The sequence below is a fragment of the Schistocerca piceifrons genome, chromosome 5 (genome assembly GCF_021461385.2).
Source record: "Schistocerca piceifrons isolate TAMUIC-IGC-003096 chromosome 5, iqSchPice1.1, whole genome shotgun sequence".
Classification (NCBI taxonomy): Eukaryota; Metazoa; Arthropoda; class Insecta; order Orthoptera; family Acrididae; genus Schistocerca; species Schistocerca piceifrons.
This window is the reverse complement of record NC_060142.1, coordinates 220454706-220598884: the sequence shown is the minus strand read 5'-3', so window position 1 is coordinate 220598884 and position 144179 is coordinate 220454706.

The following is a 144179-nucleotide window of genomic DNA, read 5'->3' as shown; positions in this document are numbered from 1 at the left end:
GTCAGGACTGGCTCTGCCAAGGCTGTCAGTAGCTCTAATGGAATTTTGTCTACTCCCAGGGCCTTGTTAAGACTCAGTTCGTTCAGTGCTGTGTCAAACTCTTCACGCAGTATCATATCTCCCATCTTCATCTACATCCTCTTCCATTTCCATAATATTGTCCTCAAGTACATCGCCCTTGTATAGACCTTCTATATACTCCTTCCTCCTTTCTGCTTTCCGTTCTTTACTTAGAACTGGGTTCCATCTAAGCTTTTGATATTGATACATTTGGTTCTATTTTCTCCAAAGATCTCTTTAATTTTCCTGTAGGCAGTATCTATCTTACCCCTAGTGAGATAAGCCTCTACATCCTTACATTTGTCCTCTAGCCATCCCTGCTTAGCCATTTTGCACTTCCTGTCGATCTCATTTTTGAGACGTTTGTATTCCTTTTTGCCTGCTTCATTTACTGCATTTTTATATTTTCTCCTTTCTTCAATTTAATTCAATATTTCTTCTGTTACCCAAGGATTTCTACTAGCCATTGTCTTTTTACCTACTAGCTCCTCTGCTGCCTTCACTACTTCATCCCTCAGAGATACCCATTCTTTATCTACTGTATGTCTTTCCCCTATTCCTGCCAATTGTTCCCTTATTCTCTCCCTGAAACTCTATACAACCTCTGGTTTAGTCAGTTTATCCAGGTCCCATCTCCTTAAATTCTCACCTTTTGCAGTTTCTTCAGTAACTATTAATTAATAAGCTAAACTATTAAAATATTTATGTGCTTCACATTTCACGTATTGCAGTGAAGACTAGCTGATATATTCTGGTAAAGTCTTCCATATAACTTTTCTCGTATCTCAGAAAACATACTGAAGAGCTGCGCAGAATACTTCACATTTCCATTACTTTACCTAGTCTGCCCATCTTCAACCAGTATATCGCAGCTCACCTATCAGATACATTCCGAGCACCACTCATAGTGCTTCCACTGATGTAGTATGAAAGCTTTCGATAGTCTCAGCAGAACATTTCTTTGACCTCTCCTAAAAAACGGTTCTGATCGTTGTGAGACATAGCTTGTGCACCCATTTGCTCGCTGCGAAAGGTTCCATTGATTCAAACAAGAGACAGTGATACGTTCTTACAGTTTGTAGTGAAAGTCTGTAAGTGACTGCGTTGAGGTGTGCATGTCTATGTACAAGTTTTTCTGCCTTATCAGTTGTTTGTTTTATGTGTTGTTAAACATCAGTCGACTGTTAGTATCTACGACTGGTCTCTGATTATGTTCTTGGCCACACATCTGCGTAAGATGTCCTTCCTGCCGTTCAAATGTTCAAATGTGTGTGAAATCTTATGGGACTTAACTGCTAAGGTCATCAGTCCCTAAGCTTACGCACTACTTAACCTAAATTATCCTAAGGACAAACACACACACCCATTCCCGAGGGAGGACTCGAACCGCCGCCGGGACCTACCGCACAGTCCATGACTGCAGCGCCCAGACCGCTCGGTTTCCTGCCGTCCCTATAATGTGTTCTGTATTACACGATTCGTTCGATCATAAACAAAGAGCATTTAAAAGAACGTATACAATTAAGTGATTGTAATTCAGACTTAACAGCATTGTACTTGGAAGCAAGAACGTGATTGACAATATGTCAAGTGCCAGAACATTACAATCCATATCCACACATATTATAAAAATAGATGTATGTATGTAAAGTGTGTCCGTATGTTCCTCATCTGCTCGTAAATCACTGGTCAGATTTCAACCAATACTGGTATGCAGGCAACAATCTCTGTTGGAGTTAGAACCACCTATCTATAATAGTTCAAGAAATATGACATCATAAACAATGAGGCATGAGAAATAAAACTACAGCATCATTCATTACGTTTAAATGAATTACTTCTGTGCTACTAACTCTATTCGCAATCAATTTCGCTGGCAGTATCCACTGCAGAGTGTATAATAATTATGTGCAATTATTATGTGTTCTTTATGGTTATGTGTAATATGTTATTTATGGTTGTTCAGAGCAGTGATCCGGCAGAAAAATACGCAAAGACTTATTACAGTTTAAGTTAACATTTTAGAGACTTTGACACGTTAAGCAACAATATCCGGAAGTGGAAGCAGTCGAACAAAGAGGCCGATGACCAACGGAATTTTCGCCGCGCGGGATTAGCCGAACGGTCTTAGGCGCTGCAGTCATGCACTGTGCGGTTGGTCCCGGCGGAGGCTTGAGTTCTTCCTCAGGCATGGGTGTGTGTGTTTGTCCCTAGGATAATTTAGGTTAAGTAGTGTGTAAGCTTAGGAACTGATGACCTTAGCAGTTAAGTCCCATAAGATTTCACACACATTTGAACATTCTGAACCAGCGGAATTTGCGCGGCAGCAGTCAGCACTTCGACAGATCAACGACCGGGCAGATGGGCAATGCTTCCAAGAAGAATAACGACCAGCGCTGTTCGCACATCAGCGGTCAATGCTCCAGGAACTGTCAGTATACTGAACTCAGGTGCATGACGTATCTGGCGATGTGAAGGAGGACGGCATGGCAATGCCTGACCATGCCAGCATATAGGTAAAACAGTGGAAAATCGGCACCTGTGTCGGCATTTCTGCCCAACGGGACAAGCATAGATCAACGACCGAAGAGTCAGTCGCCGCCCTAGAAACTTCACGACATCGGCGAAAAAATAAATACCTCCAACAAAAGGGGAAGAAAGGGGAGTCCTTTGAGGGGAGAAAAAAGAGATGAAGAAATGTCTCCTGGACGGATGGACCGATGATTAGTCAGGAGACTTAGCCGCTACGGTACTATACAGAAGAAGACGTCGTTACCATGCCAACAGGTCAACGCAGAAGATGCTATCCCAGATCCAGATGTTACCATAAAGAAGTTCTCGAGGTACCTACAGAGGTGGCTGGTGAGGATGAAGGGGCCGCAGCCTCACCAAATAGGTCACCTGTGAACCAAGAGGTTGATGAACTCCGCCAGAAGACGCTGAACTTAAGGGTCTCTGGTTCCACTCCGGCACAGAGAACTCGGCGCCACGCCTTAGCCGCCTATTAATAACGCAACGTGCGAATTCACAAGGAGAAGATCGCGCTGCCGCCGCCACAGTGGGTCACTGGTACGGGTACTCCGCTGCAACACTAGACGTCGCCGCATCAGCTGTCACAGGAAACAGCACACTTAATCCACTGAGCGAAGGAAAGAACCCGTTCCACTGCCCACAAAGTGTCGTTTTCACCCCGCCATCCCTGACAAAATAATGACCTTTGCTCCCCTTTGGCACTGACACTCAACATCTAGTGTCACAAAACCCCGACCCGCTGCATCAGATATGCCGATAAATGCACCTAAAAATTACATCATGGCAACACACATAATTTAGGAACACTGAAGAACAGGATACAGCCCGTTGGCTCTGAGCAATGGTCTCACAAGTTACCACAGATGATGCATTGGAAAGATTTAAAGGCATAGGTCAACTGAATGACAGGATACTAGTGCTAACAAAACCAAAAAAAGTTACATACGTGGCATTGGCATGGAGCACCTCTGTTGACATACACACAAGTTTTATTACGTCGGTTCTTTCGCCTTCGCTAGCGCTGGTGACAACTGAAGAATAGGATACTAGTACTAGCGAAGGAGAAAAAGGCGACAAATGCAAAATCTGTATCCTGTGCTTCAGTTGACCTGTAGAGTTCAATTGAAGAAAAGGATTCTAGAACTAGCGTAGGCGAAAAAACCGAGAATCGTAGAATTTGTATCCTATATTTGAGTTTCCATATGCAGGTCAACTGAAGAATAGGATACTAGTATTAGCGAAGGCGAGGAAAGCGGCAAACGTAAAATTTTTATCCTGAATTTAAGCTGGCCTATATAGGTCAACTGAAAAACAGAATACAACCTTTGTGGTTCATCTGAGGTACAGGGTGCCAGTGATACGTACATCGCTTTTTTTGCTTTCGGTATTTCTAGAATCCTATTCTTCAGTTGTCCTACATAGTACAAGATACGAATCAGATGTAGAGGAAACAGCAACTGGAACGACTCAGTATCAGACAAAGGTATAATCCAAAACATGTACACAAATGATTTAGATTTACCGCAAGCCACGGAAAGCGTACACAATATCTGTCTCTTAATAGCACTTTATTTATTTGTATTTACGATTATGACGCTTCGCCAGAGAAGATAACCGATTTATTACGTATGGCCCTAAAATAAACAAATTGACATCTGTGACTAAAATAGGACGTCATTGGTCAGAGCCGACGAGTTGTATCCCATTCTTCAGTTGACTCTATAATACAGTAGCTGTGACGTAATAAACACTGAGATGAGTGAAAAACTGCCGCATTGGGCATGACGTTTAAATTTGTTACTTCTTTGCTACTGTCTCTAGTCGCAACACATTTTGCAGATAGTATCCACAAGCCGCTGAATGTACCTATACTAATACTTCATTGCACTAGACGTAGTTCAAGATATTTGAAGTCAGAAACACTGGGGTGAGTAAAAAAATACATATACTCTGTATTGCTAAGACACTGCTATAGTCGAGTCAACTTAAAGAAGTCCCTGGCACCTGACAGCGCTTTTGACAGCTTTTAGCTGCAAAGCGCATTCGGATGTGAACCGTGACGAAATGTCGCGGTTGGTTCTCTGCGTTTCCTCCCTGTCTGTAGCGCGTTCCATTTGAAATTCCCGCTTCGCGCTCTGACAGTCTATGACAGGAAGCACTTTATTATATTTGTTTCTTTAGCTACACAGTCCACAACAAAAAAGAAAACCCCTCCGATCAGGCCCTGAAGACCATGCAGTAGTCGACCGGGAGCCGTGTCATCCTCAGTCAATCATCGTCGGATGTGTTAGGGAGGAGCATGGGGTTAGCACAAAGCACTCCCAGCCGTCGTCGACTACCTCTCAGTCAGATGGCTCTTTAAATGGCTTCATGACGCTGACCGCACCGCAGTCCAATCGCCCCACCAACCAACGCCATTTGCGGCTTCAGTGGTGTGAAGCGAAAGGTCATCGGAGGGAGGGTGAAGATCTTTTCTGATAAAAGCTGATTCTGCCTCTGTGCCAATGATGACTGTGTGTAGGTTAGGAGGGCATTTGAGGGCCTGCAACCAACCTGTCTCCTTGCTGGACACATTAAACCTACATCTGGAGCTATGGTCTGAGGTGCGACTTCGTATGACAGCAGAATCACTTTCATGCTTATTCCACGCACACTGACTGCAAATCTGTACGTCAGTATGGTAACTCGACCTGTTGTGCTGCCATTCATGAACAGAATTGGAGGGGGTGTTGTCCAACAGGATACCGTTCGCCCACATACCGCTGTTGTAACACAACGTGCTCTACAGTGTAGACATGTGCCTTGCCTTGCTCATCACCATATCGGTCTGCAGTCGAGCACATCCGGGACATCTACAGACAACTGTAACCGTTCCTGTATCGACCGAGCCGGCCAGTGTGGCCGAGCGGTTCTAGGCGCTTCAGTCTGGAACCGCGTGACCGCTACGGTCGCAGGTTCGAATCCTGCCTCGGGCATGGACGTGTGTGATGTCCTTAGGTTACTTAGGTTTAAGTAGTTCTAAGTTCTAGGGGACTGATGACCTCAGAAGTTAAGTCCCATAGTGCTCAGAGCCATTTGAAGCCATATTGACCGACCCAGTGCGACAGGCATGGAACTCCAGCCCAAAACTGACATCCGGCACCTGTGAAACACAATGCATCCATGTTTGCATACTTTTGTTCAACATTCAGGCAGTTATACCGGTTATTAATGTTACAGCATTTCACATTTGTAATGGCTTATCTCACACTTTCATTACCTGTGATCTTGCAATGTTTATCGTTTAAATACGTTACCTAGTCAAATGTATTCCCGAAATTTCATTATTCTTCATTAATTATTTTTTGGTGTTGCGATTTTTTTTCGTCAGTATATTTGTAAAAAGTTTAAGCATGTCACCCAAAAAAGAGCACCATTCAAAGGTACAAGTTTAAATCACTAGCACAGTCAGCGTGAGGTATCATTCGTAGCAGTCTGCACAGCCTAGTGACAAAAAAAGGAAATAAACTGCCGTAGTATAAATTTCAAAGCATTAAAGTTTCTCTGTATTGATGGCTTGATAAAGATACATTCAGCTGGAATGGGTTAGTCCGTCGGGATTTCCTTTCACTTTACAGAGGAAAAGTACACCAAAAATATTACAGAAACTTATATTTTCCAAGATCTTCATTTAAACTACACTGACGTTTCCTCAGAAGGCGCAACGAAACAAACAGCTTCAAGGAGAAAACGATTTCCGCAGCTGGCACTTCTGACGTCTAAACAACGTCCATAGTCACGTTATTACTGGAAAAGTGTACTTCTTGTGAATGTATGGAAACGAGAGAAATTAATAAATGACGTTCACAACCAGAACTACTCTGTTCCAAGCTCTTCTCATACAAACATAAAAGTACAGAAGCGATACACGGCATTGTGAAGGAGACTGTACCAACACGAAAACCACAAGAAGGCAGAAAATGGTTTATCCTCAATCAAGAAGAAGATTGAGTTACTTGGGTTAGCTACTAAACGAAACTAGAAGGAACACTGTACTTTCTGCTACACTTGAGTACGTACATGAAGCAGAATTCGCTGTAGTATACTTCCTGAAGAAATGTATAAATATGAGAATACATGTAGTGCGTTCTCCGTTCACTATATGTCAGTCAACACATACGTATTCCAGCGATTACCAGTGAGCAGCAAAAACGATCAGATAAATCCGTATTCTGTGCTTGTGTGTAACAGAAATTTTAAATAAAAGTTTATAATTTTCTCTTGGATTCCCGAAACATTATGTGCAGTATTTTTATTGCTATTTATTTATTTTTTGAAGAATGACAACGTTCGTAGGTGAATTGTCAACAACAGCTAGGTGCAAAGTGCATTTCAGTTATTTTTACTTTACGCGAATTAGTCCATTTTGGATTCGCAGAGTAATTAGAAACGTTACTGAGCCTCCTTCTGGGCTCATATTTCTGTTCTAGTTTTGGTATGAATTTATTTTCTCAATTCAGACAAACCTGCTCCGGTCTTATAGTTCAGTTTCTCTTCGTGGTCAGTTTTCATTTGATGAACTTCGTATGTAAAAAGATTCAGTGTTCTGGATACCTTTTTGTATGATCTTTTCCAGTATCAGGTCATTTTTTATTCGCTAATCTGTTGTATGTTCCCCGTTTTTGCTTACACTGTTTTCATAAATTCAGCTACTTATCTTGTAAATCTGTTTTGTGTCTACGGTACCGACGGCATCTTCGTCGACCGCACACTGCACGCCTCGCATCTCTCACAGCTACGGGGCTTTGAAACCTCCTGCCAGCGCGTCCCTGGGTGTGATGGCTTTTCCTTCGCTCGCCGCTCTTCGAGGATTGGCGCCACGCATACACGATAACAGAGGACGCGGAATTGGTACGACCTAGCTGTACGCAAACTCTGATTGATCGGCGCATCCTTTTAACTCTAGGACGGTCGGGCGAAAAATAGTTTCAAGAACGGTCGGGCTGGGTCTGAGCACCCAATTAATAAAACAGTTATAACAAATGGCAAGCAGTGTTGTCACAACAAATGACGATTTTTTTATTTTGTTTAGATATTACTAAAAACAAATATTAATATTATTTTAGCTTTCCGAATTACACAATAATTGTAAAAAAACTGGAAAACATACTTCTTTGTAGTATTAAACGTAAGTAAACGGGAATGGAAGTAAATTTGATTGAAATACGACTGTAAATGAAAATAAGTTGTAGAACTAAAAAGAAAAGTGTTGAATTTTCAATACATAAATGAAATTGTGAATATAATGAATAGTTCGTGAGATATCGTTCTCTAAAAACATCATTTTTCAAAACAGTCCCAGCAAACCATTTCAGCATGTTCCATGCGGAACAACACCTTGCAGACTTTGTAACAGTATTTAGTTTTGCTGTCTGTCCATTTGTAGAATCTCCCATTTTCCCTTGTTGTGGAGCTTCAACTATTCTTTGTTCTTTGGTGCGGGAGAGATTAGAGCCAAGCCTGCGAATTTCGCGCGGGAGGTTTGGCTGAGATGCACGCATTGTCAAACATGGTGTTATGAGAGACTTTCCTAGGGTTCTGAGATATTCTGTCCTAACTGAAGCGTTTTGTTTTGAATGCAATGTAACCATTGAGAGCTGCTATCTTCAACAACTGAAAAAAGAGACAGATAGGCCAATTTCTTGTCCCTTTAGCAATAGTATATTCACCACGCATAGAATCGTGACATCTACACCGCCCTTTGGTTTATTTTGTTACGTTATTATACCAGGTTTTTTTTCTTTTCATCGCTGTCACTGTCAATGCAATCATCATGATACATTAACGAAATACGGAGTACTGATTTGTTTCGTTTTGGTGACGTATTCCTGAAATGCAAACGTACTTGAGTATTCTTTTTTAGAATTTTTTGGTAAAAGCTCAACTGCAACTTCAGGTTTATTTTTTAACGTACCAACAGCAGTAATATTTTTTTCTTGTAGTACTTTTCTGACTGTTGGGTAAGAAGTACAAAGTCAGACTTCTTCCAAGCCATTTTACTGGTTCTATAAGAGGCAAAACAACATCGTCTGTCTTATTACTGACTTTGTACGTCCCTTGTGGTTGTGCACCAGCACAGATTTCCAAATGTTTTACATAGTACGTTTTAGAACAACGCGGTATGAAAGCCTTGATCCCATACTTGGCAGTTCTATTTGGGACATACATCCTGAACCTGCACCTGCCTCGACATGGAACGAGCATTTCGTTGGAAGTAAGGTTTTCTGACGGAGCAAAATATGCATTGTTGTTGGAGGCAAGAATGGAACTTATGGCAGCAAGATTATCCTGTGCTTTTCTTTCTTCCCTCGTATGGGTGTTGCCAAATCTCGTAAAACGAATGAAATATCCGAATCTTTTCATTGACACACTTGCTAAAAGATTTCTGTTCCTTTCTCATCTGTATTCCAAAAGTCATCGATATTCATTTCACCACCATGCAATGTTCCAGCTAAGTAAAGTAGGCCAAAATGTGCCTTCAGTTCATCAAAACTTGTGGGTCTAGCCATATTTGGGTCACTTGTATATTTGTTTCGAACTGCGGCAGTACAGATGTTTGTTGATTCAAAAATTAAATCTATCAGTGGGTTGTTAAAAAATAGCTGGCATGATTCAAACAGCGAATGTACAGCCATCTCAGCTCGAATGCTTCCAGCCAAATGGATGGAAACTGTATTGTGACGTCTTGTTCTAACACTTAGTGGGAAACAAGTTTTCCTCCATTTAGTTGTCCGTTCCTTCTTTTATAAAATCGCATAGGTAACGTACTTAGTCAGTTGTGGGAGATGTACTTGAATCAACAACAACATATGCATAGGTGCTGACAGAAGTCTGAACATCTTCCTCTTCACCACCAATGATTTCGCTGTTACTGTCAACATCACTGCTTATTTCGAAGTCTGGGTCTGCGTCAGAATGGTCTACCTCGCTCTCATCATCACACAAAATTCTGTAAATTTCACTGTATAGAAGATTTACTCTTGCCATTCTAAATTATAAATCAATGACAAAGATAACTCAGTTTTTGTAAATCACAAATAGTTCAAAAAATAACTCAGTGAGAGACCTACACCAAAATAAAAATGGAAATTGGAAATTTGTGGTAAGTTCCTATGGGACCAAACTGCAGAGGTCATCAGTACCTAGGCGTACACACTACATAATCTAACTAAAACTAACTTACGCTAAGAACAGCACACACACACACACACACACACACACACACACATGCATAATCGGGGGAAGACTCGAAACTCCGAAGAGGGCAGCCGCGCGAACTGTGCCTTGGCGCCTCAGAACGTGCGGCTACGCCTCGCGGCAAAATAAAAATGGGATCGCACTGGCAGAAATTAGTAACGTAAACGGTCGGGCTGGGTCCGACAGACCCGCCCGCATTTTGGAAGACTGTCCTACAATGACTAAACAAACCAAAACCTCATTTACGACGTGAACGCTTTCTCTCGGATGTTACAGGAAGCTAGCAGAGCGCTCGAGTGAAATCAGCGACTATATGAATATAAATTCAGTGACACAAAAACTGATGGATGTCAAAGACCCAGTCCGTCATTCTTAGGGTTAAGCACCTGCAGATCACAGCTCTTCCCCAGATACCATGCATTTATAGACTTTTCAACAATTAGTTAATTATATGTTCCATAGTTCATCTGAATGATTCTTTTATCAAAATGGCATGAAACGCAACAGTTTACATGATATGTATACATGATTAGTGTTAACGTTAGTAAACACATCATGCAACTAAATTGAAAAACTAGTGTTTTTTTCCTGCTGGTTACCAATTTTAAGTTCAAAGTCGTCAATGGAATGGAAGGAGTCATTATCTTGATATCATCGTAAACTTTTAAATTTTTGAAAACAGCCACAAGTGGCAGTTTTCGTTATATTTACCGCTTATGGTCTTCAAATGAACAAGAGCATCATCCGAATATACAGTTGGCTGACAGCATTAAAGATTATGTTTAAAGTTGGCTGACAGCTCTAAAGATTAAGCTGGCTGTACCATAATATTTAAACTTATGTTTAAAGTACTTTTAAAGCACAGCGGTAAATGAAAACATTCACAGGGCCAATTTCATCTTTGGTGCTGTCACTGTCATCATTTACTGCTGCACTTTAAATGTACTTTAAACGGAAATTGAGGTACTACACTACAGCCAGCTTAATGTTTAGAGCTGTCAGCCAAACTTAAACGCAATCTTTAATGCTGATAATTGAATTTAATTACAGCACGGATTACTTTACTTATGACGAATTGCATTCCTGACCAAAATGTTTTATCTTAACTCCGCTCGAAAGCAGCATGCGTTACCCATCATACCGTCAGAATGGTACTGTCTTCTCACCAAAAATTTTCTTAAACATCCCAGGCGTGGTGCTCTGGCGCAGACACCCTGTGCGGAGGTGGAAGGCGGCCAGTCGTCACAATAGACGACCACACAGTACCAAACGCTTCGCCCAATCCGGTGGAGACTAGAACCGCCAGACCTCTAACTCAAGCTTGCCACTTGTTTACTGAACAAAATTCGAACAAGAATTTGGTGGAAGATTCCACAATTCGCCCGATACCAAAAATGGTTCAAATGGCTCTGAGCACTATGGGACTTAACTGCTCAGGTCATCAGTCCCCTAGAACTTAGGACTACTTAAACCTAACTAACCTAAGGACAGCATACACATCCATGCCCGAGGCAGGATTCGAATCTGCGACCGTAGCGGTCGTGCGGTTCCAGACTGTAGCGCCTAGAACCGCTCGGCCACTCCGGCCGGCCTCGCCCGATACCCTCAGTGATTAAACGGAAGAGGTACTTTAAAAAAGAGCAGAACAAAGAATTTTCTTCTGCCTGGTCATTCCACAAGTCAAGTTTGGAAGTTAAAATTCAATGGGCATTCAAACGCTTCTACAACAAGAACCAAGAAAACTCTACTTATTCGACAATCGCGCATCCATTCTCGACTAATAAAACATTCGAACATACTAAACTTACTTAAGTTACAGATAAAGGGAAACGTTGGATTACTGATACCAAATTATCTGGATATTGATACCAAATAATCAATCAAATTGGTTCCTTACACAATCCCTCTCCCGGTCTTGGCAGTATGATAAGCAAATAGCAGAAAAGCAATCTGCTGACCTAAGTAAATCAAAGTTAATCGTTCCGAATACTCATTTCACAAATGGTGGCTGAGACAGCCGCCTTTCAACACCAAGAGCAGATAAGCATGAGAAACATTGCACACCCAGGTTAGGCGGTAATGGATCCAAGTTCCTAAGAAGAACAATATACGGAAGAACAGAGAAGAATATTGAGGATGCATTAGGTGACTATCAGTTTGGCTTTAGGGAACGTAGACGCACCAGAGAGACAGATATGACATCATACTTGATAATGGAAGTAAGACTTAAGAAAAATAAAGAAACACTAGTAGTATTTGTCGACCTGGAAAAAGTATTCGACAGTGCAGAATGGTGTACGATGTTCTATTCTGAGAAATATAAGACTAAGCTATAGAGAAAGACGTCTAATATACAATACCTATTGCGAACAATAGGACTGGAAGAACAAGAGCAAAGCACTAGGCTTTAAAAGGGAGTAAGGCAGTCATGCATTCTTTCGGCTCTACTGTTCAATCAATACTTCGAAGAATCAATGACGGAAATAAAAGAAAGATTCAATATCTGGATTAAAATTCTGAGTAAAATGATATTAATGACAAGACAAAGACAAAAGTCAACACAAGTAGCAGAAATGAGATTAATGGTAAACATAACATCGAAATTGGGGACCAGATAGCAGACGAAGTTAAGGCATTCTTTTACATAGTCAGTAAATAACCAATGATGGACGTCGCAAGGTCATACAACATAAGGAGCAGATTAACATAGGCAAAGAGAGCATTCGTGACCGAGAAAAGTCTGCAACTATGAAAAATTGATCTTAAGCTGAGGAACAAAATTCTTTGCAGCACAGCGCTGTATGATAGTGAAATATAACTGTGGGAAAGCCGAAATAGAGGAGAATCGAAGAATTTGAGATGTCGTACTCCTGAAGAATGTTGAAAATTAGGTGGACTCCTAAGACAAAGAATGAGGGGGTTTTCACACACTCGGCGAGCAAAGGAGTGTATGGAAAGCACTGACAATAGAACACTAAGCAGGAATTGAAAAACAACTGAAAGCTGTGCTAAAACAAGAAAAAAAGTTGTGAGCAACAAGAATGCCGTCAAACTGTATGATATATTGAACTATCTGCTCTTCTCGTAAATCCGAGATAGGTATTGACCACAATGTCTATTCCAAATTGATTTCTTCAGATGAGAACTGCTTGTCAAACAAAAACCTAAAACACTTCATAACAGAAGTTGGTACTCATGTAACGTAACAGAGACATTCAGGTGGTACATTAAAGTCCTTGATATCATATGTCCCTTTCTATATCGATGTTTTGTCGGACTTGTATCTAAAATATCAGCTTTCTGCGTTTAAATCAATTTGTCATATTTGGTTTCTCTGCTCAGCTTTAGTACTATACATTGGAGATAAGAACTGTGAGACTTTTGTAAAAGGTGTAGGTGTTCTCTGGTACAAGGCGGTGGCTTGAGGTGAGTCAAAAACCGTTCAGTGACAGTAGAATCCCATTAACGCTTTCCAACAGTTCGTATTAGTAACTAATGCCCATATCTGGTGGGCATTGGGGACAGCGCGGAACCCACGGACCTAATCTGGAAGTGTTGTCATAAAGACCCAGTAGCTGCTACACCCAGATGGGAATGACAGTATACTGATCTTATGATGTCAGCGTTCCTAGCCAGGGAGCTGAGCTGGGTCGAGACGTGATGTGGCAGAACGGTAAGACTGACCTAGTGCGTGAGTTTCTGGTTGCCTGCTGCAGCTGTGGCAGGTGACAGGACTGAAGATGTCTGAGGTGCAAGCCCCAGTCCAGCACCGGCACTGACAGACACATTGTGGCACGGTAGCTAGGAGTGCCCCCATTCGACCTTTAGCCCATCAGTTCCGTATCTGGACTCCTGATAGGCGGTCCTGCTGAGCCAACGTCACAGCAGACGCTGACTCGGTGACTCTTTGATTGGATCCTATCACCAGCCTGGCCAGATGGCCAGTAATCCTTTGGTTTCTTTTGGTGTGGCTGCCGTAAATGTGACATGCTTCATGCGTTGAAGTGTCCCTCGTTCAGGTATCTGGGGCCCAGACCGAGAGGCAGGCAGTGGTACCTAGGTAAGTGCCATGACGTGATGCCATGCCAGTGTGCTGCCGCAAGTGGCTACTTTTAGCAAGGAAGCCCGTTTACATTGGGCTCATGCCGAAACACTCCTCTCCCCTTGGAAGAACTCGGTCCTCTGATTTCTCTGCTGTAACTGGAAGTGGTTATCTTACAAAGTTCGTCACGGACACATTCCCATAGGCTTTTGCTCACATTATATTTCGAAGTCCTTCTGAATACTTCAGCAGTTAAACTTCTTCCTAATGGGTGCTGATACTACAAGTATAAGCCTGCAGGTGGACGACTGATAGGGGTGGGACATTTATGAGGCAACTATGCCAGAGATAGTAATAGACAGTGCCTAGCCCGCCTGGTTGACGGTGCGGTCTAACACTCGGCTTTCCAGGCGGGAAGGAGCGGCTGGTCCCCAGGATGAATCCGCCTGGCGGATTTGTGTCGAGGTCCAGTGAACCGGCTAGTCTGTGGATGGTTTTTAGGTGGTTTTCCATCTGCCTCTGCGAATGTGGGCTGGTTCCCATTATTCCGCCTCAGCTATACTATGTCGGCGATTGCTGCGCAAACAAGTTCTCCACATATGCGTATACCACCATTACTCTACCATGCAAACATAGGCGTTGCACTCGTGTAGTGTGAGACGTTCCCTGTGGGTATCCACCAGGGGCCGAACCACACAATAACCCGGGGTTCAGTATGGGACGGTGGAGTGTTGAAGTGGACTGCGGTAATCGTTGTGGGATTGTGGACCACTGCTGCTGCAGTGGGGACGGAGCCTCTCCATCGTTTCTAGGTCCCTGGTTAACATACATACAATACAATGCAGTAGACAGTGCCTACCAATAGTAATGCTATGAGTGTGACTGAAGTGAAGGTTCTCCACCTGACAGTCCTACGCTGCTGTACATGCCCAAGCAGTTGCTCCATCGAAATTTGGCCGTTACAGGCAGCTAGAACGCGGTTTGTAACGGTGAGGAGGGTTGAGTGCATGGTAACATTTAGGCAGGTCTTGCAGACCTTTTCTAGTATGAAAGTAGCAAGTAGGACAAAGTATAGGTGGTTTGGAAGCATGTGCCAGTGATGGTGGTGAGTAGCCAGAGGAAGAACCTGAGATGTCCCAATACATGCCACTGATTACTAGACCCTGTCCTTGCACTTCTAAGCGTTGCTTGTTGTTTAACTGAACTTCGTTGTAACATGTGCAAATGAGAGTTACTGGTTGTGTCACTGCATAGAGCCAATGTGAGCCTGACATGTCTCAAGACATTTATTAGCTTTGTAGAGCACATTGTGCCTCACTACAGCACTTCCAAAGTAGAGAGCAAGGTATGGGGCTTCTTGTCAGTTACGCCAAAGAACAGCATGCACGTTCAGCCTCATGAACTTCGAAGCTAATATTACTCACTAGACAAGACTTAAAAACTAAAGTTATCACTACTATTCCTGGGTTCAACACACTTGTGTACACTTTGCAAAACTTGAAATAGTTGGTACTAAGTCTCTTTTCACCATTAACAAAATTATACAACCACCATAAATAGTTCACCAAGAAGTTCCTTTTATGTATCACCTTTACACATACTTTAACTACATAAACTGTATTCTTCATTCTCATTCATATTTCTCGTGTATTAATGCAGCACCTTCCATGACTTGAATCTAAGTGCATCTTAACGGATACAAACATAAGCATAACATATACATCTGCATTTACCCAATAACTAGCAAAAGAATACAAATAAAATTTAAATAAAATTTACATTCATACTGTGCCCTAGAGGAAAACGAAATCTCCAGTTACTCGCTAGACCATCCCATCACACAATCACCTGAGCCCTATGCGACCATCTGCAGAAATACGAACACATACCAGCACCTTTTGACTTAACCTGTCAGCATTGCGTGTGTTTACTTGGAGCAGTGTACTACTCACTATTCAAACTCTATAAGCCGTAGAACACATTGTGTAATGCTGCCAGTCAGATCATTAAGGTCCATCAGGAACTTTAATGCAGTATGACTTGGTATGATTTCAGATGCCTACCATAAATGTAGTAATGGAATTATGTGATACCATGAATGAGACTCAGCACCTCCTCCTCTCTAGCTGAGTAGTTGTTTCGTGCCTTATTTAGCTGTCTTCAAGTATAGACGATAAGTTGTTCTGCTCCATCTATAGCTTTATCACGTGTCCGAAGGTTTCATTGCTGGCACCACAGGACAATAAGAACTGCTTCTGACAATCTTGGAAAGTGAGGACAAGTCCAGAAGTCAGTAGGTCCTTTAAACGAACAAACGCAAGATCCATTTAAACTAATTCCTTTTCTCAACAGGTGTGTAAGAGGCCTCGCTATTTCTCTAGATTTTGGAACAAAGTTTCTGTAATAGTTAGCCAAACATAAAAATGTATGAAGCTCTTTTTCCGTAGCAGAAGCAGGAAATTCTTGTTCTCATTATGTGAGCTGTGGGTCTGTTCGCACTCCACTTTGACTGATAACATGGTCAAAGTAGCAAATTTCTTTCCATAAAAAACGACCCTTTTCTAAACTGTTACTTGTGTCACTTGCAACTGAGTAAAGATATCCTAAAACATAACTCTTGTTTATTGGATGCCTTTCGAAAGTACTTTGTATAAGAGCACTATAAACTGCTTCAGTTTCAGGCCTCATAATACTCTGTCCAATAGGGATTGGAATTTTTCCAGCACATTCTTCAATCTGAATGGTATGCGATGATACTGATAATGAACGGATGGGACGGTAAATCCAGTCTTAAGTCTGCCCCCAGCGTCACTTCCAAGATGGTACTCACTTTGCAAACCCATAGTCATAAAATAACGACGTTACCCCATGTTATCTGAAGTGTCTGTGTCACTTGGCATTAAGTACACCTCTGGGACCATACACTGATTCAAATATGGATAGTCAAAACACAGTCTATCAGCCCCAGTGTCATCTGAACTCTTTATCAGTACATTAACTACCGGCACCTCAAAAGGGCTAGTACTAACTTCTATTTTCTGTCACAGCGTTGTCGGTTTTTAAGTACCTCCACCACCAGTGAGAGGTGACGGGGAACACGACATGATTTCTTGTTCACCGGCAGTTCATTCCCAATAGGAATCGTATTTTCGTAACTAATGTAGCTGTCAGTGGTCTGGGAGGGTTGAATAATTCTATAATTTTGTGTTTTCAATTACCAACTTTTACATTACCTGCTAACCACTTCCTACCAAATGTCAGACTTTCCCTCGCAGTGTGACGAAATTGGCTGACATCCTTAGAATGCTTCATAGTGGAATCTCTATCCATCTATTCTTCCCCAGATACACACATCAAAAAATGTCTTTCATCACTACAGTTTCCAGAACTCCTGAAGATAGACGTTGACTGTGGATATTGTATCACAGAGACAGTCCATTTGACTGTTCAGAGATGTCACTAAACCCGCCCAAAGATGTAAACAGCCATGCATGAGCAGCGCCTATTAGATGTAGGGGGTCCGGCAGCTGATCAGTTCCAGTCATTCCACCAGGCAGGAGGTACATGGGTCGTGTTGTCTGTAGTTCATCCTTGCCAGTACCGTCAACACCGCGGTTCGATCGCGTCCGCATTGTTGCTTTGTGCCGGGGAGGTCTCTCAACAAGGGAAGTATCCAGGCGTCTCAGAGTGAACCAAAGTGATGTTCTCTGGACATGGAGGAGCTACGGAGAGACAGGAACTGTCGATGACGTGCCTCGCTCAGGCCGCTCAAGGGAGACTATGGCAGTGGATGACCGCTATCTACGAATTATGGCTCGGAGGAACCATAACAGCAAGGCCACCATCTTGAATAAAACTTTCCGTACAGCCACAGGACATCTTGTTAAGTCTGAAACTGCGCGCAATGGGCTGCATATGCGCAACTTCCCTCGCGACGTCCATGGCAAGGTCTATCTTTGCAACCACGACACCATGCGGCGCGGTACAGATGGGCCAAGCAACATGCCAAATGGAGCTCTGGTTTGGCATCAAGTTCTCTTCACCAATGAATGTCGCATATGCCTTCAACCAGACAATCGCCAGAGACGTGTTTGGAGGCACACCGGTTAGGCTGAACGCCTTAGACACACTGGCCAGCGAGTGCAGCGAGGTGGAGGTTCCCTGCCGTTTTGGGGTGGCATTATGTGGGGCCGACGTACGCCGCTGGTGGTCATTGAAGGCGCCGTAACGGCTGTACGATACGTGAATGCCATCCTCCGACCGATAGTGCAACCATATCGGCAGCATGTTGGTGAGGCATTCGTCTTCATGGACGACAATTTGCACCCCCAACGTGCACATCTAGTGAATGACTTCCTTCAGGATAACGCCATCGCTCGACTAGAGTGGCCAACATGTTCTCCAAACATGAACCCTATCGAACATGCCTGGGATTGGTTGAAAAGGACTGTTTGTGGACGGTGTGACCCACCAACCACTCTCAGGGATCTACATCGAATCGCCATTGATGAGTGGGACAATTTTGACCAACAATGCCTTGATGAACTTGTGGTTAGTATGCCACGACGAATACAGGCATGCAACATTTCAAGAGGTCGTGTTACTGGGTATTAGAGGTACCAGTGTGTACAGCAATCTGGACCAGCACCTCTGAAGGTCTCCCTCTATGGTGGTACAACATGCAATGTGTGGTTTTCATGAGCAATAAAAAGGGCGGAAATGATGTTTATTCTGATCTCTATTCTAATTTTCTGAACTCGTGCGGGAACTCTCGGAACCGAGGTGATGGGAAACCTTTTCTGCTGAGTGTACTTTCAGGCTGATTATGAGTGCACTTGGTGATAGCTCTAGTTCCACTGATGCAAAATTATCCGTGCTGACAGTACTACCCAATTTGAATCAAATACAAAAAACTGCAACGTAAAAAAAAGCCTGCTTCGATTTCTGCGAAGAGTTCAACTACATATAATGTTTTAACTGGCAAATATGCTCTTACATCAGTCCAGACTAGCTTCCCCGTGCGTTGGTATTTTATCCCAAGTATTGAATCTGATGGACCATGCACGCAGACTGGTTGGCTTTCCATAACCTTTAAGTGTGCGTTACGGCATCATGTGAAACCTAAACGGAATGATATCCCATCCAGCACTATTATGCAACATTACAGATCTACTTTAGCGCGATGTTTACTCAGAAAACTCTATCCAAGTAAGAGATTGTAGCTTTTGGCAATACAAAGAAGTACTTATACACAAGCCCAAAAGTTTTTGATTCCTACTCATAGTTTCATACACGCCCAATCAGGCGAATGAATGCTACCTGCACCTAAGTCATTTAATCTACAGTGATTAAACCAAGAACACATTAAACCAACAATATACACTCCTGGAAATGGAAAAAAGAACACATTGACACCGGTGTGTCAGACCCACCATACTTGCTCCGGACACTGCGAGAGGGCTGTACAAGCAATGATCACACGCACGGCACAGCGGACACACCAGGAACCGCGGTGTTGGCCGTCGAATGGCGCTAGCTGCGCAGCATTTGTGCACCGCCGCCGTCAGTGTCAGCCAGTTTGCCGTGGCATACGGAGCTCCATCGCAGTCTTTAACACTGGTAGCATGCCGCGACAGCGTGGACGTGAACCATATGTGCAGTTGATGGACTTTGAGCGAGGGCGTATAGTGGGCATGCGGGAGGCCGGGTGGACGTACCGCCGAATTGCTCAACACGTGGGGCGTGAGGTCTCCACAGTACATCGATGTTGTCGCCAGTGGTCGGCGGAAGGTGCACGTGCCCGTCGACCTGGGACCGGACCGCAGCGACGCACGGATGCACGCCAAGACCGTAGGATCCTACGCAGTGCCGTAGGGGACCGCACCGCCACTTCCCAGCAAATTAGGGACACTGTTGCTCCTGGGGTATCGGCGAGGACCATTCGCAACCGTCTCCATGAAGCTGGGCTACGGTCCCGCACACCGTTAGGCCGTCTTCCGCTCACGCCCCAACATCGTGCAGCCCGCCTCCAGTGGTGAATGGAGGGACGAATGGAGACGTGTCGTCTTCAGCGATGAGAGTCGCTTCTGCCTTGGTGCCAATGATGGTCGTATGCGTGTTTGGCGCCGTGCAGGTGAGCGCCACAATCAGGACCGCATACGACCGAGGCACACAGGGCCAACACCCGGCATCATGGTGTGGGGAGCGATCTCCTACACTGGCCGTACACCACTGGTGATCGTCGAGGGGACTCTGAATAGTGCATGGTACATCTAAACCGTCATCGAACCCATCGTTCTACCATTCCTAGACCGGCAAGGGAACTTGCTGTTCCAACAGGACAATGCACGTCCGCATGTATCCCGTGCCACCCAACGTGCTCTAGAAGATGTAGGTCAACTACCCTGGCCAGCAAGATCTCCGGATCTGTCCCCCATTGAGCATGTTTGGGAATGGATGAAGCGTCGTCTCACGCGGTCTGCACGTCCAGCACGAACGCTGGTCCAACTGAGGCGCCAGGTGGAAATGGCACGGCAAGCCGTTCCACAGGACTACATCCAGCATCTCTACGATCGTCTCCATGGGAGAATAGCAGCCTGCATTGCTGCGAAAGGTGGATATACACTGTACTAGTGCCGACATTGTGCATGCTCTGTTGCCTGTGTCTATGTGCCTGTGGTTCTGTCAGTGTGATCATGTGATGTATCTGACCCCAGGAATGTGTCAATAAAGTTTCCCCTTCCTGGGACAATGAATTCACGGTGTTCTTATTTCAATTTCCAGGAGTGTATTAAAACTAAGAATATATTTAAAACAAGAATATATTAGCTTGATACAGATCTTGTGTCCAGAGAAAGGATACATGCTAGTCAAACAATACTCTGCCACTGGTGCAGGACACTGGTATCCTGAGCCCACATTCATTTGGAATGCTGCACAGTGGCTTCATCGTTTCATTTTCCATTTAACGCCGGGGAGAGAGATCTAAGCTTCGACTTCTCACTTCCTTACCTGAGCTTGTGGAAAATTGCATAGACGTTCCAGTCTTGAGTGTTCATCTTTCCTAGAGCTCCTACAGTGAGGTTTCCTGCTATTTCGCCGAATGTAACCAATCTGACCACGTCGACAGCACAAGATTTCCACGTTAAAATCCATATTTTTTCGTTCTGACCACTGCATCTATTTCAGTAACACTATTTTAGGGATATTAATCGTACTTTGCTTGGAATTTTTTGTGGCAAACACTACAAGAATGTGTCTAGTGCCGTTTGCTCCACCTCCTACACAATGACCTTGTTGGTGTTGTTGTCATATGTGTCCAGTTTTCTAATCCAATCAAGTAAACTTTCTAAAGTCTTTCCCTGTCTTTACGTTGTGTCATCAATCTGCTGTCTACATACCCTAGAGGTATTTTTAGTCCTGTACTATCATACAAACCCCTCCTGTAGGTCCTGAAAAGAGTGAGCACTTCAATCTTATGGTGGAACATCAGACACGCCCTTGCATTCTCGGATCAGTGTAAACTGCCATACTTAGTAAGGTTTCCTGAGGTAAAATCTTTTTACCTGATGACATCTTGAGTTCTGTCTATTACCACACAAAGCAAAAAGTAACAATATCAACAGGTCCAAAGGAGGGAGGTGGAAATACCTTACAAACTCACACATAAGGCATTGTTGCCATGTTGCTTCCGATGCTGAACAACCATTGACGATTGCTGCCTCCATCAAAATTTCTAACACAACATGTAAACGATGTGGATGTTCTCTGTTGGAGGATGGTGGATTGGGGTAAGTTAAAAGCCGTTTTTCGTCAGCATTATCCTTTTATTGCTTTCCAAAAGTTTGTATTAGTAGATTCAAGTACACATTTGCAGGGCACGTCGAATCCACAGATCTTGGAGGCGAGTATTGACTTGAAGACCCAGTAGCTGCTATGCCTGGCTCGGCATGACGATGGACCGACCTTACAATGCAAGTAGTGCTGATCACATAGCAGAGCTGCGTGTGGAGCTGATGGTGGCATAGTGGCATGGCCAATGAAGAACAGGACACGCTGGCCACCTGCCCCACCTATGGCAAGTGCCAGCAGCCCAGATGTCCAGGGTGTGTGCCCCGGTCGGGCCTGAGGTGATGATGGATGACCAGCGGCTCACAGGGGACGCTGTCCCCATTACTCACCATTTAGGCCTGACCACCACGCTGGCTGGACAGCCAGTATTTATATGTGCCAAAGAGGTATGTTTGGGTGTGACTGTTACAAGTGTCATGTACAATTTGTGCCGAAGAGTTCTTAGTTAATGTAACATATTGGTCACAGGCAGCAGTGCTTACATGGGTGCCACAGCACAGAGATATGCCAGCATACTGCAGCAAGTGGCTGCCTGTCGCAGTGAGGCGGCTTGCACTGGGCTCACACTAAAATACCGTTTTAGAAAAGCATTACACAACATTTGATGTGTTTCAGACACAGGACGGAGTCAAGATAACTCGATTCTGATAACTAAAGGGGTCGGTGATATAATTCAAATTATGGAAGATTAGACCGATCACATTATCTTTTGTTTTTACTTCTGCACCAATGCCGATAGCAAAAGCTGCGTGTGTACTGCTAGTTAATCCTTGCAATACTATCCTAAGGCCAAATGCAATTTCTGTTTCACAATCCTCTGACTAAACAGAATCGTTTGACATACATATCAACAACATTCTGTTGCATTATCATTTTTGCATTTCTAGAGTTTCTTTTTTTTTTTTTTTTGTATGTCTTCAGCCCTTCCAACCTCCCTACCTCTATCTACCCCGATCCTGTCCCTGTGCTCCCTGGTTCAATATATATGTCATAAATACTATTTGCAGCCGAAGAGAACCGGGAGGTTGTGAGGTATTTCCAGTCTCATTTGGATGCATTGAGTTAACGCTATAATTGGTCACCATTATAACTAAAAATTATGCAAAGTAATTTGATTTATAAGACGTGTGGTAATTATGGCTTGTTTGATGCCACGTGGATGACGTCAGGCGCCACTAGAATATAAGAAACAGTGACAACTGTGGAAACAGTCTTGACACGAATTAGTCGAGTATAGCTAACAAACGCTTTGACAGCTAGCGATGGGCTTATGTTTACAAGATGGCACCGTACTGTTTTTGCATGGCGCTGATGGAGCGAGATAGGGTGACAACGTCTTATTAGTACTGTTGTTTTCATTTTGGAGACCAAACAAAACAAACATTACGCATGGTTTCTGTTTGTTATTCATACACTGATGAGCCAAGACGTTATGACCACCTGCTTAAAAGCTTGTTTGACTATCTTTTGAATTAAATACTACACCGATTCTGCGTATCAGGTTTGTGGAGATATGTGGCATTAGATGTCTACGCACATCCCATGTAATTCGCGTAAATAACAGATCGCTGATTAGCGTACTTGGTGATGGCGCCCTATAACAATACAGAGGGTTGCATAGGATTGACATCAAGTGAATTTGATCACCGAGATATCAACATGAGTTCGCTGTGATGCTACTCAGATCACTGTAGCACGGTTCTGACTCCGAGAGACGGACAGTTACACTGCTGAAAGACGACGTCACCGTCGGGGAAAACATGAAGCAGGTGACAGAACGAAATTTTCACTGTTCAGCGGAGTGCGCGCTGAAATGAAACTTCCTGGCAAATTAAAACTGTGTGCCTGACCGAGACTCGAACTCAGGTCCTTTATCTTTCGCGGGCAAGTGCTCTACCATCTGAGCTACCCAAGCACGACGCTTTAACACCACCAGTACCTCGCCTCCCACTTTCCAAACTTCACAGAAGCTCTCCTTTGCAGGAGAGCTCTTCTTCGCAGGAGAACCAGGTGGTTCGCAGTTGTCAGCGTGTTTACGGTTACTACACAGTCCCACAGTGCTGCTGTTGATCTTCTGGGACCCCTTGCCAGAACATTTAATGGATTTTCGTACGTTCTAGTCGCTGTTGAACTTACTTCAAAATTTGTTTCTTTCACACCGTTACGCAAAGCGACTGGACGGTTTGTATCCAAAGCCTTTGTTAAAAATTTCTTACCTGAAGTTGGACACATTGAAAGTGTCATTTCAGATTACGGATCACATTTCAGATCTGCTGGTTGGTACACATGCTTCGGAATCGTAAAATTAAGTCTGTTTTTATTTCATTGTACTCTCCACATTGTAACTCATCTGAGCGGATTATAAAAGAAATCAATAAGCTTTGCAGGCAGACTTTATTGTCACAGAAAGCATCAGTATTGGGACAGATACATTTATTTCAAAACGTGCTGAATGAAATGCCTCGTGACTCCACTGCTTTACCACCTATTCTTGTTCTGAAGAATGAGGAACCACCGAAGAGAAACAGAGAGCTTGTTCCTTTTCCGGATACGCGTAAACTTCGACATAAAGACATAATTAATTTGGCTATTAAAAATATAAATTCTGTTGCAGGAAGTTCTCACGAAAGCCCATTCATTGTCACACAAGAAGAAACAATTGAGTCACAAATTTTTTTCTGATTTACAATGGACCTTATAGGATCCAACGTATACCGCATGATAATTGCGTTGAAGTTGAAACTCCGTGTACTAACAGAAGTGAAGAACTACACCATATTTCTCATGTAAAACCCTTTATTGAGAGATAATTTGCTTTCTGACTTAGTCATTGCCATAAATTTTCACCTTATTTAAAGTACTTTCTGATAGATTACAGATGACACAGTATTTGGTTTGTTTGACAGCTACATGATTATACTACGACGATTCTTAGGAATGACACAACCTTCATTATTGCTTTTGCGCTGTATCTGTTTTATGTCTGGACAGTTTTTCTGCGTTCTTCTGAAAAGTGAATCATGTTTTGGTAATGACTTTTGTGGCATGGCTACAGTGAAAGAGGTATTCTTCGTAACACAACAATACGTTTCAGCATAGTACTTTCAAGGTCACGGAAATGCACATAATAACTACGACATTTATACGCATAGCACTTCACTTTTGTATCTGACAAAGGTAAGTACACAGATTTTTGGAGAACTTTGCTTATGAACGACGATAATTACGACACTTGGCACAATTTTACAGTTAAGAAATGACAGAAATTATCTTTCAGCAAGAACTGTAGTTTAGCGCGACATGACACGCATTTGAATGATCACCTTTTGTACTTGGAACATTTTTTAGGAAATATTTTTGATCTACTAAGACACAGAGAAGGTCGTCGGCATTACATTTCGTCCCGCAGATTTAATCTGTAACATCTGAGGGTTTAATTACATTAGCCCTCATGGGGGTACGCCTACTTTGTGTAGCATGTGTGTGGCAAGTGCAAGGAGCCCTAGCTAATATGGTATTTGCTTACACAATTCTACACATCGGTAACATATTTCTCTAACACAAAGTTACACAGCTCTCCGATCATTTAACTAAGAGAGACAAATATTTTTTGTTACTATGTCACTGACATATGTCTAGGTAATTACACAGTTAGATTACTTCACACTTATGAAATTGTACATTGTCTGCATTTTGGTAACTTTTCATATATTTTCAGAACAATTACTGTGAGAGCTTTGAGAGACGTATTTTGTATGGGATCATGATTTTTGAAGTACGTTTGATGTAAATAATACTACTGATACGAACAGAGAGAATTTTTTTAAGGTTTTGAGATTATTGAAGGAAGCTACGACGTTTTTGAGATTTGATTGATGTGCTGTGGTGATGTTATTACGACAACGATGTGTATATTGATGTTGAGATATGGTTATGATCGATAAGGTGATGCTATGTTTATGCTACGCGTTTATTATGATGACGTATTGAAGCAGTATCGACGAATATGTATATGTGTAACAAGGCGATGAGTAGTGGTTAGGGACTCTGGTGTGTGAAAAAAAAAACAACGTTGGAAACCAAGCATCTTATTTTAAAAGTTATGAAAAGTAAGTATATATGTGAATGTGAGTACCACAATACTGGCGGAAATTTTTGGACCCTGTTATTGATGAGATTTCGTTTCTGCACACTTCTAATGTAATTTTTCGACCTGTGAAATTTTTTATTGGTATGAAACTGTTCTTGTAGCTCAAACTGCTCTCGTAAATATTTCGGTAAAGAGTACATTTGACCTTGACGAAACGTTGTGCTGAGGTGCTAGCTAGCTGCTTTGAAATATACCTTTTATTGTGTGGACTTCAAACTTTCCTCGTACCAATTCAGCAACTTTGAAGCTTGCCGCACTTCCGCAAGCACTCGCATAGCTATAGAAAAGAGAGGCTGTTGACCTTGCTATTGACATTTCTTTGCAGAACGCACCACAAACACGACATACTATTACTTGGAAACATATGATTATACTTTGGAGCTCGTACTTTGTGCTACATACTGTAATGCTTATGAATAGATGAGAAATATTCTTATGTCTAAACACCTGATTATGACAAGTGTCGTTCTACAAGAGCTGAAAGAGTTTTTAGTGACTTATGAAGTGCCATATAGCTATTGAATGATGATTTCGTGCTTTGCTTTGTACATCTTTCTTTATTTTATTTGATATCTTGTTTCTAGCTGTGTTGTAGCATTGGTTTTATAAAATAAAAAGAAATTAATACGTATGCTAACGTGAATACTTTCTGTTGCACATTCTTAAAGAAAGAGGAGCATTATGAAAGGAAAAAAGTATAATAAGGAGAAGTGAATAGTAACAGGAACTGCATCCATAATTTTCTTTTCAAGGACTTGGTAATTTTTTTTTGGTAGAATAAGTTGTTGTAGTGCACCGCTTTAGTGATATGATGTGACACACGCCTTAAGATGTGAACAGACGTTCAATTTTCTGCATTGCTATCTTTACTGTAATATTTATTCTGCTTGTTCTTTATCATGTTTAGGTATAAGTTATTGCATTTGCTGCAGCTATTTTTCAAGCATTGTCCTACTGAATTTTACTTTGTATTACTCTGATAAGCCAGTTTTACCACTGATTCACATTTCCTGTTTGCTGCATATTGCCTTATATTAGTTGTAATGTTGCATTTTCTTTACTAGTTTACATATACTGCTGCGTGCTTTGCCAGTTTGCTTTTTTTGTCATTGCTGTATGTGTTAATTGTTTTGTGCTGCCGCATTGCCTGGTTCTCTAGTTTATGTATCTGAACTCAGTAGATTTAAGTTGGTTTAAGATGAGATATGCTTTACAGGAAAATGAGTTATGATGAGTTGGGAAGAAATGCATTGAGAAGCTATAAGAAAAAGGTTTGGCCAAAAAGTATTGTATAACTAGGAATAATTATTTTGAAAGAGGAAATGAAGCAGTTATGGCTAAATATGGATAAATAGGATTTTTTATCTTTTTATTTTATTTTTTATTTATTTATTTTTGATACAAATGTTGAAGTAAGAGAGGCTGACGAGAATTAAATGAAGTTTTAGTTGGAAATGAAGTGATTTTGGTTTAAATAAAACAGGTATGAGCATAAATTAGGTATAAAATGCTCACCACAAGTACTGCAGGACCAAATACTACCCTGAAAACAGACTCTATCCTTTCCTCTTGTGTTATTCCGCTGTGTGTTTGTATACCCTTGTGTGTGTGTGTGTGTGTGTGTGTGTGTGTGTGTGTGTGTGTGTGTGTGTGTGTGTGCTCTTCCTGTCTCTGTGTGTTTACCTGATAAGATAAATTCGGTATAATTTTTTGTTAATACTAAGCTGCGGTCACTATGATGAGGAATACTGTTATCCTCAAATCTAACAATTTTTTTTACTTTTTAAAGAGTTTTAGACATTATTTATTTTATTCTGTTTTCTTTTAAAGCTCATGCGTCAAGTTAATGTTTCTAAGGATATTCTCATTTTTCATTATTTACTTTTGTCGTAATTCCTGCAATACTCATGTATATGTTTATTTGTATTCTTTTTGTAAAGCCTGTATTACTACAAATGTTATCTGTATTATTATGTTCTTGATTGTAATGATGTTTTCTGTACCTTTGTTATTATATTCTTAGGCTGTAAAATTGTAAATTGTATAGACACCTGTTCTTCAAGTTAAGTAAATAGTAGGGATTCATTTTACTGCACATATTTCTGTTGGTCATAGTATATGCATAATATGCCAGAGATTATATGACTGTGTTAGTGCTAGCATGTGAGTTGATGATCCAGCAGGGGACTGGTTAACAGCACTGCTGGTTCTAAGGATATTGCAGAAAGTTATTGAGTGCACAAGTGGTGGTTTATGGACTTGCTATATTATCCACAAGACTCTTCAATTGTAATTGTGCATCCGCACAGTCACAGTGGATGGTTGCTGGCCATCTACTACAGTGGGTCTGCTGCACCTTTGGTGGCCCACTACTACCATAATCTCTACAAGGACTTCAGGGGGTCTGCACCTCTGATGGCCCATTGCTGCCATATTTTCTGCAAGAAATACTGTCGGTCTGCTCTATGGTGACCTACCAATTCTACCAATATTCTTCAAGATTTCGATTGACTCTAGGATTGCTCTGTTGTGGCCCATCAGCACTGTGTTTTCGTTGGGAGGACAACACTACTTCTTCAAGACTTCTTCTGCGTGCATTTTGTTTTACTGCTGAGACTTTGTGCATAAAACTGTCGTAGACTATTCTTCTGATGAATGATCAGAGCTGTCTTTAGGGACTGTGAGGACAATTTTTGCTTTTGACCAACGGTATGTTACTAATTGTGTGCATTTTATTCATTTGATATTGTTAAAATGAAGAAATTTTTAACAAATTGGCCCCTGTCCAAACTATTTTGTACAACTTCTTTGAGAGGAGCAGGGGGGCTATGTAAGTAGGCTGTTAATGTGTCTGTATGTTGACAGCGCGATAGACTGCATTAACAACTGACTGTGGGCACTCTGTAGGAGACTCTGTGGCTGGTTGGACTAGCAGTTGGAGGTGAACAGCCAGCAGTGATGGAGGTTGGAAGTCAGTAGTTAGCATTGATGGAGGTTAGAAGTTTGAAGAGTTAGCGCAAGTTGACGGTCTGGACGTGTGTCCTTCATGGAAATGTAATTTGTCGATGATTATATAATTTTTGGAACTGGATGTCACGGACCATTATATATTTTTTTGAACTGGACGTCACATTATTACGGTAAAAATACATTGTTTGGTTTGCAACAAAATCTTTCCTTTGCTAACCACATGCATATCAGTAGTTAGAGCCTTCAATAGTTAGAATATTTTATTTAACTGGCAGTATTGGTGCTTGCTGCATTGCTGTAGTTCGGATAACGAAGATTTTTGTGAGGTGAGTGACGTATGAAATGTATAGGTTATTTTTAGGATTTCTTATTATTCGGGGCCATTCTTTTGAGTTAATTTTAAAGCAGTCAGATCTCTTTGTCCTTGAATATTGTAAGTAATTAATGAACGGGAAAAGTTTGAGTACTGTTAGTCAGGGCAGATTCTGTAGGTCAGTGTTGAAATGATAAAGAATAGCGAGGAGAAAGTAGGCTCAGTTAGGTTCAGCGTCACACAACAATATAAGCAGAAGAGTTAAACAAAGAAGTTTCACTATATCTGCGCTTCGTTTTACATTTTTGAAACTACTCCATCGGTAATGTTGGAATTAAATATGGTGTTGGCCCACACTTAGCCTTGATGACAGCTTCCACGCTCGCAGGCATACTTTCAACCGGCAGCTGGAAGGTTTCTTGGTGAATGGTAGCCCATTCTTCGAGGAGTTCTACACTGAGGAGACGTATCGATGCCGGTCGGTGAGGACTGGCACAAAATCGGCGTTCCAAAACGTACCAAAGGTGTTCTACAGGATACAGGTCAGGACTCTGTGCAGGCCAGTCCATTACAGGGATGTTATTGTCCTGTTATTACTTCGCCATAAGCCGTGCATTAAGAACAGGTGCTCGATCGTGTTGAAAGATGCAGACGCCATCCCCGAATTGCTCTTCATCAGTGGGGAGCAAGATGGTGTTTAAAACATCAATGTAGGCCTGTGCTGTGATAGTACATGCAAAACAACAAGGGGTGCAAGCCCCCTCCGTGAAAAACATGACCACACCATAACACCACCGCCTCCGAATTTTACTGTTGACACTACACGCTGGCAGATGACGTTCACTGGGCATTCACAATACCCACACCCTGCGTCGGATCGCCACATTGTGGACCGTGATTAATCACTCCAAACAATGTTTTTCCACTGTTCAACGTTTACGCTCCTTACACCAAGCGAAGTGTCTTTGGCATTTACCGGTTTGATATGTGTGTGTTATGAGCAGCCGCTTGACCATGAAATCCAAGTTTTCTTACCTCCCGCCTAACCGTCTTAGTACTTGCAGTGGATCCTGATGTACTTTGTAATTCCTGTGTGATGGTATGGATAGATGTCTTCCTATTCCACATTACGACCCTCTTCAACTGTCGGCGGTCTCTGTCAGTCAGTAGGCGATGTCCGCCTGTACGCTTTTGTGCAGCACGTGTCCCTTCACGTTTCCACTTCCCTAACACATCGGAAACTGTGGACCAAAGGATGTTTAGTAGTGTGGAAATCTCGCGTGCAGACGAATGACATGACACCCAATCACCTGACCACGTTCGAAGTCCGTGAGTTCTGGGGAGCGCCCCTTTCTAATCTCTGACGATGTCTAATGACTACTGAGGTCGCTGATATGGAGTACCTGGCAGCAGCACACCGCACTTAATGTCAAAAACGTATTTTTTGGGGGGTGTCCGGATACTTTTGATCACATAGTGTGTGTTCACTTTTCTGTCATAAGATACACATGCAAGCTACATATCTGACTTGTAAATGTTATTTAGTATACTATATAATTTCTCGAAAACTTGATTGAGTTGTTAGTAACTTGAAATTACAAAATTATATATATATATATATATATATATATATATATATATATATATATAACTTTTACAGTACTTTAATGCAGTAGTCGTCAGGAGATGATTCAACAGTGACTGACACGTGCTTCGCCTTAACTGTAATGCTACATCAGAAAACATTTCTCACACAACAACTCCCATAACAAGTAATCAGAGTAGTTCTGAAATAAAAAAAAACACACTTAAAATAGAAATAACGCAACCATGAATACTGTATATTGTGACCACCAGTTGCCACACTGATGAAATCGTCCTCATGAGATCGTTCGAAACCTCTATTTTCGGTAGACCCCATAAGAGACTAAGAGACACGAGAAAAAAAGGAGAGAGAGAACTGAGCGGAGGTTGAAATAGTACTTTGTGGAGACTAACACGTTGCAGCTGGTATCCCCAGTGCGTCACACGTATACCTTCTAACATTCTGATATAAGGCCTACCTTAGCCTATTCGTATGGAAGATATCGTCACCTGCTGGAAGTTAGTTCAGCAAAGCGACTATACGCAACGTGCGGCAGTCGACCATGAAAAGAAAGTCTTATCTAATTGTATCACTGTAAAGGTGCGAATGTGGTCACTCTAGTTCATCTCCTTGGCTCCAAGAGTTAATGGAATTCATTTGACCACCATCAAAGATGGTCCGATTCTGTAGCTGAGCATCCAGCGTGTCTGACTGACATGCGGAGGGCCACGTTTCATTTTCGAGTTCTACCCGAGATATTTCTTTGCTTTGAGGACTGGACTGCAACGTCTTAAAGGCATTTCAGAAGCAACTTGAATTATGAGTAGGGCTCCAAATTCGGGGACTGACAACGACCGGGAGAGCGATGAGCCGATCACAAACATCTTCATAAAGCATCCATATCTCTCCATTTGGCAGAGTGTGAGTGGTCCACTTGTACATGGAGTTCGATTTTGTAATATATTTCATGAAAAATGACATGAAATGGTTATCAAAATTGGTTCAAATGGCTCTGAGCACTAAGTCCCTTAGAACTTAGAACTACATAAACCTAACTAACCTAAGGACATCACACACATCCATGCCGAGGCAGGATTAGAACCTGCGGCCGTAGCGGTAGCGCGGTTCCAGACTGTAGCGCCTAGAACCGCTCAGCCACCCCGGCCGGCTGAAATGGTTATCACATGTAGGAGAGATCGTATCTTTGACACCACTGAACCAAAGATGTTGACTGAGTGGCAGAACTGGTTGTAAGTAGGGGAGCGCAGAGCGCAGTAGTAGTTGCCGTTGTGCTCAAAGGTAAGTGTAAGACTTTAAGCTAGTGGCTATCTGTGAGAATTTATGTGTTGCCCTATGGACGCAGTATAATACAGTTTTGTAAGGTAATGATATTTTGTATATTTAGTTTTAAGTATGCAGCAACGCAATGGGGATTTTGCTAATTCTAACAGTATCGTTCCTTGAATGTAGGAACCAAGCATCTTCCATCAGACTTCATGTATAGGTTGATTAGGTATGCCCGATTTGTAATTCTGTGTATTTTGTAATCCTGATACAGACAAGTTAAATTTTGGAATCTATTTTGTTAACCGATTTCAGACCTTCTGTCCTGTAACAATCCAAGTATTGTCAAATACGTCAGTAAGTGAGAACTGTGGAGAAGTTGAGAAGTTCACTGATTTTGAAGTTAATGTAAAACGTTTCATGTTAGATTTTGTGAAGTAAAAACTTTATTTTGAATACTATTTTCGAACTGAAGAATTCGGTCTTAGCATATCTTGCGACTCAAGGGCTATGGAAAACGTATTTCATCGTTTATTCGCATAGGGAATTTTATCAGTTTATTGCACAGGACCATAGAACTCTGTGCTCTCGAAACTGAGTAAATTTCAGGGGAATTGATTTCACTATAGGCATTATATACTAGTTTTCCAGATTAAGTTGTTCAATTTTTCTTTGGATTACAGTAAAACTGATTAAACACACCATTTCCTCAACAACACATCGCACAGTAAATCTGGATAACACGACGTTATTTTTAAAGAACGTTACACTTGTAACAAACACAAATATTTGTTTTTTTTTCAGTTCGAAAATTGTATTCAAAATAAAGTTTCTCCTTCACAGAATCTAATACGAAAAATATTACATTAACTTCAAAATCAGTGTACCGCTCAACTGTTCTACAACTTTCACTTACTGACGAAGTTAACAATACTTGGCTTGTTACATGACAAAAGGTCTGACATCGGTTTACAAAATAGATTCCAAAATTTAGCTTGCCTGTATCAGGATTACAAAATACACAAAATTACAAATCGGTTATACCTAATCAACCTATAAATTAAATCTGATGGAAGATACTTGGTTCCTACATTCAAGGAACGATACTACTTGAATTAGAAAAATCGACATTGCGTTGCTGCATACTTAAAACTAAATATACAAAATTTCATTACCTTACAAAACTGTATTATGCTGCGTCTATAGACCAACAGCTACATTCTCACAGCTAGCCACTAGCTTAAAGTAGCTTAAAGTCTTACAGTTACCTTTAACAGAGTACAACGGCAACTGCTACTGCGCTCTGCGTCTTCCCCTCCCCCCCCCCCCCCCTACTCAAAATCAATTCTTTCACTCAGGGAACATCTTTGGTTCAGTGGTGTCACAGATACAATCTCTTCTACATGTAATAACCATTTCATGTCATTTTTCATGAAATATATTACAAAATCGGGCTCCTAGTGGAACCCTCACAAGAGAAGGAATGCATCAACACCAAACAGATTTCCGATGAATAGATTCTTGCAATTGTGCAAGTTAATCTTTCACCAAAGATAACTTTACGGCAAGAATCACGCTGTAAGCTGAAGCAAGCTTCTTGAAGACCACTTTCTGTTAATCATTTATGATCCAATCTCCATATTGATGAGCTCACAGTAAATGGGTCTGTCACGCTCCATCGCAATTAGGGCTTGGGCATTTGAACATCTGATATACAGAATTATTGTTGTGAGCTTCCATTGGGTAGGTTATTCGTGGGCAGCCTACTACTGACTGTTCTATCACGGATAATTCTTGTTACCCAGATGCTTCGTAAAAACGCAAAGTTCAAACTTCGTGTCATATTCAACGATGCTAAGAATGTGGTCTGAACTGGTTTCAGCGTTGCCGAGAAATTCATCCGGCAAAACACGGTTCAAAAACATCACCTCAGTAACGCTTCTCTAACATCAAACTTACACACTGCAAATGTGAACTGGAGGTCATATTAAGTTACAGCTGTCTCTTAGAGTCCGGCAACTGGTACTAACTTTGCTGCATCATCACTAAAAGAAGAAATTGATCTAAAATTCGTTGACATCTTTTTTTACGGCCTGTTCACAAGAGCTGGACTTAATTACATTTTATTCTTGTACATAGAGATCTCGCTCATCCCAGTTTCTGTGCTTTTTCGTTATAGAATAGCTGACATAACCCAAACATAGACAATAAATCGGTGATTTCTCTCTCTCTCTCTCTCTCTCTCTCTCTCTCTCTCTCTCTCTGGAAGCACAAATCTTCTTGTCATACCTATCAAATTTATATGACTTTCAGTTGATGGTTACAGTGGAACAGACTGATATTACTGAAATTTATTGTGTAACATTGAAAACGCATTGTAGTGTGCGTATTAATTAATCGAACAGACTATACAATACACATGCTGTTCACCTATATGGCGTATATTCTCGTTAATAAATCTGATTTTACTAGTAAATTAAATTAATGTCCCGTGATAATTACAGCGTTCATACCTTACCAAGTCAGACAAATTATCATACAAAATGCGCAAAATGCGGTAATGCGCAAAATGGTCGAATGATCGAATCAAAGTGCATTTCTTCCATATGTGTTAACTCATGTTACAAATTTACGAAGTCAGCCGTTGGATGTATCAACAAAGAGCCCTAAAGAAGGGCCCTAAACATCACTTATTACAGTAACTTTAGATCTTTAGTTTTCTAGGTAGAGGTAGGGCATTTTTGCAAATTTCGCACTCATTAATGTTATAATACGTTCAATCAAACGTGTAAAGGGAAATTTATCAGTTATTACCTTTACTGTGATACATCCCTTAATCGCTAATTGTTGCAGCTCATTGGTTACATAAAAGCTGTTAATAAAAGATCTGTGTCGCCAGATCTGTGTAATAACTCTATATTCTACTTACATCTGGCGAGGATATTAGTGTTTAACATCCTGTCGACAATGAATTTATTAGAGACAGTGTCCAAGCTAAGATTAGAGAAGGCTGGAGAAGGAAATCGGTCGCGTCCTTTCGAAAGAATCATCCCCGCATTTTCCTTAAGCGATTTAGTGAAATCACGGAAAACATAAATCAGTATGGCCGGACGCGGGTTTGAGTCGTCGTCCTCCGGAATGCAAGTTTAGTGTGCTAACATCTGCACTACCCCGCTCCGTAGTTACATATGATACCATAACTTGTTTCGACAGCGTGTTTCTGGACAGTATTAGTTTTTATACTCATTCTAATAGTTTACTTGTAATGTTTATTATTGATTAGTACCTTAACTCGTTAAAACGTAATCAATGTTCTCATCATAAAATAATGCAAAAGAATATACTAAAGAAAGGCACAGAGAATTACGGACACAATTTGCAAATAACTCAAGTTAAAACTTTGAGAATATGGCCACTTTTATCTTGTAATTCTTCTTGCTTCAATACTTGATATTAATAACTTCTTGATTATTCTTTACTGCAGCCCGCTATCGAACGACTGCAGATTCATTTATCATTATGTGTGTTTCACAATGTAGCTCTGTATCTATAGTGGAGGAAACAACTACGGTGCTAGTTAGCTACATCCAGTGTTTATTGTTGAGTGGATCTCCATCGTTATTTTAGCATCTGCGTGTTGTTGTCAATGACGAACTAGCACTACGTCCAGTCTTGCTTCCATACGCTTCTCCAGAATATCATCTCAATTTAATTAGAATTATGGCCGTAATTAATATATGCATTTGACTAACACCTCAGCCATTGAGACAATCATTCTGGACACTTTATACTTAAGGTCACTCGTAATAATATGCGTCGAAATAAACACTGAAAATATGTGGTGCAGAAAAAATTGAAGTTTCAAAGTTGTCTGTCCGATAGAAGTATAGCGCTCACCATTAATGCTTTATGCAACCTTCTTTCACAGCACTTGTCTTATGATCAGTATAAGATATACCACATGGGCAAGGCATTTTCCAATCTTCCACAACCCTGCTATCGTGAACGGAAAGCCACTTTGACTTCAGATTTTCTGAGGACATTGCCTATCTTGAGTGAGACGTTGCCACAAACGCAAGAAAAGTTGTGAATTTGATAGGCTTTCTACACTCCTTAACCAAAACTGGCTTTCCTATTTTAACTCATAGAACTCTGGTGATCTCCTCTTGAAGACTACTCTGAAATGGTTGAGCTTCTTAGGCACAAGCTCAGAATCGCAAAGTGTGTGTGCCCTATGTGCCAAGTGTCTCACGGTTTTCGAAAGGAGATGATGTCTCTAAGTCTGTAAATATAAATCCTGGCTATTGGGCTCACGGTAGGCTGAATGACACGATAATCTGTCATTTTCTGTGCCTACCGAAACATGCAATAATGGCGAAAATCGTCGTTTCCTTTGTATGTCATATCTGGCCTGGAATCTAGTGCTTCATGTAGCTATAACCTGAATTAATAAACGCGGCACCTCATGTTTCATTGGGGATGTCTGGTGATTAAAAATATTAATCGCATGGCATTACCAATGTGTAACAACAGGACATACAGCTTTACTGCACATGGTCGAAGTACATCGATTTTTTTATTGTGCCTGGATACGTTGCTGGAAAATTTCCATCCGTGGGTTCTGTATATGAGGTCCCGAAGAATCGATGGTTGCTGGATGACCAAGGATATCTCACTAATTTTCACTGGGTGATACAACAGGCGAATGTGCTGGCCAGGGAAGCAATGTTAACCAACATTCTTCAAAGAAGTCTGGCACGCTACCATTACATGTGATCGAGCATTTTTGTTCTAAAACATGGCATCCACACTACCCTCTCTGAGAAAGAATATTTTCGGCTCTGTATCTTTCTTTTATGAAATAATTTATCTTGCCATAGTCACTTGATATTAACATTTTATTAGCACGACGAGTTTCGGCAGAACGCTGTCATCTTCAAGTGCATTTACAGTTACATTTACATTGTAATTAATGTGAAGTGAGGTTATTTCCCTTGCTGTGTGTGCCAGCTAAGTTGTGCGTTGAAAAAACGCCTATTCAGGAAGGTAAGTATGTTATAGCCTGTACGCTACGTGATAAGGAAGATCAGTCATTTCCCTAGAGCACTTACTTACATTTTTGTTCGTAATTTCGTTGACTGGCACACAGAGAACAGTAACAAGTACATCACAACTTAACGCTTTCACAGCCATTTGCTTAAATCAGTCGAATGAGTCTTCAGAGCTAACAGATCATGGGAAATATTAGATGAGTAGCTGGTAAAGCCAATTTTTATTTTTCAGTGAAACTGGCATTCAACATTGGAGGAGTTTTCGAATGATTCAAATGGCTCTGAACACTATGCGACTAAACTTCTGAGGTCATCAGTCGCCTGGAACTTAGAACTAATTAAACCTAACTAACTTAAGGACATCACACACATCCATGCCCGAGGCAGGATTCGAACCTGCGACCGTAGCTGCCGCTCGGTTCCAGACTGTAGCGCCCAGAACCGCACGGCCGGCAAAGGAGTTTTTAAAGAAGTTAATATTCTAACTTCCAAGTTTATCATGTAGTAATATGTCTCATAGTCATGAATGACTGTTTTCAAGATTTCATGTAAGTTCATTTGGTGTCCTTTGCCCATTTTATTTAATATATGAATGTCATGCACAATATCGTGGAATGGGTGGCCTGTGTTTTTTTATGTAGATGACTACGCTGATTTATTGTAGTTGTTAATATAGCATGCATTTATAAGTTCTTTGTATCTTTTATGAAAGTCTCGCCTGGTTTGGCCTACACACAAGGCTTTTCAAGTACGTCATACTATTTTATAAATGCCTAATTGTGAGTGTTTATCTGTGTTTGTCTTAATATTGTGTCTCCATAGGTGTTGCAGTCTTCTCTATGTTATGAAGGTAATGTTAATGTTGTGTGGTCTGAAAATGTTTGCTGTTTTGTATGAGAGTTTGCCTGTGGAAGGAATGCAAGCAGTAAGGTCCTTTTTCATTTTCTGTGTAGAAGTTGGTTAAATGTAGTTTTTTTTCCTTTCTGTGTGAAGCTGTCAATTAGTATCATCGTAACCATTTGCTGTAGCAGTTTCTTTGATTGTACTGAGCACATAATGTTTTGCATATTTCTCTATTAGTATATTGCTAGCTGTGTCAACTAACGCTGTGTATGCATCATATTTGCGTCTCGTGGGTTGGCAAAATGAGCTGTGTATGGTACTATCTGTTACTGTTGTGTTTCTATAAGCTTTGAAGGTGTGTAAATTGTTTTCTGTACTGATTTATGATCTAGGAAATTGATCCTACCATTGTTTTCATATTCCGCGGTGAAGTTTATTTTCTATCCTGTTAATTGATTTATCTTGTGTGTGTTTTTATAGCATTCGTGTCACTATCTGCCAGGAGCTATGTATCACCAACATAACGTTTTTAGTAAATAATTGTATCCACTAAGCTTGATTTTATAGCAAGAGCTTTTTGCTCAAGGTGGTGATACATGTGTTGGCAATTGTACCTGCTATAGCTGAACCCTATTGCGAGACCTCTGTATTTCTCCTACATTTACTAGTACTTGTAATATAATTTTAGCTTAGTAATAGTTCAATTATGTCCATGAAATCAATAACTTCTGGCATTGATAGTGTTTCGTGTTTCATGATGTTCGACCTGCTGACTTTGAGTGTTTCTGGGATGGGTATGTTTGAGTATAGGTTTGTTATGTAAAATTAAATTAAATAGACTAGTGTTGGGATGGTAATGTTTTTGATTTCTTCTGTTAGCTGCTGACTGTTTTTCAGTGAGTAGTTGTTACTGTATGTATGGATGTTGGTGAGAATCTGGTTAAGTTTGTTTCTATTTTTATAATCTGGGCTGTTTCTTGAGTTCACATATGGGTGAATAGGGCAAACTTCTTTCTGTATCTTCGGCTACAATCTTAGCTTTGATGCCTGAGTATTTGTAATTGCGCTACATTTCTTCTTGCAGTCAGTTAGCATGAAATGTGTGTTTGTCAGTAGTGAGTTGAGTTCTTCTGAAAAACTATATGAGACCTTTTTATATTTTAGTAATGCCATTTTCAATTAAGAAATCCACTGAAACTTCCTGGCAGATTAAAACTGTGTGCCGGACCGAGACTCGAACTCAGGGCCTTTGCCTTTCGCGGGCAAGTGTTCTACCGACTGAGCTACCCAAGCACGACTCACGCCCCGTCCACACAGCTTTAATTCTGCCAGCTGTGAGGACGGGGCCTGAGTCGTGCTTGGGTAGCTCAGACGGTAGAGCACTTGCCCGCGAAAGGTAAAGGTCCCGAGTTCGAGTCTCGGTCCAGCACACAGTTTTAATCTGCCGGGAAGTTTCATATAAGCGCACACTCCGCTGCAGAGTGAAAATCTCATTATGGAAAGAAATTCAGTGTTTTTCTTCTTCTTTCGATATACATAATTTTTTTCTCCGTCTGCGTAGCTGATAATTGCTTTATGGTTACTTAGCTTTCTGTTTATATCTCTGAGTGTTTTTCTGTCCACTTGGTGAGCATTATAACTTTCTTCTTGTTGGTTTAGTTTATTTTTTATGTCTTTCATAGCTTTGTGAGCTATAACTGTCTTTTCGTTAGCGCCTAATATTGCTGTCCCTGTAGCATCTTTTGTTGCAACAATAATACCTTAAAAATTTTGGACTTACTTCAGGTTGTACATTATATTTCAGTCCATAGTAGGTTGTTTTCTCTGCCTATGTATATATCAGTATTATTAATGAATTGTAAAATTTGTGTGTGTGTGGTACTATCAACATTCTGTTGACTGTATAGCTGCTCATTTTTCAATTCATTGATTTTCTGGGACTGATTACGAGCGCACTTCGTATATTCCTTAACTACAAGAGTTATGATCCCATCTAGAATTGAAAGAAAGATATAATTGTAAAAATAATTAGCTACTTTTAAGTGTACGTTCGTAAGTTTCCTGTTAAGCAAGTCTTTCTTTTTGTGGAGAAGCTTGATTTGAGATTCCAGCCAGTACCTGTCAGCTTTTCGTTTTTCAAGCCCAGAGCGGACAGCGCTATGGGGCACAGCGTATACAGCAAACGAACTAACACTGATTTGTATCTCCGCGCCGCCAGCTACCATCAACTTTCACTGGCCCACAGGAGTCGTGCAATATCGGACGGAAAGACTCTACCAAGAGAGATCAATAAAAATAAGGACTTATTCAAGATAAACGGATAGAGTGGAAGACAAATCCGAGGTGGTTTCGGACAGAAGGTACAGATCTAGCAGACAGAACACGACTAGGAGGATAAGGCAATGGTGCATTTGCCATACACCGGCAAAATATCGAACAGAATTGGCAGAATCCTGTCTAGACGTAACATTAAATGCGTTTTCCGGCCACCTCCGAAAATGCGTGCTTTGTCAGAGACAGTGAAAGATGACTTGGGGCTCTGTAAACTGGATGTCTATCGTATTCGAGGCAAATTCCGTAAAGTATACATCAGGCAGACTGCGCAGACGTTGGAAGACAGGTGTAAGGTTCACATGAGACACACCTAACTTAAGCAACCAACAAAAATCTGCAGCTGTAGAACATTGCCTGCCTACAGGGGACTCAATGAAATGTGAAGCTACGGAAGTATTGAGACAGACCTCGTCATTATGGGGCTATGTTTAAGGGAGCCACTGACGTACGGATGGCCGATGGCTTGATCAACAGGGACAGTGGTATCACTCTCCATAAAGCATCAGACGCAGCACTCAGCCAGCTGAAACCACAAAGTCGGCCGAGAGCGATTGCCGCGCCAAAAGGGGCTGCAGGAGCACTGCTGGACCGGAGTTCACGCCCAGCATTCGGCGGTCGCGTCCTCCCAGCACTCCATCCGACTTGGCGTGAGGGCGGGTAAAGGGTGTAGGGGTACGGTGCTATAAGAGTATAAAGGAGGCGCGATGTAGCTAAGACTCTCAGTCTACAGTTATCACCTGAAGATGACGGACAGGTATTTTGTCGAAATATCATGTTACGTATTAGACTGAAATCGACCGGACACCAGAGAGCAATACAGACAGACAGACGCTTTTCAGACGCCTCGCTGCCAACGATTTTACCCTTCTTGGATAAGAGAACCAAACCATAACTCCGAGTGTTCCGTGTACACGATTTTGATGACAGAAGTAAAGTGTGTCGTTGTGTCTATGATGATCACGTTAAAGAAGACACCAGTTGTAATTTTTAGTTTGATCTACTTCTGTTTGACTGGAATACTCTCTTTCAAATTCTCAAGCTGGCAGGTGTAAAATACAGGGAGCAAAATACTATTCACAATTTTACAGGAACTAGATGGCAGTTATAAGAGTCGAGGGGCACGAAAGGAACGCAGTGGTTGTATCCTATCCTCGATGTTATTCAATCTGAATGCTGAGCAAGCAGGAAAGGAAACAAAAGAAAAATTTGGAGTAGGAATTAAAATAAATAGAGGAGAAATAAAAATTTTAAGGTTTCACAACGACAATGTAATTCTGTCAGAGACAGAAAAGGACCTGGAAGAGCAACTGAACACAACGTACAGTGTCTTGAAAGGACGATATAAGATGAACATCAATAAATGCAAAAGGAGGATAATGGAACGTAGTCTTATTAAATCAGGTGATGCTGGGGGAATTAGATTAAGAAATTAGAGGCTTAAAACAGTAAATGAGTTGTACTGTTTGAGGAGCAAAATAACTGATGATGGTTGAAGTAGAGAGGGTATAAAATGCAGACTGGCTATGGCAAGGAAAGCGTTTCTCTAGAAGAAAAATTTGTTAACATCGAGTATAGATTTAAGTGTCAGGAAGTCGTTACTGAAAGTACTTGTATGGAGTGTAGCCATGTATGGAAGTGAAACATGGACGATAAACAGTTTCGACAAGAAAAGAATAGAAGCTTTCGAAATGTGGTTCAGCAGAAGAATGCTGAACATTAGATGGGTAGATAACGTAACTACTGAAGAGGTACTGAATAGAATTGGGGAGAAGAGGAATTTGTGGCACAACTTTAGCAGAAGAAGGGCACGTTCTGAGACATCAAGGGATCACCAATTTAGTATTGGAGGGAAGCGTGGAGAGTAAAAATCGTAGAGGGAGACCAAGAGATGAATACATTAAGCAGATTTGGGAGGATGTAGGTTGTAGTAATTGTTGGGAGATGAAGAGGCTTGTAAAAGATAGAGTAGCATGGAAGAGCTGCGTCAAACAAGTCTCTGGACTGAAGGCCACAGCAAAAACATGTACTTCTGTACCCCAACATTAATACGGCAATTAGTTTTACCTTAACATTAATATAGCGAACATTCCTACAACATTACTAGTGAATTTTTCTTCTGGTATAAATTTCTTATTGAGAATGCAATGTTATTTCCTAAAATAAAAAAAGAAATTTCATTTTGACACATACCATGGTTTATTGTTTTTCTGCGTTACATTTGTTCGTGTCCCGTCATCGAGATGAACACAGGCAAACCTTTTGGTGAAATAGACGTAGACGGTGTGAGGCGCAGGTATGCAGTAGTTCGATCGTAGACTAATGTAGTGGATTTACCTATTATATTTCTGCCTTAGAACTCTGTAACGTCCAGCACAATTTCTGTTCGTGCGTTACATGCTAGACAAGAAAATTTTATTGTGGTATCGAATTTAAACAACCAATAACCAGTCTGAATGTGTCATTTAAACCAAAACGTTTGTGTGGCTCATTCCATACAAAAAAGTAGCATATCGTAAAACTAGAAATTTTGAGTTCTTCGCAGAAGGTTCCCTAACTAGTACTAGCTACCTTGCATAGAATTCAGTTAGACAGTTCGTGTGCTATCTAATTAAAAGTTCCAGCCACCCCCATGCAATGCGAAATTGATCAGTGGAGAGGAGGAACCGCCAGTATAAAAGTAACTGGGGAGCGTTATGTTGTCGACAGAGAATCGGTAACAGCAGAGTTGGTCAGTCAGGAGAGTTCAGTAACTCAGAAGTGCATTTGGTATTGGATGTCACCTGAGCAACAAATCTATCAGAGACATTTCAACCGTCCTAAATTTGCCCTTATCGACTGTTCGTGTTAGGGCTGCGAAGTGAAAACGCGAAGGAACAACCACACGTAAATGAAGACTAGACAGACCTCATGTACTGACGAAACAGCCACCGTGAAGCATTGCAGAGGGTGGTTGTGATCAATCGCATGAAATCAGTGGCAGGAATCACTACTGAGATCCAAAGTGCTGCCAGCAGTCCAGCTGGAACAATGACTGTTCGAAGAGAGTTAAAAAAAGAAGGGGTACACTGGTGGTGGAGCAGCCCCTCATAAGCACACATTGCTGTAGTCAGTGCTACTCAAGCCTGCTTTGAGCTGATGTAAATAGCGACGCCACTGGGTGGTGGATGACTGGAAACGAGTGATTTGAAGTGACGAATCAAGCTACAACCGTTAGTTATCTGACTGAAGGGTTTGGAATTGGTAAATGCCTGGGGAATATTACCTGGCGTCATATGTAGTGCCAACAGTGAAATGCATAGGAGTGAAGCCTAAAATAATCAGGGGAGAGAGACGGTTGCCTTACTGTGGTTTATTAAATAAAAAATTTTTAAAAGTAAAAATTTATAATGCATAGACCGCAATTTGCAGTTAGTTTTGACGTGTCTTGTCAGGCTGGTGGCGTGCGGCGTTCTCATACTATCCATCAATTTGTACATATTTTATATATATGACTATGTTATAAGCAACGCAGAATTATTCTTGTGTAAGCCAGGATACGCAACAGTTGACAGTTTTTGGAACCGTTGCATATACTGCTCTCACGATAATACGGGTTGTACTATTGCAAGTAACGAGCTTTTGATCCAGCTTACACTCATGCAACTGGACGATTTCCAATAATAATTTACCTCTATAACGTGGCTTGCTCACGCTGGCGTTTTCTACTACGCACTGTTGTTGTTTTGGTACTTACGAATGCATGATGTTGCATGAGTATAGCTAACGATGCTTTCCAATGCTTATTCACCACCTTTTCATATTTTGAACGACCCGAAGACGGATGCAGATAGCAACCGGTACTAGTCATCAAACTGTAATTGTGACAGGAAAATTGCGATCTAGGCAATAAGAGTTTTCACTTTTAAAATCATTTTGTTTCAAAATGGTTTAAATGGCTCTAAGCACTATGGGACTTAACATCTGAGGTCGTCAGTCCCATAGACTACTTAAACCTTACTAATCGAAGGACATCACACACATCCATTCCCGAGACGGGATTTGAACCTGGGACCGTAGGAGCAGCGCAGTTCCGGACTGAAGCGCCTAGAAACGCTCGGTCACAGCGGCCTGCCTCATTTTGTTTAATAAAACACTTAGGAGGTGATGTTAAGGTATGATGACTGATTGTATCAGCATGAAAATGCACCCTGTCGCAAAACAGCATCTGTAAGGCCTTGGTTTGTAGACGTTAACATAGAATAGCCTGCTCAAAGTCCTGGTCTGAACCCAGTGGAAGAGCACTTCTGGAATGAGTTACAACCTCTCCTTCCCTTCAGACCCCAGCTACCAGTCTCTACCTTCCATGGTTTCGGCCCTTGAGTAAGAATGTCATTCCCGCTTTCAGATACCTCACTGAAAGTGTGCCCTGCAGATTTCAAGCTGTCCTAAAAGCGACCGTGGACACACCTCATATCCATGTCCCATAATAAGTGTCAGTGGACTTTTGACGTGATAGTGTACATTTATACATTTAAGAATTGTGTTCGAGTTACTCTAGATATTTTGATTTAGTACAGCTATCCATAAAAAGTATTAAATGATGTATAGCTCAGGATCAGAAGTTCCCTCATGAGCTCTTAAAAAAATGGACAAACACCTTACAATTCATTATTGAAAGCTTACACTGTCCTCAACAACGATGGCTTGAGCCTGTGTTAGAATTTTTCTTTCCAGGATATTTTATTTTAGCTGTATGCTGGATGAAATCTTTAGATGGGTTTTATCACATCAGGGTGGATCAGTAGCAGTGTAGTGTACCCTCTATGGCTGCTGGGTAGCACGGAAAGCACACTGCCTAAGCTCTGAGTGGTGGGAGGCTGCGTAATTCATTCGCTTTACCCGCCCACAGCGCAGGTAACATGCCGAGAGCACGGCAGGTCGTCGGCATCACAGGGCTGGTTAATTTCGTCATTAACCTTTGGTAATATTCGCCCCGCTGCGAACTCAGCCGTGGGCTGACATTCTTGCGGCCAAAGAGGCGCCAGTGCACCCTGGTGGCATTCTCACTAATTAGCCCTCTCCCTTCCCTTCCCTTACCCGTCTCTCCACCAAAACATCGGTATTAGAAGGCAGCGAAGCCTTTCTGTTGGCAAGGACTGCACCATAGCCTAACCCTTTTTTGTGGAATATTTTCACGTTAATTACACAAAACATTAAGGTATGCACTGCAATCCGCGAAGAGCATTAACACCGCAAGTCTGCTCCGTAATATAACGAAAACACAACGTATGTTTTATAAACTCGATTTAAAAAAGTAATAGAATGAAAGGTGAGTATACCTAGGACTACAGCCTGTTATACATCAGTAAAATATATTTTTAGTATTTGTTTTTCTTGCACCAAAGTATATTTTCGTTAGTACACGCATGGAAACCAATGCGTTAACAGTAATTCTACTGACACAAAATGGTACTTTCACATATACACTGAGATCGTACTCTTATTTTCCTGGAGTTCTCCCGCTATTCCCAGTAAGAATACTTTAGCTGCAGGCAGTAGTACTGTGATAATATTATTTATTAAAATTAATATTAGAGTAGATAGCATTGTACATGTGCGAGTCTTATGGTTAAAGCACCTAAAAAGAATTGATTTGAAAGTGTGATAAGACCTGTTCTTATAAAGTAGCTTCAGATTTCTTACGTAATCCAGGTGACGTAGCACGGGATTTCACAATGTTATTTCATTATGTGAGGCATGTAGACAAGGTGTCATAGAGATTATAACGTCAGTGGTGATGAGAAACAGGTGACATCGATCAAATGAACAAAGAAGCTCCTGGGCCCCATGGAATCTCTACCCAGATTCTACATCAGGTTGCAGCTGAGTTGCCCTTCTTTTAATCCCGAGAAATCATAGATTCTTTGAATAAAAAATCAAGCACAGGTCAAGCCAGTATACAAGAAGAGTGACTCGTAATACGACCACCCTGTTTCCTTGATATCTGTTTTTTGCAGAGCTGAACTGAATCTCTTCCTCCATGCCACCACAATGGATTTAGAAAACATCTCTCATGTGAAACACAGTTGGTACGTTTCTTAAACGACATTCTGAAAGCCATGGATCAAGGCAATCAGGTAAATGCAGCATTTCTTGTTGTCAGAAAGTCATTTGACTCAGTAGCACATCCACACTTATTATAGCAAGTACAATAGTACAGGGATCAAGTGAAATTTGTAAACACGGGGACATTTCGTAGACGATGCATTTATCTATAACTAGCTTAGAACCCGCTGCTTCGCTCGCGTAGACTGTATGGGCGGCAGAAATTTCTTTGTTTGTTTTTATTTTATCGAATTTTTGTTTTCTTCACAAATTGCAACACCTTCTAAGCTTTCCAGATTCATTAAGGCCACGTAAGCATGGTCTTTTTCGTATGTACGTCTAATCAAAAAGCGATTCTGGTAGGTGGAGTCCAAAATCTCTTGGGGAGATATTCCACAGCAACTTTCATCCGATAACAACTATTTCTTTATATCTAACCGAAAAGTGATATACCAATTTTCATAAATTTATCTTTGAATTATTTTTTAATGTAACGAAATATTTTCTTAAAAATTTTCATTTCCTTCTGGATACACTTAAGGGTTCAACCTCCAAAAACACTGAAACACGTTACTTTTTTTATTTCTAACCGAGAAGTCAAATACCAGTTGTCATAGATGTAGCCTTAAAAGCCCTTTAGTAGTTCTTTTGCAATTATTTATTTTCAAAAAGTCTTGGTTGAATTTACAAAAATGCAGAAACACATATTTTTTTATTTTCTGGCTGAGAAACCAGGTACCAATTTTCGCAGTTCTAGCTTAAAAATTGGCTGAATAGCGACATCTTCCAAAAAAAAAAAAAACTTTATCTCCTATTTCACCCCCTTACGGCTATAATTTCGAAAAGTTATTTCTTTAACGACGCCTACAGTATAAGACCCACACATTCTCCATATTTAAAGTTTGTATCCTTAGCGATTTGGGCATGGCAATGATGATTCAGTCAGTGAGGACTTTGCGTTTTATATACAGACGCGAAGTACTAACTGGAAACAGCCGTACAAACATTCAGTCTGATCTTGATAATGTTTCAAAGAGTTGCAAATATCGACAACTTGCTTTAAATTATCATAAATCTAAATCGTACATCTCACATTACGAAAAAATGCTGTTTCTTATGACTGTAATATCTGCGAGTCATGACTGGATTCGGTGAATCCGTATAAATCCCTGAATGTAACAGTTTGTAGGTATATGAGGTGAAATGGTGACATATGCTCAGTCATACGTGAAGCAGGTAGCAGACTTCAGTTCATTGGTAGAGTATTAGGAACCGGTCACAAAGCACATTGCATACTAAACGCTCGTCCAACCCATCTTAGAATATTGCACAAGTGTTTGGGACACGTATTGAATTGGACTAACAGGGGACATTGAACATATACAAAGAAGGAGAACCACGAATGTTTCCAAGTATTTTTGATTCACGGGATAGTGCCACGGCGATGCGGAAGAAACTGAATTGGCAGACGCTTCAAGAGAGATGGAAACTATAGAGAGAAAGCCTACTTACAATGTTTTAAGCACCAGATTTAAGTGAAGAATATAGGAATACACTGCAGTCTCCTACGTACTGCCCCCGTAGGGATAGCGAGGATAAGATTGGACCAATCACAGTGTTAATCATTTTTCCCATGCTCCAGATCGTAATGGAACAGGAAAATGCCCTAATAATTGGTACGATGGAAAATATCCTCAGGCATGCATCTCACAATAGTACGCTGAGTATGGATACAGATGTGAAAATATGGTATCAACTTATAAGACATGCCCAGCACCATCCCACTGTTTGCCCAGTACTAAGAATTGTGCAATCAAATAAATCTTATATTTACATTTACGGCCTTCCATAATTCAGCATAACGCTATTAAGTTTTTTTTTCCTTTAAAAATGTTTTGAAGTGTTACGCCATGTAATATGGCCTTTCACAGCGTCATAGAGATTCAGTTGAATAAAAATTAAATTAGTAATATAAGGTGGGTTCTTCAACGGCAATGAAGGCGGTGATGAAGACCACCAATGCGACATAGTTGGCGGAAGAGACGTCCTGCGAAATCCACTTGGCGTCTGACTTGGAGCAAGCGGTAAAGCGGTCAGCCTCTGATCACCAGAGGTGCCTTGGAATTCTTGTTCTAGAACTAACAGTCCAGTACTAAAAATTGGATCTCGATCCAACACTTGAGATAAGCAAGTATCTTGACTCGTGGCAGGAAACAAACTATTACCCCAGGTGGTAAGCACTCTACTGCTGTCAAAAACAGTATAATCAGACTATCAGATTCTGGACCGTCTGGACTGTCGTTCAGACAGAGGGAGTTGGAGTCCTCTAGCCAAATTCTCCCAGACAACACAACCTGTTTCGGCTCACGAGCAGGAAAGTTACACGAAGTACAACAAACCCTAAACGAACAAAAAAAAAACAGAAATACTACCACTTCCAAAAAAAAATGAGTGAAGGAAATACAATGGATTTTGGGAATTATATAGACTTGTCGAAAACCGATTGAGGTGGCGCAGTGGTTAGACACTGGACTCGCATTCGGGAGGACGACGGTTCAATCCCGCGTCCGGCCATCCTGATTTAGGTTTTCTGTGATTTCCCTAAATCACTCCAGGCAAATGCCGAGATGGTTCCTTTCAAAGGGCACGGCCGACTTCCTTCCCCGTCCTTCCCTAATCCGATGAGACCGATGACCTCGCTGTCTGGTCTGCTTCCCCGAAACAACCAACCAACTTGTCGAAAGTAAATCGGACAAACCAAAACTCAAAAACGCATCACTTTTAGGGTTCGTCATTTCACTCAAGACAGACATACTCCATACTCACCTCCAAAACAAATCTGAAGCCTGTAAACAACAGGTTAATGACAATCACCCAGAAGTGTGCAAAGAAAATACAGACCTTAGTAAATGCACAAATCCCAATCAATATGGAGAACAAAATGAACCCCGAGAAGGAGCCGGCCGATGTGGCCGAACGGTTCTAGGCGCTTCAGTCTGGAACCACGCGACCGCTACGGTCGCAGCTTCGAATCCTGCCTCGGGCATGAAAGTGTGTGATGTCCTTAGGTTAGTTAGGTTTAATTAGTTCTAAGTTCTAGGTGACTGATGGCCACAGATGTTAAGTCCCATAGTGCTCAGAGCCATTTGAACCATTTGAACCCCGAGAAGGTATCGATAGAGGGAATCGATAGAGGAAATAATACCTAAAATTCCACGTACCTATGTCAAATTCCTATTGAATGCACAGTTGGGAACAGAAGAAAAGTTCAATAAAAAAAATTGGAAAATCCCCAACACATAAGTGTACCAACCAAGTCGAGCGAAGATTAATTGAACTCTGCAGGGTAGTCTACCTTAAAACCACTTTGACACATTCAGAACGAGACCATAAAACTACGTTTAAAACCTCAGAAGTGCACAAAAAGAAGAAGAAACCCCCAAATTTGACACTATCGAGATCAACCATCTCCCATCGAAGTACTAGAGAAGAAGCAGTCAAACAATTGGCAACAATTCTAAAGTAAGTTGATCGAAAGAGTACAAACACTAATTCCTCTGTAGAGAACGCCAGTACTCCCCTGGTAAAATGAGTAATGTGTGCATGCAATTCAGGATGGAGAGAATGCATACAATACTCGATCAGCAATTAGACAGAATACAACTACAAAACCTTCTTGACAGTAAGGAAATAGACAGCCAAATTAATCTGAAAGACTAAAAAGGAATACCAAAAGGATCAAAAAGTTGAAATCGAGAAAGACTTCGAAAGAAACAACACAAAAATGTCTATGAGAACTTCAAAACTAAGATCGTAAGATATGTGTTTCAAGAGAGAAAAATGGACAAATGACTCTAAACAATAAAGATAACCGCTAGAAACTTCCCAGATATTTCACAGAACTACTTATCAACCCAGAACCAACGCAAACATTCCCATCACAAGCGCCTGAGGACACTAATCGCAAATTCATTACCACCAGAAGAAGAAGAAATTGTCAAATACATCAAAAAAACTCAAAAGCAATAAAGCATCGCGGGAACATGGAATCATAGCGAAAATCCTCAAATCAGCAGAAAAATATCTGAAGAGAAAAAGCCAGATATTATAAGAAAGTTAAATGTTTTAAGCAGAGAAGGGAAATTTTTGGCAGGAAGCAAGGAAAGCAGGCAGAGCGAATGCATGATGCGATGATGTTACAGGCTGTCTGCAGGAAGTGACTCCAGGATAGTACATCGTAGTGGTGATATTAATGGCCCCAGATGTACTGTTCCCATGTAACAGCAGTAACAGTGAGATGGAAATCCCCTGGTTAAGAAAGAGAGCTTGGGACGGAAAGGATAGAGACAGAGGGCCTCTGGTAGGATTACTTAAAAGTCATGATAAACCAATTACAGTTGTGGCGTGCAGAGTATGACCCAACCAGCCTCTGGAAAATCACTGAGGACAGTGCATAATTTGAGCCAATCAGGTGATGGCACGTCTTCGAGATCACGTCATGTCAGGGGTAGATGAAAGTGGAGGAGCGATCTGAACAAATTCTGGGGAGTAGGGCACTCCGTAGAATTAATAGATTGAGCGGAAGGAGAAGTGTAATAATGCGCAGATTTGAGAAGAACTCTGTGGAATTTAGAAACAAGCCAGGGCTATTAGCTGTAGCCACAGTGGCACCGTTGATGAACGTATAAGGGAATAGCTGGGGCGACCCTGTATGTCATAGCGTGGGTGAGATAGTAGTTAATATGGATAGCTGCTTTTCAAAGCAGACGAAACAATGCTATTCACCGTCTTTGTACTAAGACTCAGTTTCTTGATGGCTGCGATTACGTACGGGAAATCATCGCAATATCTGTAACGATTTCTGAATACTTAGAAGTTGTAAAGCATTTACAGTTGCAATTATTTCAGTTACTTTGAGTTTCTACCTTTTGTAATAAGGGATATCCAGATCAAGACTGCCTTACACATAAGCCAACTGGCTACTTCCCTTCCCACTAACTGTGTCTCCCAGTTCCGGAAAATGCCCACGTTTGCGGCGCGACGTAAATAACAATTTTCTAGTGTCATATGCGTAGGGTTGTGCGTTAACATAACGTTTTTACAAACGCGTATGAAAAGTGACCTGAGTAATTTGCTACAGTGACTGTGGCAATTATCAGGATGTGTGGTGATTCACAACCTTCACCATGAGTGAAATTCCTCTCCACGCCAGTAGAATACCGTATGAAGACCTAGAGGGTGCACGGGAATGAGAACACGGTGCAGAACCACGAAGCGGAAGCGTGCCTGACCAGCCAGACGTCCATGACATCGACGCCATAGACGTGGTCGTGGCAGCATCCAGGGCAAGCGACAACGTCGGCGCAGGCAAGCGGGGCCTCATAAGAGGCATTTTCGATAGCAGGCACAAGATGGTGTCTGAGCATCCAGGGGTCCACGAGTTCAACGCGAGGAGTCCAGTCTGTGTAGTACTGATGGCAGTCAGCGTGGGCAATGTGATCGACACAGCATAGCGGCGTTATCTCTAAGCACCACCATAAATCGGTACATATCTGCAATACTTGTAGCTGTAATTCTAAATTGTTAATTGTAAGGTGTTTAAGATATCTCCACAACGAAACTAGTACAGCGAAATATTTCAGGGAAATCGTTTTAAGATAAAAAGAGGATCCTAAAAGGTTGTATTGAAAATGACTTTCTGCATTTGAATGAATGAAACCACATGGAACAGGAAATTTTGTTTCAAAGTGTTACAATAAGGTCGAGGCTGCAAGTGCGTGAGAGAACAATTATATGAGAGGAAGCAAAGCGTTTTTCGGAAGAGAACTAAATGAGTAAGAGTGCACTAGACTAATATGGTTGTAAAATACAGTGAAAAGTCAAAACATTTATGACCACTACCCTCGGTGACGTTGGATCCGCCTGGTCGCGCTGCGGGCAAGTGATGTGATAACAAAAGTATTCAAGCGGAGCAGACACGAACGAGGGGTCTCCGTAGCGAATATACGGGCCGCAAATAGGGAATCCAGTGAGACAAGCGACTCTGACAAAAGTCAGATCCTTATTGCTCTGAGACTGTAAACGAGTATCTAGAAAACGGCGAAGCTGGTCAAATATTCACGCGCTACAGTCGTTAGCATTTGCTGTAAGAGGTAGAAGGACAGTGAAACTACCACCAGGTGCCAAATTGCTGAACGTCCACGTCTCTTCACAGAACTTAGGGCTCGCAGGCTTGTCTGCACTGTAAAGTCGGATTGATTGCGATCGGTGCCATTTCTGCCGAGCGAGCACAATCCTGGAGCATGCACAAGTGTGATTGTCGCACAGATGACAAAATGGTAGATATCGAAATAGATGAAAGAGGGATAGAAAAACAATTAAAATCCCTCAAAAGAGGAAAGACCGCTGGACCTGATGGGATACCAGTTCGATTTTACACAGAGTACGCGAAGGAACTTGCCCCCCTACCTGCAGCGGTGTACCGTAGGTCTCTAGAAGAGAGTAGCGTTCCAAAGGATTGGAAAAGGGCACAGGTCATCCCCGTTTTCAAGAAGGGACGTCGAACAGATGTGCAGAACTATAAACCTATATCCCTAACGTCGATCAGTTGTAGAATTTTGGAACACGTATTATGTTCGAGTATAATGACTTCTCTGGAGACTAGAATTTACTCAGTAGGAATCAGCTTGGGTTTCGAAAAAGACGATCGTGTGAAACCCAGGTCGCGCTATTTGTCCACGAGACTCAGAGGGCCATAGACACGCGTTCCCAGCGAGATGCCGTGTTTCTTGACTTCCGCAAGGCGTTCGATACAGTTCCCCACAGTCGTTTAATGAACAAAGTAAGAGCATATGGACTATCAGACCAATTGTGTGATTGGATTGAAGGGTTCCTAGATAACAGAACGCAGCATGTCATTCTCAATGGAGACAAGTCTTCCGAAGTAAGAGTGATTTCAGGTGTGCCGCAGGGGAGTGTCGCAGGACCGTTGCTATTCACAATATACATAAATGACTTTGTGGATAACATCGGAAGTTCACTGAGGCTTTTTGTGGATGATGCTGTAGTATATCGAGAGGTTGTAACAATGGAAAATTGTACTGAAATGCAGGAGGATCTGCAACGAATAGAGGCATGCTGCAGGGAATGGCAATTGAATCTCAATGTAGACAAGTGTAATGTGCTGCGAATACATAGAAAGAAAGATCCTTTATCATTTAGCTACAATATATCAGGTCAGCAACTGGAAGCAGTTAATTCCATAAATTATCTGGGAGTAGGCATTAGGAGTGATTTAAAATGGAATGATCATATAAATTTGATCATCGGTAAAGCGGATGCCAGACTGAGATTCTTTGGATGAATTGTAAGGAAATGCAATCCGGAAGCAAAGGAAGTCGGTTACAGTACACCTGTTCGCCCACTGCTTGAATACTGCTCACCAGTGTGGGATCCATACCAGATAGGGTTGATAGAAGAGATAGAGAAGATCCATCGGACAGCAGCACGATTCGTTACAGGATCACTTAGTAATCGCGAAAGCGTTACGGAGATGATACAGAAACTCCAGTGGAAGACTCTGCAGGAGAGACGCTCAGTAGCTCGGTACGGGCTTTTGTTTAAAGTTTCGAGAACATACTTTCACCCCCCCCCCCCCTGAACCATGGACCTTGCCGTCGGTGAGGAGGCTTGCGTGCCTCAGCGACACAGATGGCCGTACCGTAGGTGCAACCACAACGGAGGGGTATCTGTTGAGAGGCCAGACAGACATGTGGCTCCTGAAGAGGGGCAGCAGCCTTTTCAGTAGTTGCAGGGGCAACAGTCTGGATGATTGACTGATCTGGCCTTGTAACATTAACCAAAACGGCCTTGCTGTGCTGGTACTACGAACGGCTGAAAGCAAGGGGAAACTACAGCCGTAATTTTTCCCGAGGACATGAAGCTTTACTATATGATTAAATGATGATGGTGTCCTCTTGGGTAAAATATTCCGGAGGTAAAATAGTCCCCCATTCGGATCTCCGGGCGGGGACTACTCAAGCGGACGTCATTATCAGGAGAACGAAAACTGGCGTTCTACGGATCGGAGCGTGGAATGTCAGATCCCTTAATCGGGCAAGTAGGTTAGAAAATTTAAAAAGGGAAATGGATAGGTTAAAGTTAGATATAGTGGGAATTAGTGAAGTTCGGTCGCAGGAGGAACAAGACTTTTGGTCAGGTGAATACAGGGTTATAAATACAAAATCAAATAGGGGTAATGCAGGAGTAGGTTTCATAATGAATAAAAAAATAGGAGTGCGGGTTACCTACTACAAGCAGCATAGTGAACGCATTATTATGGCCAAGACAGACACAAATCCCATGCCTACTACAGTAGTACAAGTTTATATGCCCACCAGCTCTGCAGATGATGAAGAAATTGAAGAAATGTATGACGAGATAAAAGAAATTATTCAGGTGGTGAAGGGAGACGAAAATTTAATAGTCATGGATGGCTGGAATTCGTCAGTAGGAAAAGGGAGAGAAGGAAACATAGTAGATGAATATGGATTGGGGGGAAGAAATGAAAGAGTAAGCCGCCTGGTAGAATTTTGCACAGAGCATAACTTAATCATAGCTAACACTTGGTTCATAAAAGAAGGTTGTATACCTGGAAGAATCCTGGAGATACTAAAAGGTATCAGATAGATTATATAATGGTAAGACAGAGATTTAGGAACCAGGTTTTAAATTGCAAGACATTTCCAGGGGCAGATGTGGATTCTGACCACAATCTATTGGTTATGAACTGCAGATTGAAACTGAAGAAACTGCAAAAAGGTGGGAATTTAAGGAAATGGGACCTGGATAAACTGACTAAACCAGAGGTTGTACAGAGATTCAGGGAGAGCATAAGGGAGCAATTGACAAGAATGGGGGAAATAAATACAGTAGAAGAAGAATGGGTAGCTCTGAGGGATGAAGTAGTGAAGGCAGCAGACGATCAAGTAGGTAAAAAGGCGAGGGCTAATAGAAATCCTTGGGTAACAGAAGAAATATTGAATTTAATTGATGAAAGGAGAAAATATAAAAATGCAGTGAATGAAGCAGGCAAAAAGGAATACAAACGTCTCAAAAATGAGATCGACAGGAAGTGCAAAATGGCTAAGCAGAGATGGCTAGAGGACAAATGTAAGGATATGGAGGCTTGTCTCACTAGGGGTAAGATAGATACTGCCTACAGGAAAATTAAAGAGACCTTTGGAGAGAAGAGAACCACTTGTATGAATATCAAGAGCTCAGATGGCAACCCAGTTCTAGGCAAAGAAGGGAAGGCAGAAAGGTGGAAGGAGTATATAGAGGGTTTATACAAGGGCGATGTACTTGAGGACAATATTATGGAAATGGAAGAGGATGTAGACGAAGACGAAATGGGAGATAAGATACTGCGTGAAGAGTTTGACAGAGCACTGAAAGACCTGAGTCGAAACAAGGCCCCGGGAGTAGACAACATTCCATTAGAACTACTGATGGCCTTGGGAGAGCCAGTCATGACAAAACTCTACCATGTGGTGAGCAAGATGTATGAGACAGGCGAAATACCCTCAGACTTCAAGAAGAATATAATAATTCCAATCCCAAAGAAAGCAGGTGTTGACAGATGTGAAAATTACCTAACTATCAGTTTAATAAGTCACAGCTGCAAAATACTAACGCGAATTCTTTACAGACGAATGGAAAAATTGGTAGAAGCGGACCTCGGGGAAGATCAGTTTGGATTCCGTAGAAATGTTGGAACACGTGATGCAATACTAACCTTACGACTTATCTTAGAAGAAAGATTAAGAAAAGGCAAACCTACGTTTCTAGCACTTGTAGACTTAGAGAAAGCTTTTGACAATGTTAATTGGAATACTATCTTTCAAATTCTGAAGGTGGCAGGGGTAAAATACAGAAAGCAGATGGCAGTTATAAGAGTCGAGGGGCATGAAAGGGAAGCAGTGGTTGGGAAAGGAGTGAGACAGGGTTGTAGCCTCTCCCCGATGTTATTCAATCTGTATATTGAACAAGCAGTAAAGAAAATCAAAGAAAAGTTCGGAGTAGGTATTAAAATTCATGGAGAAGAAGTAAAAAATTTGAGGTTCGCCGATGACATTGTAATTCTGTCAGAGACAGCAAAGGACTTGGAAGAGCAGTTGAACGGAATGGACAGTGTCTGGAAAGAAGGATATAAGATGAACATCAACAAAAGCAAAACGAGGATAATGGAGTGTAGTCAAATTATATCGGGTGATGCTGAGGGAATTAGATTAGGAAATGAGACACTTAAAGTAGTAAAGGAGTTTTGCTATTTAGGGAGTAAAATAACTGATGATGGTCGAAGTAGAGAGTATATAAAATGTAGACTGGCAATGGCAAGGAAATCGTTTCTGAAGAAGAGAAATTTGTTAACATCGGGTATAGATTTAAGTGTCAGGAAGTCGTTTCTGAAAGTATTTGTATGGAGTGTAGCCATGTATGGAAGTGTTTGGACAAGAAGAGAATAGAAGCTTTCGAAATGTGGTGCTACAGAAGAATGCTGAAGATAAGGTGGGTAGATCACGTAACTAATGAGGAGGTATTGAATAGGATTGGGGAGAAGAGAAGTTTGTGGCACAACTTGACTAGAAGAAGGGATCGGTTGGTAGGACATGTTTTGAGGCATCAAGGGATCACAAATTTAGCATTGGAGGGCAGTGTGGAGGGTAAAAATCGTAGAGGTAGACCACGAGATGAATACACTAAGCAGATTCAGAAGGATGTAGGCTGCAGTAGGTACTGGGAGATGAAGAAGATTGCACAGGATAGAGTAGGATGGAGAGCTGCATCAAACCAGTCTCAGGACTGAAGACCACAACAACAACAACCACCTTCACCAAACAGTGAAGCAGTATATTGCTCCCTCCTACGTATATTTCGCGAAGAGACCACGAGGATAAAATCAGAGAGATTAGAGCCCACACAGAGGCATACCGACAATCTTTCTTTCCACGAACAATACGAGACTGGGAGAACACCGTCAGGTGGCTTGTGGAGTATGGATGTAGATGTAGATGTAGATTGTTGAGCATGGAGCTCAGCAGACTACCTCGACGTGTTCACATGTTGACCCAACCACATTGTCAATTACGATTGCTGTGGGCACGGAACCGTCCAGATTCGATAGTCGATCAGTGGAAACGCGTCGGCTCCTCGGATGAATCACAGTTTTGCTACACCAGGTCGATTGCCGTCTCCACAGACGCTATCATCGACGTGAACGGCGTCTCGGAACGTGCTGCACGCCACGGGCGCAGGCTGGTGGAAGTGGTATTATGCCACGGGAGACATTCTTCTGCGCTTTCATGAGACCTGTGGTAGTAATCAAAACACACTGACAGCTGCGAACCACCTGCATCCGATCACGTTTGATGTTTTTTCTCACGGCGATGGCTGGCCGTTGTGGCCGAGCGGTTCTAGGCGCTTCAGTCCGGAACCGCGCTGCTGCTACGGTCGCAGGTTCGAATCCTGTCTCGGGCATGGATGTGTGTAATGTCCTTAGGTTAGTTAGGTTTAAGTAGTTCTACGTCTAGGGGACTAACGACCTCAGATGTTAAGTCCCATAGTGCTCAGAGCCATTTGAACCATTTGAACTACGGCGATGTCATCTTTCATCAGTATATCAGTCCTTGTCCGGGAGCCAGAATCGTGTTATAATAGTTTGAGGAGCATTATAGTGAACTCACGTTGATTTCTCGACGACCAAATTCGCCTGATGTAACCCCGATGGAACCCATCTGGATGGCTATCGGACGCCATCAGTACGTACGCAAATCAACAGCCCTATACTTAAGCGAATTACATGACCTATGGATAGAAATCTAATGCCACGTGACTCCACAAAACAACCAACAAGCTGTCGGATCTCTGATACGCAGAATCAGTTATTTAGTTGGTTCCAAAGACGAACAAACAAGCTGTTAAGGAGGTGGTCATAATGTTCTGACTCATCAGTGTATTTCAGGCGAGATAATACCATAGGGAACTAATCTCGTTGTCGGCTAAGATTGGCGAAGTGCAGAGAAATTTTCGGGAAGTTGTACACAGGCTTATGAGTAAAGAAAACCAGAGAGTTGCTTTAGAACTAGTAGGCACTTTAGGAAAAGGCTGTTTCATTCAAGGGCTAAGTAAAGATGGATTCAAACGATAGTTACAAGTTACAGTGACGAAATTAAATCAGCTGCAGTTAAAACCGCAGGAAGAAAGTGTACTGTTGGCAATGATAGAGCGTGGAATAGCTCCACAGACAAGGACTGAGCGTGCAGACGAAAAGATAAGAGTTAAGATGTTTCAATTGTGGCTTGCATGGGCATCTAGAAAGTAAATATCGGAGATACAAAGGTGAAGAAAGAGTTCACCCTATGATGGCAAATCAATTCACAAATTTTTGGTACAGCTGTGACAAACCTAGCCACACAGTTGAAGAATGCATTGCACCAGAAAGATAAATAACGGAATTAGATTCCAGCACGTAAAAAGGGAATTTTTGGGAAGTTAATGCATCATTTTCATGTGTGAAGGGAGACGTCCCCAGTGTAATCTGCTTAGTAACTGTGGGGAACCATGTACCAGAGTAATAGCTGTAAACCGTTTCAAATGCAAACGAACAGTGCGTTATTGTCAGGAGTGTCATGTAAACTGTTTCAAATGCAAAGGAATAGGGCGTTACTGTCAGGATTGTCATGTTGTAACACCAATATCGATTAGGAGTAGGTTTATACTGTGTAACTATGTGTCTGTGACTATGAAGTGGTTGTTCTTTGTTAGTTAACGTCATTGATTTGTGACAGGAAATTTAAAGTTTGCAATGTATATATGAAGAAAGTTAAACGATGTTTAAAATAACGAAATTTTATAATATATGTGTGTTCATAAAGAAAAATTTGTGTGTTGGAAGCTGGTTCATGCTTAGGGGACTTGTATACTGAAATATAAAAGCAGTAGGGAAGCCCCTCCGCAGCGGAAGTGGCTTGGCGCGAGGTAAAAGGTCGTTTTGGCGGTCGATCTGGGCGGTTCCTCGGTGGGAACGGTACACAGTCTGTGGCTAGTCGTTGTACGGTATACATCGAGGGTGCCTAGGCAGACATTTGAAAGCCGTTTTGTATGGAAATTTGCCTCGGATGTGGATTTGGCTGTTGCATGATGCTCTTGGCAATAAGGAATGGCTCTACTACGATAAAAATCCGTCACCAAGAAGAAATTGTAAAGAGCATTCAACATCAAGAGCTGTGAGTACAATTAGCCACCACGTCGCTTGCCACCACTATTTCGCCACTGCTCCACCAACTTCAGGCACACAGATATGTATTATAGCATGGGCCAGATAATATGTGTGAGTGTTTTCAATAATAATCCAAATGCTCTAAACCGGTGTTTTTGACCGTAACTTTATCCTAATCATGAACCGATGCAGAATCGCCTCTTAAGTGTGCAGAAAACCGAGTATCCTGTTTCTGCTTCTATGTATTAAATGTGCAAAAAGTTCAGTGCCAGAATGTGTAAATGTTACTGTCTAAAATACCTACTTTACAAGTGATGAAAAAGGCATGTAAATTAAACCTATTGAAACATAATTTAGCCTTGATTGCTACCATGAATGAATTTTTTGAGGTTAATCGAGCTCAGTGTTGAGCAATTTGCTTTAAAGAATGAAAACATAAATTATTCCAAGTGGGGCTAAGAATTATTTTTAGTTGAATTGAACTTTGCTTCTGAAATAATCATATAGTTGGCTGTTGAGACAGTGTCAGTTTATAGGTCCCCACTATATTCTTCTCTTATTAGAAAGATAAATGGAATACTGTCGCTACTAAAGAAATCTGACGCATTTCCATAAATGAGAATATAAGCAGTGTAATTGTAGAATTATTTAATTTTATTTGTGGTATTAGTATGTCAATTAAGTCAGAAATCTCTTCATGCCCAACTTTAGTTCAGTGTTTCCTGCAGTAACATCTCACCTCTGAATCAAGTGATGATAGTAATTGTAACTGTTATTATTATGCGTGGGATACAATCTCGCTTTCTATGATAGTAAATACTCCTACCCACAACTTAGATCGCCCTGTATTCGTGTGTATCCAGTGTGCTATTCAAATGGTATCTTAAATGAAAATCACTACGACATCTAATATTCAATTTTCTTAAACATAATGTTTCAAATTATCATGCCTAATTAGGCTGGTGACCGTTTATTGTTTCATTTGTATGAACTTTTCTACTTTCTTTAACCCCGAAGTAAAGCCTGTTTAGTTTTCTATTAATTGCAATATCTACAAATTTATTGTCCGATATCTTTTATCTATTAGACAAACACACGGTCAAAACTCAAAATCCTCCCAGAGGGTAGTACTTGTTTGTGTTAGTGTTACAATGTAAACTGTTCAAATGCAAACGAACAGGGCGTTATTTCCATGAAGAACCTTGGGCAATGATGGAGAAAGTGTAGAGTGCTAGTGTCATGCAAGACAGGGAAAGTAATTCAATGGAACTATAAAGTGACACAGTCATGCATTTGGAAAGCCCATTGTGTGGGTGGTAGACTGCAGCACAGAAAATGATTTACTAGTATTATATGGTGTAAGGCTAAGGAATAATGTAAAGCCGTTTATAGATACGGGAGCAAGGATGTGTTTGTTAAAGAGAAAGAGTATTCTTGTGAATTCTACAGTTTAAATAGACGAAGCAAAAATGCTTCGGCTGAAGGGTATCACCACTGAAGCAGTAAGTACACTAGAGGCGGTAGAGATACACTTAAGTTTGGAGCTGCCAGAGAAGTCACACACGAGTTTCATGTTGGGTCAGGGTTCAACATCCCATTTGAAGGATTGATCAGTAGACTTTCCCGACAGTATTAGATTAAGTTGGACTACATGGGGAAGGTGTTAAGTATACCGGGGCCAAGACATATCCTTATCAGCGGAGGAGAAACCTAAAGGATATGAGTTAGGGTCAAATCAAGAGTTTGACAGGGAAATCGGAACATGCGAGCATGGGTGCTACATACAGTCCTGCAAGAGGTGAAAAGGAATTGGTTTTTCCAAAACAGGAAATTGACAAGCGGTGTACATACCGGTATAATTGGTGAGAGAGCAAAACGAAACGTGCATATTATGTGCATTATGTGCATTAAAGCACACTAAAATGTGAGGTTACTGATTGAAAAATGAGTGAAAACGGGAAAGGTGTGCGAAGTAAGGGACCGTAAGGAAGCCGTAGAAAGGACAGGAAATCCTGTTAGTATTTTATAAAAACAACTGAGCGTGGAGCACTTAAATCAGGAAGAAAGAGTGCATTGGTACAAATCTGCACAGAGTATGGAGATGCATTCCATTCACCAGGTGAAAAGTTGTCATATACATTCACATTGTCGCACAGCATACCGACAGCATCGGAGCATGCGGGGGAGATGGTGAACTTGCAACCATACAGCATACCCGAAGCACAAGGAAAGATAGTAAAAGACAAGTCGAAAAGTTGCTGAAAGGTGACATAATTGTTGAAAGCAAGAGCACGAGGAACGCACCTTTATTGTTGATTCCAAAAGAAAGAGACACCAGTGGCAAACAGAAGTGGAGAATCGAAGTGGTCTATAGACATTTACATGACATCCTGGTAGGTGATTTATTCCTATTACCAAATATCTCCTACATCTTAGACAAATTTGGGCAGCCGAGTTCTTCTCAATGGTTGACCTTGAGCATCAAATATTGACTGAGGAGAAGAACAGCTTCGGTTGTTTTCAGCTACTAATGAACAAAGATTTGGGAGTTCAGCAACAGGGTAATTGTTTCGTTTACCTAGATGATGTAGTGAATTATGGAAGAAACCTGCAAGAGCAAACTGAGAAGCTGTGTTAATTTTTCGTATGTTAAAACTACAACCAGATAAGTGTAAGTGATCCTCTATTGTTGTTATATAACTGTCAAAGGAATCTCACTGGACATTGCGAAGATGGAAAAGGCGAAGTACTTTCCAAGGCCAAAAATAGCAAAAGAATTGAAAGCTTTGTTACGATTAATAGGCTACTAACGACTTATTGCAAGTTCAGCAATCAGTACCCAGGTTTTCCAAAACCTTCACAGTGACAACAGATACAATTAATTCAGCTCTAGGTGCAGGCAAGAAAACTAGTGAAGACTTGTCCATCGCATATGCATTCAGGTCATTAAACAAAACTGAGTTAAATTATAGCACCACAGAGAACGAATTGTTAGCTATAGTATTTTCAGTGAAGCTGTTCTGACCATACATTTATGAACGGCAGTTTACATTGGTAACAGACCATAAACTGTTAATATGGATATTCATTGTAAAGGATCCCAGTTCGAGACTCCTGAAGTGAGACTTAAACTCGAAGTAATCTGAATAGCAGTGCAGGTGCTCTTAGTATAATATGGTCCAGTGAACATAACCATAATTACAAGATTCAGATGGAAGGGAAGGAGAAGGGTAATCAGATGAATACACTACAAAAACAAGTGAGCACTAAGATAGAGAGTGATGCTGAGACAGTAGTAAATGTACAGATAGATATTAGAGAATGTAGATTAGGCATGAGGAAAAGTAGCGAGTACCAAAGGAAATGGACGACAATGCATTGGGAGGGCAGCAAGGCATGCACAGAGCATTCGAGAGGATAAAGCAGCATAAGCAATGGAAAGGAATGAAACACGACATAGAACAGTATGTACATAATGCCAGAAGAATAAGTTTACACAGGCAAAGACAAAGATGCCATTATAAATAACAGACAAGGCAAAAAATGTATTCTAAAAGTGTTCAGTGGGCACAGTAGTTCCTCTAGATGCGTCAAGCACACGTAAGAGGTACATGCTGACATTTCGAGACGATTTGATTAAGTTCACGTTAGCTGTGCCAATAGAACTGAAAGACGCCGACACAGTAGCAAAAGCGTTCATGGAACACGTAGTTTCAAGGTGTGGAATTCCGTGAGTACTTTTAACTGACCAAGTGTCAAATTTCTTAAGCCGTCTTATGAAGTAAGCCCTCTTACATGATCGACTATGTTGTCTCAATTGACCACTCGAGACAAGTGCATCTACTGCCGGGCCTCTGGTGTTTTTTTCCTGTACTGAATCTTGTCTCCTGTGAGTGGCATTTTCGTTTACACGTCAGGGCCAAAACTGCCGGTGTTGTGGGAGCTATCTGCTGTGCAGTTTGGCACCTGAATGGTGAAAGTGAGGTTATGATGGACAATCCTTTGTACAGTAAAATCGAAATAGAGTAAGAAAATTTAGGAACAAGTATTGGCAAGAGAGTTTATTAATGACAAAGGCAGAATTCATAGTGGAAGTTATTGCCCAAGGTCGTGTGGTAAATTCTTCATACTCCTGGTAACTGAAAGAATAGGAACAGTGCCAAGAAGACGGCATGTACTGGCAAACACATCAGACAATATGCGGAACACAATAAATAGCATTTTGCTCTATCCCTTGTCGTCTCTCTTGTAGGAGACATGTCAAAACACCAGGACCATGTGTAACTTTTTAATTCGCCCCTAAAACAAAGCGAACAACGTAATAAAGATTCAGAAGACACGAATGCACAAATTCATTTCTGCAGGGTGTTACAAAAAGGTACGGCCAAACTTTCAGGAAACATTCCTCACACACAATAAAGAAAAGATGTTATGTGGACATGTGTCCGGAAACGCTTAATTTCCATGTTAGAGCTCATTTTAGTTTCGCCAGTATGTACTGTACTTCCTCTATTCACCGCCAGTTGGCCCAATTGAAGGAAGGTAATGTTGACTTCGGTGCTTGTGTTGACATGCGACTCATTGCTCTACAGTACTAGCATCAAGCACATCAGTACGTAGCATCAACAGATTAGTGTTCATCACGAACGTGGTTTTGCAGACAGTGCAATGTTTACAAATGCGGAGTTGGCAGATGCCCATTTGATGTATGGATCAGCACGGGGCAATAGCCGTGGCGCGGTACGTTTGTATCGAGACAGATTTCCAGAACGAAGGTGTCCCGACAGGAAGACGTTCGAAGCAATTGATCTGCGTCTTAGGAAGCACGGAACATTCCAGTCTATGACTCGCGACTGGGGAAGACCTAGAACGACAAGGACACCTGCAATGGACGAGGCAATTCTTCGTGCAGTTGACGATAACCCTAACGTCAGAGTCAGAGAAGTTGCTGCTGTACAAGGTAACGTTGACCACGTCACTGTATGGAGAGTGCTACGGGAGAACCAGTTGTTTCCGTACCATGTACAGCGTGTGCAGGCACTATCAGCAGCTGATTGGCCTCCACGGGTACACTTCTGCGAATGGTTCATCCGATGTGTCAATCCTCATTTCAGTGCAAATGATCTCTCTACGGATGAGGCTTCATTCCAACGTGATCAAATTGTAAATTTTCACAATCAACATGTGTGGGCTGACGAGAATCCGCACGCAATTGTGCAATCACGTCATCAACACAGATTTTCTGTGAACGTTTGGGCAGGCATTGTTGGTGATGTCTTGATTGGGCCCCATGTTCTTCCACCTAAGCTCAATGGAGTACGTTATCATGATTTCATACGGGATACTCTACCTGTGCTGCTAGAACATGTGCCTTTACAAGTACGACACAACATGTGGTTCATGCACGACGGAGCTCCTGCACATTTCAGTCGAAGTGTTCGTACGCTTCTCAACAACAGATTCGTTGACCGATGGATTGGTAGAGACGGACCAATTCCTTGGCCTCCACGCTCTCCTGACCTCAACGCTCTTGACTTTCATTTATGGGAGCATTTGAAAGCTCTTGTCTACGCAACCCCGGTATCAAATGTAGAGACTCTTCGTGCTCGTATTGTGGACGGCTATGATACAATATGCCATTCTCCAGGGCTGCATTAGCGTATCAGGGATTCCATGCCGGCCGCGGTGGTGTAGCGGTTCTAGGCGCGCAGTCCGGAACCGCGCGACTGCTACGGTCGCAGGTTCGAATCCTGCCTCGGGCATGGATGTGTGTGATGTCCTTAGGTTAGTTAGGTTTAAGTAGTTCTAAGTTCTCGGGGACTGATGACCACAGTAGTTAAGTCCCATAGTGCTCAGAGCCATTTGAACCAGGGATTCCATGCGACGGAGGGTGGATGCATGTATCCTCGCTAACTGAGGACATTTTGAACATTTCCTGTAACAAAGTGTTTGACGTCACGCTGGTACGTTCTGTTGTTGTGTGTTTATATTCCATGATCAATGTGATTTGAAAAGAAGTAATAAAATGAGCTCTAACATGGAAAGTAAGCATTTTCGGACACATGTCCACATAACATATTTTCTTTCTTTGTGTGTGAGGAATGTTTCCTGAAAGTTTGGCCGTACCTTTTTGTAACACCCTGTATAACAGTATCGAGCTCGACCCGAATAGTTTGTAATTTCCGATGTAACCAGACGCTGCTTTAGTCCCTTGTCTCTGGGAATGCGCAGTCTGCAGCATACTCGGAAATTTGGGACTCCACGCTCGACACAGTCTATAGATCATTGACGTCATAGACACGGTCGCGTCGTGGTTGGCTGCTGACTTGTACGCAAGCACGAAGGGCGCACGCACTCGAAGGAGTCGATTCCTATTAGGAAGTCGCTCTTGTAGAAAGGGCTTGAGCGACCCCGTGGCGAAGTGCACCGCTCGTCACTGGGCCTTCTCTGTATCTTCTGTTAGTCATGCCTCGTAAGGGTCCCAGTCATGAGCAATTCTATAGTCTTTTCTCCGCGTGGAAAAATTTCTACCGACACGCCTATATGTTTCGTAACTTCGTCAAAACTTCTTCCCAATACTTCCTCAGAAGCCCTGTGTGTGAGAGTCCGTGGAGAATGGAAGCTAGCTGGCCGAGATACAGAGGAAAGAGAGAGAGAGAGAGTGGGGGAGGGGGGACAACGAATGAAAGGTTGCGATGCCTAGTATGGAACTATGAAGTAATGTCTGAACTGCGATGTGTGGACAGCCATACTGTGCACCGTGTAGTAAAGACGAATCACAGAGCCGCAACAACAAACAATTCAAACCATGTAGAACTGTACTGCAGATCCAAGCTGTTCGGAAACCGAAATAAAAAATCAGTATTTACAAAAGCATCCGCCTTCATGTCGCACTATCATGACTCCTGTCCTTGTAAATACAGCTGAGAATACCAGCACCGTGATGTATGCGCCAGAAGGCAGCTGCAGATAGCAGCAACGAAAGGTAAGCAACACACAGGAAGCCTGTTTACAGCACCAAAGCGGAACAAAACTGTTCGACAGTCTAGAAGTGTTCGTATGCTCTGCTCATTATATGGGCTTTTTGTGTTGCCTCCAACGAAGTTCCAAGTGGATTGTCTATTCCTGGAAATCTAGGACACCCAAAAGATTATTAATGGCACTACACCGATGAGCAGCCCTAGCGCTTTTTTTCACAAATAATACAATTATTATTTCTATTAACATCTTCTTAGAAATGAAGATCATCTATGCAACTACATGAAAGAGTTTGGCGTAAAATAAATGTGTTTCCAGATATATTACTGTATTACAATTTAGGTAAATCCAACTTCAGATTTGCTGGGATCTTATTATCACATATGAGTCGTTCTGGAATTGAACGTCGTTGTCCTGTGTACCCTAGGGAGTTTGATTTTCCGGGTCTACCAGCACATTTCACCTAAACAACTCTCTCTGACAAGGTGTTTTTTTTTTTTAACGTGAGTTGGTCGTTTGTGTTTATAAGGCTGCCAACTGTCGTTTGTCCTTCGGTCGTCGCTTGTTTCCATTGCGTTGCCTCTACGCATTTTGACATCTGTTTGTTTGTTTGTTATGTGGGTGTGTATGTTATTTTGCATATATTCTGAGAATGCTTCGCAAGTAAAAAGAAGCGAAACGCTCATGTCACAAAAACAAAGTCTGCTATTTAGTTGTATAGGTCCACGACTTCCATCGGAATATATCAATAATAACGGTAAACTAAGGAACGACAGAAAATATAAAAATGACGAAAATACACTGAGGTGACAAAGTGCGGCAAGTCGACGTGGCATGGAGTCAACAAGTCGTAGGAAGTCCCTTGAAGGAATACTGGGCCATGCTGCCTCTACAGCCATTCATTATTGTGAAAGTCTTACCGGTGCAGGATTTTGTGCAAGAACTGATCTCTCGATTATATCCCACAAATTGATTGAATTCATGTCGGACGATATAGTTGGCCAAATCATTCGCTCGAACTGTGCAGAATCTTCTTCAAACCAATCACGAAGAATTGTGGTTCGGTGACATGGCGCATTGCCGTCCATAAAAATTCCATAGTTCTTTCGAAACATGGAGTTCATGATTGGCTGCAGATGGTCTCCAAGCAGAGCTGAATATAATCATTTCCTCAATGATCGGTTCAGCTAGATTAGAGGAGCCAGTCCATTGCATGTAAACATTGGCCACATATTATGGAGTTATCACCCGCTTGCATAGTGCCAACTCTGATCCACAGCTTCGTGGGGTCTGCTCCACACTCGAACCCTACCGTCAGCTCTTACCGAATGAAATCGAGACTCATATGTCCAGGACACGATTTTCCAGTCGTCTAGGGTCCAAAAATCAAGAGCCGAGGAGAGACGCTGCAAGCGATGTCGTGGGTATTGGCGAAGGCACTTGCGTCGGTCATCTCTAATACCAAATTTCGCTACACTGTCTTAGCAGATACATTCTTCGTACGTCCCATATTGATTTCTGCGGTTCACGTAGTTTTGCTTCTCTGTTAGCATTGGCAACTCTACGCAAACGCCGCTGGTCTCGGTCGTTAAGTGAAGGCCGTCAGCCACCGCGTTTTCCGTGGTAAGAGGAATGCCTGAAATTTAGTATTCTCGGCACGTTCTTGGCACAGCGAATCACGAAATATTGAATTCCCTAACGATTTCTGAAATGGAATGTCCCATACGTCTGGCTCCGACTACCATTCCGCTTCCAGTGTGTATTAATCACCATCTTGGGTCCATATTCATTTCGGAAACCTTTTCACGTGAAACATTTGAGTACAAATGACAGTTCCGCCAAAGCACTGCCTTTTTATACCTTATGTACACAATACTACAACCATCTGTATACTGTATATCGCTATCCCAAGACTTCTGTCACTTCAGTGTACAATTGTATGTTATTTGTTCTTGTATTGTGTTGTCTTTGTTTTATGGATGAGTGTTTACGCGTGAAAACTGTGAGCACTCCTGACCTGAGGGCACACACTGTGCCAAAAAGGTATACAATTTTTAATATTCTTTGTCCAAATCTCTGTGTTCCTCTTGTCAATGCGATCTGCATAGTTTACCTGTCTCTTCCATAATGCGTCAGCGGGATTTGAAGAAGCGTGATAGCGGGAAATGTAAATGGGCTTGATTTTCTTGTTCCGGAGAGTGAGGGTCACGCAACTTGACCTAAATTGCGGACTTTGTCTGAAATGACCTTGTCAATATGACCAACTCCTGTTAAGAAATTCTGAACAAAGACGGCCGACACAATTTAGCCAGTAGCTTTACACAAAGATGTGAGTGAAACAAATTTCGACGTGAGCTTTACAACTACGAAAATATAAGAGAAGCCTTGTCTGCTGTCCTATTGAGGACTGTATAAGTCAACGGCTGCTAGATGACGTAATTTCACAGGAACTATTGGATACAACTGAGCATAAAAGGAAAATGTTGTTATCTTGGCTTTCTGGCATAATTTACACTTCATAAGAACACGACGAATGCGTTTCCCCATATTAAAGAAATAAGACGTTTGACGAAGAATGAAAAAGGATTTGCGGGCTCCATATAGAACCTAGCTTAGATGTATGTACCATATAAGTTTGTTAACTAGATGCTCGGAAATGCAGACAAGCCAGGTGGAACTGTCAGATGTTAACCGTTTAAACAAGATGTTCCTAACGAGACAGAAGAGTCTGATATAAGGTTTGGTTACGTCGCACCGGATCGGATCCTTATCTTGCTCTGTGGCAATCTCGGTCATCGCAAAAGAAATAAAGTTTTCGAAAGCTAGTTGTTGAATGTCTAACACATTCAAATTGGCGTGACAAAATGCTGTTGAAGAATCAGACGGAGTACCGTCAAGCGAGCGAAATAATGCATCAGCGACAGTATTTTCAACACCGCGAGTGTAGTTGACCGTAAAGCGAAATTCTTGCAAATACCTAGCCCAACAAAGTAAACGCTCATGAGTAAGTTTTTCTGACTTGAGAAACTGCAACGCTCTGTGATCAGTATAAATCTTGGTATGTCTGCCAAATAAGAAGTGACGGAATTTGGAATAGGCACACACGACAGCTACTAAATAAATCAATAGCTACTAAATAAATCCATGAAGCGTAACTGTTGAAGTAATAGGCGAAGGTTACGATCTTCTTAATGCCTGAAGGTTGGGATTGAGAAGGAATCAAAGTAAGCAGTAGAAATATATCCAGCGTGCTAGTTCTGCAAGGTTCGCAGGAGAACTTCTGTTAAGTCTGGAAGGTAGGAGACGAGGTACTGGCAGAAGTAAAGCTGTGAGGAAGGGACGTTAGTCATGCTTGGGTAGCTCAGTCGGTAGAGGCAAAGGTCCCGAGTTCGAGTCAGTCCCAGTCTGCGTTCGGCAGGGCAGCAGTGCGCACCGCGCTCGGCCGTCCACGCCGCTGCGCGCGCGGAGTGTTTTGTTTGCTTCCTCGTCACCGCGCATCTCAGTCGAACAAGCTGTAATGGCCAACTCTTACAGGAAGAACACTCTTAAGTTCACCTTCTCAAACGAATACGCACGACCCAAAGCACTGGCCGTCGAACGCTTCCTACGCGAAGACGTGAAGATCCCGCGTGGCGAACTCATCGGCATACACCTATCGATCATTAGCAGCGTCGTTTATGTTAAGATGACTTCCGACGCTGCCTGCAACGAGATCATTCAAAGGACGCGACATGGACTAAAATTTCGCCACTCCGACGGAAACGTCGGGCCTGTGGATGTCGACCATGCAGGACTTGGCCTTCGGACGATCCGTGTATTCGAACTGCCTTTCGGGGTGACTGAAGATGAAGTCATCGCGGCGCTAAGCCCGTTCGGAAAAGTCCAGAGCCACGTAGCCGAGACATGGGCACAGTTTACTACGTATCCGGTGCTTAATGGTGTGAGACAAGTCCGAATCGATCTCAAACGGCACGTTCCATCTTACATTTCTATCGGCGGCTGCCGTGCGGTGGTCATTTACGACGGACAATCTCGAACATGTTCCGGTTGTGGCAAAGAAGGCCACGTCCGTAATGAATGCCTGCAACGCCGCATCACACAACTAAGGCCAGACGATACGAACACCGACAGAACCACGACCACCCTTCCAGTCACCTATGCGGCGACACTGCACGTCCAGCCCTCACAAGGCGCCGTTCATGAACGTCTCTCTGGTCCGTTACACCCGGAGGCGTCCCAGCACCTTGACACCGGCGATGCCGCCCGTGAACATTTCCAACAGCCGGACACACCCACGCTAGAAGATCACAAGGATACCAATGAGAGTGTTCTGGAGAATGAAGACCGCATCATAGCACCCGCGGCTTTTGTACCGGAACGACGTGAATCTCTTCCTTCCTCAGACACCGAAACTCATTGCCGAAAGCAGAAGTCGCCCAAACGACGAAAAAAACGCCGCAAGACATCAGACTCGACCATTGAGTCCCCTCCGCAGGACGAAGAGATGCCACATCACTCCGACGGAGAACACGATAACACTTTCTCCTCTGCCACGGAGACGCGTCATCCACAAGACGGTGAACCGTCCGACAGAGATCGTGCGCAAGCCCCGCGCCCAGAAGCCATGGAACATAGCACGCCTGTATTCACCGACGCCATTGAGCCGACTCGGCCAGCGCTGCCACCTCTCGCCGATGTCAGACCAGTCGGACACCTTTCATGGGCGGATGACACGGATTTCCCGCCTCCAACTGATGCGGAAATGAGATCTGTTTCTCCGTTAGACCAAAACTAAAATGGGGAAGTTTCTACGGCGAATCCTGCGACTTCTATGGACTTCCAGCATCCACCGCAACAATCTTCACCAGCTACGAACCTATCAACAGCACGGATCTCCCATCAGGCGTACCGAATAGCTACTATCAATACTAACAATATCGGCTCCCACGCTAAACTTCAACTGCTCCGTGACACGCTCAGAGCAGCGGACATCGACATCGCCCTGTTACAAGAACTGAGGACAGCGACTTGGACTGGGTGTTATGGATATGAGACGTACGCCGCCCCTGCAGCTATGGAACACATAGGCGCAGCCATCCTCCTCCGAGAAGGAATTGCAGTTTCCGATGTCGCATACCTCCCAACAGCGCGAGGGGTGGCCATAACAGTTGAAGGACTCAAAATCATAAATCTCTACGCCCCATCGGGCACTGACAAACGGAGGGATCGCTCCCAGTTTTACGCAGAAGATATCACGCCTTTATTCCTCGGTCGATACGATCATCTCATCGTAGGTGGAGATTTCAACTGTGTTCTCGAGCGCACAGACCAATACCCCCATTTCACCACATGTCCCGAACTTCGCTTCCTCGTCCGCCGCCTTCATCTCCTCGACACTTGGCGAGTGGTACACGGCGACCGCCCGGGGTATACACACATCACGAGCCACTCCGCCAGCCGACTTGATAGAATATACATCTCTAACGCTCTAAAATCAGTTCTCCTCGACGCGGAAAATTGGCCATCTGCCTTTTCGGATCATGACATCTATATCTGTACCATGAACCTACGTCGACAATCTATATGGCGCAGTGCAGGACCTTGGAAACTCAATGTCGCGCTACTGCGGGACACTGAATGTCGACAACAGGTCACCGACACGTGGCACACCTGTGTTCAGCGCATTATGCGTTACGAGACCACACTGCAGTGGTGGTTGCTGTGCACCAAACCGGCCATCCGACGCACATTGACACACTATGGCAGAGCCAAAGCCAGGTGGAATCACCATACAACTGATTTCTACTATAGCGCTCTACGTGAACTCATGGATCATCCTCCATCCCCGGATCGCCTCAAAGAAGCTCAACGCATCAAGGCAAAGATTTTATCCTTGACCAGATGCCGTCTAGAGGGAGCCATTGTACGAGCCCGCAGCCAAGACAGGATTAATGGTGAAGAACCTTCTATGCATCATATTGTTCAAAATGTTCGTCGACGCCGACAGGCTTTAATGACAACTTTAGACTTACCTGATGGACGACGGCTGAATTCGCAAGCTACCATTGCGGATGCATTCACAACGCACTATAGACTTTTCTATCAAGAAGTACCTGCCGGTGCAGAGGCCATTGCAGAGGGTGCCCATGAGACACTTGGTACTCTAAACGCAGCAGCTGCAACCCTCCTGACTGCTGAAGTGACCACCGACGACGTCCAAGGCGCTGTGGCCAAGGGGTCTCTGAATCGATCTCCCGGCCCGGATGGTTTACCTCTCGAATTTTACAGAACCTTCCAAGATTTGATGATGCCACGATGGAGGGACATGTACTGGGAACTTTTGTCCGGCGCGGCGAACCCGCCACCAATGTTCATGGAAGGCTTACTTGTACCAGTCCCGAAACCCGCAGGAGGAACACGACTCGACAGTTATCGGCCGATCACGTTACTCAGTTCGGACTTCAAGATTTTCACACGCCTTCTAGCAGTGCGACTCAAACATGTCTTACGAGACATTGTTTCCCACGAACAAACATCCTTAGGCGGCGATCGTAATATACAGACGGCCCTCAGTGAATATCGAGATGTGATCGCTGTGGCAACACACTGGCGACTGCCAGGCGCTTTAATCTCCATCGACTTCAAACAAGCGTTTGACCGCGTCAATCATGCATTCCTCGACGCAGTGATGGACCGAATGGCAATTCCCCCGACGTTCACGCAATTGATTATGCGGCTCCTTCGTGGAGCAACGTCCAGACTTCTCGTCAACGGCAGACTTACAGAACCTATACGGATTGAACGCTCAGTGCGGCAGGGTTGCCCTTTGTCGACGGTACTTTATGCCATTGCGATGGAACCACTCATTTACGGATTACGGCGACGTTTGACAGGTATTCCACTCCGGGATCATATGTTCCGCTGCCGAGCTTACGCGGACGACTTGGCCCTCGTCGTACGTTCAGCGACTGACGTACAAGCTGCGTTGCAGTGGATTACCCGTTACAGTGCAGGGGCAGGGAGCGCTATGAACGTGGCAAAATCATGCGCCATGAAGATCGTCCGCGGCCTTCCCGCAGACAGCGTAGTTCCATTTCAACTGGTGGACACCATTCGTTGTCTCGGATTGGTGTACACGCGAGACATTCGCCGCACCTCGGCGATCAATTTTCGGGCGCTGCTGCAACGCATCCGGGCCAACATACAAAATCACATACTACGCCCGCTGAATATGTGCCAGAGAGTCACCTTCGTCAATACCCATCTGGCAGTTCGGATACCCCACATAGCGCAGATTCTGCCCATCACTGCGACAATGGCGGCCAGGTTACAGGCGGCATTCGGCTATTTCATTTGTTCTGGACACATCTTCAAAGTCCAGTATGAAACTCTCACCTTACCGAAGCGGGATGGTGGCCTCGATCTGGTTAATGTGAGAGCCAGGACAACAGCACTTTACACCAATACTATGCTCCGGTTATGGAAAAGCCAAAATGCTAGTTTTACTGGAATGTTGACCGCCGAGCTCGCGCCTGTTTCGAGACGCCCACCGACGTCTTTGGCACACATCCCACCTCCGATTTCACATATCGGCCGTTTCTTTTTGGAGTACAGCTACATATGCACCGAGCTCCCCAGGACCAGGAAGACGACCACCCGCGACATCTACCGCCTTCTCCGAAAGTCTCCACCCCGCAACCCCGTCGAAACACGTCACCCCCAGGTTTCATGGCCTACAGTTTGGAAAACGATCCACCAACCATATCACACCACTGACACCACCTCTATGTGGTACCTCTTCGTCAACGGCAAGTATACTACAAGACAGAAACTGCATCGCATCGCACTGGTGGACTCACCCCTGTGCCTCAAGTGCAATGTCGAAGATACAGATTTACATCGTTTTGAGTGTGGGCCAGCAGCAGCTGTCTGGACCCTCGTACAGAAGATTGTGGCTTTCTACCTCCGAGTACCACCACATCACGTTTCTCCCACTATGATGATATATCCCGACACGACCTACTTTCCATCGGCTAAGTGGCACGCCATCACATCGATCATTGGCATGGCTGTCAACTACCTCTTCCGAGACGACATCGTCGATCCGGCGGACTTTTGGACAAGCCTCCCAGTACATCACCACACCCTTCGCCGGCATCGACACTATCGGGCCACTTTCGCGAACTATTTACAGAGCATTTTCACCAACCCGCCTCGAAGCTGGAATCTCAACGAACCGTGCCAGCCAAGGCTGGACAATCCCACGTTCCCCTTCAATGGTCAATGATAGAATGCATTTTGTTCTGCTGGCGCGCCAAAGTGGAGCATGGCGCGGAAAGTATTCCTATTTTATTTCAGTTCTCTTTTCTCCTCCTCTTCTAAGTTTTTTTTCTCCTTACACATGTTTATTCTTTTCACACATAGCTCTCTATCTACACCCTATTTGTTTTCTTTCTCTTGTGCTCCCAAAAAAAAAAAAAAATGCTGCTGCTGGTGAGAAGACTGTATACTCATTTATGTTAACAAAAAACGTACTAATACAAAAGCAGGCCGTTGCGGTAATATAGCTACCTTTTATGTTTTACGTTTCCACAGGATATTGTGTTATTTATGAAGAACGTCGTCTTTTATTTTCATACCCAACAAAAGGTTTTTTTATTTGTTTTCTTCAAAAACAATTAGTAGAGCACTTATAAAAAAAATAAAAAAAGTTGGTAGAGCACTTGCCCGGGAAAGGCAAAAAAAACAAAGTCCGGAACCGCGCGACTACTAAAAAAAAAAAAAAAAAAAGTCGGTAGAGCACTTGCCCGCGAAAGGCAAAGGTCCCGAGTTCGAGTCTCGGTCCGGCACACAGTTTTAATCTGCCAGGAAGTTTCAAGTTTCAGTAGAAATATATGCTGCAATACTGTAGTAGTACGCAATGTGACCTAGCACGTCGAGAGGAACGCCCATGCAGTTGTGTGAAAAGTTATTACATATGCAGATATAGTAATTTACTTTTAGTTTCTAACATTTCAGTTACCTATTTCCTAAAGCATCCTTGTACTTCAGTGGATATATCATATTGAGTCCCTAATCCAATGAAAGCAGAGGTTTAACATGGTATGATTATTCACTGTGTGAGCGTTTGGGTGCTATTCTGTCATTCTGCGCAACGGATTAATCTGAGATGTACCCTTTACCCTGTGGCTCCTGCAAGATGCAATTTCCACCCCCACACTACTACAGAAGTCAGACAGACGCTCCTAACGTTGTAAAAAGAAATGCCTGGAAAACTTTCAGCAATCAATATCTCCTGGAGTCGTCCGCTGTAAGGAAATCACACAAAAATTCGCAAAATTTCTTACGTAACTAGTGGGATACTTGGGTACTGGAGTAGTGCTAGTTAGTGTAAGAAAAACATGAAACTAACGAAAATTATTATTTATTTTGCAAAAATTCTGTGAAATCACAATGGCGCTAATAGTTATGAACGGAACAAGTTATTTCCGGGTTCTTTTCGGATTGTGAAGTTACCTCTCAAGGATAGGATTCGCTAATGAAATTTCTATACAAAGTTTAAGATTGTTATTCACTTGGCAGAATGGCTGAGAGCCGCGCCTACTCAACTTGAATAATTATCCGTTAGAATGTTGCTAGGTACGGTCGAGGCTGTCACATGTGAAATGCAGCAAAGTGTATTGTTGTGGAGGAAATATGGGGCTCGCAAGAGCTGTAGCGCACAATACCGTAAGCTGCGATGACTGCTGTCTGCACTGCTCACTGCTGACAAAGAAGATAACTCTCATTCTATCTGGATCGACCTTCGCCAATCAAACTCTCCCTACGCCTTGATGAAGTCAAGGACTACTATTCGCCCCTAGTCTAACTATTGGCGTGGCACACTGGTCAGGTAACCAGTCCACCGCGATGCCAATCAAAAATTCGCTGGCAGGCGTTTAACTATAACTCTGTCCATTCACACTGCACAATAAGTGTGGCGACCAACACAGTGATCAACGCTTAATCGCAAGGACTCAATATAGAGTCACACTCTGATTCGCTTTGACAGAGGGGCTCTCCCAGTGAAGTACTGAGGAGAGACTTGTTCCTCGTTCTTTGAGTACACGTACGAGCGCACATGCTCTCGTTACGTGTTCTCACTCCAAAAGCGACAACGGAAAGGCCCCTCTCCACGCCAGACGTGAAGGGGTATATCTTTCGGTCTCTTCCATTACTCCTTCAGCTCAAGGCGTCAGAAATATCGTCTGCCAATCAGCATTGCTCTACTAAAACAGGAGAATGACGTTTCGTTTAAGGCGACCAATCTGGAAATCTGTAGCATCGACATTTAGCGTTTGCAGTCTCCCTGTGAAAGCCTCTGAAACTGCGTGCTATATTTGTATAGAATTCGTAGGCTGGGCGCTCCCACACAATGTACCAGAATTTGCTTTTGAGTCGAACACGGGCTCGTTATTCGTTTTCACCCGGGTAAACACTGTCTGCTCCATGGGCGGCCGAGGTTGACTCATCCTCTGAAGGGACTGGCCTCCCGTCATGCGGTCTGTCTCTCTTGAACTAAAAGCTCCTGTGACCGTCATGTCTGGAATGTATGTGTGTACGCCAGCCTCGAGTATTTCAACTCCGTTGCGAACTTGTTATTTGCATATCGTTTACATGAATTCATACAACATTGACTTTATGTTATCGAGTTTGGGTTCGAATAAGGCGTCTTGATGTGCGGTATATGATTGTGAGGGCGGAATATGTAAGTAATGAAAGTCAGGAGCCACGTCGTCTTACAACTGTTAATCGCCCAGGCAAGTGACAGTTTCATTTTCAAAGTAGTGCACCTATAATCATGTTGGACTGTTTAGTAAACTGTTAAAATTCTCTAAAAGTCTCTTTCAGTTCAGCTTCTTCATTCAGAACTCTATTTGGGTTGTCATCAAAGCATGTGTAGTACACTTGTAGCATATCCATGAGGAGTCCTTTATCAACTATATGCTGTGTGTACGTGTAATCTTTCATTCTACCTACCGTAATAGAAAAAAAGAGGTTCGGTTGGCCTTGTGGGCTGGGTTCTCTACCGAAAATTGGGGATGTGGGCAGCCAAAGAGGCGGGCCCGTGTGAGCATACAATACTTCCTTGTTGCTTCGTTACTAATTTATGCAGCTTGGATTCCACAATGAAGCTGGTAAGAAGCGGCCGTGAACAGACATGAGAAGGAATACAAGGCTTTAACTACTCCACCTGGCAAGCACAGTCAGTCAGGCGCATTTTCTTCTCCACGTTCAGTACTGTAGCAGCCGGCGAGGTGACGGTCCAAGGAAAAGATAGGCGAGCTGCTTACACGGTGGAGCGTTGACACAGCTTTCTGACTCCTCGACGGCGCGAACACCACACCTGGGTCGGCTGCGGTGCGAAGCAGTCATGGGGTGACGTCGACCGAAGTAGCTGAAGGTCACTAAGGTTCCCAAAACTAACTCCCAACTGCTGGCTGCACTCTGACGATGGTGAGCAAACCAGAAGAGGCGGCAGCTGGACAGGTGGTGGCTGCCCGGACTGGGCAGACAAGCAGAGGTCCGTTCTTCACGGCGCAGTGGCGGCAGAGGTACGGCGTTGGCGCAAACGGACACAGTCTGTGTGCCACTTACTGTCCAGATGGCCGAGCACACTGACAGGCTGTTACAACCGTGGTTAAATACTGCTTCCATGAGCTGACAGTTGCTGAAGGCTCTACAGTTTGGTGTCACTCGGAACCGTCGGGAACAGGGCAATGGCCGGGGTATGGCCAAATCGGCAGCTCGTGTCGACGACGCGGAAGTCAATCAAGCTGGAACAGCTTTTCGAAGGATGGGCCTATAGCACTACTGCTCCGCTTGCTATACCGGCATGCAGTTTACCTAGTGACGACAAGGTTTATTTCTGTCACAAGCCAGCCACGTATAACACTACTGCGGTAGTAAATTTGCCAAATGTGGCATAGGCTTGCAGTAAATGTCACCGTCTAAGAGAAGTTTAGTAAATTGATCGAGTTTACCTAACGGAAAAATTGGTATCGAACCTTAATTTCGTAAGAATAGCTATAGGTAGTTATCAGAAAGAAAATAATTTTTGCAAAAGGTAACAGCAACTGATTACTGTTAACTGAAACATTTATACGGTCGCCAGCCCAATGAGGCATAATAATGTAAAAACATTATTTATAAAGAACCTATTTTTACTGATTCAAAACGAGCTTTCATTAAATATTGTTCTACGAAATGCAATGAACGCGCCCAAATTGACAAATGGCTCTGAGCACTATGGGACTCAACTGCTGTGGTCATAAGTCCCCTAGAACTTAGAACTACTTAAACCTAACTAACCTAAGGACAGCACACAACACCCAGCCATCACGAGGCAGAGAAAATCCCTGACCCCGCCGGGAATCGAACCCGGGAACCCGGGCGTGGGAAGCGAGAACGCTACCGCACGACCACGAGATGCGAATTGACAAATTACTCAGTGGTTAGCAGCAGTTGTCACTTTAGCAGTTAAGCAGTTAGATTTGCAAATGAGCCTTTTCTCTTGTTTACTTTAATCATTACTTTTGCCTTTAACTAATACATCTTAAACTTGTCCATCACTTCCCACACAAGACCAGTTAGCACATATTAATAGTCAAGTACAATTAATTCACACGTTTACTATACAAAGGCAATAAGGAAACTTCTACATTTACTTCTCAGTAATAACTTCAAGATTCATTAGCCAAGAACCTACTACTCTGATTTATTCTTTTTGTTATGATGGAAATGAAATGTGACCCTACAAACTATCCCTTTCGTTGTAACAACAAAACTATATACACTTCCAAAATTATGTAGCATTAAGGTAAAATTGGATTACTCTTCCATTAGAGATCGTTACTTTTGTACTATTTTTACACTCTTTACCCTGACGAAACCTCTACAATATAAGAGATAATCTTCAGTAAACTTTAATTTCAAACAACCTCAAGACAAAGTGTTTTATGATACCACTTGTGAATCATGTAGTTCTTGGAAACAACTTTCAAGCAATAAACATTAGAAAACTTTTTTTTTCAAGTAATACTCTTTCCTAAACTGATATTCAAGTTCATTTTCTAGTTAAGTTTCGAAATACTCTAACATAAATAGTCTCTTTTATATGTATTAAAAATAAGTAAATTTTACCCTGTACATCAATAGTACTGACATAACTTCCCCACACATCAATAAAATGCATTGTAAAACTGTTTACGCTTTTTATGCAAAGGACACTCTCGGATTTTATGATTTAAAGTAGAGGATCCTACTTGCATAAGTGCATAGCATGCATAAATTGTTCAAACACATTTTGAACATTAGCATTGTATTTTCACAAGTCCAAACACAACATTAGTGGTTCATACAGTAATACAGTTCTGACCTTTCGGATGTGTGACGAAATGGTTGCACAATTAATCAGTACAAGTAATTAACAATATTGATTGTAGTGTTACAGGTCCAGGACAGTGACGCCCGGAACGATGTCACGGAATTCTTGCTGCTGCTGATCGAGCAAAGGCGACGGTCCACTTTGGCCTATGTCCGTGGCTTGTGGCCTGATTAAGGTGCTCGTGGTCTGACAACACAGTTCAGTGACCAGCACCTGCTGCCAGGTTCAAAAATGGTTCAAATGGCTCTGAGCACTATGGGACTTAACATCTGAGGTCATCAGTCCCCTAGAACTTAGAACTACTTAAACCTACCTAACCTAAGGACATCACACACACCCATGCCCGAGGCAGGATTCGAACCTGCGACCGTAGCGGTCGCGAGGTTCCAGACGGAAGCGCCTAGAACCGCTCGGTTACACCAGCCGGCCCTGCTGTCAGGATGTGGCCTCGTACGTAGCTGGTTTTTTTTTATCATGGCCACTTTGTCTTCTTCGGGGTATGATTGCTGTGTCAGGTTTTTTCCTGTACAAATAAATGTGAAACTTTCCACCACTGTAATGGTTTAATGGGCGACTTTAACTACGAAACAATAAAAGTTAATTCATTTTAGCTTTTGGATTCTTAAAGACCCTATCGGCTAATTCACAATATCATTTCTATCTACTCCAATGAGCTACAAACCCCTAACTATTCACCACGATTGCACAAACCTCTTGCAGATAGCTTCGCAGGACTTCAACAGCTACAACCAAACTTCCCACAAAGCTAGAAGATCAGAGGAATTACAGTTGCAGCCAAAGGATCTAATCATTTAGATCGCTGGCAGCCAATGTATTTATATTGATGATTTACGTATTTTTTAAGGAACAGAATTTAGTGGAAAAATTATAACTAACTTTATAAAGTGTACGTAGTTTTGTTTCTATTCACATCGCAATACACAAAGTACGACATTTACATATAAATTATTTTACACAAGACCATTGTTTTACAAATAATGTGATCGCTACTCATCAGTATCAAAATGTACTTAATGTCCATTGGCTTTGATCAAATCACTTTTTTCTGTTTCATACGCCATAACTGAGGAAGGAATGACTGATCTGCCCAAACATCACAATATTACAAACACATCTCACGCAAGCTTAATTCATCTAGCGTTTTTCGTTATCTGTGCCGCGTTCAACTGCATCATAGCAGAAAAAAGATTCATTTATTTATTTAACCTTGCAAGATTAGGACCATCAGGCCATCTCTTACATATAACCAGGATTTCTGCATATGTTGCGTACACCAATTACGATAAGCATGTTATAAATTACATCTAACTGGCAAAGTTATTGTGGTGCAAAAGAAAATAAATAGATAAACACAGCTGGCATTCGCTCGTAAGCAGTTCAACAATGAAGATAAGTTAAAAAACGCTAGATAAAAATCAGAAGATAACGTGCTGACAAGAATAACATACAGAAGAATGGAAAAGAGGATCTGTTAGACCACAGTTTGGGTTCAGGAATGGTAAAGACACCACAGAGGTAATTCCGTCGTTATGGTTGATTATGGAAGAAAGAGTGAAGGAAATTAAGAGACGTTCATAGAATCTGTCAATCTGAAAAAGTGTTGGGCAATGTAAAAAGGTGCAACATGTTGGAAATTTTTAGACAAGTAGGGGTAAGATACAGGGAAAGACGGGTAATATACAATACACCTACAAGAACAAAGAGGGAATAATAAGATTGGAAGACGAAGAATGAAGTGCTCGGATTAAAATGGGTTTAAGGTAAGAATGTTGTCTGTCACCATTACTGTTCAATCTATACATCGAAGAAGCAATGACGTAAATAAACGAAAGGTTCAAGAGTGGTAATAAAATTCAAGTGAAAGGACGTCCATAACATTCGGTAATGACATTGCTGTCCTCAGTGAAAGTGAAGAGGAATTACACGATCTATTGAATAGAATTAACAGTCTAATGAGTACAAAGACGAAGGTAATGAGAGGTAGCAGAAACGAGAAAGTGAAAAGCTTAACATGGAAATTGATGATGACGTAGTAGATGAAATAAGGAATTCTGCTACCTAGGCAGCAAAATAACCCCTGACGGGTTTAGAGCAATTATTGGCGGAAAAAAATTTGGAAACGTTCAGGAAAATATTATTTAAAGGTATAAACGATATTTTAAGATTTTTCTGGAATGTATTATCGGATGAAGGAGGGGTTTTGGGTATCTGAACAGTTACCGCAGCTAACGAAGGAAAAGTTTCGATAAGAGTACATAGCTATAAAAATTAAAAATGTTCTTACGTCTCTTTTTTTATACCTCTTCAATGCTGCGGTGACACGTTGGTGTTACTGCTGTCCTTGCAGATCCTCATGACCGTCGAAAATTGGTAGATGGATCTGATTGGCTGATAAATAAACATTTAAACAACTTTTTAAAACTTTCTGAATATATTTGCACACACAACATTTACGAGATACATTCACAAGGTTAATCATACTTGCCGTGCATGCACATGCGTCTAGTCTCTTTGAGACCTCAACACAGACAGACAGCAACTAATTAATTAGTGCTCGCTGGATTAGTCGTTAATAATCATCTCTGGCTTCGCTATCTTTCATGGTTGTCACAGATGGTATCCCTATCTAGCGGTCAGAGAGTGTGTCTTTTAATCAACTTAAAAATTGCCACCATACGGGTGAAGCAAGGAGAATACGAAAAGCAACTCGCACAGCCAAAGAGAGCATTCCTGGCCAAAAGAACTCTACATGTATCTAACATTGGCCTTAATTTGTGGAAGAAATTTCTGAGAACGTATCTTCGGAGTACGATGTCGTATGGAAGTGAACCTTCGACTAAGGGAAAATCGGAACAGCAGAGAATCGAAGTATTTAGATGTGATGCTACAGACGAATATTGGAAATGAGAAGAAATGAGGAGAATCTCCACAGAATCGCAGAGGAAATGAATACACACTGACAGCAAGAAGGGACAGGATGATAGGACATCTGTTAAAACATCAGGGAATAGCTTCCATGATACTAGTGGAAACTGTAGAGCGTAAAAACCGTAGAGGAAGTGAGAGATCAGAACACATCTAGCAAATCATTCACGACGTAGGCTCTAATTCCTACTCTGAGAACGAAGGGTTGGCACGTAAAGGAATTCGTGACAGGCTGCACCAAACATGTCAGAAGACATGACACAAAAACTAGGGTGAGGGCTGGAAGAGGAAGAGAAAGGGGACTGCTGTAAAACACAATTAATGAATGTAGGAGAGATGAAAGTGTTGTGACTGAGAAATAAGAAGAGGAATAAGCGTAATCTGAAAGAAGGTGAGAGGGTCTGCTTTAGTGCTTGACAGAAGTCAGACTGGCGAGACACGTTAATTTTTGGGGAAACGTTCTGAGGCTGACAGAAGTAAGAGAGTTTTTCTTAAAAGCAACAGCGCATTTAGTTGTACCCAGAGAGCAGGATAGCTTGTTCGAATTGCAGACGGCAGCAACAGAGAAGCAGTTTTTGTTTTACGGACGGCCACAGCTAAGGTACTGGATAGGTGACACCTTGTGTTTCGATTGTGACAGATATTTAACGTCTCCTGCGAAGTACTGAGCTGCATGTGCTTATAGAAGCCGATAATGTAAACATAGCGCATAGTATTCCCATAACTTGTGTGGCCGCTACCAACGTAAGTGGATGTATGAAGCACTGAAACGATCAAACAGGCAAACATTCACGGTTAGTTCAAACCGTCCAATGTTTATTTTGCTAGTGCCATGTTGGATTACATCGCAACAGTGGAGGTTCGGTGATTGCACAAGTTTATACTTCATATCCTGTCGAAAAACATTCTGATATTATTTAACGACACAGTCGGAAACAGAAGTGTTTTTGCACGTGTCGAGGGGAATTTTTTGTTCTCTTGAGGTGCTCATTCAAAGTTATACCCAAGGTCTTCACTGTTTTCTCATATAGCATTGGAACAGCGCCGAGAAGAATGTGAGGGGATTCCAATTCGGTTTTACAGAGAGTACTCTGCTGCCCATGCATCAGCACGGCTTTAGAAAGCATCGCTCCTGCGAAAGGCAACTCGCCCTTTTTCACATGATATCTTGCGAACCATGGATGAAGCGTATCAGACGGATGCCATATTCCTTGAATTCCGGAAAGCGTTTGACTCGGTGCCCCACTGCAGACTCCTAACTAAGGTACGAGCATATGGGATTGGTTCCCAAATATGCGAGTGGCTCGAAGACTTCTTAAGTAATAGAACCCAGCACGTCGTCCTCGATGGTGAGTGTTCATCGGAGGTGAGGGTATCATCTGGAGTGCCCCAGGGAAGTGTGGTAGGTCCGCTGTTGTTTTCTATCTACATAAATGATCTTTTGGATAGAGTGGATAGCAATGTGCGGCTGTTTGCTGATGATGCTGTGGTGTATGGGAAGGTGTCGTCGTTGAGTGACTGTAGGAGGATACAAGATGACTTGCACAGGATTTGTGATTGGTGTAAAGAATGGCAGCTAACTCTAAATATAGATAAATATAAATTAATGCAGACGAATAGGAAAAAGAATCCCGTAATGTTTGAATACTCCATTAGTAGTGTAGCGCTTGACACAGTCACGTCGATTAAATATTTGGGCGTAACATTGCAGAGCGATATGAAGTGGAACAAGCATGTAATGGCAGTTGTGGGGAAGGCGGATAGTCTTCTTCGGTTCATTGGTAGAATTTTGGGAAGATGTGGTTCCTCTGTAAAGGAGACCGCTTATAAAATACTAATACGACCTATTCTTGAGTACTGTTCGAGCGTTTGAGATCACTATCAGGTCGAATTGAGGGAGGACATAGAAGCAATTCAGAGGCGAGCTGCTAGATTTGTTACTGGTAGGTTTGATCATCACGCGAGTGTTACGGAAATGCTTCAGGAACTCGGGTGGGAGTCTCTGGAGGAAAGGAGGCGTTCTTTTCGTGAGTCACTACTGAGGAAATTTAGAGAACCAGAATTTGAGGCTGACTGCAGTACAATTTTACTGCCGCCAACTTATATTTCGCGGAAAGACCACAAAGATAAGATAAGATAAGAGAGCTTAGGGCTCATACAGAGGCATGTAGGCAGTCATTTTTCCCTCGTTCTCTTTGGGAGTGGAACAGAGAGAGAAGGTGCTAGTTGTGGTACGAGATACCCTCCTCCACGCACCGTATGGTGGATTGCGGAGTATGTATGTAGATGTAGATGTAGATGTAGGCTACAGTTCTCCCAATTCTGAACTTAATAATTTCTGGTGGGATGCTAAGAACACTTCCTAGTTGTTAGGATGCAATTTAAATCTCAGTTTTTGCTCCCATTTTACCACTGAAAACACATCTTTCTCCTTGACGGGCGCAGTATTGATGTCTTCAGATCTGGAAATTAGGTAAAGCTGAAAATTACCGGCATCTTCATTGTTTTATTTATGTGTAAAATATTTTATACATCTGCGCTGTGAACAAGGCGACGTTCCTCTAAAGCCGCTATGTCCCCAGAGATCTGCGACGCAGGCAGAAGCGGCCGCGATAAGACCGCCATTTTCCGGGCATCCTTGGCGTATTGTCCGCGCCAACACGGCCCGACATTGATGGAGTGGCCGTGATTTCATCTCGCCCTAAGTTGCCCGCTAAATGGCCGAATAATTTCCTCCCACTCAGATGTATCACTCTTCAGAAGGCGCGGACGAGTGGCCACTCCGCAGCGTGATGGATGCGCGCCGCGCACTGCGGTTAGGCTGGCCTCCCTCGCCTCCGGCCGCAGCCTCGTCTTGATGTCGCCTAAGTCAACGACATGACAAACGCTGAATGTAGCCTGTTGTAAGAACGCCATTTTACTGGCACTCAGAAGTAACTGAAATATAGTTTCAAGTAAAACTAAAGAACTATAATCTTACCTACTCTTTTGACATCGGCCGATGTGGCCGAGCGGTTCTAGGGTCTCCAGTCTGGAACCGCGCGACCGCTACGGTCGCAGGTTTGAATCCTGCCTCGGGCGTGGATGTGTGTGGTGTCCTTAGGTTAGTTTGGTTTAAGTAGTTCTAAGTTCTAGGGGACTGATGACCTCAGCTGTTAAGTCCCATAGTGCTCAGAGCCATTTGAACCATTTTTAATCTTTTGACGTAATAATTACTTCTGGTGTATCCATCTCTTCTCTCTTGTGGTCTTCAGCCCTGAGAGTGATTTGATGCCGCTCTCCATGCTTCTCTATCCTGTGCAAGCTTCTTCATCTCCCAGTAGCTACTGCAACCTACATCCTTCTGAATCTGTTTAGTGTGTTCATCTCTTGGTCTCCCTCTACGATTTTTACCCTCCACGCTGCCCTCCAATACTAAATTGGTGATCCCTTGATGTCTCAGCACATGTCCTACCAACCGATCCCTTCTTCTAGTCAAGTCGTGCCACAAACTTCTCTTCTCCCCAATCCTATTCAGTACCTCCTTATTAATTATGTGATCTACCCACCTAATCTTCAGCATTCTTCTGTAGCACCACATTTCGAAAGCTTCTACTCTCTTCTTGTCCAAACTAGTTATCGTCCATGTTTCACTTCCATACATGGCCACACTCCATACAAATACTTTCAGAAACGACTTCCTGACACTTAAATCTATACTCGATGTTAACAAATTTTTCTTCTTCAGAAACGCTTTCCTTGCCATTGCCAGTCTACATTTTATATCCTCTCTACTTCGACCATCATCAGTTATTTTGCTCCCCAAATAGCAAAACTTCTTTACTACTTTAAGTGTCTCGTTTCCTAATCTAATTCCCTCAGCATCAGCCGATTTAAATCGACTACATCCCTTATCCTCGTTTTGCTTTTGTTGATGTTCATCTTATATCCTCCTTTCAAGATACTGTCCATTCCATTCAACTGCTCTTCCAAGTCCTTTGCTGTCTCTGACAGAATTACAATGTCATCGGCGAACCTCAAAGTTTTTATTTCTTCCCCATGGATTTTAATACCTACTCCGAATTTATCTTTTGTTTCCTTCATTGCTTGCTCAATATACAGATTGAATAAAACCGGGGAGAGACTACAGCACTGTCTCACCCCTTTCCCAACCACTGCTTCCCTTTCATGTCCCTCGACTCTTATAACTGCCATCTGGTTTCTGTACAAATTGTAAATAGCCTTTCGCTCCCTGTATTTTACCCCTGCCACCTTCAGAATTTGAAAGAGAGTATTCCAGTCAACATTATCAAAAGCTTTCTCTAAGTCTACAAATGCTAGATACGTAGGTTTGCCTTTCCTTAATTTATTTTCTAAGATAAGTCGTAGGGTCAGTATTGCCTCACGTGTTCCAATATTTCTACGGAATCCAAACTGATCTTCCCCGAGGTCGGCTTCTACCAGTTTTTCCATTCGCCTGTAAAGAATTCACGTTAGTATTTTGCATCCGTGACTTAATAAACTGATTGCTCGATAATTTTCACATCTGTCAGCACCTGCTTTCTTTTGGGTTGTAATTATTATATTCTTCTTGAAGTCTGAGGGTATATCGCCTGTCTCATACATCTTGCTCACCAGATGGTAGAGTTTTGTCAGGACTGGCTCTCCCAAGGCCGTCAGTAGTTCTAATGGAATGTTGTCTACTACCGGGGCCTTGTTTCGACTCAGGTCTTTCAGTGCTCTGTCAAACTCTTCACGCAGTATCGTATCTCACATTTCATCTTCATCTACATCCTCTTCCGTTTCCATAATATTGTCCTCAAGTACATCGCCCTTATATAGTCCCTCTATATACTCCTTCCACCTTTCTGCTTTCCCTTCTTTGCTTAGAACTGGGTTTCCTTCTGAGCTCCTGATATTCATACAAGTGGTTCTCTTTTCTCCAAAGGTCTCTTTAATTTTCCTGTAGGGAGTATCTATATTACCCCTAGTGAGATAAGCCTCTACATCCTTAGATTTGTCCTCTAGCCATCCCTGCTTAGCAATTTTGCACTTCCTGTCGATCTCATTTTTGAGACGTTTGTATTCCTTTTTGCCTTCTTCATTTACTGCATTTTTATATGTTCTCCTTTCATCAATTAAATTCCATATTTCTTCTGTTACCCAAGGATTTCTACTAGCCTTCGTCTTTTTACCTACTTGATCCTCTGCTGCCTTCACTACTTCATTCCTCAAAGCTACCCATTCTTCTTCTACTGTATTTCTTTCCTCCATTCCTGTCAATTGTTCCCTTATGCTCTCCCTGAAACTCTGTACAACCTCTGGTTTAGTCAGTTTATCCAGGTCCCATCTCCTTAAATTCCCACCTTTTTGCAGTTTCTTCAGTTTTAATCTACAGTTCATAACCAATAGATTGTGGTCAGAGTCCACATCTGCTCCTGGAAATGTCTTACAATTTAAAACCTGGTTCCTAAATCTCTGTCTTACCATTATATAATCTATCTGATACCTTCTAGTATCTCCAGGATTCTTCCATGTATACAACCTTCTTTTATGATTCTTGAACCAAGTGTTAGCTATGATTAAATTGTGCTCTGTGCAAAATTCTATCGGGCGGCTTCCTCTTCCATTTCTTAGCCCCAATCCATATTCACCTACTACGTTTCCTTCTCTCCCTTTTCCTACTTCCGAATTCCAGTCATTCATAACTATTAAATTTTCGTCTCCCTTAACTATCTGAATAACTTCTTTTATCTCATCATACATTTCATCAATTTCTTCGTCATCTGCAGAGCTAGTTGGCATATGAACTTGTACTACTGTATTAGGCGTGGGCTTCGTATCTATCTTGGCAGCCGGCCGGAGTGGCCGTGCGGTTCTAGGCGCTACAGTCTGGAGCCGGGCGACCGCTACGGTCGCAGGTTCGAATCCTGCCTCGGGCATGGATGTGCGTGATGTCCTTAGGTTAGTTCTAAGTTCTAGGCGACTGATGACCTCAGAAGTTAAGTCGCATAGTGCTCAGAGCCATTTGAACCATTTTCTATCTTGGCCACAATAATGCGTTCACTATGCTGTTTGTAGTAACTTACCCGCACTCCTATTTTTTATTCATTATTAAACCTACTCCTGCATTACCACTGTTTGATTTTGTATTTATAACCCCGTATTCGTCTGACCAAAAGTCTTGCTCCTCCTGCCACCGAACTTCACTAATTCCTACTATATCTAACTTTAACCTATCCATTTCCCTTTTTAAATTTTCTAACGTACCTGCTTGATTAAGGGATCTGACATTCCACGCTCCGATCCGTAGAACGCCAGTTTTCTTTCTCCTGATAACGACGTCCTCCTGAGTAGTCCCCGCCCGGAGATCCGAATGGGGGACTATTTTACCTCCGGAATATTTTACTCAAGAGGACGCCATCATCATCATTTAACCATACAGTAAAGTTGCATGCCCTCGGGAAAAATTACGGCAGTATCCATAAAAATTAAAAATGGAAGGTTCAAATGGCTCTGAGCACTATGCGACTTAACTTCTGAGGTCATCAGTCGCCTAGAACTTAGAACTAATTAAACCTAACTAACCTAAGGACATCTCACACATCCATGCCCGAGGCAGGATTCGAACTTGCGACCGTAGCGGTCGCTCGGTTCCAGACTGTAGCGCCTAGAACCGCACGGCCGCTCCGGCCGGCAAAAATGGAAGGGTGAGTCGCGTAAGACGTAACACCCCCATTATTCCGGGGGCGATTGCACGTATCGACAAGCGGTGTTCGGCGAATCATAGCTGACTATGGGGCACATACTTTGGTACATGCATAATAATCACAACGTTCATATTGACCGAGATAATGAGGCAAGTACTTATTTTTTAAATGGGACACTATAATTTTTTTACCATCATTCGAACGCCCTGGAAAAGACGCGTATAGTGATGTAATGCATGTTGCTGTTGTGATTCAAACTTCGCTGAAAAGACGCTCGGAGGTATTGTACGATTGAAGGTCGAGGCGGTCGGAAGCGGCTGCAGACCGTAAACACGCCTCGCGCGACCCGCAGGCCGAGTTGCCTTGCTCTATGCAGCATGCACGGCCTACGCTACGAAGGTAAATCCTCATCCGCCTACTTTTAGGCAAAGTTTGAATCACAATAGCAACATGCGTTACCTCACTACATCACTATACGCGTCTTTTCCAGAGCGTTCGAATGATGGTAAAAAAATTATAGTGTCCTATTTAAAAAACATGTACTTGTCTCATTATATCGGTCAATATAAACGTTGTGATTATTGTGCATGTACCATCGTATGTGCCCCATAGTCCGCTATGATTCGCCGAAAACCGCATGCCGATACGTGCAGTCGCCCCCAGAATAAAGGGGGTGTTACGTCTTACGCGATCACTATATGTGTGTGTGTGTGTTTGTATGTTCCACATCTCCTCCTAAACAACTGGACAGATTTCAACCAAACTTGGTGCTTATATCATTTGCTGTCGAGAATATCCATGTTTTAGGCATCCAATATTTGAGAATGGGGGCATGTAGCGACTTGAACAATGACCCCCACAAAATGATGAAAGAAAAACGTTTGTCACTTACTACATTGTCGCTGTTAAAACTGCCACATGAAGCATAACTTTTTAACTCATTACTTCTTCACTACTAACTCTGTTCACAACAGCCGGCCGAAGTGGCCGTGCGGTTAAAGGCGCTGCAGTCTGGAACCGCAAGACCGCTACGGTCGCAGGTTCGAATCCTGCCTCGGGCATGGATGTTTGTGATGTCCTTAGGTTAGTTGGGTTTAACTAGTTCTAAGTTCTAGGGGACTAATGACCTCAGCAGTTGAGTCCCATAGTGCTCAGAGCCATTTGAACCATTTTTTTTGTTCACAACACATTTCACAGGCATTAGGCACATACAGTACTGAACATCCCTGCACAATTTCTTAGTACTACAGCTCATATTTCAGGAGATGTGATACTACAAACATCGAGATGCGTGAAAAGAACGCTGCAGAGTGACATTTGCTAGACATAGAGGTGAAATAAGTGTACAAATAAGCATGAAATATCTTAAAGATGGGTGAAATATATTTGACATGTTGTAAGTAGGCTGTTTAGGTTTTTATATTGGTAACGCCACGTAGCGCTCTGTATGAAAATCACTGGCTGTGCTGTGTGCAGTCTGTGGCTGGTTGGCATTGTTTTAAAATTCGCTATTGTAGTGTTGGGCAGTTGGATGTTAACAGCACGTAGCGTTGCGCAGTTGGAGGTGAGCCGCCAGCAGTGGTGGATGTGGGGAGAGAGATGGCGGAGTTTTGAGAGCGGATGATCTGGACGTGTGTCCATCAGAGACAATAAATTTGTAAGACTGGATGTCATGAACTGATATATATATTATGACCTTTGAACACTATTAAGGTAAATACATTGTTTGTTCTCTATAAAAATCTTTCATTTGCTAACTATGCCTAAAAGTAGTTAGTGCCTTCAGTAGGTAGAAGCTTTTATTCAGCTGGCAGTATTGGCGCACGCTGTATTTCAGTAGTTTGAGTAACGAAGATTTTTGTTGTTAGTCAGGGCCATTCTTTTGTAGGGATTATTGAAAGTCAGATTGCGTTGCGCTAAAAATATTGTGTGTTCAAAAAAAATGGTTCTAATGGCTCTGAGCACTATGGGACTTAACAGCTGTGGTCATCAGACCCCTAGAACTTAGAACTAAGTAAACCTAACTAACCTAAGGACATCACACACATCCATGCCCGAGGCAGCATTCGAACCTGCGACCGTAGCAGTCGCGCGGTTCCGGACTGCGCGCCTATAACCGCGAGACCACCGCGGCCGGCTATTGTGTGTCAATTTAGTGTTGATCAGAATAAGTAAAGAGAGAAATGTCTCAGTACGTTTAGTTCTGCTCAGCTGTTTCAAAATCAAATAACGTACGGGGTTTTCCAGCACAGTCATTCATAATTTTTCTAAGGAGGTGTTTCAAAATATGTGTACAAATAAGCGTGAAATATATTAAAGGGGGGTGAAATATATTTGACATGTGCTTATGTGAGCAGAGTCACTCGTAGAAAGCTCATGCTATGTTGTATCTTTGGTGCTCAAAACAGTAATTCATAGATAGGAAGCAGCAGACAGACTAGGGTAGCTGGGCACACTACAGACTGTCAGCAGAGTGCTATGACTGAATAACCAGGCACATTTACTTATTTTTGAAAAACAGTCATGTGAATTATAAGAAGCATTTCCAATCTTCGAATAAAGTCTGTTGTGAACTCAAAAGGAAAATATCTTTCTAGCTGCGCTGCTTCACGCAGACCTAACTATGACGTCGGCAGCGCCTGTCCCTTGGAGCTGAGCTGTCGAACTGAGGAGACTATGTGCGCTAACGATCTGTTCCCCGATGGCTGTCGTCGGCGTCCTTTACGCCAGCGCCGGAGAGGGCACTGTTGTCATGTAGTCTTCCTGGAGAGGGGAGGTGCGGCGACTGATTGTGTTTACTACCACGCTTACTGCACTCCTCAGGGTCCGCAGGTACTGAGTTCGCGCTGGCGGGCTTTTGACGGCCAGCGCATGAGTTGTGTCTTACGATGGCAATATATCCTAAACCCCTGGAACGATTTCAATCAAATTCGGTGCACATATTAATTACAGTCTGTAAATAAATACTGTACCACCAGCCTTCTATTGGGGTGAGTGTGATAATATGGATAGAGAACGAATAGCTAAAGGAAAAACAGCGAGGAGGAACGAGGAGATAGGCACAGATGTGAGGAGGAAGAGGTGAACAGAGATAGGGGAGGGGAAAATGGACAGAGGGAGGGTAGGAGAGGGGATGGACAGAGAAAGGAAAGGAGATGGATGAACACAGTGGGAGAAAGAGATAGGCAGATAGATGGAGAAGGAGGAGATGGGCAGTGGGGGAGGGAAAAATGGGTAGAGAAAGGAAAGAGCAGGAGATGGGCAGAGAGAGAAAGAGAAGGTTACAGAAAGGAAAGGGGAGGAGATAAACAGGAAGAGTGGGGAGGTGGGAGGAGCGAAGTGGGAGGAGAAGATGGAGAGAGAGGGGGGAGGAGGGGATTGACAAAGAGAGGTGGAGGAGAAGATGGAATTAGAGGGGAGAAGAAATGGTCAGAGGGGGAAGGAGCAATAGGATAGAGAGAGAGGAGCAGATTTACAGATAGAAGGGGTTAAGGAGAATGGACAGAGAAGAAGCAGGAGCAGATGGACAGAGAGTGCAGGTGAAGTTAGTGGACAGAGGCGGTAGTGGAGATGAACAGACGGAGCAGGAGGAGGAGATGAACTAATAGACACCTGTGCAGTATCATATACAAAATGAGACCAGTAAAGTACCGTAAAACGGGGTTAATAGAAACAGTTTTCAGCTACAACACAAGAAGTTCATAAAATCAAAAGGAAATGTGGAAACAAATATTTTACATGGGGTTATAGGTCTAAGACGGTCCGTAGTCGATATCAGATAGTGATGCTTTCTGTGTGCGACGTTTCGCGAGGTAACACGCACTCACAGACACACACACACACACACACACACACACACACACAGCGCGAGCGCGCTGGAAAAACCAGACCTGAGAGGGACAATGGTGACGCGGCAGGTGAATGTGTCGGTTTACACACTGTTGGGCTGTGTTTCGCTCGAATTTCAGTTGACGGCAGGCACTAGGTGGTGTAGTGCCGAAGTGTACTATAATAGAGACAGCAGTGTAGATCGAGCGACGTCTTGAAGTGTTATTAATCTGTCGTGTGCGGGTACTCGGTACGGTACTCGGTTTGAAGTGACGATCCACATTGCAGTGGTTTCAGTCTGGCGTTGTAACCGCACTGGGTGGTGACATTTGCGGTTCGCAGAAGTGGAATACAGTGGATGCTAAGCGTCTTTAGTTGGTGTCACATTGAAAGGCGTTGTGGCTTATGGGAAGCAATTCTGTGTAGTTGAAAAACCCAAATACGGTGAACTTCGGCATGACACTGATGAGTATCTTTCATTGCCTGTACTTTGATTGTTTTAGTGAGTTTCGCCCTGTTCCTAATAGCACTGACTTCTATTAGTTTCGTGTGTATTTCGTATGTCATCTTTATCAGCTGAGGTGTGGCTATAGTGAAAAGACAGGGATGTTACTATTATATGTTCTGTTAGAGTTGTTTCAAGGCTATTGTGTGATTTAGATTTTATCGAGCTATCGTAAGCAGTGCCAAGCTTATTAAAACAGATTCTTACTTAATCACCTTAATTTGCAATCGTTTGGACCATTAGCTTAACGCAGTAATCGTTCGCACATTATTTCGCCATTGGCCAGATACTCCTACAATTTCATTTGCAACAGATAAATTAACTGCTGGGTAATTTTAAGCGGCGCCATTCGCTGAGCCTTGTTTCCTTTATTAAAGTTGGTTTTTTTTTAAGTTTTTTCTACCAAAATGTTCTTTAATAATAATGTGTATTACAATCCCGAGGTCGGAGCAAGCCGTAGGCTTTTAAAGCGCATGTTGTTACATGTAATTCGTTTCTTGTTTTAGAAGTCACCTGTACCAGCCTTGTTACCAGACTGTCCATGATATTGCAGGCAGCCAATGTCGGCATAGTATGGAGCAAGGCGGTGTGTTGAGCCCGCTTTGTAACGTCTTAATTAATAAAACTTTTTTGTTGCAATTATTACAGCAAGGAAAGCGTTTCTGAAGAAGAAAAATTTGTTAACATCGAGTATAGATTTAAATGTCAGGGAGACGTTTCTGAAAGTATTTGTTTTGAGTGTAGCCATGTATGGAAGTGAAACGTGGACGATAAATAGTTTGGACAAGAAGAGAATAGAAGCTTTCGAAATGTGGTGCTACAGGAGAATGCTGAAGATTAGATGGGTAGATCACATAACTAATGGGGAGGTATTGAATAGATTTGGGGAGAAGAGGAGCTTGTGGCACAACTTGACTAGAAGAAGGGATCGGTTGGTAGGACACGTTCTGAGACATCGAGGGACCACCAATTTAGTATTGGAGGGCAGCTTGGAGGGTAAAAATCGTAGAGGGAGACCAAGAGATGAATACACTAAGAAGATTCAGAAGGATGTAGGCTGCAGTAGGTACTGGGTGATGAAGAAGCTAGCACAGGATAGAGAATCATGGAGAGCTGTATCAAACCAGTCTCAGGACTGAAGACCACAACAACAACAACAACATAGCTACAATGTTAAAGAAGTTTAGAAATTTTGGATGTTTTGAACAGTCTGCTTGATTACTTCCCGGACAATATGGGAGATGTTAGTGAGGAGCAAGGAGAGCGTTTTCACCAGGACATTAAAGTGATGGAAAAACGCTATCAAGGCCGCTTGAACAGCAACATGATTGGGGACTACTGTTGGTCACTTCACCGAGAAGTTCAGCAAGTCACTCATCGTAGAAAGAGCTACACAAGAAACTTCAAAGAAAAAAGAGAAAGAAACAAATTCCTGCTAACAAGTGAAATCTCTATTGACACATATCATTGTTTTAAGTAGCTTACTGTCAATACAAACCATGCTTATGTTGTAACAGTGTTTCATTAATTTCCCCACTTACCGTATAGCATAGAATTTTTAAACTATATAATAAAAAGCATATTGCTCGAAAACTATGGCTGACACAAAAAAACTAAGGTAAGATTTGGATTCAAGCTCATAAAAATCTATAAAGATCAGCTATCAAAGTAAAAGTAGTATTTTTTAAAAAAAGTTTTCGTTAGCCTGTGTAACCTTGTCAACCTGGATAGCGGCCTTCGACGCAGCACGGCGTGGGACACAACATTAGCAAGAATACGAAGAGAGCGCACCAATGGAGGCAGGGTGATGGTGACTGATGGAATAACTAGGCCGCACCGGAACGAGGCGACAGGACCCGCCGCCTGCCCCAACTCCACCCCCCGCAACCGCACTGCTTTCGCTCACGCCTGATGGGCCCGACCGGCGCAGAGGATGCAGAGAAGCCCATGGCCCTGTGGCTATAAAGATTTGGACGAGACATGAGCCCAATGGGAACCCCACACTAAGTCCACCTCCTAGGGTCAGTTGTTGGGTATTATGGTCCAGACCATGAACCTCGTCATGGACGCAGCAAAGCGTGGGACACAACATTAGCAAGAATACGGAGAGAGCGCACCAATGGAGGCAGAGCGATGGTGACTGATGGAATAAATAGGCTGCACCGGAACGAGGCGACAGGACCCGCCGTCCACCCCAACTCCACCCCCCGCAACCGCACTAGTTCCGCTCGTGCCTGATGGGCCCGACCGGCGCAGAGGATGCAGAGAAGCCCATGATCCTGTGGCTATAAAGATTTGGACGAGACATGAGCCCAACGGGAACCCCACACTCAGTCCACCCTCTCGGATCAGTTGTTAGGCATTATGGTCCAGACCATGAACCTTGTCATGGAAATGATGAAGGAATTCAGGGAGGCCCAGAAGCAGAACACTCAGATCCTCGTTGCCCTTCAGGCAGCAGTCCAGCAGTCACTCCTCTCTGCGACTTCCTCAGCAGTTTCGAAACCCCATCATGCATAGACGACCAAATATCCAAGGCCTGACAATGTGCGTCTTTAACGCTGACGGCATTGTTAATCAAGAGGTCGAGTTGAGAGAACTCATGAAGGAGTTCTCCATCGATATATGCATGATGGGGGAAACCCACCTAAAACAGGGAATAAAAGCGACAGTTCATAACTACGTTAGCTACCATAAAGATAGGCCAACTCAAAGCAGAGGAGTGGCCATATACATAAAAAGAGGGACCTCCCACCACCAGGTATTCTTACCAGCTACCAATAAAACTGAAGCACTCGCGGTGGAGATAACCACTACCACCAGACCCCTAACAATTGTTGCAATCTACCGACCTCCACAAGACGAAACAGACGAGGGAGAAATAGCTGCTCTAGGGCAAATTGAAGGCAAATTCATAATAGGAGGCGACTTCAACGCCAAACACCCAGAATGGAACTCTAGAGTAACCTCCAGAACAGGCGCCAAACTTCAACTACTAGCGCGCGACCACCACTTCGAAACATGGGGTCCGGTCGAGCCCACACATTTTCCAAAAAATGGTGGTGGGCCCGACGTGTTAGACATAGCCCTCACTAGGAGGATCGTGGAGTTTGTGGGCGCAAGGACAATCAACAGGATGTCCTCCGACCACAACCCAGTAATTCTAGAGGTCGATGCGGGAGAATGGGTAGCACACCCACAGTACCAGACGTCTTACAAATGTACAGACTGGGAGCGGTACCGGGAAACTGTCGCCTCTGATATCGCTCGCGCTCCGCCACCTACTGCCGAAACAGTAGAACAAGCGCTACAAGACCTAATAGGTACCATCTTGCAGGCAGTGGAAGAGCCCCCCCCCCCCCCCCCCCGCAAAAGGACCGGCAGCCCCGCAAATAGTGCTCCCGGAACACTTGCTAGCTTAAATCTGACATAAGAACAGAGTGGTAAAAGAGTGGAAGTAGACGATCACACACAATGGCAAGCAATTCACAAAAAGACGCGCTAGGATGCCGCCACTGCACGGCGTGCGAGGTCTGGCCTACAACCATGCTGAAAAAGCCAACGCCCGCGCCGACTCCTTCGAAAAGCGGTTTCAAGCGGCATAACCCCAAGACGAAGAACACGAAAAGGGTGCCTTCCTCAATGCTGAGGAGGACCCAGAGGACGAACCCACACTTTTGGCGTCCGAAAACGTGGCAAAAGTAATTAGGTCCCTTCCCAGAAAAAAGGCGCCAGGACATGACAGTGTCACCAATCTATTAGTTAAAAACCTCCCACCCTCGGCGATAACGTACCTCGCGAACGTCTCCAACGAGATTACTCGTTCCCGCGAGTTCCCAGCTTGCTGGAAACACGCGGAAGTGTTCGCGATACACAAACCAGACCCTCTATTCCCGCAGCACTACAAGCCAATTAGCCTATTTCCAAGTCTCAGCAAGATCTATGAGCGCCTTCTGCTAATACCCATACAGCAACATATTACCAGAGAGCAACTTCTGCCGGATTTACAGTTCGGATTCCTGCAGAACCACTCTGCCCCACAACAGATCATGAGAGTGGTTGAAGCAGCCAGAGATAGCTTCCACCACAGAGGCTACTGCGGGATAGTGCTACTAGACGTAGCCAAAGCCTTCGACTCAGTATGGCATAGAGGGCTACTCTACAAGTTGTACACACAAGGGTTCCCCGAGAATAGTTCAGCAGATCAAAAGCTATGTCACGGATAGAACTTTCTCTGTCAAAGTAGAAACTGCCACCTCCACCAAAAGGCCTATTCGTGCTGGGATGCCACAGAGATCGGTCCTGGGGCCAATTTTGTAGTCTGTACACTGCGGACACACCAACGAACCCCCTGTTCCACACTGCACAATATACAAATGACACAGCCTTCTACACACAAAATGCTAACAAGGACCCGGTCATCTGTAAGCTACAAAGGGTTTTAGATGACAGAAATTTGGGCCCGTCGCTGGCGCATCACCATCAACTCCAAGAAAGACGCGGGCTATGCTAATCACTGGGAGGCTCGGAAGGTGCAGACCTCCTCAACGCCCCCCCTCCACCTTCAACTAAATGGAACCCAACTCCCCTGGCGCAGAACCGCCAAGTAGCTTGGCGTAATCTTGGACTCTCGTCTTACGTGGAAATCCCACATAGACGAGGTCCACAGGAAGGTCTATGCCAGAATGTCCACGCTATACCCAGTCCTCAACTCAACCAGCTCCCTTGCGCGCTCTGTAGGAGTGAATGTTTATCAGGCCCTGGTACGGCCACTAATGGAATCTGCATGCCCTGTTTGGGGATACGCGGCTAAGCAGCACCTGGACAAACTTCAGAGGCTGCAGAACCGCGCCCTCAGGAGGGTACTGCATCTACCCTTCGGATTCCCTACCGATGTTCCGCACGCCACAGCTGAAATCCCACTCCTAAAACGGCCTTCTATGAAAGCTCTTCCAGATCAAGAAATGTCCTCATCTACTCCCTAAGTCGGTATGACTTGTCCCGCGACAAGCACAAACGCTCAATGACGATATTCAACGACTAAGTCGAAGAGAAAATCCCTTTATCCAATTCCTAATCCTCCTCCCTCCCCCATAATATCAATCATCTCGCCAATCTCAGGCAAGTACCAGACACGTACAGAACGATCATCTCATCTCGCAGACACAAAAAAATTACAGAAATAACCACACACACAAGTACACAGTGGAGTGAAAACCGAAAGGATACAAACTCCCCTACACACTTCCCCAAAGAGGGGAAAATATTAGATGAGAGAGTGGCATGAGCCCAACACTTCGCCTGGAGATGGCACGTAAGAAACTTGTTGAAACGTTACAGGAGAATGACGCATTGATTCGACTGTCAACCCGAGAAGACTATCATCGAAATTCGCCGAGAAAGTCTGCATTCTCATATCACAGTATCGTGTCATGCTCCAATCGGTAACAGAGAAGTGCTTATGGAATTTAAAGGTTGTTTACTTGGTTTAGACAAAGAACTATGCAACATTAAAGTAATCTGTGGGCAGTGAGTAATAATTACATTTAAATTTCTGTATAAGTGCATTTAAAGTAATCCCAATATGCCACTAGCGTAGGGTATGTTTAGTGCATAATGATAACTGAGGAATTAAAATCAGAAAAAGTACACGAATTTTGTAGCTACGAATATAAAATCATTCTCCTCTCGTGCACAGAGGTCCGCGTCAGCTGTTCATCTGTCGTTGCACCCAGGTGTATACAGCACCTAGTGTACAGCAGCTAGTGTACAGCAGCTAGTCACGTGATGCCGGTTTCCGGTCCGAAACGTCAACGCCACCAGGCGTTTTACTGGAGCGAAACTCTGCTGTATGCTGAGGAGCAGAGCAGCCTGTATAATCAACATTCACTGTGGGGCTTGGCCTGGCTGATGTCCACCTAGAGGGTGGACGTGTCTTTACCTAGTGGCCAGAGAAGCAGGAAACCACAGCCCTATACGGAGAAAAGTCGTTTAGCTGTTTCTGGAATATACGGAGCGGTAGGAGTGTGCTTTAGTGGTAACAGTGGTGGAGTGCGGCTGACAGCTTGTTAGCGAAGTTATTCTATAGAGCATACTGTGGGTAGTAAAGACAGGCTTTGGCTGTGCAATATGTTTTGAATACGAAGTGTTCGATGCAAGTCTGATATTGCGTGACGTAGCCATGGTATCACAAGGTAAAGCTTATATTGCTTATTATCTCAACGCTGTGAGTGCATTCCGTGAAAGAGCATGCTGTATTCTGTTGTACATCGCGCTGACGGCATGTTATGCCGTTGTATACAAGCACGTTCTGTGTCCTGTTTCAAGCTACGCTAAAGGCATATTTAACTGTGCACGTAGCTATTAGTTTTGCTTCTGATGTTCTTGTTATTGTTCGCCGACTAGGTAGCCTTTCCTGTTGTATACAGCAGTAGTAAGTTGTTGGCAGAAGTCTTTATTAGCAGAGAACGTTTTGTGATTTTGTGCTGTTGTTGTTCTTTGTTCATATGATTGCCCGACTGTAATGTCATGTGAGCAGTGAGTGTGAATATTCTGTTTTCAATTTTTTTTTCTTGGTTGATTCCCACGTGTGTGTCATATCAGTGGAAAGATATTTGAGTTACATGTATATGTATTGTAATGCATTAGTGAGTGCCCATTTTTACATGAGCATTAGCTCTGGCCCCATATTGTTGATTTATTATATTACGGCGTAAAGTCAAGCGCCGGAACGAAAGAGAAGAGAAGGCTGTGAGAAGAAGTCAGCCAATCGCACGCGGACCGGACCTCCCTCCAGGACAACAACGAGACAGCAGCGGCCCCTATGTGGAGAGGACATAAGCGTCGCCACCGACTGCTGACGGTACAATTACATAGCTACATCAAGGTTAGTAACTTCTATAACAGCGTCAACGCTAGATCACTTCGCTTGTATTCTCTATGTAGCACAGACTTGGGATTATCTGTACTGAAGAAGATTGATAATTTCGGATATCGCACTTTGCTTGCGACACTTCTGTAAGTTGGAAATTTGTGGTAAGGACTATGGGACCAAACTCCCGAGGTCATTGGTCCCTAGGCTGACGCAATATTTAGACTAACTTAAACTAACTTAAGCTAAGGACACACACACCCATGACCGAGGGAGGACTCGAACCTCCGAAAGGGGGAGACGCGCGAACTGTGATAAGACACCCCAGACCGCACGGCTGATACCTCTGTGTAATTGTAAAAGTTTAGTACTGGAATTCCCCCATGAACCATGGACCTTGCCGTTGGTGGGGAGGCTTGCGTGCCTCAGCGATACAGATGGCCGTACCGTAGGTGCAACCACAATGGAGGGGTATCTGTTGAGAGGCCAGACAAACATGTGGTTCCTGAAGAGGGGCAGCAGCCTTTTCAGTAGTTGCAGGGGCAACAGTCTGGATGATTGACTGATCTGGCCTTGTAACATTAACCAAAACGGCCTTGCTGTGCTGGTACTGCGAACGGCTGAAAGCAAGGGGAAACTACAGCCGTAATTTTTCCCGAGGACATGCAGCTTTACTGTATGATTAAATGACGATGGCGTCCTCTTGGGTAAAATATTCCGGAGGTAAAATAGTCCCCCATTCGGATCTCCGGGCGGGGACTACTCAAGAGGACGTCGTTATCAGGAGAAAGAAAATTGTCGTTCTACGGATCGGAGAGTGGAATTTCAGATCCCTTAATCGGCCAGGTAGGTTAGAAAATTTAAAAAGGGAAATGGATAGGTTAAAGTTAGATATAGTGGGAATTAGTGAAGTTAGGTGGCAGGAGGAACAAGACTTTTGGTCAGGTGATTACAGGGTTATAAATACAATATCAAATAGGGGTAATGCAGGAGTAGGTTTAATAATGAATAAAAAAATTGGAGTGCGGATTAGCTACTACAAACAGCATAGTGAACGCATTATTGTGGCCAAGATAGACACAAACCCCATGCCTACTACAGTAGTACAAGTTTATATGCCAACTAGCTCTGCAGATGATGAAGAAATTGATGAAATGTATGACGAGATAAAAGAAATTATTCAGGTAGTGAAGGGAGACGAAAATTTAATAGTCATGCGTGACTGGAATTCGTCAGTAGGAAAAGGGAGAGAAGGAAACATAGTAGGTGAATATGGATTGAGGGGAAGAAATGAAAGAGGAAGCCGCCTTGTAGAATTTTGCACAGAGCATAACTTAATCATAGCTAACACTTGGTTCAAGAATCATGAAAGAAGGTTGTATACCTAGAAGAATCCTGGAGAAACTAAAAGGTATAAGACAGATTACATAATGGTTAGACAGAGATTTAGGAACCAGGTTTTAAATTGTAAGACATTTCCAGGGGCAGATGTGGATTCTGACCACAATCTATTGGTTATGAACTGCAGATTGAAACTGAAGAAACTGCAAAAAGGTGGGAATTTAAGGAGATGGGACCTGGATAAACTGAAAGAACCAGGTTGTAGAGAGTTTCAGGGAGAGCATAAGGGAACAATTGACAGGAATGGGGGAAAGAAATACAGTAGAAGAAGAATGGGTAGCTCTGAGGGATGAAGTAGTGAAGGCAGCAGACGATCAAGTAGGTAAAAAGACGAAGGCTAATAGAAATCCTTGGGTAACTGAAGAAATATTGAATTTAATTGATGAAAGGAGAACATATAAAAATGCAGTAAATGAAGCAGGCAAAAAGGAATACAAACGTCTCAAAAATGAGATCGACAGGAAGTGCAAAATGGCTAAGCAGGGATGGCTAGAAGACAAATGTAAGGATGTAGAGGCTTGTCTCACTAGGGGTAAGATAGATACTGCCTACAGGAAAATTAAAGAGACCTTTGGAGAGAAGAGAACCACTTGTGTGAATATCAAGAGCTCAGATGGCAACCCAGTTCTAAGCAAAGAAGGGAAGGCAGAAAGGTGGAAGGAGTATATAGAGGGTCTATACAAGGGCGATGTACTTGAGGACAGTATTATGGAAATGGAAGAGGATGTAGATGAAGATGAAATGGGAGATAATATACTGCGTGAAGAGTTTGACAGAGCACTGAAAGACCTGAGTCGAAGCAAGGCCCTGGGAGTAGACAACATTCCATTAGAACTACTGATGGCCTTGGGAGAGCCAGTCATGACAAAACTCTACCATCTGGTGAGCAAGATGTATGAGACAGGCGAAATACCCACAGACTTCAAGAAGAATATAATAATTCCAATCCCAAAGAAAGCAGGTGTTGACAGATGTGAAAATTACCGAACTATCAGTTCAATAAGTCACAGCTGTAAAATACTAACGCGAATTCTTTAGAGCCGAATGGAAAAACTGGTAGAAGCGGACCTCGGGGAAGATCAGTTAGGATTCCGTAGAAATGTTGGAACACGTGAGGCAATACTAACCTTACGACTTAGCTTAGAAGAAAGATTAAGAAAAGGCAAACCTACGTTTCTAGCATTTGTAGACTTAGAGAAAGCTTTTGACAACGTTAACTGGAATACTCTCTTTCAAATTCTGAAGGTGGCAGGGGTGAAATACAGGGAGCGAAAGGCTGTTTACAATTTGTACAGAAACCAGATGGCAGTTATAAGAGTCGAGGGGCATGAAAGGGAAGCAGTGGTTGGGAAAGGAGTGAGACAGGGTTGTAGCCTCTCCCCGATGTTATTCAATCTGTATATTGAGCAAGCAGTAAAGGAAACAAAAGAAAAATTCGGAGTAGGTATTAAAATTCATGGAGAAGAAGTAAAAACTTTGAGGTTTGCCGATGACATTGTAATTCTGTCAGAGACAGCAAAGGACTTGGAAGAGCAGTTGAACGGAATGGACAGTGTCTTGAAAGGAGGATATAAGATGAACATCAACAAAAGCAAAACGAGGATAATGGAATGTAGTCAAATTAAATCGGGTGATGCTGAGGGGATTAGATTAGGAAATGAGACACTTAAAGTAGTAAAGGAGTTTGGCTATTTAGGGAGTAAAATAACTGATGTTGGTCGAAGTAGATAGGATATAAAATGTAGACTGGCAATGGCAAGGAAATCGTTTCTGAAGAAGAGAAATTTGTTAACATCGAGTATAGATTTAAGTGTCAGGAAGTCGTTTCTGAAAGTATTTGTATGGAGTGTAGCCATGTATGGAAGTGAAACATGGACGATAACCAGTTTGGACAAGAAGAGAATAGAAGCTTTCGAAATGTGGTGCTACAGAAGAATGCTGAAGATGGGGTGGGTGGATCACGTAACTAATGAGGAGGTATTGAATAGGATTGGGGAGAAGAGAAGTTTGTGGCACAACTTGACTAGAAGAAGGGATCGGTTGGTAGGACATGTTTTGAGGCATCAAGGGATCACAAATTTAGCATTGGAGGGCAGCGTGGAGGGTAAAAATCGTAGAGGGAGACCAAGAGATGAATACACTAAACAGATTCAGAAGGATGTAGGTTGCAGTAGGTACTGGGAGATGAAGAAGCTTGCACAGGATAGAGTAGCATGGAGAGCTGCATCAAACCAGTCTCAGGACTGAAGACCACAACAACAACAACAGTACTGGAATTTTCTTATTGTAATAAATCTCATTAATAATTGTTTGTCTAGCGAACTGAGTATGCAGGCTTCCCAGACACCACATATTAATCGTCTAATGTTTTTCCATGTCACTCTGTTTATGTGAAAACAATAATGTGACTAGTAAAGGCTCTTGTTAAATACGCCCACGCCAGCGCAACCCCCAGCCCAGACCCCACGCCATTTAAATCCAACGCTTCATGCTGATAAATAAATCTTTGTTAACTACCAGTTTCGATTATCTGATCAGCTTTAAGTATCATAAAAGTATTTACAACAGCTTTTATGGTGACGTTCCTAATGCATTATACATAAATTTTACATGGATTGTCATATAACTATTGATAGCATTAATGCAGGATGGCTTTTATTTTATGTGACATCACTTTATGAGCGGTGTCATTCAGGCTGCTGTTAATGATTTTATGGTACCTGAAGGTAGCCAGCTGATGGAAATCGGTCTCGAAAAGAGATTTATTTATCAACAGCTTTTAGCGGTTCTGAAATACGACTTTTGTGCCAGATAATATCTGCAGGGCATCGCCTGCACAAAATAAGTATGAGACGTATCAAGGGTTAATCTTTGAGCGATTTTTGATTTCGCAGTTGCATATCTTAGATTGACTGTAACGACAGTAGAAAATTAAAGTATTTCTCTTAAGGGTGTAGAAGGATGACGGAATGCTGTAATGCAAAAGCCGTTGCATATTATGATCTGAGTTTGTACACAAGGAAAAGAGTATTTCTGGAATTTAATCGCGAAAAAGTGAGAATTTTGTGCCGTCAATTGCAGTATTAGTGAAACGAGTATATTCATTACGAATAAAGTACGACACCTAAGTGAAATGTAAGACTATTATCAGTAATTGTCTTACCTAACTTCTTTGTCTCGTTTCACTTAATGTAACTTCTGTGAAACCATAATCTTTGATGTAGGGTCTACGTAAATGTTTTATCCATTATTTATGACCATTTATGTAATTATAGTTAATCTATAGATGCAATTGCGAAACAATGGAAATGTTAAAACTTCACTTGTAATACTGTTTTATGCTTACGGCATGTGGTTTGCAATCGTGTAAAACATGGAAGGAAGCCCCCTCTGCAACGAAACTAGCTGGGCGGGAATAGAAAAAGTGGATCTGGTAGTCGAACTGCAAAGCTCCTGTGTGGCAGCAGTTAGTCGGTGGCTAGCAGGCGAAATGTTCGCACCTTGAGAAGTTAACGAGGCAAGAAGAATTACAAGATTATAGTACATAGCCTCAGATGTGGACGAAATTTGGCTTATTATTCATGGCATACTTTGGTTGGCTCTGTGCTGTGAAAATTCGACACTAAGAAGACAGTTTTCAGGGATTGTTGAACAGTAGCAGCCATGGATACTTTTGCCGTCTTTTTTGAGTAGCCCTAGGAATCGACACTGGTACCACCATATCAAAGAAGCAGTCGAGTACTGTATAAGTATGTAGCAGTTATTTGGTTTCTTCTTAAAAAATAAGTTAGTATTCTTTAAAATTTGTGACGAGCACTCGTATTTATCCTCACTCATTTACCTAGACAGCGTCACAAGAAATAATATAGTATTTTCCAATAATTAAACTGATAAAAGACCCATAAGTGCAAGTAGTAGTGCCTCCCATCAGTAAATCATTTACTTATAATGATAATTAGCTTTCTTCTTTAATATATAGAAAGTAAGTGTTATTCAGACACATTTGTCTCAGAATGGTTAATATTCCTTCTCTGTTGTTCGTGCCAATTTACCATTACATTGCCTGATGAATTGCACTACTGCTTGGTATCTTATTTGCAAATCATAAGTTCCGTGCCAAATAAAGCCAATCACATACTCAACTTTCCTTATAAACCGTGCTAGTACTTGGTAAACTTTGCCTAATTAGGCTGGCGACGGTTTTCTTCGGCGTACTTGCAGTTTACTTTATTAGTGATAGAATTTTGGTTCGATTCCCGTTAGTTCTGCTATTGTTTCCTTCCTTCCAAAACACTCCGATATCTTTCCATTATTACAGTTACGGTCACAAATTAAAATCCTCTCACAGGAGTAACAATATCGGTGCATTGCTAGTTTAGTAGTCGTCGGTAGAGTTATAATATTTAACAGCAGTGACACTGAACGTTGCTATGAACTTTAGGTATATCGTGCAGTGCACGCGCCACTAATCTAATTCCAAGCATTGAACTACAAGCTTTTGCTTACGTGTATCTATCTCGTCTTGCTACACGTAGAAATAACATAAAAAATCATGTATCGCAACCTAAATAATTGTTTTGTCCTATTCTTTTATTACAAACTATTTACTGCACGTCCATTTCGTTTTTAAAATATCACATTGTCACTTTTTCGTTCTTTCGGCCAACATTCTCCTGACTAGTTGACAAAAATAGTTGAAAAATTTCGACTTTCAGTCAACATCCACTCTCTGAAGTTGTGATATCCATCGGCCTTGCAACTTGAATTGAGTAACTTGTGCAGTGATATTGGCTGTGACGACCAACTTCCATCGTACAAATGTAGGTACTATAAAGAGAGATACTTGTGTTTCAGGTACAATTATTTTTAAGATTACATCCGGACACAGACTGCCAGATCAGCTATATATAAGATGTTGTCTTGCGTCACATTAGCAGGAAAATAATGTACAAATGCATAAAGTAATTTTTGAGTGAGCTTAGCGCTTCAGAAGGCGGTCCCTTGAAAGGAGTTATTTTATTCTGGATACCACTCACAATAATTGTTCTATTCAGCAGCTGACCCCATTAAAAGAGACAATTTTCTAAACTGGAACGTCATACGGGGACAGAACCTATTGAAACACGAAAAAGAGGCAATTTCTATGCATGATTTAGAGCTGTCAAGAGCCCACATGACTGCAGTCCCGCTTATTCATACGTCATTCAAGCATTCACTGTTTGTTGCGTTCCCATTCCTCGTGAAACTGCAGCCACATTAAATTACAAATCCAAAAACTCAACAAAATCAATCTAAAAGAAAGGATAATCAATACCAAAACACTTCCAAACTGTGGTTTCGTAAAAACAGTTTCTAGTTGAAAGTTCAGATTAGAAACTATGTCGCAAATAATATCACTTTCAAACTACACAATGGCTAGAAATGTGTTATTATTTTTATCAATGCACGTTCATTGTCATTCTTCTGTTGTTAACTGATCTCCATATTTGGGGCACTGATCTTTGTATCTGGGACTTAATGTTTCAGGTTCCAAAGTTTTTATATCATATTGTGTTACTGAAGTGTGAACCTTTCCCTTAATTTTTTGGCACCATTTTCTTAAGAGACTAATATCTTCTCTTGGATATGTGGGTTACAGAGAATTATTCAAAGTGGTCCTCTTTAACTTGAACATATTTACGGCCAAAGACGTATGGATGGTGAACACGTTGGAAGTACTTTTATAAATTTATAGTGCTCCCAATTTTATATTAATTTGTTATAGTACAAATGCGTTAACTTGAACACAACGTTTACCTTTGTACAAGTGACTGACAATCAACTATTAAAACTGTGAAAACTATTGATCAGTCTCACACATCACTCTTGTAAGTTGCTGACAAGTATGAGATACTCGTATGAAACAATACACAGAAAAGTTGAAGACGTACTGCACGAACACCAACTTATTCAAGAAAGGTACAGACATCACGAAAACAAATCAGACCTGGAACTTACTAATGCAAAAAAGAATAGAAAATAACGGTTGGGTACTTCATAACTCTTCTAGATGTAGAGTAAGCCTTCGACAAAGATCTCAGGAAAGCCTTCGACAAAATTAGGTGGAATAAACGAGAAAATAGTGGGACGAATAGGAGCAAAGTATAAAGGCAGACGAATAATTTATAACATTTTCAGAAAACTAACTGTAATAATACTCGAACATCAGGAATGATATGCTTGCTATAAGAAGCCTATAAAGGAGGCTCTCAGCTTATCTCTTGGGAAAGGAACTATCAGAACATCAATATAAATTCAAAAGAAACATATGTGATCACTGAGGCGAGCAGTCCACGTACCCTTTCTAATCATAAAAATGGATAACTTGGAGCAAATTTCATCGAAATAAGCAGTACGCTTAGCACAGAGCATGTTTATTGGTAGGCGAACTAAGACAAAGAAGAGACAAGTTGGACAGGGATTTGCTTTACATAACAATTGGGAAGCAACAATATTACTGAAACTGTAAGAAATTTCCTATACGGGAACCAAGATTATGAACAGGGTGGAAGCAAGTAAGATATCAAAAGTACGTTGGCGCAGGAGAAGAGACCTTTCTTCGGAAGAAAGAGCTCTGCTGGTGTCAATCAGTGGCATGAAACGAAGTCAATGTTCCTGGAGGTGTGGAACGTAACACTGTATGTAAGTTAAATCTAAATCAAACGAAAATCAAAGAAGAATAAATTTGTCGCATTTGAGACGTGAGGAAAGGAACCACGTAAAGAATGAAACTGAGTGATGTTAGAGGGAATAGATGAGAAAAGAAGCCAAGGGGCCCAGTAGCCAGAAGAAAGCACACGTTCATGAGGCATTTATTTTATCTTGACTCTGGAAGAACCGGTACAGGGAAAACGTTATTCATGGAGCATTTACTTCGTCTTGACAGGGAGAAAGTAGTTAGGGCAGAGAAATAGTTGGTTATGGTAAATGGGTTATCGATGAGTTAATGCGTAGTAATTGCCTCGTGGTGAAACGATTAGAGCAAAATAGTTTAATGACTGCTGTGAAAAATATAACAGTCGCAATCTGAAATTCCTGTATTCTCTATTTTCTGCTCCGCAAATCCCTATTGCTGTTGGTACGTTGCAATTTTTCTGATTCATTTTCTTCTTAAGCGTAGTATTACATTCATTCTCTCTGACGTCGATAATTTGAGTTCGTAGTTTACTGGCCACCTATTGATATGATGCGACCCATCACCACCCTCTTTCCTGTGCCAGCCTCTTAATCTGTGTAAGACACACAACGTCCTCCATCATTTGTTAGGTTTATTCCAATATCTGTTTTCCCCTATATGTTTTATCCTTTACAGCTTCCTCTAGTACCACGGAGTTTACTTCCTGCTGGTTTAACGTGTGTTTGTTCAGATCCAGCCGTACATTCGCAGAAATTTCTTCCTCAAATTAAGACCGATGTCTGACGCTAGCAGACTTCTTCTGGTCTGGTATACCCTCCTTGCCTGTGCGTCTATGGTACATTGTTTTGTTTCGAAGACAGCAGAACTTCAATTCTCCTGTAATTCTGGCGTTATGATTCTCACTATTCTCTTTCAGCAGAGTGATCATTCCATTCAACAGACACTGTAATCCTTCCCTGGTTTGACTGAGGACAACAATGTCAACAGCAAATCTTAGCATTCATATTCCTTCAATCTGAATTTTAATACCACTGTGGAACCTCTCTTTTATTTCCGTCATTACTTCTTCGATGTACAGTCTGATAGTAAGAAAGAAAGACTGCATCCCTGTCTTACATGTAATTTTAATCCACGCACTTCGTTCTTGATCTTTCATTCTTATTGTTCCTTCTTGGTTCTTACATACATTGTTTATTACCCGCCTCTCCTTAGAGCTTACACCAGTTTTTCTGAGAGTTACGAAAATCTTGCACCATTTCACACTGTCGAACGTTCTTTCTAGGTCAACAAGTCCTGTGAAAATATCTTCATTTCCCTTAAGGTTTACTTCCAATACTGTGCGCCACGTCATACTGTCCCTGTGTGTCCTTTACCTTTCCTGAAGCCGAACTGATCGCCATCTAAAAGAGCTTAAGTTTTCATTCCCATTCATCTGTATATTATTCTCCTCATCAACTTGGGTTCATGAACTGTAAGGCTATTTATCCCATAATTCCCGCATTTATCTGTGTTGGTACTTTCCGAAAGTCTAACGGTATGTCTCCAATCTCATACATACCACACACCATCTAGAATAGTCGACTGGGTGCCATTTCCCCCAGTGACTGTGGAAATTCCGAAAGAATGTTACCTACACTAATGGCCATTAAAATTGCTACACCACAATGAGGACGTGCTACAGACGCGAAATTTAACCGACAGGAAGAAGATTCTGTGATACGCAACTGATTAGCTTCTCAGACCACTCACACAAGGTTGGCGACACCTACAACGTGCTGACACGAGGAAAGTTTCCAACCGATTTCTCATACACAAACAGCAGTTGACCGGCGTTGCTTGGTGAAACGTTGTTGTGATGCCTCGTGTAAGGAGCAGAAATGCGTACAATCACGTTTCCGACTTTGATAAAGGTCGGATTGTAGCCTATCGCGATTGCGGTTTATCGTATCGCGACATTGCTGCTCGTGTTGGTCGAGATCCAATGACTCTTACAGAATACGGAATCGGTGCGTTCAGGAGGGTCATACGGAACGCCGTGCTGGATCCCAACGGCTTCGTATCACTGGCAGTCGAGATGACAGGCATCTTATCCGCATGGCTGTAACGGATCGTGCAGCCACGTCTCGATCCCTGAGTCAACAGATGGGGACGTTTGCAAGACAACAACCATCTGCACGAACAGATCGACGACGTTTGCACCAGCATGGACTATCAGGTCGGAGACAATGGCTGCTGTTACCCTTGACGCTGCATCACAGGCAGGAGGGCCTGCGATGCTGTACTCAACGACGAACCTGGGTGCATGAATGGCAAAACGTCATTTTTTCGGATGAATCCAGGTTATGTTTACAGCATCGTGACGGTCTCATCCGTGTTTGGCGACATCGCGGTGAACGCACATTGGAAGCGTGTATTCGTCATCGCCATACTGGCGTATCACCCGGCGTGATGGTATGGGGTGCCATTGGTTACCCGTCTCGGTCACCTCTTGTTCGCACTGATGGCACTTTGAACAGTGGACGTTACATTTCAGATGTGTTACGACCCGTGGCTGTAACCTCCATTCGATCCCTGCGTAACCCTACATTTCAGCAACGTATTGCACGACCGCATGTTGCAGGTCATGTACGGGCCTTTCTGGATACAGAAAACGTTCGACTGCTGCCCTGGCCAGCGCATTCTCCAGATCTCTCACCAACTGGAAAAGTCTGGTCAATGGTGACCGAGCAACTGACTCGTCACAATACGCCAGTCACTACTCTTGATGAACTGTGGTATCGTGTTGAAACTGCATGGGCAGCTCTACCTGTATACGCCATCCAAGCTCTGTTTGACTCAATGTCCAGGCGTATCAAGGCCGTTATTACGGCCAGAGGTGGTTGTTCCGGGTACTGGTTTCTCAGGATCTATGCACCCAAATTGCGTGAAAATGTAATCACATGTCAGTTCTAGTATAATATATTTGTACAATGAATACTCGTTTATCATTTGCATTTCTTTTTGGTAATGCAATTTTAATGGCTAGTAGTGTATTTCTTCTGTCTTACTTGTTTGTAAGTCTTCCAAAGCTCTGTTTGACTGTAATGTTCGACCTTCCATATCGACTTTCTTCTTCCACTACAGGTGACAATTCGTCCCCTCATAGAGGCCTTCAGTGCGTTCTTTCCACTTCTTTACGTTTGACAACAGAATTCAACCTGCACACTTAATTTTGATGCCCTTGCTTCTAATTTCACCAAAGGTCATTTTCACTTTTCTCGAATCTGGCTTCCGATAGCTATTTCTTTCCCGATTTGTTTAAATTTTTCCTGTAGACATTTCGCCCTAACTTCCTTCCACTTTCTATTTATTTCATTCCTAAGTTGTGTGTACTTCTGTGTTTCTGTATTTCCTGTTTTTTAAACACTTGTCGCCAGTTTTGCAACCCCTCGTCGCCAGTTTTGTAAAGGCCTCGTCGCTACTGCTGTGGAGGCCTCGTTGCCACTGTAGTTGCGGTAGGCCGAGTTTGTGAGTTCGTGAAACGGCTTCTGGCGCAGTACACCGGTGAGACAATTTCTCCCTGCCACTATTACAGAGCTATGCCCCAGAGTCAGGTAACAAGATAGGACAATGACGGTTCTGTAACACTCCAAGAGATTAGCAACAAAGTCGCACAAACGAGTTAAAAGGTTTACTTACCTTTGTTACTTGTTGAAAGTAAGTAATTAAGTCTGCAGCAGAGCATGTACTATAACAGAAAAAAGGGCCCTCAATGGCTAAGTGCAAATAATCGTAGGTAAACTTCACAGTACATAGCAAATGCAATTTACAACTGTCTGTTCACTTCTAAGAGTTCACTAAACGACGTCCCCTGTCGCAAGTCAGCCCTGGACGATTATCTATAACCAAGTGGGTGAGAGCTACCTGCTCTTCTGTCTTCCGAGTAGGCTTCTGTCCGCTGTCGTCCGGTCATTGGCGGACTGTACTCGGCTGGCAATTGGCCTAGGCGAAGTCAATATCTTCATCCTCAGCGCCGCCCGTGGCGCTGGTGGAACTCGTGCAAGTGGCGGGTCTCTATGGCGCTGGCACCAGCACGCGTGTTTGCGCCTATCGCGCTTTTGTGTTTTTGCCCTGGCTGTGTCTTTTTTGGACGCCACAGCATCCTGAGCATTTTTTTACTAAGTTCGTTCATTATTTCTCCCGTTGTCTGAGGTTTCTTCGAAGTTACCTTCCTTGTACCAGTAGTTACCGGTCCAACATCTGTCGTTGCCTTTTTTACAGACATTCATTCCTCTTCAAGTGAACTGCCTATTGTGATGTTCATTATCGCAGTATTCACAGCCTCAGACAACTTCAAACGCACTTTATCAGCCCTCAGCATTTTCATGCCCACTTCACTTTACGGGGATTTTTCCTGACGATTCTCTTAAACTTTTATTTACTATGTTCTAAGCATTAAGTAATTTCACAGCAATTCTTGTCGACGGTCATCGGAGTTACTGACATTTTAATTGTTGCACGGTTGTTGTTGTTGTTGTGGTCTTCAGTCCTGAGACTGGTTTGATGCAGCTCTCCATGCTACTCTATCCTGTGCAAGCTTTTTCATCTCCCAGTACCTACTGCAACCTACATCCTTCTGAATCTGCTTAGTGTATTCATCTCTTGGTCTCCCTCTACGATTTTTACCCTCCACGCTGCCCTCCAATACTAAATTGGTGATCCCTTGATGCCTCAGAACATGTCCTACCAACCGATCCCTTCTTCTGGTCAAGTTGTGCCACAAACTTCTCTTCTCCCCAATCATATTCAATACTTCCTCATTAGTTATGTGATCTACCAATCTAATATTCAGCATTCTTCTGTAGCACCACATTTCGAAAGCTTCTATTCTCTTCTTGTCCAAACTATTTATCGTCCATGTTTCACTTCCATACATGGCTACACTCCATACGAATACTTTCAGAAATGGTATGGAGGCGATATTTCGCATCACAGTTACGTAGTTTGCTGACTTGGCAGTTCAGTATAATGCAAGCCCAGTGGGACAGGCCAGTGTCACTGTCAGCATTCTGCGCTGCCGTAGCAGACGTATGCTGCTTTTATCCATATAGCGTACGTAAGATGAGTACCACAGAGTGCTGAAACAATAAGTTCTTATTCTGTTATATCTTCCCTGATCACAGATCCAAACATCGCGCTGGGCAACAAACGTTGGCAGTCTCCAGCTGTTGAACGAAGTAATTTTAACCCTTCAGAGGTTTTCTCGTGACTTATTTACGAAGTACTCATTTTGTGCTTCGTTTTCTTATTCCTCTTTTAGCACATCTGGAATTTAAATGGTTCAAATGGCTCTGAGCACTATGGTACTTAACATCTATGGTCATCAGTCCCCTAGAACTTAGAACTACTTAAACCTAACTAGCCTAAAGACATCACACAACTCCCAGTCATCACGAGGCAGAGAAAATCCCTGACCCCGCCGGGAATCGAACCCGGGAACCCGGGCGCATCTGGAATTTATCTGAGTCAACAACGCACCTGCGATCGTTATTGCTTTGCTATGCTCTATTGACATGTCGGCCATCCACTGCCAACAGCGGAAACATATTGGTTCTCACTTAGCTGCTGCTTCCCTTAGCGTCTCTTACTGACAGTGGCAAAATGTCATGAAGGAGTGTGGTCTATCTATATACACACAGAAGAGTGTCTGTTTGTTTGTAATTCATATAACTCTACAGTTTTATTACGATATTGATGAAATTTTGCACACTTTACCTTCAAGACAACAGGAAGGTCATAGTTTACACAAGATTCCGTAACCGGAATTGAAACATATATGTATGTAAAATATAAAGGGGGGGGGGGGGGGGGGTTGTTACCAAAATTCTCTAAAAGTTCTGTGCCGATTTGCTTGAAATTTCTACACGATCCCCTAATGAATATTTGGGCAAAAAAACTGAAAGTCTAACAATGGAAATATATTGTGGTAAACTGACTGTAATTCCTATTTCGAGTATAAACTACAGCGGCAATACCCGTCTTGGATATAGTACCATCACGCGGGACCAGAGAAAACTCAAGAATTTGACAGAAACATATTGCAAATTCTTATTTATTGATCAGATGCCCGTGACCGCTACGGTTGCAGGTTCGAATCCTGCCTCGGGCATGGCTGTATGTGATGTCCTTAGGTTAGTTAGGTTTAAGTAGTTCTAAGTTCTAGGGGACTGATGACCACAGATGTTAAGTCCCATAGTGCTCAGAGCCATTTGAACCATTTTTTTGATCAGATGCCATTTTTACATATTACGTATACCCTAAAATATATTTTAGTCCGCGTTTCCCAGTTAAAATCCAACGGTGCCATACAAACGCTGAGGCAAGTCGTGGGTACAGTACCAATAAAAGACACATCGCGGGCCGATCGAAAGATCTTAAGAATCCGAGAAATCCCGAATTTTAACGTAATCTTATCGGACAGTTCGAGTCGTGCTTAAACACAGTTCTACTTGAAAATAGTGAAACTGAAACATATGAAGACGAATTCTCCAAACATACGTTGAGATGCTTATCGCAAAATGTAACGACATATGGCGTAACTAATAATTTTGTCACACGTGAACACGTATTCACGCATTCCGTGGATACCCAGTGATTCAAATATGCCCTTCGATTTAAAGCGACTGCGATTATTCATGCGACATTCATTCGCTATGAAAATGCACAGAACCAATCACTTTGTGTGGCAGATATTAAACATCCCGATCAACGCCGGACACTGCACCTAGCAGATATCGTAACTTAAAACCCCCTTACGCGTATTTCTGTATATAGGTGGACGTTAATCTCAGGAGCTACGGCTTCACTAATAGACTGATTGACGAGGGATGTTTGTGTGTATAATCTGTCACCACTACGACAATATCTAATGAGAAAACCATTGCCAAGGAACTAACTATATAGTTTAACATGCATCAATAAAAGAAGTCTCAAGAAAACTGCGTGAAGAAATGGTCCTAAAATATAATCTCTCATAAATCACATCACGTAAAGAACTCCAAGGAATAAAAAAAGCCTTGATGAGTGAGCTGTAGAATCATGTAATGTGCTCTGACATGTTTACGTTCAAACTGTTGCCTGCTTAGGAAGTGTTTACTTCTGAGAAAGACTGTGCTTGGCATACAGTCCTTCAATTTTGACACATGGTTTAGATCTGAAATGGTTCCGGCAGTCATTCGTCGTTATCGGTTGATCATATGTTTGTATTGATGAAGAGGGTAAAGTGTAAGTTGTATGAAACCATTTTACGTCAATATGCCCATTCAGTACTACAAGCATTTTTTCCAGCAGAGGATTGCACCTACCAACGAAACATTAATTGGAAATACCCAAAATAGACTTCATGAGCGTATACAGTGATAGAGTCTGAGAGCTTTCTTCCCATAATTTTCAAATCCTCCAGTCTTGTGTTTAGCCGATATACACTGAAGACCCAAAGAAACTTGCACACCTGCCTAATATCGTGTAAGGCACCCGCGTGCGCACAGAAGTGCCACAACACGACATGGATGGACTCGACTGAAGTAGTGCTGGAGGGAATTGACACCATTAAAACTTCACGGCTGTCCATAAATCCGTAAGAGTGCGGAGGGTTGGAGATCTCTTCTGAAAAGCACCTTGCAAGGCATCCCAGACATGTTCAATAATGTTCGAGTCTGGAGAGTGTGGTGGCCAGCGGAAATGTTTAAACTCAGAAGAGTGTTCCTGGAGCCACTCTGTAGCAATTGTGGACGAGAGGGGCATCGCACTGTCCTGCTGGAATGTTCTAAGTCTGTCGGAATGCACAATGGACATGAATAGATGCAGGTGATCAAACAGCATGCTTACGTACGTGCCACCTGTCAGAGTCGTATCGAGACGTATCAGGGGTCCCACATCACTCTAACTGGCATGCTCCACACCCTTACACAGCCTCCACCAGCTTGAATAGTTCCCTGCTGACGCACAGGATCCATGGATTCATCAGGCTGTCTCCATACCCGTACACTTCCAACCACTTGATACAATTTGAAACGAGACTCATCTGAGCACACAACCTGTTTCCAGTCATCAACAGTCCAGTGGTTCTGTTGTTGGGCGCAGGTGAGGCGTAGAGTTTTGTGTCGTGCAGTCATCAAAAGTACATGAGTGGGCCTTCGGCTACGAAAGCCCATATCGATCATGTTGGTCCAGTTCATGCCGGATCTTTTTCCGGCTGTAGCGATGTCGGGTACTAGATGTTTTACAGGAGTCCTGATATTCACGATACACTCGTGAAATAGTCGTTGGAGAGCAAGTCTCGAGGAGTGCTTGGATAGTTCAGTCGGTAGCGTATTTGTCCGCCAAGCGCAAAGACTCAGGTTCGTGTCACGGATTGGCACATAATTTTAAAGAGCCAGAAAGTTTGAAATAAGAGCTTATTCTGGTGTAGAGGGAAAATTCTTTGTGGACACTTGATGTTCATTGCTGTGAAGCAAACGGTAATGTACAAATCTTGAAACTATTTAACCAAACATGATACAGTAACGATCTAGGTATCATGTTAACTTTATGAGACCCCTTGACCGACGTACTGCCTCTTGTCCGCAGCATCACATTTCGCTGAAAAAACACATGCTTTTATAAATTTGATCAAAAACCCAGGGTAATCAATCAAACAAAAAGGCTACAAACAATAGCCATGCTACAAGTGTTAGGGTACTGTCAGACACTTCACACAAAATTTGTATAACATGTATTTTATTAGGTGAGGTTCAGCCAGTTAACGTATTCGTAAGAATAGTCACACATAATTTATAACTTATTTAAGTTATCAGGAGACTTGAACTTTCTGGCAGAGTAAAATTGTGTGCCGTACTAGGACTCGAACCTGAGACCTTTTCTTGGTGAAAGTGGAGCTGTGATGGTGGGTTCTGATTCGTACTTGGATATATCAGTCGGTAGAATACTTGCCAACGCATAATAAAGGTCCTCGTCCGAATCCTAGTCGAGCACACAGATTGAATCTTGCAGGAAGTTTTAACTCAGCGTACACTCCCCTGCAGAGCGACTATTCATTCTATGAGAAGACTGATGCCAGCAGGCTCCCGTACGAATGGCGTGCCATTTATATGTTAATACGGAAAAATTAGGCACTATTACGCCTTTCGTTAAATTATGCATTCTTGTTCATCACATTTTTGTTAATTGTGGGTGAACTATTCATTATGCAACTTACTGCAACATTTTAAAAATTAACAAGCACAAAAATGTGGAACTGTCTGTATAATTCGATTTTAGATAACACTGACAAGGGAAACTCCCCAGCGCACCCCTCAGATTTAGTGGGAAAATGGTCTAGTGGATAGCCCATCAAAAACTGAAAAAAGATCAAGCACTAAAATAAGGAGAAGGCGTACTGAGTCCTGAAAAAAGCATCACAGTAGAAACAGCGAATGGTCCAAGCTCATGATGTGCAACTTCGAGCTACACGCAACAACCGCGGCGTGGTGGTTTTCTGGTCACGCTGTTGGGGTCCAAAGCAGTCGGCCTTCAGCCGCGAAACGGCTCGGACGCGTGGAGCGCCAAAGAGCACCCAGAATGTGTGTTTGTTTACTTGCTGTGCTAGAGCTCTCACTAGATATGGCGTTCTCTTACCTCCAGGCGACGGTGCAACTCACGTTCGACGATTTCGCGCGTCCGAAGGCTTATGAAATCGATCGGTGTCTGAGAGATTACATACATGTCGATCCCCACGAGCTGATAGGCGTCTTTGTATCACTTAAAGTACAGTCTGCCTCAAAATGAAGAACGAAGAAGGGTGTGCCAATTTATTTCGACGTTCCGCTAACTGCTACCACTTTCGGCAAGCCGACGGTAACGTGAGCACGGTAACCGTGGACCACGCGGGAATGGGGGTGCGTACCGGTATGCACAGACACAGCGCCCATGACGCAGTCCCGCTCGACTGCGAGGCAGTCGTCCCAGGGGCGTCGGTTCCGGACGAAGCCTCATGGGCGAAGGTGCTGACCCCATCCCCTCGACAGGAATGGACAAGCAGTCCCGGAAACAATGGTCGCCGAAGACTCAACAGAAACGCCGCCTCTCGGTGGATGACTTCCAATGGGGCGGAGACAGGGAGAAAGCTGGCGACACTGTCTCTGACTCGTCGTTGCCAACAGATTCTACCAGTAGTACCCCGAGGCAGGCATCCGACGCCACGGACAGTACGGCGACCTCGCCCACCCATGACCGACCTCCTCGGGACAAATACCAGGCGATGGTGTTCTTTGCCTGCGACGACATACCGTCACCAACCCCTTCTCTGCTCAGTGACTGGGCTGCTGAAATGGAGGCAGAAGACACACAAGGCACCCTTGACGCTCTTCCGCCACACGGGGCTGGTGCCCCACTTGGAAAGAGCCTAACAACCACAGAAAGGCCGCATTAAACATGCCTGACATATGGATGAGTAGCCAAGCAACCCCATTACCAAAGAGGGACCGCCATTTGCATCTACATAATCTGCAATAAGATGTCCCAATCCTACCGTGAGGGTACGACCAACATTAACAGCATACACTTTGTCATCAAAAAGAACATGCAGCGCACCTAGATATCACCCTCCAGAGCTGCAATTGAGTATTTATAGTTATATGGCCTACAGAATCCAGTCAAGCAATGGTGCCGGCGGAGGCGCCATCTTCCCAGGCGATGGCATCGAAGCACTGGATGTCACATACCTGCCATCTCCACGAGACCTTGCCATTATGATGGGAGCAGTCCGTATTGTCAATAAGTGACCGGGACATCTCACTGCAGTGAAAGAATCACCTTTCATTCTGATGAAATTGCTATACTCGTAAATGGGAACCACCACACTACCTCATATGTTTTGATTGTAATAGCGTCCTTGATCCAGCAGACCAAAGGCCGTGATACTGCATCTGTCTGGCACTATGGGCACTCATGCGAGATCTGGCGCTTCAAGACACGTGGCGTCTCCGTCATGGGGATCGCCGTGGCTATACATACTTCATTGACCACTCCGTCAGCCACCTACAGTGGATATACGTCTCCCGAGGACTCCGGGCCACAACAAGGGACGCGAAACTTTGGCCGATAGCCTTCACTGACAATTTGGAAAACATCTGTTTGCTCACACTCCCACAACAACTCACGTGCAGAAATCATAGTCCATGGACGCTGCACGTTTCCTATCTGTACGAGATGCATGTCGGTGGGACATCGCTGCTACGTGGACCGCTGCCTCCATTGTCTGCATGTACATCCTTCCACCTTACATTGGCGCCTCGACCACGCCAAGCTGCCCTCCAATGGCCGCTCATGTATATGGCCGTGACAGAGTATGCTGGCGTCGGGCGAAGTCGGAATTTTGTTACAGCACTGAGGAAGCTAATGACATGGCCGCCATCACGAGACCGGCAGATAGTGGTCGCCTACTCCATCCCACCGTGGAACAGCCTGACTGAGCCCGAGTCCGGACGAGAGCACAGGATACCAACCCTGCCAAAACGGCATCCGTATATCACGTCATCAGAGTGAGATGCCACCGCAAGCGTCACCTTATAACATCAGGGCCGGCCGACGTGGCCGTGCGGTTAAAGGCGCTGCAGTCTGGAACCGCAAGACCGCTACGGTCGCAGGTTCGAATCCTGCCTCGGGCATGGATGTTTGTGATGTCCTTAGGTTAGTTAGGTTTAACTAGTTCTAAGTTCTAGGGGACTAATGACCTCAGCAGTTGAGTCCCATAGTGCTCAGAGCCATTTGAACCATTTTTATAACATCAGTAGAGACAGAAGTGGGTGGATGTGTTGACATGCACTGTGCCATCGCTGCAGCATTCGTCCATTATTACGGGACGTTCTACGCCGATGACCCATGGACTCTCCACGAGTACGAAGGCATCCTGGGAGATTTGCCTGTCTCCAGAGTTGTGACCCAGGACGACGCCCTGCTGGCGGCTTACTGAATGAATTCTACAGCGCCTTCTATCACCTGACGGGCGCTCAGTGGATTCAGATGTTTCAAGATCTCCTCCATGACGATTTTCCATCGAAGGCCTCATGATACTGGTTCCAAAACTGAACGGTTCTCACCGTTGACATGACTATCGTCCTTTTACATTCCTGAATGCAGGTTATAAAGTTTCCGCCCATATCCTTCTCACACGTCTTGAAGCCACAATCGGACACATCCTGACCAGACATCTTTAGGCAGCTACGACAACATCCACTCAGCACTTGGCGCGTTCCGCGACGTCACGGCGCTGGCAGTGGCATACCGCCTCTGCTCCCTTGGTGCCGTCGATTTTGATCACGTCTTTGATCGTATTGACCGTGGTTTACTTCGCACCGTACTTGAATGGATGAGCATCTCGCAGGTGTCAGCAAGGGTGATCCTACGTTTAACCCACGGGGCGCGCTCCCGGATTCTGGCCACCACACCGAACACATCACTCTCGAATGGTGACAGGAATGTCCTGTATGCGGAATCTTATTCACGGAGGCCCTCGAACCCACATTTCATGGCCTTCGCTAACGACTGGAAGGCATTCGAGACGTTATCATCCGATGTGGTGTCTTCGCTGACAACTTGGTGATCTTGGCGTGGCCAGCCAACTAAATCCAAGCGACGTTTCAGTGATTGTGTCGCTACGGCGCGGCATCAGGCAGCGTCGTCAACATGTGCAAGACGACGCACATGAATGCCGGAAGAGGCTTTCTCTGCCCGACAGCGATTCCCTTCCAAAAGGTTCCCACACTGAACGCACTGGGAGTGCAATTCTCCAGCACAGTTTGTCGAACAGCGACAGCCACATATCAAAATGGTTCAAATGGCTCTGAGTACTATGGATTTAACATCTATGCTCATCAGTCCCCTAGAACTTAGAACTACTTAAACCTAACTAACCTAAGGATATCACACACATCCATGCCCGAGGCAGGATTCGAACCTGCGACCGTAGCGGTCACGCGATTCCAAACTGAAGCGCCTGGAACCGCTCGGCCACACCGGCCGGCAGCCACATATCGCCAGCTACTACAATGGACATGGGCCTGCTTCGTGACAGAAAATTTCGCAGCATTCCGGACGCGATACGTCATCAGTTACCTCACGTCCAAACAATTATTTTTCACACATTCGATCACTATGGCCCATAGCTTCCGGGCGGCGTAGAGACGTTTTGTGAGCTCAGGTCGTATATTCGAAGTCCATTACACTACTTTACTGAAGGCCCCGCTGGCGGGAGGCCCAAAGTTGACTCTTGTCCACAACTGTGCGAGCCGTCCACACCCCATGCCTGTCCATGTACGCTCGTTCCTTGTGGTGCATTTTGGTGAACGGCAAATTACTCACACGCCAGCGACTCCATTCCACCCGTCTTATGTGCATGTGTCATTGTATGAGTGCATGTGTAAATAGATTAGTTTTTCAGTTTCACCTACCGCTAGCTATCCAAGTCATACTAGTTTTATGTGTGACTTTCACCCAGTTCATTTTTGTGCAGCTGTTTGGGATGAGCCATCCGCTTCATTGCATTATTAAATTATTTCAGCTGCTTGAGGGGGAAAATGTTTAGAGCCACCCAGTTAAAAGTATAAATTAAGTCTTCTGTTTGGGTGGAATTTCACTAGTAATAGTATTAGTGTAAGAGAAACTAAACCTCTGCAATTGCTGTAAACAGTACTGCTTGGTAAAGCACAAAGATTTTTTTTTCAACCAGTACTACTATTTTTAAAAACCAAGAACTGTAAATAAAACATTTCAAACAGTAACAAGAACTGTGAATTTAAAAGCAGTATTACTTCGTGTACTGAAAAAACACAAGTTTTATGGATGCAAATCTGTATTACTACTGTGGGTATTTATGTATGAATAAAAAATTGTTATTCGTTACCATGCGTCTTTGTTATTATTTCACAAATCCCTACCCTTACAAATGTATATAAAGGCTGTGCAAGATGCACGAGATATTAGTTTAAAGCATGAAGGAGGTGACGTTTAAGAAGGGGGGAAACAAAATATATTTAATCATTGCATGGGATTTCGCCTATCGTGCTGCACGTATAGGTGATCGTGTTCGCTTCCAAAGACATATAGCAAACATCGCTGAATTACATCTCCTGAAATTGAACAAAGCCACATATACCGGATCTGGACAAAGCTACATACTAGCTAAGTAGGAGGCAAGTAGAAAAACACAGAATGTGAGGTAAAAATTTAATTTATTTTCATTAATCGTACTTAAAAGTAATTTTGCATTTCCATAAGCAGACTCAACGCTATTTTCACACATTTTCTTCTTCTTGAGCTTATGGACAGCAGCACACTTGTAGAATTCCAGGTCTTGAAGAGATGCAAACTTGAAGATTCGCTGCAACCATGTGATCTTCTCTTCGCCTTTGACGTAGGATAATGGTCTCAGGATGATCGAATGTTCGAAGTGACGTCATCATTTCTTTATAAGATATACCAGGATCATCCCAGTGGAGTCCATAAAGGAAACGTGTTAGCCACTTTGCCCTCCTCTGTTTTCTAGCACGTTTCACATCCTTGAAATGTCTCGGTGATGCAATTCCTGCTGTGAATGTCTCTAATATACCAGCATCTTCTGTGTATTCTATGAGTGCAACATCTTTAAATATGAATTGTCTACACTCATCATCATAGAAATCTTGAATGTCGGCAACGACGTTCACACTGCCAGTTGTCATTGTGAAATGCTCTGGGCATGCCACAGCACTTAGTCATTTATACAGCACGCTGCACAACACCAGTAAGTGGACAACAGATAGTCACACGGTCATGTAGAACTAGAGCATAGGCTGCAGTGTGTTCTGGGAAATTTGATGAAGATTCAAATTCGATTCGTACATTTATTGGTCCTGATTTAAGTACCTCATTCTGTTTAGAACAGTCTTATCACGATGATTGGTGCCACCTCCTTGAATTTCTGTGGACTGAGTAGACATTCTTCCTCTTCAACACCTTCATAGTAAGAAGCACGGAGCCTTGCATACAAGTCAAATGCTAGACTGTATACATTGTGATCCCGCTGTGGCAGTAAATTATCATATGGATATAATTTGGAATTCAAGTAGACTCTGGCACTAGTTAAATTCCAGTTGTCAAATAAGGTGGAATCATTTGCTAAATTCCCCATTCGATTGGTCTGGAATGCAAGTATGATTAATCTTGGCGTTTCGAGCTGCACTGAGGTTTTAATAGTCCATGTTTGACTGCCCACTGTCGGTGGCACCAGGTACTCAAAAACCTCCCATGAGTGGAAAGTTAATGACAGATATGTACCGGTATTCAGAACTTTTAAAAGCTTCAAACGCTCCTCGTTTGCCACAGTGATGTGCGGCATTTTCCAAATAATTTTATTGATGATGATCTGATTCTCCTCTTGAGCTCCTTGAATGTATGAGTTGCTATCCGTTGCGCTCCGTACCAGAATAACCACCAGTTTAGCATTCATAATAATTTGCTGCATGTCCTCAAAGTATCCCATAAGCATTTCTAGAGGTGTGCATGCAGTAAATCGGCGTTACCCTTCTGCTGTTCTGCCCACAGGCTCGTCCGTGAACCATCCTGCATTTTCTAAGCCATTCAGATCCGGGGATGATGATGAGATATATGTTTTAAGGGTTAATGTTATGCCAACATTACGTGTACGATCAATCTGAACCCCATTAAGTTCATAACGTGTAAGTTTTGATCCCATTGTATGACTACCATCCTTTTTCTTAACCGCTTAACATAAAATCCCGAGTATACTCGTTCTTTTTAATTCTGACGGAATAATAAACGCCGAGTATACTCGGGCTTATCATTTCCGACTGGAACACGTTTTAAAAGGCCGAATTTACTCGTTCTATCTCGTGTTTTGGCAGTTCCTTGATATTTTCGGTAGCCTAGATGTCACTGTGGTGTGTTACTCTGAAGTGTATATTTCTGGTAAGAGATGTCTCTGAATCAGGCAGTTGTACTAGCGGTCACTCTACAATCTGTTCTTGTAGTTTTCCTATTATTTCCTCACGTTTTATGAAAATGAAGAGTGAAGATGAGTTTGATATTGAATTTAGTGGGTCTGAGAATTCTGAAGATAGCTATGAAGAGAGTTCGGAAGAAGGAAGTGATGAATCAGTTTCTTCTGAGTGTGACATTGCGAGCGCCAGAGTGTGGTACGAGATAGATCCATCTAAGCCACTGCCACCTGCTCCACCACGTTTTCCTTTTACAGGTAAACCTCAAATTAATTGTGAACCCTGTATTGAAGATGCCTTGCATTATTTTAGACAGTTCATTGACGACGGATACATGCAAATTTTGGTTACCGAGACCAACAAATATGCAACACAAACAAACGTCCCGGCATGGAAGCCAACAGCAATTGATGAGATGTACATATTTGTTGCTGTAATATTGTTGCAAAGCATTGTGAAAAAACCCACATATCAGATGTGCTGGACAAAAAGAGCTACATTAACCACACCAATTTTTAGAGAGGTTCTACCATTCAATAGGTTTGTCAATTTGAAGAAGAACTTACAATTTTTAGGACAATGTAACCTATAACGCAGAAAGCCATCCAGAACCCAAACTGAATAAAGTATGGCCTATTGTGAGCTACCTGTCGGCTAAATTTAGAAACAGCTGTGTTCCAGAAACAGATGTCACCGTAGATGAAAGCCTGCTGTTATATAAAGGGCGACTGGGATGGATCCAGTATTTGCCGCTCAAGAGAGCTAGGTTTGGCATAAAAACATTCATGTTGTGTGAGTCACAGACTGGATATGTTTTGTCACTAATTATTTACGTTGGCAAGGGCACTACATTTGAGGAAGAATACAAGGATCTGCCAATGTCGTCAGAAATTGTAATGACACTAATGCAACCCTTGCTAAATATGGGATACTACTTGACTCTAGATAATTATTATAGTTCTCCCCAGCTTGCTCGCTACGATCACAGGTTCGAATCCTGCCTTGGGCATGGATGTTTGTGATTTCCTTAGGTTAGTTAGGTTTAACTAGTTCTAAGGGACTAATGAACTCAGCAGTTGAGTCCCATAGTGCTCAGAGCCATTTTGAACCCAGCTTGCTGACCTTCTGCTAACAAAAAGAACAGATATGTATGGCATCGTGCGTCCTACAAGAAAAGAAATTCCGCCTCCTTTCCGGACCAAGAAACTGAAGAAAGGGGATTTTGCAGCATTCCAGCGAGGTAAACCCGACTGCACTGAAATTGAAAGATAAGAGAGACGTCTGAATGCTGTCCACTAGCCAAAATGCAGAAATACAAACACGGAAAGTAAGAAACAAATATATTGCCAAACCAGTGGCTGTATTTGCTTATAATGACACAATGGGGGGGGGGGGGGTGGATACAGTTGATCAGCATATCGCAAACAATCCATTGCCACACAAGAGGGTAAAAAGTATTACAAGAAGATATTTTTTCATCTATTGGAATTAGCAGAATGGAATGCCTTTATCCTATATCAAAAACATGGAGTAAAGCTCACTGCTCTTGACTTTCGAGTGGCTGTCGCTGAACAGCTCATTGCCAAACATTAGAGGGAGGAATGTTCACCCAAAGTAGCGGGCCGTCCATCAGCAAAATCAACCCCAACGCGACTTGTTGGACGTCATTTTCCATCTACGATTCCTCCGACCGAGAAGAAGCAGAGTCCAACAAGAACGTGTAAGATGTGCAGTAGTGTGCGTGATGCCAGAGGGACGAAGGCACGGAGGGAATCAAGATACATGTGTAAAGACTGTGGTGTAGCTTTGTGTATTGATCCTTGCTTCAGGGTATTTCACACAGCCACAAACATATAAACAATGGCTCTAAATTGTAATGGTTAATGTTGCTGTTCACTTTTAGTGCTTCAATGGAATTACTGCAATTTTAAGAAGAAAAAGAAAGGTTAAGCCTATCACTAGTATACTCGTGATTTTAAACCAGGGGATATTTAGAGATGAAAATGTCCATTGTTAAACACGTAAAAAATAATTTCATTGTTACTGTCATTATTGAGCTTCACTGAATATTTCATTTTGGCAATAAAAAAATTAGTTGAAAAAAGAACCATTATATTGTAAACAATACATATATCCCAAGAGGTTAAAGGACACATCCAAATATATGGAACTCTTGCATGGAAGAGTTAAAGCCTCTTGGTGCTGGATGACATTGTGCTGGATGACATTTCTAATTTCATGGTTCTCGTTAAATGTCGTTGAAGCATAAGGTTTATGCGATAAGTATTCCTGACGCATGATTCGCTCATCATATTCCACTGGGTGAGACATATTGAGCGACGACGTCATTCCGACGTTTCAAGCCTTCTTATTTAAGATATTCGTAGCTCACACATGTTATCACCTTGCAATTCTGTTGCGAAGTGCTACGCTGTTCGCTGTGTACACTGGTTTTATACCTCACGCCCATCTTCTCGTAGATGTGATCATACAATGATCACTGGAAGGTTTATATAAGTGGTAGGAGTCTTAACAATCGTACAATCTGTTCCAACTGATCGGAAGAGTCCTTAAATTGAATGAACCAATCTATCGTTGAGATATGAGTTAGTTGCAATGTTATACTCAACACTGATTGTACTGACAGAGGGAATATCTACTGTCTGAGCAGTTTTGTAAAATTTATTGGGATCCGTCTTCAAAACCCGACCCTTTGTGAAATCCAGCAGAGGGCCTATTTAACCTTTCTGCTTAAAGTCAATCGAAGCATTCACCGTACTTATTTCAGATGTATGTGTGCTGATGTTTGCACGGAGCTCAATCCTTTTTCCAGAGTGTTTTAAAACTTCGTTTAAATTGTCAATACATCAGGCTCAATTTATAAAATTTCTTGTTTACCATTAATTTCCAGATGCAGTTTATTGTTAGCCTCTGTGATATTTGGTATGGTGATGTACGTCTCCAGTCCAAAGAGCGCGATGCTCCAATCTCCAACTCTTAAATCAGTTGGTGGGAAGTATTTCGCACGCAGTACATGCTGTGGCGTAGCAAGACAGCCACGCCACGGAAGTAGCCGGAAGGCACGCGTTTAGCTCACGCAGGCAAGAGATAGGTCTGTAACAGGATACGTAATGAATGCTATAAAGAAAAGTACGTAGCTTCTGGAATACTTAACTTTAATCCATCCTTGGTACATCGCTATTGACGCTACAAGTGAGACTCTATAGTTTCAGACAATATACTGCTAATGGCGCATTGCTAGGTCGTAGCCATTGACTTAGCTGAAGGCTATTCTAACTATCTGCTCTGCAAATGAGCGAGGCTTCGTCAGTGTGCATCGCTAGCTACGTCGTCCGTACAACTGGGGCGAGTGCTAGTACGTCTCTCGAGACCTGCCGTGTGGTGGCGCTCGGTCTGCTATCACTGAAAGTGGCGACACGCGGGTCCGACATGTACTAATGGACCGCGGCCGATTTAAAGCTACCACCTAGCAAGTGTGGTGTCTGGCGGTGACACCACAGTACAGACGATCATTCTTTTAATGTCAGAGTGTACGACATTGCATCTAAACATCGACTGGGGAATGCGTGCTTAATACCCGGCCTTATATATCATTCGTAAAAGTCAGGAGCAACATGATGCATAGATGACCACACAGGAATGTATTAAAGTCTTTGTAGCGTCGAAAGTTGTAGAACACGTTTCTCTACCGGTCAAGTATCGTTGTAATTCTTCTGGGGGTTGCAGGTCACCTAATGAGTCGAAATAGTACACGTTATTTGCATTTCTTTTTTTAATGTATGCTACTCAGTGAGTTCCAGGTCCTCCTGCTACATCCATTTCACAATTCCGCATTATGTTGATCTTCACATTGTCTTCGGTAATGTATTCCGCATAAACACACCTCGGAATGTTGAATTTCGTCGTAATAAACTTAAGCAGATTTCTATTTGCAGGGGACCTGTCTGGTAGGACTGGAAGGGGGCTTTTTTGTTTATTAAGAGACCTAGTCCTTTCTTGTATGGTTTTAAGTGTAGCCCTTTTCCGATGGCTGCTGTCTGCATCATGCTCTTATGTCCTTGTGCCTCCTGCAGTTGTTCCTGAGAGCATTGTGCACTCTTGGCTTTCCTCGAAATAACCGCAGCACCCCCAGCCAGTGAACCCACCGCTGAGAGAGCGGCTAAAGCATGAATGAGGAAGGGAATAATTCCACCCGACGTCTTAGGTATTGGTAGGACCCTGGGTGGTTTAATTGATCCTTTTTTCCTCACTCCTTTCTGCTTAAGGGCGCTTTTAGATGCATACTGCGCTGCCAGGATGCAGTTTTTCATGCTCCCTTTTGGTTTCATCTTCTTCCTTAGCGCACTATGTGCAGCGCTCATAACCTGGCTGAACTTCACACCCAATCCCAATTCAACTTTATCACGCATAGTTTTTTCAAATGCAAATGTTGCAATGCGTTGACCTACACCAATACCCTTTCTCGCACGTGTTGTTTTATCAGCTAAAATTCCATCGATTATGTGACGATCTTTATTTGATGCGTAAGCCATGTTGTGTTCCACACACGCTTCGTTGAGTAGATTTATCCCCTTATCACCGAGTGCCAATCGTTTTAGAAGTCTTGTTAAAGGTTCACAGTAATTATATCCAGGAATCTGTAATTCGAATGGTAGTTTGTCGAGAATACCACCTTCTCCTCTAATGCGTCTCCTATCACGCATGTTATGCTACTGAGATGCTTGTGGTCTGCGCTCCCTGTTATATAACAAATCGTCAGCGTCGATCCAGCTGTTTTGTGATGCGGGAAAGCCAAGTCATTTAAACAACGCTCCATTTCCACGACGCCGTATGACCCTCTTCTGTAACTCTTGCGTGTAAAAGTATCCTGCAATTTCAGTACCGCTGCAGTCCTTTAAGAGGTAGGTTGTAGGATTCGTTCTCTGTACTTTGGAAACTGTGAATATCTCGGTTGCCCAGTTTGGCATGTATGACTTCTCAAATACTGTCTTGTGTTTTGAAATACATACTAAATCACCTACATTAAATTGTTGTTTGCTCGGATCTAACATTTTTATGCGATTGTATACTGTATCTAGAAGTCTATTATCACGAACATCGATTAGTCTCATTTTTATGGTGCGATGATTGCTTCGATTATACTGTGCAATTATTTGCGGGAGGATATCGATCCATCTGTGTCAGCCACGAAGATTGAATTGCATCCACATTTGGATTTTCACTGTTCTGTCCAGATGTTCCACCATACTCGTCTTCAAGAGGGTGAACGTCGAGTAGTGATGTATTCCATACCGCTTCATCACAGCCTTGAAATATCTATTGTAAAACTCACCACCGTGATGTGTCTGAAGGTTGTCTAGGCTTCTATTCGTCCCCGTCTGCAGCAATCCATCAAACACATGTGCGACTTCCTTCCCTGTTTTCGCTTTCACGGGTAATGCCCAGGCATATTTAGAATAAGTATCAATGACCATTAAAATATATTTGAATCCGCTATTCACACGTGAATATTCCCTCATGTCGACAACATCCACCTGCCACAGGTCGTCCAAACCTTTAATCATATCTTCGAGGGTATGTTTTGCGTGATTGTTTGTGCAGTTTTCGAACTACTGTTTCCATATTTATTCGATGACGCCTCTCTCTCTAAGGTCAGAAATTACTGAAACAACTTCATTCGAATAAGCTGTATTACCAGCGGCAGCTGATGCCATGAGCAGTCGTAGCCGGTCTGTTAGCTCATTGGGGTCGTCGTCATATACTGCGGGAGTCGTTGCTCAATCTTTTGTGCTGAATGTCAATACCATCACCACTGCTACTGTTTTCACCATCCAAAATAGGTTTTCTAATGGATCTGTATTTAACATTGCTTCGACTTTTTGCACTCTTATGTAGATCAGTTAAAAACAATATTTCACGATACATTTCCAAATCTTTAGTGAATAATTTAGAGTACTTGTGGGGTCTTGGGAAAATAAGATTCAACAAGTCGGGTTTTCTTCGAAATTGTTTATCGTCGATCAGTATTGTTTTATGTTTTAAAGTTATAGGCTGTGTGCTAAACATGTATGGTTTCTCACCACTGACACCGAATGTTTCGTCTATCCTAGTGTCGTTGTGCCGGTTAATGAACTCGGTAATAGCGTCATCGTCGTAGTTGCAGAATTTCGCTGAGAGTTCATCGAGATATTCAGTAAATGGTTTAAAGGTTTCTCGCAGTATCTGCTCCAGCTTCAGATGCCCTAACCTCAGCAACTGTAACTTCTTGCGAGCGGCCTTCCATGCCTCGATGACTTTATGCTTAGTAGACATCTAGGAGTATACTAATCGGACTTCTGTGCAGCGTGAGGTTTTATATACATGCTCTTATTCTTCTAATGCTGATCCCCTTCCCGGTACAATTACTTTCCCTTCAGTTTAGTTGCCTATTTTATTTTCAATTGCTTTAACCCGTTCGTATAAATATCTCGTTTTCAATTACAGCTATTCCCCCTTCAGTTAAGCCGTTTACTTTTTTCTCGATTGCATCAATCCGATCATTCAGTGTATTGTTCAGTCTCAGAAGGGTTTGACGATACGTCTCTAGTTCCTTTATGTTCGAGAGTTTGAATTTTCTGCGTCCATGTACAAGCGAATGTTTTGTCTATGCACACCCATCCTTTCAAACTGAGCTACCGGCATGCGTGCGAATTTATTCATGGTGATGCGTATACTGATGTACTTACCTCTTTGCATGGCTATATATATAGACACTCCTGGAAGATCCGTCTGTACCTGTCATCATTCAGTTTTCTTGTTTTATCAATAACGAAGAACCCATACTTTGATTGATTCCAACAATCTGCACATATCTTTACGAAATCACTGAATGACACGTCGGTTCCTGCATGAGCCTGGTAAATGTGTTTCAAATTCAGATTGTCCTGTTTGAATGCTATAATTAGGTTTGCATTATTCCTCACCAGCTATTTTGGGATTCCGGACTATGTTTGACTCAGATAAAATACATCAACAGCCATATGGCAACCCAAAAAGAAATATCGGCTAATTTGATCTTGGTTTTCCACAGCAACATCGTCAAATACGAACACTGTGTTTGGCTTTACTTCTTCCGGTGGAGGGATGTCGCTGCTCACACTCAATGTCGTGTATGTCACTCTGCAGAATCTCTTGTAATAGTTGATATTTGGGCTAAAACAGTGTTTTTGAAAATACACATACGTGCTCAAAGCGGACTCTGTCCAGCTGTGTTAGCAGCGATGTACTCTCTAAACGTCGTTCTTATTTAAGTATGTACACATATCCAACTATATGTAAGATTTTGTAAATAAAAAAGTGTAAGAGCTACAAGTACCTATTTTTTCTATAAAATCTTCTTTATGATAGTGTAAAAATAGGGTCATCACCATCGCTGAGTGGACAGAACGCCCTCATCGCAAGGACTTTGTGGTTGTTACCAGTCCTGCAAAGATATTAAAAACCGGAAGAAGAATAAGAAGAAGAGGAAGGAGTATGGATCGTTCCTTATCAATAATATATGAGCGATAATTGTCGGCCTGTCAGATTGTGGTAAGATTAATTATATTTTGTCATGCTAAAATATCATCATGGGATTCACTTCAAGGATCTGAATGTGTTTTCAAAAACAGTATTTCAGTATTTCACCCAAAATATCTGCTATTACAGGAGATGGAGTAACATACATGATATTCTGCAAGAGCAGTGATATCCCGCCATCAGAAGGAGTAAAGCTGAACACTGTGTTCACATTTGATGATTTTGCTTTTCGAAACCGGGATTAAACACGGAATTATTTAGGTTTTGGTCATCATACAGGGGTTGACATTTTTTATTTTGGACAAATATAATCTGGGTTGCTGAAACAGCTCTTAAAGGATAACGCAAGCCTAAGTATAGCTTTCGAACAAGACAACATGAATGTAAAAACATTTATCAAGAAGATATAGAAAGACATTCAACGAATTTACAGCCATTCACTTCATTATCATCAGGCTGCTCTACTGACTGGTATGAGCAAGCTCCTCCTGGACTGACTGCCCTCAATCTGCTCCTCAACCATCCTCCCCATCGTTATCCTCTACCAGCTGTATTGAGCAAGCTCCAACGTGTCTACTGACAGGTATGAATAAACTCCTTCTGCTACTACATGTGCAGGTACGGATTTACATGGTAAGAAGAACTTTATTTGTGGTAGTTATTCATTTACATGCACACATATTTTCCACGCTGCTCACCTTAGATAAGGAGATATAATTTTAGCCAGGTCTTCCATAAATTTTGGAAATGGGTATGATCATGTGCTGCCTGCTCCCATAAAACCAATGAATGCAGAATGTTAACGAGAGATTCTTGCAATTATTTTGTGCACTTCTCATCTGCAAGCTGCACTTTCTTTGTGCTCATGTTGTGTTTTTATATACACTCCTTATCTATTGATCGAGCACTTTTTCTATACACTCCTTATCTATTGCTCCTTTCATACTGACTAGTTTCACCTCTGAGCATATATACGATTGGACTTGGCAGTTTGTGACTATTACAGCGCCATCTATCACAAAGTGAAAAAAGTGGTCGAACTAAAACATTCGTATGTCTTTACGAACTACACGAATATGTAATAAAAATGGGGGTTCCTATTTCTAAAAAACGCAGTTTATATCCGTTTGACCTATGGCAGCGCCATCTAGCGTGCCAACCATAGCGCCATCTGGTTTCCCCCTTCAAGCTAGACAAGTTTCGTTCTTTGTAGTTTTTTGTTTGACGCTTATTTCGTGAGATATTTGACCCGGTCACTATCAATGGACAACCTTGTATAATCTGAACGTACATTTAATGTTTTACAACAGCCAGGTGGGAGAAGTTAGAGGTGGATTGTTTGGGGGGGCAAACGACCAAGCACTATATGTGTTCATTCGTTAACCACTTCACTTTCTGAAATGAAAACCTCCATGACATATTTTATCATATCATTTTCCTTGTGTACATAGCGTTTCATTGTGAGAATTATGCGGATCTGATCCACATCTGCTTTTGAACAATGATGCCTGCCAGCCTGCTCAAAGGCCCTTGAGAGCATATCGTGGAAGAGGGAGTAAATGATGGACTCCTACAGATAATGTGTATATCATTGCAGCAGAGATTTAATAAATTGCGCCGTATGACACTCTCATGAAGCTAAATTTCAATCATCAATATGGGTTCCTTCCATGTCACAGCAATTAATTTATTATGTAAATATAACTTATTTTATTATTTGTTAACACATGCCTCGCCTTGACGTAAATTCAGGTGATCCACCTCAGTGACAGAATGGCGGAAAACGTCACAATTTTTTGCTACCTGTCAGATAGTTTATGTTATTGGGCAAATGAACAATAATCTTTGTTACTGCGTACTGAATTCTTTTCTGAGCCACAGACAGCTTTAATAATGAGTAACAGACATCATTTTCCCTTCTAGTGTTGTAGTTATGGACATTACTGTGCTTCTCAAATTCTGATGGATTATTATTTATCGCAAATTCCATCGCCAATTATACGAATTGTGACAGTGCAGCATAGCTCTCTGGAAAGCTACCTGTATGACGTCTGTGGGTGAGCGCTACAAATTATTCTATCTCCTTGCTTTTTTACAGTCAATCCTTTCTTTCTGTGTGATGAGTTATCCCATAAAATGTTTTCGTAAGCCATTATTGGGTGGAAATACGCAAAATACGTCAGGAGGTAGATTCGTCCAAGATCAGCAGTTATACAAAGAGCAAACGTAGCTATTTGAGGAGTTCATTAATATGCTTCTTCCAGTTCACGTTTTCATCGACACGGACACCCAAAAATTTGGAGCATTCTACCTTATTTGCTGACTCCTGCTCGCGTGCTATGTCAGTCATCAGTATGGCTCTATTTGTTGTATAGAACTGAATATAGAGTGTTTCCTAAAAATCTGGGGATAGTCAATTTCTGAGAACCACTTTATAATTCTTTGGAGAAAATCTTTTATCCTATCTGCTGTTACTTTCTCTTTAATGGGATTTATTATATTACTAGTATGAGCTCTCGTAGGTATCCATTATGGTTGTTGAATATCAAGTGGAAGGTCATTCAGATATACAAGGAATAGGACTTGACTCAAAATTTGAACACTGTGTGACTCCCTTTGTGATTTCTCCCCAGTCGCTAAAACTTTCTACCCTCTCGACATCATTTGTAACACTCAGCACAACATTTCGCTTTCTGTTTGCTATTATTCAAACCATCTATATGTAAAGCCACCAGTTCTATAGAACTTGAGTCTTTCTAAGACAGTAACGTAAGCGATACAGTCAGATGCAATGGAAAGATCACCAAAAATACTAACTGGAGGTATTTTATTGTTTAAGACTAGTACTATTTGAAAAGTGGGTGCACAAATAGCATTTTCAATTGAGCAACACACACACACACATATATATATATATATATATATATATATATATATATATATATATATATATATATGTGTGTGTGTGTGTGTGTGTGTGTGTGTGTGTGTGCGTGTGTGTGTGTTTCCACTTAAGCGTGAGATTATCCTTGAGTACATTACTTTTTCGAATATTCTGTAAAAAAAGATTTCAGTATAGAAATTGGACAGTAACTGTTTAAGTCTGTCTTGTTACCTTTCTTATGAAGAGGTTTAAAAATTGCATATTTTAACCTGTCTGGAAAAATTCCATATGCCAGTGACGCATTGCACGTATCACTAAATCCCACGTCACGTTGTAAAGCTGCCCAATTTTCAGGCGATCTGCGCATGCCCCTCCACTAGCCACTGGCAGCCAATAATATTCATTCTCTTTCCGAGCGGCTAGCAGCGTGTTAAAGCTAGACAGCAAGAATCTCGCTCCTAAATGCTGCACTGTTGCCGTACTTCATGGCAACCGAATTATTCATTCAACTGTCAGCTTTTTTATTCTTTTTTATTTACTTGTAGCAGTATAGGTGAAAATGTATATCTGTATATGTATAAGCACGATAAAAAAAATCCAGGTCATGGCAATAAATGTTAAGTGCTTCACAAGCAGGCGAAGGGGATTAATTACCGCATTTGTATAACACTTTCGAACGTGAATTTGGAAGCAGGTGTCCTACTGTTGACATTTGAAGACAAGAACGGAATCCAGAATCATGTGGTGTCGGCAAGATAACCATATAACCATAAAGAGAATTGTAAACGAAAGTGTCAGAGCCGTAGGAACCGTAGTAAAAGTTGGTTTCGTGTCGCCTGGCAAGCATCGAAATCGCAAGGGACCTGTAACACAAATAGATGGTTGTAACAACGATGTTTTAAGGTGCTCCATCTGAATGATGAGTGCCCGACATTACAAAAACGTGTTACCGTTATGCAGGGGAAAATTAGCTTCAACGATAAGCGCTTCGTCAACGAAAATAATTTTAAAAGGTGTTGGTTCCTGATATGGTAAGAAGAGAGTTTTTAATTCAAAGAAGTGACATAGTTGCAGAAAAAACTACATCCCATATAAAGATTCACGCTACAAGAGGAGGAGGTACTACCTTGATGAAACATGGTCTATTAGAATCATTCCAGAAAAATTTGATGGAAAATGAGTGACGGTATTGGCGGTTTTAAAGTTTACATAAGAATACTTTTTCGGATAATTACTCTACATAATGCGTCTTCTTCTGGTTTTGTTTCTGAGAGTAAACTTTTATTTATGAGCAAGAAAAACAGCAGTGACTACCATTCGGAAATGAACACTGCCAGTTTCGTGATGTAATTCACAATTTTTGTCAAACCTTGCTTCGAATTCCGTTATTGCCAGTTATAATTCAACTGTTACGGAGAAAAAACATCAGAAAAGCGGATATTTTTCCCTGGTTCTAAAATAAAAATATCAGGCACAGTATAAGCCAAACTTGTGCCGATCTCCTGTAGCTCGTTAATTTATACAAGTCACGTGACAGAACGTACAACTTCCTTGTACGTGAATGGTGTCACAGTTTTGCGTTTACCTGCATGTCACTGTCAGCGTAGCGCTATGGAATTAATTTGGGCAAAGGATAAGGTTATGTGAGAGGGAAAAAAAGCAAACAAAAAACATTCAAGATAACATTCACTGAATCGCTTGTGCATGAGGCAATAGACAACATCCCACCTGTAGCGTTGGCACAGTCTATGCAGCATGCTGAAAAATTCAGAAAGAATAATCTGACAAGGAAGTGATGCTGGATGTAAGCCTTGAACCTATCATCGTAAATTTTCAGTCAGATTGTTCGGAAACGGATTCAAATAGAAATGATGCTGAAACTTCCTGGCCGATTAAAACTGTGTGCCGGACCGATACTCGAACTCGGGACCTTTGCCTTTCGCGGTCAAGTACTCTGCAGTTCTGCAAGGTTCGGACGAGAGCTACTGTGAAGTTTGGAAGGTAGGAGACGAGGTACTGGCGGAATTAAAGCTGTGAGGACGGCGCGTGAGTCGTGCTTGGGTAGCTCAGTTGGTAGAGTACTTGCCCGCGAAAGGCAAACATCCCGAGTTCGAGTCTCGGTGCGCCACACAGTTTTAATCTGCCAGGAAGTTACATATCAGCGGATACTCCGCCACAGAGTGAAAATCTCATTCTAGAATTGATGCAGACTGGGGAACAAAGTAATAATGTTTCTTAGTTTTAATACTCGTGGTTTAAAAAATGTGTTTGTCAACATATCAGTTGTGTACATAATAATGAGAACTTCCTAGTCTTTTTGATTAGGGTTTTGTATCCTTTGAAGTATGCAGACTATAATGTTCAAGATATTGCCCAAGGAGAAGTTAACCTCCTCCAACCATGTTGTATGCTCTAATGACACGCAAGAATGCAGCTGGATAAATTCATCGAATGTCCGATATTTCCACATGTAAACCCCTGTCATTTTCAAGACACGAACAGGATAAGGCCCTAAAATGACAGTAACTGTTACTTGTCGAGATATCGATGGTTTCCGATGTTATCGGTCGTCATTCCCTGGAGTTATTCGCAGATGATGGTTAATTGTTTGCTCGTTCAATGGATTATAAATGCGGTCCCTCACTGTAATGTCGAACGATTTGGTTTACACCCATAATGCCCGTTAACAGCGAAAAATATGACTACTTACTGACCATTTTCAAGATAGTCTTTTCATTAATCGTTTCTACCACTAATTCTTTTTTTATGCGCAGTTGTTACAGTTGACTACAGTCAGACACATCAACACATACACCTTATTCACTTTTTAAAAAATTCTATTGAGTAGAAGCAATTGTCAAGCAAATATAACGATTTCTGTTTGTGCTTGAAGTTAATTTTGTTGCGTATTAAACTTTTACTTATAATACAGTTCAAATCGCAATAAATGATAATTACTGCAAGCAGTTTCAATGTTCTTGTCGTTAGATAACTGTCATTTTGAGAAAAATTTTGCTTCACGTCTTCGCAAAGCTGTGCCAGCTTTTCTCGCCTCCCGACGTCACGGAGAGTAAATCTGTCAAGCAGTGGACGCAATGTCAAGACTGATCTAAATTGGTTTTAATATTTACTATTCTCCTCATATATTTGAACGTATAATACGATATACTGTAGGCATATGAGCCGCCTGGCTGTTGTCTGCAGCTACGCAGTCCGGCAACGTGGACTTCGTTTGCCTGCTCTCGCATGGGCAGTTCTCATCTCTTCATTTCTCCGCCTCTATGCACGGAAGCGCCATCTTACGTGACGCGAGCTATAAGAACTTAACGAATGCAGTTGGAACAACTTTCATAGATATGTTTGAAACTGCATCAACACCACATAAGTTTTTGTTGTTCAGAATCTTTATAACTGTATTAATTTCAGTGAAGGATGCTGATGCTGTAAAAAGTTGCTTAAAGTTTTGTGGAATGACATTTTTAATATATTCTCTTGCTTCTTTAACTGAACCCTTTACCCCTATTTTTGCTTCTCCATTTAGAAAGTGATTGTAAAGGGCAACTGAAACTTGTGAATTATCAATCAACCTGAACATTGTCATTTAGTGTAAGTACGAGTATTATGATATCTTGTATACTGACTGGGTGTCCTGTTCCTGTTTGACAATGTGCCATATAGTTTTAATTTCTTTACTGCATCATTTATTTCTGTCAGGACATACATACTTTAGGATATTTTCATGACTTTCGTTAAAATACTATAGTATATTTTATAGTATGCAAGTGATGTCATATCTCGACTTACTCCAGCCTTCATACAATTTTCTCCCTTCCTGTTACATGAGATTTTAAGTCCCATAATTATCCATGGCTTACTTTTCTTAATGGATCTTCTGGATAATTGTTCTGGAAAGCGTCTTTCAGATATTGGCAAAAGTTTACTATGGATCTCTTTCTATATATCCCTCATCCCATACCACCCCTTTTAACTCACTCTTAAAATACTGAATCTTATCCTCATTAACAAGCCTCACTGATATGTGTGAACCTGCCTCAAGATTGTAAGGTGTAATATTGTTTATTTTCATTAATTGTGCATCATCATCAGCTAGTCCATTAGCAACTGGATGCACGTTAACTGCTTCAACATAAGTCCTGTCTACAAAAATTTTATCAATCAGTGTCCTACTATCTTGCAGCATACAAGTTGGAGAACTAACTACGGAAATTAGATTGAGACATCCATATAATAGTTCTAGTTCACTTATCCTGTCTGTATCTTTTAAGAAATATCGACAAACTACTAACTCTTTCTTCTTCCGTGACAGGTATCTCAATAATGCATCTAGATTTTTCATAAATAGCTGAAAGTTTCCCAGATTGGATCTGTAGACTGTTATCATTATCAGAAAAGTATTCTACGCTGACAATGCTTCTAGGTCATGATCAATACAAAAACTATTTGTTTCATCATTTTTTATTTTGTGCCCAACTTTCACACATGCTGCAACTAATCCATTTTTCTTGTTACATCTACACGAAAATGATGCAAATACATAATCCCTGATATTTAACTTCTCCATTCCCGTGGTTATGAGGCCTTCAGAGAGGCACAGAAGTTCTATCACTTCAGAATTTTCCACATCTTCTAGGCGTACGAGATGCTCATCTGTCTTGTTTGTCAATTCTGTGGTGTTCTGATGAAATAAATTAATTTTACTTTTCCTAGAAACTGTTACACAGATTATGGTTCTGTTCTGCTCTAATTTCTTTCAATACTGTTAGTCTGTAACCTGATTCTAAGCTAAAGATGAGCCCCTTTGACTGCAGTAATCACAGAGAATTTCTCTTGCGTGCTTTTGGAACCTCTTATAGTTTCTGCAAGATGCTCAGTTAATCTTTCCTTTCCCCCTAGTCAGGTGTAGGCCGTGATTAATGTATCCTCATTTCCCAACCGCAGTAGCAGTTGTGCACATATGTGAGATTTTGTTTCAGTCAACGATAATTTGCTCTGCTCTTTGTTCACATGGTTAACTGCCCAGGGTTGATCATGTGGTTCAAAAAGTATATGCTATAGCTGTTCCTGTATCTTCCAGATCACTTTAACGTTACAGTGTATGTTGCTAGCCAAGTTGTTTCTTACTCATCCTACAATAAGGACCTTATCCTCTCCATCAAAATCTCTACACAAGACCCTTACGGTCTTTGTTATTTGGTTACGCTTGGTGCTGGGTTTCACGATGCTTGTGACCTGGTATTCAACCCCTAGCTTTTCATGTAGCAACTGGCCCACAACTCTTCTGTGACTGCTGTCTAACAGCAATACTCTTTTCTTGCTACGTGACTTTTCTGCCAACCTAGCCTTAAAGCGTTCCTTTGAGTCTGCTACACTCTACTTCGCTTAAAAGCCGGTTGACGTCTTTTCTTTCATCAGGTGACAAGTCAATCTTGAATTTGAAATGTAATTTCTGAAGTTTTCTAATTCTATCTGAAGGGCTCAAATGTTTCTTCCCTATTCCACGACTTTTATTTCTTCACTACATAATATACAACTTGATGTAAGAGCCTCATCTGCCACTTTGATGGTTTCCTCGCTACATTCTCCCCAGAGGAACACCAACCCATAATCCTGACATGTTTCTCCATTAGAAGTAGCCTACAACAACTTCCACATTTGTCACACATGACGCTACCTTTACAGTAAACTAATAAGAGCTACAACACACTTAAACTGTAACAAAGTAATAGGCAGTAAAAACTTATCTGCGTTTTGCTGTTAACTTCAAGGCATCAGGCTGATGTTTAATAATACGATAAATGTTCGTTGAACATGGATAGTACAAGACATGAACTGAGTGAAAACTAAAAAAACACGATTTTTATAATAACAGTCTTAAATTAGAGGGTATCAGGAAATTATATGAAGCGCTTTAATGAATCCAAAACAATACGAATGTTTAGACAGTAGGCTGACTTTAACACTACCTTGTAAAGACAGCACTGATAGTCACTGAACATAGGTATTAAATCACGGAAGACATGAACCGCATGCAAATGCTAAACATCACGATGTTTATAAAACAACACTGAACAGAGAATACGCCTTTCTTTCTCATGAGCTGAAACTCAGTATCATCGATATGTGCAGCGCAAGGGAGATGCATGTCTTTCTGATGCATAAAACTTTGTGTGCGCAGCAAACACGTCACCATGTTCTTATTGCTTTGCTTGAAAAATGGAAAGCATTTTTCAGTGGTCTCATACAGGGTACTATCCTGTTCAGTTCTACATCTACATCTACATCTACATACATACTCCGCAATCCACCATATGGTGCGTGGTGGAGGGTACATCGTACCACAACTAGCATCTTCTCTCCCTGTTCCACTCCCAAACAAAACGAGGGAAAAATGCCTGCCTATATGCCTCTGTACGAGCCCTTAGATCTCTTACCTTATCTTTGTGGTCTTTCCGCGAAATGTAAGTTGGTAGCAGTAAAATTGTACTGCAGTCAGCCTCAAATGCTAGTTCTCTAAATTTCCTCAGTAGCGATTCACGAAAAGAACGCCTCCTTTCCTCTAGAGACTCCCACCCGAGTTCCTGAAGCATTTCCGTAACATTCGCGTGATAATCAAACCTAACCAGTAACAATTGTAGCAGCCCGCCTCTCAATTGCTTCTATGTCCTCCCTCAATCCGACCTGATAGGGATCCCAAACGCTCGAGCAGTACTCAAGAATAGGTCATATTAGTGTTTTATAAGCGGTCTCCTTTACAGATGAACCACATCTTCCCAAAATCCTACCAATGAACCGAAGACGACTATCCGCCTTCCCCTCAACTGCCATGACATGCTTGTCCCACTTCATATCGCTCTGCAATGTTACGCCCAAATATTTAATCGACGTGACTGTGTCAAGCGCTACACTACTAATGGAGTATTCAAACATTACGGAATTCTTTTTCCTACTCATCCGCACTAATTTACATTTATCTACATTTAGAGTTAGCTGCCATCTTTACACCAATCACAAATCCTGTCCAAGTCATCTTGTATTCTCCTACAGTCACTCTACGTTGACACCTTCCCATACACCACAGCATCATTAGCAAACAGCCGCACATTGCTATCCACCCTATCCAAAAGATCATTTATGTAGTTCTCAATGCCAAATCAGTCAAGTGCACAATGATCAATGAGCATCGTACCCGCTGAAACTGTGGAAACAAAACAATGTGTCATGGTTGCTGGTAGTGCAATGTCTGCTTGCCTGCTTGCCTGCAGAACTTGCTATTTAGATCGTAATGATTCCAACACATAGTTTATTCTTTTTAACTAATGGCTGCCCACAAATATAGCACTTAATTGCTTTCTCGTATAATGTATCTCTTTCCCGCGATTTTGTTGTGGGGTCATTGGTGTTATAGATCATATCAACTTCCCTTGCACGTCAGCTGAGCACAGAATGCAGCTATCGAATAGGATTTACACTGTATCTGATTCAAAACTATTACAACTCGAGTTGTATGTGCATACAACATAGTATGCCACTCATTCGGTATGTGCCACCCTCTGGAAATGGTAAGTGTTGTGTTCTGTCCACTCGTCTAATATTGGGTGCCTAGAAAGGGTGCTTTCTCGGATCTCTAGACAACAATTCAAGCAAATAATCTATTATTACAGTAAGATAAATGCCAATACCTAACTTTGCGTATTCACAAAGTTGTGTCATAAGCAGCCGGACGGAGTGGCCGAGCGGTCCTAGGCGCTACAATCTGGAACCGCGCGACCGCTACGGTCGCAGGTTCGAATCCTGCCTCGGGCATGGATGTGTGTGATGTCCTTAGCTTAGTTAGGTTGAAGTAGTTCTAAGTTCTAGGGGACTGATGACCTCATAAGTTAAGTCCCGTAGTGCTCAGAGGCATTTGAACTATTTTTTGTCGCAAGCAAATGGCAACATGCAAATAATCAGTGTACTTCAATATATACAATTCCATTGCAAGTAAAACAGTATAGTTCACAAGTCACTGCTGTATCGTTCGGAGGACGGCTCGTCTTCAACTCGGCCGCCGCTAGGCAGCGCGGCGCTTATATTCTCTCAGTGTAGAGGCCGCTCCTGCCTCGGTGTTGTCCTAGAGAGGGGTCCGACAGCATACTATTGGCTGACGTCGCCTTACAGCCCTCTCTGTTCTTCCGTTCTTGATCGTCGTGCCGGCGCTTGACGTTACGCTGGAACATTCCTTCCCCCAAGAGTTTAGTGACCGTGACAACGGCGGCGGAGGAGGAGTGTGGACGCTGCGCTGGACCGGAAGCCGTGGCTGCCGGGGACGTCAAGCTTCCGGTCGTACTCCGCCATCCGGCCTTAGCTCTGGCGGAAACGTCCCCCGGAAAACGACCAGAAGGGTACACGTCCACCTCCTGAGGCCCATAACCAGATGTAGAAGGCGTCGGCTGATGCGGCGTGGGCGGGTCCAGCTCCATCGGTAGAATGAAAGGAAGCGGAGGAGGCGAAGGCTCAGTCTCCATAGGATCGTCCCTCAGTGTTAAGATGACACCCTCTGGCGGCTGCTGAGACCGCTCTGTCCTCGGCATCCGTGAATCTGGGGGAAGAGACACAAAAGGATCGCTGCGCACATGACAGTGGCGAAGTTGACTATAATGTCGGCGCTGCAATTCGTCGGGGCCTGAAATAACATACATGCACGCAACCACCGTCTGCTGCCGCTAGAAACGATTACAACTCGAGTTGTATGTGCATACAACATAGTATGCCA